Consider the following 142,762-nt stretch of genomic DNA (forward strand, 5'->3'; position numbering starts at 1 on the left):
TATCATCTCTGTGCCTCCTCCTCCTCCACGCCTGTCTCTCTCATGTCTGTCCCTGGCTATCATCTCTGAGCCTCCTCCTCCTCCTCCTCCTCCTCCATGCCTGTCTCTCTCATGTCTGTCCCTGGCTATCATCTCTGTGCCTCCTCCTCCATGCCTGTCTCTCTCATGTTTGTCCCTGGCTATCATCTCTGTGCCTCCTCCTCCACGCCCATCTCTCTCATGTCTGTCCCTGGCTATCATCTCTGTGCCTCCTCCTCTTCCACGCCTGTCTCTCTCATGTCTGTCCCTGGCTATCATCTCTGTACCTCCTCCTCCTCCTCTTCCACGCCTGTCTCTCTCATGTCTGTCCCTGGCTATCATCTCTGTGCCCCCTCCTCCTCCTCCTCCACGCCTGTCTCTCTCATGTCTGTCCCTGGCTATCATCTCTGTGCCTCCTCCTCCACCTCCACGCCTGTCTCTCTCATGTCAGTCCCTGGCTATCATCTCTGTGCCCCCTCCTCCTCCTCCATGCCTGTCTCTCTCATGTCTGTCCCTGGCTATCATCTCTGTGCATACTCCTCCTCCACGCCAGTCTCTCTCATGTCTGTCCCTGGCTATCATCTCTGTGCCCCCTCCTCCTCCTCTTCCACGCCTGTCTCTCTCATGTCTGTCCCTGGCTATCATCTATGAGCCTCCTCCTCCTCCTCCATGCCTGTCTCTCTCATGTCTGTCCCTGGCTATCATCTCTGTGCCTCCTCCTCCTCCTCCACGCCTGTCTCTCTCATGTCTGTTCCTGGCTATCATCTCTGTGCCTCCTCCTCCTCCACGCCTGTCTCTCTCATGTCTGTCCCTGGCTATCATCTCTGAGCCTCCTCCTCCTCCTCCTCCTCCTCCTCCATGCCTGTCTCTCTCATGTCTGTCCCTGGCTATCATCTCTGTGCCTCCTCCTCCATGCCTGTCTCTCTCATGTCTGTCCCTGGCTATCATCTCTGTGCCTCCTCCTCAACGCCCATCTCTCTCATGTCTGTCCCTGGCTATCATCTCTGTGCCTCCTCCTCTTCCACGCCTGTCTCTCTCATGTCTGTCCCTGGCTATCATCTCTGTACCTCCTCCTCCTCCTCTTCCACGCCTGTCTCTCTCATGTCTGTCCCTGGCTATCATCTCTGTGCCCCCTCCTCCTCCTCCACGGCCTGTCTCTCTCATGTCTGTCCCTGGCTATCATCTCTGTGCCCCTCTCCTCCTCCTCCACGCCTGTCTCTCTCATGTCTGTCCCTGGCTATCATCTCTGTGCCCCCTCCTTCTCCTCCACGCCTGTCTCTCTCATGTCTGTCCCTGGCTATCATCTCTGTGCCCGCTCCTCCTCCACGCCTGTCTCTCTCATGTCTGTCCCTGGCTATCATCTCTGTGCCTCCTCCTCCTCCACGCCTGTCTCTCTCATGTCTGTCCCTGGCTATCATCTCTGTGCCTCCAACTCCACGCCTGTCTCTCTCATGTCTGTCCCTGGCTATCATCTCTGTGCCCCCTCCTCCTCCACGCCTGTCTCTCTCATGTCTGTCCCTGGCTATCATCTCTGTGCCTCCTCCTCCACGCCTGTCTCTCTCACGTCTGTCCCTGGCTATCATCTCTGTGCCCCCTCCTCCTCCACCACGCCTGTCTCTCTCATGTCTGTCCCTGGCTATCATCTCTGTGCCTCCTCCTCCACGCCTGTCTCTCTCATGTCTGTCCCTGGCTATCATCTCTGTGCCCCCTCCTCCTCCACCACGCCTGTCTCTCTCATGTCTGTCCCTGGCTATCATCTCTGTGCCTCCAACTCCACGCCTGTCTCTCTCATGTCTGTCCCTGGCTATCATCTCTGTGCCCCCTCCTCCTCCACGCCTGTCTCTCTCATGTCTGTCCCTGGCTATCATCTCTGTGCCTCTTCCTCCATGCCTGTCTCTCCCATGTCTGTCCCTGGCTATCATCTCTGTGCCCCCTCCTCCTCCTCCACGCCTGTCTCTCTCATGTCTGTCCCTGGCTATCATCTCTGTGCCCCCTCCTCGCCTGTCTCTCTCATGTCTGTCCCTGGCTATCATCTCTGTGCCTCCTCCTCCTCCACGCCTGTCTCTCTCATGTCTGTCCCTGGCTATCATCTCTGTGCCCCCTCCTCCTCCTCCATGCCTGTCTCTCTCATGTCTGTCTCTGGCTATCATCTCTGTGCCCCCTCCACCTCCTCCACGCCTGTCTCTCTCATGTCTGTCCCTGGCTATCATCTCTGTGCCCCCTCCATCTCCTCCACGCCTGTCTCTCTCATGTCTGTCCCTGGCTATCATCTCTGTGCCCCCTCCTCCTCCTCCTCCACGCCCGTCTCTCTCATGTCTGTCCCTGGCTATCATCTCTGTGCCCCCTCCTTCTCCTCCACGCCAGTCTCTCTCATGTCTGTCCCTGGCTATCATCTCTGTGCCTCCTCCTCCTCCACGCCTGTCTCTCTCATGTCTGTCCCTGGCTATCATCTCTGTGCCCCCTCCTCCTCCACGCCTGTCTCTCTCATGTCTGTCCCTGGCTATCATCTCTGTGCCCCCTCCTCGCCTGTCTCTCTCATGTCTGTCCCTGGCTATCATCTCTGTGCCTCCTCCTCCACGCCTGTCTCTCTCATGTCTGTCCCTGGCTATCATCTCTGTGCCTCCTCCTCCACGCCTGTCTCTCTCATGTCTGTCCCTGGCTATCATCTCTGTGCCTCCTCCTCCTCCACGCCTGTCTCTCTCATGTCTGTCCCTGGCTATCATCTCTGTGCCTCCTCCTCCACGCCTGTCTCTCTCATGTCTGTCCCTGGCAATCATCTCTGTGCCTCCTCCTCCTCCACGCCTGTCTCTCTCATGTCTGTCCCTGGCTATCATCTCTGTGCCTCCTCCTCCACGCCTGTCTCTCTCATGTCTGTCCCTGGCAATCATCTCTGTGCCTCCTCCTCCTCTTCCACGCCTCTCTCTCTCATGTCTGTCCCTGGCTATCATCTCTGTGCCCCCTCCTCCTCCTCCATGCCTGTCTCTCTCATGTCTGTCCCTGGCTATCATCTCTGTGCCCCCTCCTCCTCCTCCATGCCTGTCTCTCTCATGTCTGTCCCTGGCTATCATCTCTGTGCCCCCTCCTCCTCCTCCACGCCTGTCTCTCTCATGTCTGTCCCTGGCTATCATCTCTGTGCCCCCTCCTCCTCCACGCCTGTCTCTCTCATGTCTGTCCCTGGTTATCATCTCTGTGCCCCCTCCTCCTACTCCTCTTCCACGCCTGTCTCTCTCATGTCTGTCCCTGGCTATCATCTCTGTGCCCCCTCCTCCTCCTCCATGCCTGTCTCTCTCATGTCTGTCCCTGGCTATCATCTCTGTGCCCCCTCCTCCTCCTCCACGCCTGTCTCTCTCATGTCTGTCCCTGGCTATCATCTCTGTGCCCCCTCCTCCTCCTCCACACCTGTCTCTCTCATGTCTGTCCCTGGCTATCATCTCTGTGCCCCCTCCTCCTCCTCCACGCCTGTCTCTCTCATGTCTGTTCCTGGCTATCATCTCTGTGCCTCCTCCTCCTCCTCCACGCCTGTCTCTCTCATGTCTGTCCCTGGCTATCATCTCCGAGCCTCCTCCTCCTCCTCCATGCCTGTCTCTCTCATGTCTGTCCCTGGCTATCATCTCTGTGCCTCCTCCTCCATGCCTCTCTCTCATGTCTGTCCCTGGCTATCATCTCTGTGCCTCCTCCTCCACACCTGTCTCTCTCATGTCTGTCCCTGGCTATCATCTCTGTGCCCCCTCCTCCTCCTCCACGCCTGTCTCTCTCATGTCTGTTCCTGGCTATCATCTCTGTGCCTCCTCCTCCTCCTCCACGCCTGTCTCTCTCATGTCTGTCCCTGGCTATCATCTCCGAGCCTCCTCCTCCTCCTCCATGCCTGTCTCTCTCATGTCTGTCCCTGGCTATCATCTCTGTGCCTCCTCCTCCATGCCTCTCTCTCATGTCTGTCCCTGGCTATCATCTCTGTGCCTCCTCCTCCACGCCTGTCTCTCTCATGTCTGTCCCTGGCTATCATCTCTGTGCCTCCTCCTCCATGCCCGTCTCTCTCATGTCTGTCCCTGGCTATCATCTCTGTGCCCCCTCCTCCTCCTCCACGCCTGTCTCTCTCATGTCTGTCCCTGGCTATCATCTCTGTGCCTCCTCCTCCACCTCCACGGCTGTCTCTCTCACGTCTGTCCCTGGCTATCATCTCTGTCCCCCCTCCTCCTCCTCCACGCCTGTCTCACTCATGTCTGTCCCTGGCTATCATATCGGTGCCCCTTTCTCTTCCACGCCTGTCTCTCTGATGTCTGTCCCTGGCTATCGTCTCTGTGCCTCCTCCTCCTCCATGCCTGTCTCTCTCATGTCTGTCTCTGGTTATCATCTCTGTGCCCCCTCCTCCTCCTCCATGCCTGTCTCTCTCATGTCTGTCCCTGGCAATCATCTCTGTGCCTCCTCCGCCACGCGTGTCTCTCTCATGTCTGTCCCTGGCTATCATCTCTGTGCCTCCTCCTCCTCCTCGCCTGTCTCTCTCATGTCTGTTCCTGGCTATCATTTCAGTTCCTCCTCCTCCTCCACGCCTGTCTCTCTCATGTCTGTCCCTGGCTATCATCTCTGTGCCTCCTCCTCCTCCTCCACGCCTGTCTCTCTCATGTCTGTCCCTCGCTATCATCTCTGTGCCCCCTCCTCCTCCTCCTCCTCCACGCCTGTCTCTCTCATGTCTGTCCCTGGCTATCATCTCTGTGCCTCCTCCTCCTCCTCCTCCACGCCTGTCTCTCTCATGTCTGTCCCTGGCTATCATCTCTGTGCCCCCTCCTTCTCCTCCACGCCTGTCTCTCTCATGTCTGTCCCTGGCTATCATCTCTGTGCCTCCTCCTCCTGCACGCCTGTCTCTCTCATGTCTGTCCCTGGCTATCATCTCTGTGCCCCCTCCTCCTCTATGCCTGTCTCTCTCATGTCTGTTCCTGGCTATCATCTCTGTGCCCCCTCCTCCTCCTTCACGCCTGTCTATCTCATGTCTGTCCCTGGCTATCATCTCTGTGCCCCCTCCTCCTCCACGCCTGTCTCTCTCATGTCTGTCCCTGGCTATCATCTCTGTGCCCCCTCCTCCATGCCTGTCTCTCTCATGTCTGTCCCTGGCTATCATCTCTGTGCCTCCTCCACGCCTGTCTCTCTCATGTCTGTCCCTGGCTATCATCTCTGTGCCCCCTCCTCCACGCCTGTCTCTCTCATGTCTGTCCCTGGCTATCATCTCTGTGCCCCCTCCTCCTCCTCCACGCCTGTCTCTCATGTCTGTCCCTGGCTATCATCTCTGTGCCCCCTCCTCCTCCTCCTCCACGCCTGTCTCTCTCATGTCTGTCCCTGGCTATCATCTCTGTGCCCCCTCCTCCTCCTCCTCCACGCCTGTCTCTCTCATGTCTGTCCCTGGCTATCATCTCTGTGCCCCCTCCTCCTCCTCCATGCCTGTCTCTCTCATGTCTGTCCCTGGCTATCATCTCTGTGCCTCCTCCTCTTCCACGCCAGTCTCTCTCATGTCTGTCCCTGGCTATCATCTCTGTGCCCCCTCCTCCTCCTCCTCCACGCCTGTCTCTCATGTCTGTCCCTGGCTATCATCTCTGTGCCCCCTCCTCCTCCTCCTCCACGCCTGTCTCTCTCATGTCTGTCCCTGGCTATCATCTCTGTGCCCCCTCCTCCTCCTCCTCCTCCACGCCTGTCTCTCTCATGTCTGTCCCTGGCTATCATCTCTGTGCCCCCTCCTCCTCCTCCTCCTCCACGCCTGTCTCTCTCATGTCTGTCCCTGGCTATCATCTCTGTACCTCCTCCTCCTCCTCCACGCCTGTCTCTCTCATGTCTGTCCCTGGCTATCATCTCTGTGCCCCCTCCTCCTCCTCCACGCCTGTCTCTCTCATGTCTGTCCCTGGCTATCATCTCTGTGCCCCCTCCTTCTCCTCCTCCTCCTCCACGCCTGTCTCTCTCATGTCTGTCCCTGGCTATCATCTCTGTGCCCCCTCCTCCTCCTCCTCCACGCCTGTCTCTCCCATGTCTGTCCCTGGCTATCAGCTCTGTGCCTCCTCCTCCTCCTCCACGCCTGTCTCTCTCATGTCTGTCCCTGGCTATCATCGCTGTGCCCCCTCCTCCTCCAAGCCTGTCTCTCTCATGTCTGTCCCTGGCTATCATCTCTGTGCCTCCTCCACGCCTGTCTCTCTCATGTCTGTCCCTGGCTATCATTTCAGTTCCTCCTCCTCCTCCACGCCTGTCTCTCTCATGTCTGTCCCTGGCTATCATCTCTGTGCCTCCTCCTCCTCCTCCACGCCTGTCTCTCTCATGTCTGTCCCTGGCTATCATCTCTGTGCCCCCTCCTCGCCTGTCTCTCTCATGTCTGTCCCTGGCTATCATCTCTGTGCCTCCTCCTCCTCCTCCACGCCTGTCTCTCTAATGTCTGTCCCTGGCTATCATCTCTGTGCCTCCTCCTCCTCTTCCACGCCTGTCTCTCTCATGTCTGTCCCTGGCTATCATCTCTGTGCCCCCTCCTCGCCTGTCTCTCTCATGTCTGTCCCTGGCTATCATCTCTGTGCCTCCTCCTCCTCCACGCCTGTCTCTCTCATGTCTGTCCCTGGCTATCATCTCTGTGCCCCCTCGTCCTCCTCCTCCACGCCTGTCTCTCTCATGTCTGTCCCTGGCTATCATCTCTGTGCCCCCTCCTCCTCCTCCACGCCTGTCTCTCTCATATCTGTCCCTGGCTATCATCTCTGTGCCTCCTCCTCCACGCCTGTCTCTCCCATGTCTGTCCCTGGCTATCAGCTCTGTGCCTCCTCCTCCTCCTCCACGCCTGTCTCTCTCATGTCTGTCCCTGGCTATCATCTCTGTGCCTCCTCGTCCTCCTCCACGCCTGTCTCTCTCATGTCTGTCCCTGGCTATCATCGCTGTGCCCCCTCCTCCTCCACGCCTGTCTCTCTCATGTCTGTCCCTGGCTATCATCTCTGTGCCTCCTCCACGCCTGTCTCTCTCATGTCTGTCCCTGGCTACCATCTCTGTGCCTCCTCCTCCACGCCTGTCTCACTCATGTCTGTCCCTGGCTATCATCTCTGTTCCTCCTCCTCCTCCACGCCTGTCTCTCTCAAGTCTGTCCCTGGCTATCATCTCTGTGCCTCCTCCACGCCTGTCTCTCTCATGTCTATTCCTGGCTATCATCTCTGTGCCTCCTCCTCCTCCTCCACGCCTGTCACTCTCATGTCTGTCCCTGGCTATCATCTCTGTGCCCCCTCCTCGCCTGTCTCTCTCATGTCTGTCCCTGGCTATCATCTCTATGCCTCCTCCTCCTCCTCCACGCCTGTCTCTCTCATGTCTGTCCCTGGCTATCATCTCTGTGCCTCCTCCTCCTCTTCCACGCCTGTCTCTCTCATGTCTGTCCCTGGCTATCATCTCTGTGCCCCCTCCTCGCCTGTCTCTCTCATGTCTGTCCCTGGCTATCATCTCAGTGCCTCCTCCTCCTCCACGCCTGTCTCTCTCATGTCTGTCCCTGGCTATCATCTCTGTGCCTCCTCCTCCACGCCAGTCTCTCTCATGTCTGTCCCTGGCTATCATCTCTGTGCCTCCTCCTCCACGCCTGTCTCTCCCAAGTCTGTCCCTGGCTATCAGCTCTGTGCCTCCTCCTCCTCCTCCACGCCTGTCTCTCTCATGTCTGTCCCTGGCTATCATCTCTGTGCCCCCTCCTCCTCCACGCTTGTCTCTCTCATGTCTGTCCCTGGCTATCATCTCTGTGCCTCCTCCACGCCTGTCTCTCTCATGTCTGTCCCTGGCTATCATCTCTGTGCCTCCTCCTCCTCGCCTGTCTCTCTCATGTCTGTCCCTGGCTACCATCTCTGTGCCTCCTCCTCCTCCACGCCTGTCTCTCTCATGTCTGTCCCTGGCTATCATCTCTGTGCCCCCTCCTCCTCCACGCCTGTCTCTCTCATGTCTGTCCCTGGCTATCATCTCTGTGCCCCCTCCTCCTCCACGCCTGTCTCTCTCATGTCTGTCCCTGGCTATCATCTCTGTGCCTCCTCCACGTCTGTCTCTCTCATGTCTGTCCCTGGCTACCATCTCTGTGCCTCCTCCTCCACGCCTGTCTCTCTCATGTCTGTCCCTGGCTATCATCTCTGTGCCCCCTCCTCCTCCACGCCTGTCTCTCTCATGTCTGTCCCTGGCTATCATCTCTGTGCCCCCTCCTCCTCCACGCCTGTCACTCTCATGTCTGTCCCTGGCTATCATCTCTGTGCCCCCTCCTCCTCCACGCCTGTCTCTCTCATGTCTGTCCCTGGCTATCATCTCTGTGCCTCCTCCACGCCTGTCTCTCTCATGTCTGTCCCTGGCTATCATCTCTGTACCCCCTCCTCGCCTGTCTCTCTCATGTCTGTCCCTGGCTATCATCTCTATGCCTCCTCCTCCTCCTCCACGCCTGTCTCTCTCATGTCTGTCCCTGGCTATCATCTCTGTGCCTCCTCCTCCTCTTCCACGCCTGTCTCTCTCATGTCTGTCCCTGGCTATCATCTCTGTGCCTCCTCCTCCACGCCTGTCTTTCTCATGTCTGTCCCTGGCTATCATCTCTGTGCCCCCTCCTCCTCCACGCCTGTCTCTCTCATGTCTGTCCCTGGCAATCATCTCTGTGCCCCCTCCTCCTCCTCCACGCCTGTCTCTCTCATCTCTGTCCCTGGCTATCATCTCTGTGCCTCCTCCTCCTCCACGCCTGTCTCTCTCATGTCTGTCCCTGGCTATCATCTCTGTGCCTCCTCCTCCTCCACGCCCGTCTCTCTCATGTATGTCCCTGGCTATCATCTCTGTGCCCCCTCCTCCCCCTAAACGCCTGTCTCTCTCATGTCTGTCCCTGGCTATCATCTCTGTGCCTCCTCCTCCTCCACGCCTGTCTCTCTCATGTCTGTCCCTGGCTATCATCTCTGTGCCTCCTCCTCCTCCACGCCCGTCTCTCTCATGTATGTCCCTGGCTATCATCTCTGTGCCCCCTCCTCCTCCACGCCAGTCTCTCTCATGTCTGTCCCTGGCTATCATCTCTGTGCCTCCTCCTCCTCGCCTGTCTCTCTCATGTCTGTCCCTGGCTATAATCTCTGTGCCTCCTCCTCCTCCTCCACGCCTGTCTCTCTCATGTCTGTCCCTGGCTATCATCTCTGTGCCTCCTCCTCCACGCCCGTCTCTCTCATGTCTGTCCCTGGCTATCATCTCTGTGCCTCCTCCTCCTCCTCCACGCCTGTCTCTCTCATGTCTGTCCCTGGCTATCATCTCTGTGCCTCCTCCTCCACGCCCGTCTCTCTCATGTCTGTCCCTGGCTATCATCTCTGTGCCCCCTCCTCCTCCTCCACGCCCGTCTCTCTCATGTCTGTCCCTGGCTATCATCTCTGTGCCTCATCCTCCTCCTCCTCCACGCCCGTCTCTCTCATGTCTGTCCCTGGCTATCATCTCTGTGCCTCATCCTCCTCTTCCACGCCTGTCTCTCTCATGTCTGTCCCTGGCTATCATCTCTGTGCCCCCTCCTCCTCCTCCACGCCTGTCTCTCTCATGTCTGTCCCTGGCTATCATCTCTGTGCCTCCTCCTCCTTCTCCTAAACGCCTGTCTCTCTCATGTCTGTCCCTGGCTATCATCTCTGTGCCTCCTCCTCCACGCCCGTCTCTCTCATGTCTGTCCCTGGCTATCATCTCTGTGCCCCCTCCTCCTCCTCCTCCACGCCTGTCTCTCTCATGTCTGTCCCTGGCTATCATCTCTGTGCCTCCTCCTCCACGCCCGTCTCTCTCATGTCTGTCCCTGGCTATCATCTCTGTGCCCCCTCCTCCTCCTCCACGCCCGTCTCTCTCATGTCTGTCCCTGGCTATCATCTCTGTGCCTCATCCTCCTCCTCCTCCACGCCAGTCTCTCTCATGTCTGTCCCTGGCTATCATCTCTGTGCCTCATCCTCCTCTTCCACGCCTGTCTCTCTCATGTCTGTCCCTGGCTATCATCTCTGTGCCCCCTCCTCCTCCTCCACGCCTGTCTCTCTCATGTCTGTCCCTGGCTATCATCTCTGTGCCTCCTCCTCCTTCTCCTAAACGCCTGTCTCTCTCATGTCTGTCCCTGGCTATCATCTCTGTGCCTCCTCCTCCTCCACGCCTGTCTCTCTCATCTCTGTCCCTGGCTATCATCTCTGTGCATCCTCCTCCTCCACGCCTGTCTCTCTCATCTCTGTCCCTGGCTATCATCTCTGTGCCTCCTCCTCCATGCCTGTCTCTCTCATGTCTGTCCCTGGCTATCATCTCTGTGCCTCCTCCTCCATGCCTGTCTTTCTCATGTCTGTCCCTGGCTATCATCTCTGTGCCTCATCCTCCTCCACGCCTGTCTCTCTCATGTCTGTCCCTGGCTATCATCTCTGTGCCACCTCCTCCTCCTCCTCCACGCCTGTCTCTCTCATGTCTGTCCCTGGCTATCATCTCTGTGCCTCCTCCTCCTCCACGCCCGTCTCTCTCATGTATGTCCCTGGCTATCATCTCTGTGCCCCCTCCTCCTCCTCCTCCACGCCTGTCTCTCTCATGTCTGTCCCTGGCTATCATCTCTGTGCCTCCTCCTCCTCCACGCCCGTCTCTCTCATGTATGTCCCTGGCTATCATCTCTGTGCCCCCTCCTCCTCCACGCCAGTCTCTCTCATGTCTGTCCCTGGCTATCATCTCTGTGCCTCCTCCTCCTCTTCCTCCACGCCTGTCTCTCTCATGTCTGTCCCTGGCTATCATCTCTGTGCCCCCTCCTCCTCCACGCCTGTCTCTCTCATGTCTGTCCCTGGCTATCATCTCTGTGCCTCCTCCTCCACGCCCGTCTCTCTCATGTCTGTCCCTGGCTATCATCTCTGTGCCTCATCCTCCTCCTCCTCCACGCCCGTCTCTCTCATGTCTGTCCCTGGCTATCATCTCTGTGCCTCATCCTCCTCCTCCACGCCTGTCTCTCTCATGTCTGTCCCTGGCTATCATCTCTGTGCCCCCTCCTCCTCCTCCACGCCTGTCTCTCTCATGTCTGTCCCTGGCTATCATCTCTGTGCCTCCTCCTCCTTCTCCTAAACGCCTGTCTCTCTCATGTCTGTCCCTGGCTATTATCTCTGTGCCTCCTCCTCCTCCACGCCTGTCTCTCTCATGTCTGTCCCTGGCTATCATCTCTGTGCCTCCTCCTCCTCCACGCCTGTCTCTCTCATCTCTGTCCCTGGCTATCATCTCTGTGCCTCCTCCTCCATGCCTGTCTCTCTCATGTCTGTCCCTGGCTATCATCTCTGTGCCTCCTCCTCCATGCCTGTCTTTCTCATGTCTGTCCCTGGCTATCATCTCTGTGCCTCCTCCTCCTCCACGCCTGTCTCTCTCATGTCTGTCCCTGGCTATCATCTCTGTGCCCCCTCCTCCTCCTCCTCCACGCCTGTCTCTCTCATGTCTGTCCCTGGCTATCATCTCTGTGCCTCCTCCTCCACGCCTCTCTCTCTCCTGTCTGTCCCTGGCTATCATCTCTGTGCCTCCTCCTCCACGCCCGTCTCTCTCATGTCTGTCCCTGGCTATCATCTCTGTGCCCCCTCCTCCTCCTCCACGCCCGTCTCTCTCATGTCTGTCCCTGGCTATCATCTCTGTGCCTCATCCTCCTCCTCCTCCACGCCCGTCTCTCTCGTGTCTGTCCCTGGCTATCATCTCTGTGCCTCATCCTCCTCTTCCACGCCTGTCTCTCTCATGTCTGTCCCTGGCTATCATCTCTGTGCCCCCTCCTCCTCCTCCACGCCTGTCTCTCTCATGTCTGTCCCTGGCTATCATCTCTGTGCCTCCTCCTCCTTCTCCTAAACGCCTGTCTCTCTCATGTCTGTCCCTGGCTATCATCTCTGTGCCTCCTCCTCCTCCACGCCTGTCTCTCTCATCTCTGTCCCTGGCTATCATCTCTGTGCATCCTCCTCCTCCACGCCTGTCTCTCTCATCTCTGTCCCTGGCTATCATCTCTGTGCCTCCTCCTCCATGCCTGTCTCTCTCATGTCTGTCCCTGGCTATCATCTCTGTGCCTCCTCCTCCATGCCTGTCTTTCTCATGTCTGTCCCTGGCTATCATCTCTGTGCCTCATCCTCCTCCACGCCTGTCTCTCTCATGTCTGTCCCTGGCTATCATCTCTGTGCCACCTCCTCCTCCTCCTCCACGCCTGTCTCTCTCATGTCTGTCCCTGGCTATCATCTCTGTGCCTCCTCCTCCTCCACGCCCGTCTCTCTCATGTCTGTCCCTGGCTATCATCTCTGTGCCCCCTCCTCCTCCTCCTCCACGCCTGTCTCTCTCATGTCTGTCCCTGGCTATCATCTCTGTGCCTCCTCCTCCTCCACGCCCGTCTCTCTCATGTATGTCCCTGGCTATCATCTCTGTGCCCCCTCCTCCTCCACGCCAGTCTCTCTCATGTCTGTCCCTGGCTATCATCTCTGTGCCTCCTCCTCCTCTTCCTCCACGCCTGTCTCTCTCATGTCTGTCCCTGGCTATCATCTCTGTGCCCCCTCCTCCTCCACGCCTGTCTCTCTCATGTCTGTCCCTGGCTATCATCTCTGTGCCTCCTCCTCCACGCCCGTCTCTCTCATGTCTGTCCCTGGCTATCATCTCTGTGCCTCATCCTCCTCCTCCTCCACGCCCGTCTCTCTCATGTCTGTCCCTGGCTATCATCTCTGTGCCTCATCCTCCTCCTCCACGCCTGTCTCTCTCATGTCTGTCCCTGGCTATCATCTCTGTGCCCCCTCCTCCTCCTCCACGCCTGTCTCTCTCATGTCTGTCCCTGGCTATCATCTCTGTGCCTCCTCCTCCTTCTCCTAAACGCCTGTCTCTCTCATGTCTGTCCCTGGCTATTATCTCTGTGCCTCCTCCTCCTGCACGCCTGTCTCTCTCATGTCTGTCCCTGGCTATCATCTCTGTGCCCCCTCCTCCTCCACGCCTGTCTCTCTCATGTCTGTCCCTGGCTATCATCTCTGTGCCTCCTCCTCCTCCACGCCTGTCTCTCTCATCTCTGTCCCTGGCTATCATCTCTGTGCCTCCTCCTCCATGCCTGTCTCTCTCATGTCTGTCCCTGGCTATCATCTCTGTGCCTCCTCCTCCATGCCTGTCTTTCTCATGTCTGTCCCTGGCTATCATCTCTGTGCCTCCTCCTCCTCCACGCCTGTCTCTCTCATGTCTGTCCCTGGCTATCATCTCTGTGCCCCCTCCTCCTCCTCCTCCACGCCTGTCTCTCTCATGTCTGTCCCTGGCTATCATCTCTGTGCCTCCTCCTCCACGCCTCTCTCTCTCCTGTCTGTCCCTGGCTATCATCTTTGTCCATCTTCCCTGGTCTCGCTCATCTTTTTCTCCTGTTACCTACTACCCCGCTATGTTTGGCACCCCTCTCTGATCTCTGGCCTGCACCCCTTCCCCCCTCCAATAGAATTGCAAGCTCCTGGGGCTGACAAGATGTAGAGAATATCTCTGTGTATCCAAGCAGCGCTAGGGAAAGGGGGCCTGTGTCAGGCAGCCAGGGGAGGGGGCCTGTGTCTGCCAGTGAGGGGAGGGGGTTGAGTCTGTCAAGCAGCCAGTGAGAGCTGTGAGGACAGGGGGCCTGAGTCTGTCAGGCAGCCAGTGAGCTGTAAGGGGAGGATCCTCCAGCTCTATGTCCATCTGCTGCGTTTCTTCCTCTGGGTTCCCCACCCTTCCAGCTCTGTAGCTCTCTCCCCCTATTTCGCCACATCTACCTCTCATGTCTGTCCTTCCTTTCCCCCCTCCTCGACAATTTCTCTTTCATCTCTATGGGAACCCCCCTCCATGCCTCACTGTCATCTCTGTCTCTTCGTTCCCACCCATCTCTCACAGCGGTATACAATCGGGAAGCCGGCTGCCTTAATACCGACAGCTAGCTTCCCGACTGTCATATCCCGGCGAGGGTGAAATGCCGGGCGTCTAGGTTTAGGACCCCCCCGGGGGGGGGACTTGGGATTAGGCCCCCCCCCCCCCGGTGGACTTAGGGTTATGCAGCGGGGAAGGGGGAGGTTAGGGTTAGGCACTTGGGAGGGAGGTTAGGGTTAGGGGGTTAGCTGTTGGGCTTCCGCTGTCGGGAACTCTGCTTTTGTCGGCCAGGCACTGCCTGGAATCAAACCGGGACTGTGTGTCAGCCGGCAGTATTTCATACCGATTCCCTCACAGCTTGGCCCCCCGCTTTCTGATCTGTCTTGCCTCCCCAAAGGAATGGCCCGCTCCTGATGCTGACAGGATAATGAGAAGTCTTGTGTATTCAAACAGCGCTGGGGGGAGGAGGCTGTCTTTCAAGCAGCCAGTGAGAGCTGTGAGGGGGGGATGTGTGTCAGGTATCCAGTGAGAGCTGTGTGGGCAGGGTGAGCTGTGGGTCAGGCAGCCAGTGGGAGGGCCCACTAGCTCTCAGTGGGCACCTGCTAAACTGACCGTAGCTGACTATATACTACAGAAAAATAGAGGCACTGGTTAAGAAATAATACTTTTCTGTATTTACTACTAATAGCATGTGATACAATCCTGAGGCTTAAATGTTGTAAGTGCCACTTCTCATAATCTGACTTATATTGCATCAACAATAAGATAAAGCATTACAGATCTCACCTCACTAGTGTCTGGAGACGCAGCATCTGGACTAACCACTGTTTGTATTGTTGCCACAAAATCATTATTAATAGTTGTAGAGGCTGGTACCTAATAAAACAACAATAATATATGATTAATCAGAGACGGTCACCTCCCCAATAGTCTGGCTATCTGCGGTCTCTTGCATCAGAGCCAACCAGTATTTGTGGGCATAGAGGGTAACCAGAATTTGCAGACACCAGGGACAAAAGCTGTGTGCCAGCATTGTGACTAATCTGCATTCCCTGAAGCCAGGACAATACTCCTCAGGGTCATGTTACCTTTCCCTGGCTGAAAGAAATAGGACTGTTATGCCAATTAATATGCAATATAAGAATAGGGACACTATTTGCAGACTAAGTGAATCTGATTCCAGCAGCTTTAAGTGTCCCCTTCTCACAGTCTGACTTCATCTGAGTCTTTGCAATGACCCTATGCCCCTATGATTGAGGCAGTAACAGTCAGTAGATGGACAGTACGTCTATGGGGACAGGGTCTGCTCCGACTAACCAGGCACTGGCAGGAAGAGGACCTTTCCAAAAGGGCCCGTCATGGGGTAATCACCACCTTATAAGACATTATATATAGAAGAGGAATCTGGGTGTCCCGCTCTCACCCCTATGGCACTTGGCTCACTCCGGCGGCAGAAGACAAGAATTTGGGATTTGGAGTTATAGTAAGAGCCGTTGTGTCCGGGTAGATAAGAAATCCGTCTTTATGATACAATGAAACCGCGGCCGTTCTTGCACTTTAGTGAATCCTACAAGATGCCGTTTCAGACGTGCTAGAGCCCATGATTAATCCACTTCTCCCTCCTCCATTAGGACTTCCCGGGTCTAATGCTGGGTACACAATTGCAGATCAGATAAACGCTCTGACCCAGAAATCTCACAGAGGAGCAGATGCGACGACCAGTTGAATCGTGCAAGAACATCGTTCGAATGCCGGAGAGGATAGCCCATTTCCTGACATCAATTGTGACATGTGACTAAACGTGGATTCATCATTATAATTGGGGATGTCCCAAAGCAGTCCAGTTAAGGGCGGGGACGCTCCTTTGCTGAGAGGAGAATCTGGCGCCCAAAGGAAGCATCCTGAGAGGCGAAGGTGCCAAAAGCATAGACCCTCAGAAAGGTCTGAATGGAAGACCACGTGGACACCTTACACAACAGCCGAGGCGCCACGGCAAGCTGCCCACGAGGGGCCCACAGACTGAGTAGAGTGAGCCTTAACAGAGGCTGGAACAGGCAAGCCCTCCTGTGTATAAGCCTCAGAAATAGCCAAACGAAGCCATCTAGCCAAAGTTTGTTTGTTGGCCGGCCAACCCCTCTTGTGAAATCCAAAGAGGACGAATAAGGAATCAGATTTCCAAATGAAACTAGTCCGGTCCACATAGATCTTGAGAGCCCGGACCACATCCAAGAAGGCCTCACCCGCCGAGAGATCAGGTGACAATGGCCAGCACAACAATTTCCTGATTAATGTGGAATTTAGAAACCACCATAGGAAGAAAAATCGGACGAGTGCGAAGCACCGCCCTGTCCTGGTGATATATCAAAAATGGGGGACGGCAGGAAAGCGCCCCCAATTCTGACGCTCTCCTGGCTGAAGCAATCGCCAGGAGTAAGAGTCTTAGCAGTCAACCACTTGAGGTCCACTGACTCTAGTTGTTTGAATCGCAAGGAGCCACTGGGGGAACAAAGGGAGGCTGAACCCTTAGAACACCCTTGAAAAAGGTGCTGATAACTGGAAGTGGAGCTATCCTTCGCTGAAACCACACAGATAGTGCAGATACATGAAAATTTAAAAAGAAGCCAGGCGTAAGCAGAGGTCCAAATCAGACTGAAGGAACGCCAAAATCCTTGAAACACGAAACACTTGATCATATTTTCTCGTGTCACACCACTGAAAATAAGTATGTCACAATGTGGTAAATCCTGACTAAGGCAGGCTTGCGTGCCAGCAGCATCGTACTGATGACCGAGCTAGAAAAACTCTTAGACCTCAAGATGGATGTCTCAAGAGCCACGCCGTCAAAGACAGTCTAACCAAGTCCGTGTAAAGGCAAGGGACGTTGAGTCAGAAGGAACGGAAATGTCGATGGAGAGACTCCAAAGATCTGAGTACCAAGGACGTCTGGACCAAGCCGGAGCCACCAGCAAAAGCGTGCCGCCGTCCTGCCTGAATTTCCTTAGAACCCGAGGAAGCAGGGATATCGGAGGGAACAGGTACGCAAACTGGAAGGTCCACTTCACTGACAAAGCGTCTGTGACCGGGTGGCTTCCAGCCGTACTCCCGATCACAGGTTGGGGTTTCGATCCCCACTTGACCTTGGGGCATCAGGGATTCCCGCTTACCATCAGTGACCGCCTGTCACTGACCCCACCCACTGCGTCGTGGGCATAACGATGCCTCCACCAATCTCTACCATTGGCGTTTGGAACCGCTTCTTAGGTACACTCAGGCTCCTACCTCGGCACCTGGAACCGCTACTGCTGGCGTATGCGTTGACTAGCTGCGGCCACACCCCGATTGGTGTGTCGGCCGATTCTTTCTGATCCCTTGCAATGGACCAGGCTCTGCACGGTAGCTTGGCAGAGGGCTTGAACTTGGAGACGCGGAGCTCTTACCCAGAACAGCCAGAGAACGGAATAGCATTTGGCGCAATTCTGTTGGTCGCAGGATTGAGCCAATTGAAGTCAGGCAAGATGTTTATTGCTCAAAGTCTTAAAGAAGACTCAACCTTCCGGATGCAGAGGTATATTAGCATTACAGGAATCTTATCAATCAGCAGTTCTTCTTGTCAAAGAATTGACAGGGTTGTACAATTTTTACAAGACACTAAGCCTTCTCTTATGCTACTCCAATACACATTACCACAGGGGGCAAGTCCGCCCTGGGTTCCTCTTAGCCAATCAGGCTCTCTCACACAACATAAATATGTCTTACATTTTACAGAAATTAAATCAATTTCTTCAATACCATCCAAAAACATTTGGTTTCCTAAGCACAATCTGAGTTAGCATATACTGTTTCTGAAAAGGTAAATATAATGCAAATTCCTATTGCGTTCGTCCTGTCACACGTCTATGACTAAACCAGTTTGGGATTTCTGAGTCTTACACCTTCTAAGCTCTTACACAAAATAGAAGCTTCCTAAAACACTAATAACTTGATTTCCCCAAACTTGTTGGGTACTGTACCTAGAGACACACCGGAGACCTCTGCATTACATGTCACTGACAGTGCTGTAACCGAAGGTTTGGTCACTACGTCAGGATAAGTAACATGTCACTAGGAGGTGAGAATGTCTCATAACCATTCAAAATGTTACAGTCGTCTAAAACAAAATAACTTATACATTCCGTATAAGTGCATAGGCTAAACATGTATAAGTACATTTCCACAGCTGCGCACAGCACATTGAATATAACATGTTCAAACACATTACGTATACATTCGCAGTACGTGGCGCACTGCGCCTAAAGGAACTTTTAAAATGGTGCCGAGGCATGAGGGTTAATCTCTTCAGTGCCGTGGCAGCCATTTTAATCACGTGTGGTCAGCCTCCGGCCACAGCGTCCACCAAGCTTGTTTCGGCATCTCTTGTTCTGGACCCGTAACTGGCAACTTCTGACGGGAGGCCCTATTTGTCCACAAGGAGTTGAAACACCTCTTGGTGAAGAGACCATTCCCCGGGATGCACGTCGTGACGGCTGAGGAAGTCAGTCTCCCAATTGAGGACTCCTGGAATGAACACTGCCGAAATGGCTGGAAGGTGGCACTCTGCCCAAGTCAGGATGCGTGACACGTCTATCATCGCTGCTCGACTGCGAGTGCCCCCTTGATGGTTGATGTACGCCACCAAGGTGGCGTTGTCGGACTGAACCTGCACGGCTTTTCCTTGAAGAACGTGACTTGACAACTGGAAGGTCCTGTACACGGCCCGAAGTTCCAGAATGTTGATCGGAAGAACCCAGTCCGGGATCCAAAAGGGTCGACCCCTGGTGAGATGAGATGTCTGAAGCCACCAAGACAGAGACAGGCGCACCTCCGGAGACAACACCAGCATCAGTGTCCTGATCCGGTGTGGTAACCCTTTCCATTTGGAAAAGAATCAGCTGGGACTGGGAATATTCCACCATGTCGAACGTGGACAACATGGACCCTAGAACCAGCATTGCAGAGTGAACCGACACCCTGCAACTGTTCAGACAACTGCGTACCCGCAGTTGTAGGGGGGAGATCTTTTCTGGGGTTAGAAAGATCCTCTGCTGACAAGCGATTGTCAGGTGTAGATGTCGTAGAAGTACTTCCGGAGAGCCTGCCAGCAATAGGAGGTCGTCGAGATACGGCAGAAGCCGTATACCTTGGCTGCACAGATGGGCAGCCATGACAGCCATAATTTTGGTGAATACCCTTGGAGCCGTGGAGAGGCCAAACGGCAGTGCCTGAAACTGGAAGTGTTGCTGCCATATAGCAAACCGCAGATAACACTGGTGTAAAGGCGCTATGGGAACATGAAGGTAGGCATTCTGGATGTCCAGCGAGACCATGCAATCCTCAGGTTCCATAGCCAGAATGATGGAATGCAAAGTTTCCATCCTGAATTTGGGCACTCTGAGGAACTTGTTCAGAGACTTTAGGTAAAGGATAGGCCGAAGAGACCCATTTGGTTTCTGAACCAGACACAGATTAGAGAGTAGTAACCAGTCCCACACTGAGAAAGCGGAACTGGAACAATGACCCCTGCTTTCAGGAAGGACTCTATGGCTCCCCGAATCTGCAAGGCCTTGGTCTCGTCCAGAGGAGGACTCGTGCAGAAGAACTGGTGGGGAGGTCTGTGACGAAAGGAGAGGGTGTACCCCTGAGAGACCACTTCTTGTACCCAAGCATCCGTAGTGATATTGCATCGAAAGCCACCTCACCAATATAGGCGGCGGCATCTGTCCCACTAAAGCTCTCTGAGCCTCAAGAGCCTCCTCAGGGAAAGTATCCTCCAGCACATTGGCCCAGCTCTCAATGGCCTTAGCCACCCAATAGATAGCCTTGGACGGACGGGTCACAGCCTCTGAGAGAGAATAGATTGATTTCAAGCAAGTCTCCACCTTCCTGTCCGTGGAATCTTTTAGGGATGAAATGGAAGGCATAGGCAGTGTAGCACTCTTGATTAAGAGAGTAACGTGAGAATCTACCGCAGGCAGAGTTTTCCACTTTTTGCAATGACCTGCAGGAAACTACGTTTTTGTGGCTGATACCTCTTACTAGGCGATTGCCAGGCCTCCGCCATGTGGTCTGTCAGCTGGTCAGAGAGGAAAAACTGCTGAAGTCACTTTTTGCCTGTTTGAAATTCAGGTATTTGGACTTAGGGGCCGGGATGTCATCCTCTATTTCAAGAATAGATTGAACCGCTCTTACCAATGCCGGCACATTAATAGAAGATTTAGGTTCCACCTCCCGGACAGGGGAGTCAGAGCCCTCAAGCATTTCCCCATCATCCGAGGACGCATCTATGTCAGACAGTTGCGTAGGCTGGGATGACATAACAGGACGTTTAGACGCCTTCTGAGGCTTTTCACTCCGTAGCATAGTTTAAAAGGCCGAAGATGAGGCCGCTAAACTCTGGGTTGAACTAAAGAACACATCCACCCAAGGTGGCTGACCAGATTGTGGAAGTCCCTGGAAGGGAACAACACTTAAGACACCGGAGGAGACAGAATATAGAGCGGTAACCCCTGATAGGGAGTAACAGTGAGGCCCAGGAGTAGACTGCAATAATTGCGGGATACCCTGAGAGGGGAGGATGGCTGTTTGGGGTAACCCCATATGGGGGAGAACGGCCGGGACCGCCAGGCAATCCGCAATGGAGGCCAGCACCTGAGAAAACACCGCCCACAGAAGGTCCTGTCCCATATTTTGGGGGTTGGAGGGACCAAACAACTGATAGCCCATCCTGTGATAAATCCTCCTTACACGCCACTGCAGGAGAGCCGTGTGGGAGCAGCGGAACGCTCAACTTACTTGTCAGACATGGCTGAGTGAATGAATGTATGTATGTATGTATGTATGTATGTATGTATGTATGTATGTATATAGAATATGATGGAAAGTCCGGCAGCGATCAACTGGGGAATCCACAAGCATGCAACACACAGGTCCACAGATATGGTACCGTGTAGCACACAACTGTACGTGGCCGACCTCACAAATACATGTTTTTATATGAGTGAGATCAGAGAAAAGCCTTTCCCACATGCACATGTCAGGGCTTTAGGAGAAGGAAAGGGATAGGTCTAGACCAGTGGTGTCAAACTCGGGCCCTCTAGCTGCTGTGAAACTACATATCCCAGTATGCCCTAACAGCAAAACTCTGGCAGTGCATGCTGGGATGTGTAGTTCCACTGCAGCTAAAGGCCAGAGTTGAACACCACTGGTATAGACTGACAGTTTTAGAACTCTGAGGTGCCTGTGGCTCGGGGGGTATAGAGGAGGATGGACCCAGCGCATCCTGGGAGCAGCAAAAGCTTTAACTGCGTGGTGCCCGTGGGTCCAGATCCAGCTATACCCCAACGTCAACCCTGTGGACCCCCTATGGACCCTGAAGAAGAAACAAGAAATATGTCGGAGAACATTCTCCCGCACTGACCGGACTGTCCTCCGGCGTCTTCACACTCTCCTGCAGTTTCTGCTGACTGATCCGCTCTTTCTGCCTCTGAAATATTACACAAAAAAGCAGAAAGTTATCTCTACACATTCATTTACACAAGACCAAAGTCCCAGAATACCAAGCCTGGAAATCACTCGTACAGAGTCTCTGCAATCTCTCAGAGTGAGGCCGCACTAAATGCGCAAACAGTAATCACAATATCACAGCAACCATCCGCACCCAGCCGTCACACTGTCACAGCAACCATCCGCACCCAGCCGTCACATCGTCACAGCAACCATCCGCACCCAGCCATCACACCGTCACAGCAATCATCCGCACCCAGCCGTGGCACCATCACAGCAATCATCCGTACCCAACCGTCACAGCAATCATCCGCACCCAGCCGTCACAGCAATCATCCGCACCCAGCCGTCATACCGTCACAACAATCATCCGCACACCCAGCCGTCACACAGTCACAGCAGTCATCAGCACACCCAGCCGTTACATCAATCATCCGCACCCAGCCATCACACCGTCACAGCAATCATCCGCACCCAGCCGTCACACCGTCACAGCAATCATCCGCACACCCAGCCATCACACCGTCACAGCAATCATCCGCACCCAGCCGTCACACCGTCACAGCAACCATCCACACACCCAGCCGTCACAGCAATCATCCGCACCCAGCCGTCACACTGTCACAGCAATCATCCGCACCCAGCCGTCACACTGTCACAGCAATCATCCGCACCCAGCCGTCACACCGTCATAGCAATCATCCGCACCCAGCCGTCACACTGTCACAGCAATCATCAGCACCCAGCCGTCACACTGTCACAGCAATCATCCGCACCCAGCCGTCACACTGTCACAGCAATCATCCGCACCCAGCCGTCACACTGTCACAGCAATCATCCATACCCTGCCGTCACACCGTCACAGCAACCATCCGCACCCAGCCGTCACACCGTCACAGCAATCATCCGCACACCCAGCCGTCACACCGTCACAGCAATCATCCGCACACCCAGCCGTCACACCGTCACAGCAATCATCCGCACACCCAGCCGTCACACCGTCACAGCAATCATCCGCACACCCAGCCGTCACACCGTCACAGCAGTCATCCGCACACCCAGCCGTCACAGCAATCATCCACACCCAGCCGTCACACCGTCACAGCAACCATCCACACACCCAGCCGTCACAGCAATCATCCGCACCCAGCCGTCACACTGTCACAGCAATCATCCGCACCCAGCCGTCACACTGTCACAGCAATCATCCGCACCCAGCCGTCACACTGTCACAGCAATCATCCATACCCTGCCGTCACACCGTCACAGCAACCATCCGCACCCAGCCGTCACACCGTCACAGCAATCATCCGCACACCCAGCCGTCACACAGTCACAGCAACCATCCACACACCCAGCCGTCACAGCAATCATCCGCACCCAGCCGTCACACTGTCACAGCAATCATCCACACCCAGCCGTCACACCGTCACAGCAATCATCCGCACACAGCCGTCACACTGTCACAGCAATCATCCATACCCTGCCGTCACACCGTCACAGCAACCATCCGCACCCAGCCGTCACACCGTCACAGCAATCAGCGGGACCCAGCCATCAGAGCAATCATCCGCACACCCAGCCGTCACACCGTCACAGCAATCATCCGCACACCCAGCCGTCACACCGTCACAGCAACCATCCGCACCCAGCCGTCACAGCAATCATCTGCACCCAGCCGTCACACCGTCACAGCAATCATCCGCACCCAGCCGTCACACTGTCACAGCAATCATCCGCACCCAGTCGTCATACCGTCACAACAATTATCCGCACACCCAGCCGTCACACCGTCACAGCAATCATCAGCACACAGCCTTCACAGCAATCACCGCACACAGCCGTCACACCGTTACAGCAATCATCCGCACCCAGCCATCACACCGTCACAGCAATCATCCGCACCCAGCCGTCATACCGTCACAAAAATCATCCGCATACCCAGCCGTCACACCGTCACAGCAATCATCCGCACACAGCCTTCACAGCAATCATCCGCACCCAGCCGTCACACCATTACAGCAATCATCCGCACACCCAGCCGTCACACCGGCACAGCAACCATCCGCACCCAGCCGTCACAGCAACCATCCACACACCCAGCCGTCACAGCAACCATCCACACACCCAGCCGTCACACCGTCACAGCAACCATCCACACACCCAGCCGTCACACCGTCACAGCAACCATCCACACACCCAGCCGTCACACCGTCACAACAACCATCCACACACCCAGCCGTCACACCGTCACAACAACCATCCACACACCCAGCCGTCACACCGTCACAGCAACCATCCACACACCCAGCCGTCACACCGTCACAGTAATCATCCGCACCCAGCCATCACACTGTCACAGCAATCATCCGCACCCAGCCGTCACACTGTCACAGCAATCATCCGACACCCAGCCGTCACACTGTCACAGCAACCATCTACACCCAGCCGTCACACCGTCAAAGCAATCATCCGCACCCAGCCGTCACACCGGCACAGCAATCATCCGCACCCAGCCGTCACAGCAATCATCCGCACCCAGCCGTCACACCGTCACAGCAATCATCCGCACCCAGCCGTCACAGCAATCATCCGCACCCAGCCGTCATACCGTCACAACAATCATCCGCACACCCAGCCGTCACACCGTCACAGCAATCATCCGCACCCAGCCGTCACACCGTCACAGCAATCATCCGCACCCAGCCGACACACCGTCACAGCAATCATCCGCACACCCAGCCGTCACAGCAATCATCCGAACCCAGCCGTCACACCGTCACAGCAATCATCCGCACACCCAGCCGTCACACCGTCACAGCAACCATCCGCACCCAGCCGTCACACCGTCACAGCAACCATCCACACACCCAGCCGTCACACCGTCACAGCAACCATCCACACACCCAGCCATCACACCGTCACAGCAATCATCCGCACCCAGCCGTCACACCGTCACAGCAATCATCCGCACCCAGCCGTCACAGCAATCATCCGCACCCAACCGTCACACTGTCACAGCAATCATCCACACCCTGCCGTCACACCGTCACAGCAACCATCCGCACCCAGCCGTCACACCGTCACAGCAATCATCCGCACCCAGCCATCACACCGTCACAGCAATCATCCGCACCCAGCCGTCACACCGTCACAGCAATCATCCACACCCAGCCGTCACACCGTCACAGCAATCATCCACACACCCAGCCGTCACACCGTCACAGCAACCATCCGCACCCAGCCGTCACAGCAATCATCCGCACACCCAGCCATCACACCGTCACAGCAATCATCCGCACCCAGCCGTCACACTGTCACAGCAATCATCCGCACCCAGCCGTCACACTGTCACAGCAATCATCCGCGTCACAGCAATCATCCGCACCCAGCCGTCACACCGTCACAGCAATCATCCGCACACCCAGCCGTCACAGCAATCATCCGCACACCCAGCCGTCACACCGTCACAGCAATCATCCGCACACCCAGCCGTCACACCGTCACAGCAATCATCCGCACACCCAGCCGTCACACCGTCACAGCAGTCATCCGCACACCCAGCCGTCACAGCAATCATCCACACCCAGCCGTCACACCGTCACAGCAATCATCCGCACACCCAGCCGTCACAGCAATCATCCGCACCCAGCCGTCACACCGTCACAGCAATCATCCGCACACCCAGCCGTCACAGCAATCATTCGCACCCAGCAGTCACAGCAATCATCCGCACACCCAACCGTCACAGCAATCATCTGCACACCCAGCGTCACACAGTCACAGAAATCATCCGCACCCAACCGTCACAGCAATCATCCGCACCCAGCCGTCACAGCAATCATCCGCACCCAGCCGTCACACCGTCACAGCAATCATCCGCACACCCAGCCATCACACCGTCACAGCAATCATCCGCACCCAGCCGTCACACCGTCACAGCAACCATCCACACACCCAGCCGTCACAGCAATCATCCGCACCCAGCCGTCACACTGTCACAGCAATCATCCGCACCCAGCCGTCACACTGTCACAGCAATCATCCGCACCCAGCCGTCACACCGTCACAGCAATCATCCGCACCCAGCCGTCACACCGTCACAGCAATCATCCGCACCCAGCCGTCACACTGTCACAGCAATCATCGCACCCAGCCGTCACACTGTCACAGCAATCATCCGCACCCAGCCGTCACACTGTCACAGCAATCATCCGCACCCAGCCGTCACACTGTCACAGCAATCATCCATACCCTGCCGTCACAGCAACCATCCGCACCCAGCCGTCACACCGTCACAGCAATCATCCGCACACCCAGCCGTCACACTGTCACAGCAATCATCCGCACCCAGCCGTCACACCGTCACAGCAATCATCCGCACACAGCCGTCACACTGTCACAGCAATCATCCGCACACAGCCGTCACAGCAACCATCCGCACCCAGCCGTCACACCGTCACAGCAATCAGCGGGACCCAGCCATCAGAGCAATCATCCGCACACCCAGCCGTCACACCGTCACAGCAATCATCCGCACACCCAGCCGTCACACCGTCACAGCAATCATCCGCACACCCAGCCGTCACACCGTCACAGCAACCATCCGCACCCAGCCGTCACAGCAATCATCTGCACCCAGCCGTCACAGTGTCACAGCAATCATCCGCACCCAGCAATGGAGGCCAGCACCTGAGAAAACACCGCCCACGGAAGGTCCTGTCCCATATTTGGGGGGTTGGAGGGACCAAACAACTGATAGCCCATCCTGTGATAAATCCTCCTTACACGCCACTGCAGGAGAGCTGTGTGGGAGCAGCGGAACGCTCAACTTACTTGTCAGACATGGCTGAGTGAATGTATGTATGTATGTATGTGACACTGTCACAGCAATCATCCGCACCCAGCCGTCACACTGTCACAGCAATCATCCGCACCCAGCCGTCACAGCAATCATCCGCACCCAGCCGTCACACCGTCACAGCAATCAACCGCACACCCAGCCGTCACACTGTCACAGCAACCATCTACACCCAGCCGTCACACTGTCACAGCAATCATCCGCACCCAGCCGTCACAGCAATCATCCGCACCCAGCCGTCACACCGTCACAGCAATCATCCGCACACCCAGCCGTCACACTGTCACAGCAACCATCTACACCCAGCCGTCACACTGTCACAGCAACCATCTGCACCCAGCCGTCACACCGTCACAGCAATCATCCGCACCCAGCCGTCACACTGTCACAGCAATCATCCGCACCCAGTCGTCATACCGTCACAACAATTATCCGCACACCCAGCCGTCACACCGTCACAGCAATCATCAGCACACAGCCTTCACAGCAATCACCGCACACAGCCGTCACACCGTTACAGCAATCATCCGCACCCAGCCATCACACCGTCACAGCAATCATCCGCACACCCAGCCGTCACACCGTCACAGCAACCATCCGCACCCAGCCATCACACCGTCACAGCAACCATCCACACACCCAGCCGTCACACCGTCACAGCAACCATCCACACACCCAGCCGTCACACCGTCACAGCAACCATCCACACACCCAGCCGTCACACTGTCAAAGCAATCATCCGCACCCAGCCGTCACACCGTCACAGCAAACATCCGAACAATCAGCCGTAACACTGTCACAGCAATCATCCGCACCCAGCCGTCACACTGTCACAGCAATCATCCGACACCCAGCCGTCACACTGTCACAGCAACCATCTACACCCAGCCGTCACACCGTCAAAGCAATCATCCGCACCCAGCCGTCACACCGTCACAGCAATCATCCGCACCCAGACGTCACACCGTCACAGCAATCATCCGCAGCCAGCCACAGCAATCATCCGCACCCAGCCGTCATACAGTCACAAAAATCATCCGCATACCCAGCCGTCACACCGTCACAGCAATCATCCGCACACAGCCTTCACAGCAATCATCCGCACCCAGCCGTCACACCGTTACAGCAATCATCCGCACACCCAGCCGTCACACCGGCACAGCAACCATCCGCACCCAGCCGTCACAGCAACCATCCACACACCCAGCCGTCACACCGTCACAGCAACCATCCACACACCCAGCCGTCACACCGTCACAGCAACCATCCACACACCCAGCCGTCACACCGTCACAGCAACCATCCACACACCCAGCCGTCACAACAACCATCCACACACCCAGCCGTCACACCGTCACAGCAACCATCCACACACCCAGCCGTCACACCGTCACAGCAATCATCCGCACCCAGCCGTCACACTGTCACAGCAATCATCCGCACCCAGCCGTCACACTGTCACAGCAATCATCCGACACCCAGCCGTCACACTGTCACAGCAACCATCTACACAAAGCCGTCACACCGTCAAAGCAATCATCCGCACCCACCCGTCACACCGTCACAGCAATCATCCGCACCCAGCCGTCACACCGTCACAGCAATCATCCGCACCCAGCCGTCACAGCAATCATCCGCACCCAGCCGTCACACCGTCACAGCAATCATCCGCACCCAGCCGTCACAGCAATCATCCGCACCCAGCCGTCATACCGTCACAACAATCATCCGCACACCCAGCCGTCACACCGTCACAGCAATCATACGCACCCAGCCGTCACACCGTCACAGCAATCATCCGCACCCAGCCGTCACACCGTCACAGCAATCATCCGCACACCCAGCCGTCACAGCAATCATCCGAACCCAGCCGTCACACCAATCATCCGCACACCCAGCCGTCACACCGTCACAGCAACCATCCGCACCCAGCCGTCACACCGTCACAGCAACCATCCACACACCCAGCCGTCACACCGTCACAGCAACCATCCACACACCCAGCCGTCACACCGTCACAGCAACCATCCACACACCCAGCCATCACACCGTCACAGCAATCATCCGCACCCAGCCGTCACACCGTCAAAGCAATCATCCGCACCCAGCCGTCACAGCAATCATCCGCACCCAGCCGTCACACTGTCACAGCAATCATCCACACCCTGCCGTCACACCGTCACAGCAACCATCCGCACCCAGCCGTCACACCGTCACAGCAATCATCCGCACCCAGCCGTCACAGCAATCATCCGCACCCAGCCGTCACAGCAATCATCCGCACCCAGCCGCCACACCGTCACAGCAACCATCCACACACCCAGCCGTCACACCGTCACAGCAACCATCCGCACCCAGCCGTCACAGCAATCATCCGCACACCCATCCATCACAACGTCACAGCAATCATCCGCACACCCAGCCGTCACACCGTCACAGCAACCATCCGCACCCAGCCGTCACAGCAATCATCCGCACCCAGCCGTCACACTGTCACAGCAATCATCCGCACCCAGCCGTCACACTGTCACAGCAATCATCCGCACCCAGCCGTCACACCGTCACAGCAATCATCCGCGTCACAGCAATCATCCGCACCCAGCCGTCACACCGTCACAGCAATCATCCGCACACCCAGCCGTCACAGCAATCATCCGCACACCCAGCCGTCACACCGTCACAGCAATCATCCGCACACCCAGCCGTCACACCGTCACAGCAATCATCCGCACACCCAGCCGTCACACCGTCACAGCAATCATCCGCACACCCAGCCGTCACAGCAATCATCCGCACCCAGCCGTCACACCGTCACAGCAATCATCCGCACACCCAGCCGTCACAGCAATCATCCGCACCCAGCCGTCACACCGTCACAGCAATCATCCGCACACCCAGCCGTCACAGCAATCATCCGCACCCAGCAGTCACAGCAATCATCCGCACACCCAAACGTCATAGCAATCATCCGCACACCCAGCGTCACACAGTCACAGAAATCATCCGCACCCAGCCGTCACAGCAATCATCCGCACCCAGCCGTCACACCGTCACAGCAATCATCAGCACACCCAGCCATCACACCGTCACAGCAATCATCCGCACCCAGCCGTCACACCATCACAGCAATCATCCGCACCCAGCCGTCACAGCAATCATCCAAACCCAGCCGTCACACCGTCACAGCAACCATCCGCACACCCAGCCGTCACACCGTCACAGCAATCATCCGCACACCCAGCCGTCACAGCAATCATCCGCACCCAGCCGTCACACCGTCACAGCAATCATCCGCACACCCAGCCGTCACAGCAATCATCCGCACCCAGCAGTCACAGCAATCATCCGCACACCCAACCGTCACAGCAATCATCCGCACACCCAGCGTCACACAGTCACAGAAATCATCCGCACCCAGCCGTCACAGCAATCATCCGCACCCAGCCGTCACACCGTCACAGCAATCATCAGCACACCCAGCCATCACACCGTCACAGCAATCATCCGCACCCAGCCGTCACACCGTCACAGCAATCATCCGCACCCAGCCGTCACAGCAATCATCCGCACCCAGCCGTCACAGCAACCATCCGCACACCCAGCCGTCACACCGTCACAGCAATCATCCGCACCCAGCCGTCACAGCAACCATCCGCACCCAGCCGTCACACCGTCACAGGAATCATCCGCACCCAGCCATCACACCGTCACAGCAATCATCCGCACCCAGCCGTCACAGCAATCATCCGCACCCAGCCGTCACAGCAATCATCCGCACCCAGCCGTCACAGCAATCATCCGCACCCAGCCGTCACACCGTCACAGCAAACATCCGCACCCAGCCGTCACAGCAATCAACCGCACCCAGCCGTCACACCGTCACAGCAATCATCCGCACCCAGCCGTCACACCGTCACAGCAATCATCCGCACCCAGCCGTCACAGCAATCATACGCACCCAGCCGTCACAGCAATCATCCGCACCCAGCCGTCACAGCAATCATCCGCACCCAGCCGTCACAGCAATCATCCGCACCCAGCCGTCATAGCAATCATCCGCACCCAGCCGTCACACCGTCACAGCAACCATCCGCACACCCAGCCGTCACACCGTCACAGCAATCAACCGCACCCAGCCGTCACACCGTCACAGCAACCATCCGCACCCAGCCGTCACACCGTCACAGCAATCATCCGCACCCAGCCATCACACCGTCACAGCAATCATCCGCACCCAGCCGTCACAGCAATCATCCGCACCCAGCCGTCACAGCAATCATCCGCACCCAGCCGTCACACCGTCACAGCAATCATCCGCACCCAGCCGTCACAGCAATCATCCGCACCCAGCCATCACACCGTCACAGCAATCATCCGCACACCCAGCCATCACACCGTCACAGCAATCATCCGCACCCAGCCGTCACACCGTCACAGCAATCATCCGCACCCAGCCGTCACAGCAATCATACGCACCCAGCCGTCACAGCAATCATCCGCACCCAGCCGTCACAGCAATCATCCGCACCCAGCCGTCACAGCAATCATCCGCACCCAGCCGTCACAGCAATCATCCGCACCCAGCCGTCACAGCAATCATCCGCACCCAGCCGTCACAGCAATCATCCGCACCCAGCCGTCACACCGTCACAGCAATCATCCGCACCCAGCCATCACAGCAATCATCAGCACCCAGCCGTCATACCGTCACAACAATCATCCGCACACCCAGCCGTCACACCGTCACAGCAATCATCCGCACACAGCCTTCACAGCAATCATCCGCACCCAGCCGTCACACCGTCACAGCAATCATCCGCACACCCAGCCGTCACAGCAGTCATCCGCACCCAGCCATCACACCGTCACAGCAATCATCCGCACACCCAGCCGTCACACCGTCACAGCAACCATCTGCACCCAGCCGTCACACCGTCACAGCAACCATCCACACACCCAGCCGTCACACCGTCACAGCAACCATCCACACACCCAGCCATCACACCGTCACAGCAATCATCCGCACCCAGCCGTCACAGCAATCATCCGCACCCAGCCGTCACACTGTCACAGCATTCATCCACACCCAGCCGTCATGTCACAGCAATCATCCGCACCCAGCCGTCACAGCAATCATCCGCACACAGCCGTCACACTGTCACAGCAATCATCCATACCCTGCCGTCACACCGTCACAGCAACCATCCGCACCCAGCCGTCACACCGTCACAGCAACCATCCACACACCCAGCCGTCACACCGTCACAGCAACCATCCGCACCCGGCCGTCACAGTAATCATCCGCACACCCAACCATCACACCGTCACAGCAATCATCCGCACACCCAGCCATCACACTGTCACAGCAATCATCCGCGTCACAGCAATCATCCGCACCCAGCCGTCACACCGTCACAGCAATCATCCGCACACCCAGCCGTCACACCGTCACAGCAATCATCAGCACACCCAGCCGTCACACCGTCAGAGCAATCATCCGCACACCAAGCCGTCACAGCAATCATCCGCACCCAGCCGTCACACCAATAATCCGCACACCCAGCCGTCACAGCAATCATCCGCACCCAGCCGTCACAGCAATCATCCGCACACCCAGCCGTCACACCAATCATCCGCACACCCAGCCGTCACACCGTCACAGCAATCTTCCGCACACCCAGCCGTCACAGCAATCATCCGTACCCAGCCGTCACAGCAATCATCGGCACACCCAACCGTCACAGCAATCATCCGCACACCCAGCCGTCACACCGTCACAGAAATCATCCGCACCCAGCCGTCACAGCAATCATCCGCACCCAGCCGTCACACCGTCAAAGCAATCAGCAGACCCAGCCATCACACCGTCACAGCAATCATCCGCACCCAGCCGTCACAGCAATCATCCGCACCCAGCCGTCACAGCAATCATCCGCACCCAGCCATCACAGCAATCATCCGCACCCAGCCGTCACACCAATCATCCGCACACCCAGCCGTCACACCGTCACAGCAATCATCCGCACCCAGCCGTCACACCGTCACAGCAATCATCCGCACCCAGCCGTCACAGCAATCATCCGCACCCAGCCGTCACAGCAATCATCCGCACCCAGCCTTCACACCGTCACAGCAATCATCCGCACACCCAGCCGTCACACCGTCACAGCAATCATCCGCACCCAGCCGTCACACCGTCACAGCAACCATCCGCACCCAGCCGTCACAGCAATCATCCGCACCCAGCCGTCACAGCAATCATCCGCACCCAGCCTTCACAGCAATCATCCGCACCCAGCCTTCACAGCAATCATCCGCACCCAGCCGTCACACTGTCACAGCAATCATCCGCACCCAGCCGTCACACTGTCACAGCAATCATCCGCACCCAGCCGTCACACCGTCACAGCAATCATCCGCACACAGCCATCACACTGTCACAGCAATCATCCATACCCTGCCGTGACACCGTCACAGCAACCATCCGCACCCAGCCGTCACACCGTCACAGCAATCATCCGCACACCCAGCCATCACACCGTCACAGCAATCATCCGCACCCAGCCGTCACACCGTCACAGCAACCATCCACACACCCAGCCGTCACAGCAATCATCCGCACCCAGCCGTCACACTGTCACAGCAATCATCCGCACCCAGCCGTCACACTGTCACAGCAATCATCCGCACCCAGCCGTCACACCGTCACAGCAATCATCCGCACACAGCCGTCACACTGTCACAGCAATCATCCATACCCTGCCGTCACACCGTCACAGCAACCATCCGCACCCAGCCGTCACACCGTCACAGCAAACATCCGCACCCAGCCGTCACAGCAATCATCCGCACACCCAGCCGTCACACCGTCACAACAATCATCCGCACACCCAGCCGTCACACCGTCACAGCAACCATCCGCACCCAGCCGTCACAGCAATCATCTGCACCCAGCCGTCACACTGTCACAGCAATCATCCGCACCCAGCAATGGAGGCCAGCACCTGAGAAAACACCGCCCACGGAAGGTCCTGTCCCATATTTGGGGGGTTGGAGGGACCAAACAACTGATAGCCCATCCTGTGATAAATCCTCCTTACACGCCACTGCAGGAGAGCTGTGTGGGAGCAGCGGAACGCTCAACTTACTTGTCAGACATGGCTGAGTGAATGTATGTATGTATGTATGTATGTATGTGACACTGTCACAGCAATCATCCGCACCCAGCCGTCATACTGTCACAGCAATCATCCGCACCCAGCCGTCACAGCAATCATCCGCACCCAGCCGTCACACCGTCACAGCAATCATCTGCACACCCAGCCGTCACACTGTCACAGCAACCATCTACACCCAGCCGTCACACTGTCACAGCAACCATCTGCACCCAGCCGTCACACCGTCACAGCAATCATCCGCACCCAGTCGTCATACCGTCACAACAATTATCCGCACACCCAGCCGTCACACCGTCACAGCAATCATCAGCACACAGCCTTCACAGCAATCATCCGCACACAGCAGTCACACCGTTACAGCAATCATCCGCACCCAGCCATCACACCGTCACAGCAATCATCCGCACACCCAGCCGTCACACCATCACAGCAACCATCCGCACCCAGCCGTCACAGTCGCAGCAACCATCCACACACCCAGCCGTCACACCGTCACAGCAACCATCCACACACCCAGCCGTCACACCGTCACAGCAACCATCCACACACCCAGCCGTCACACCGTCACAGCAACCATCCACACACCCAGCCATCACACCGTCACAGCAATCATCCGCACCCAGCCGTCACACCGTCACAGCAATCATCCGCACCCAGCCGTCACAGCAATCATCCGCACCCAGCCGTCACACCGTCACAGCAACCATCCGCACACCCAGCCGTCACACAGTCACAGCAATCATCCGCACCCAGCCGTCACACCGTCACAGCAACCATCCGCACCCAGCCGTCACACCGTCACAGCAATCATCCGCACCCAGCCATCACACCGTCACAGCAATCATCAGCACCCAGCCGTCACAGCAATCATCCGCACCCAGCCGTCACACCAATCATCCGCACCCAGCCGTCACACCGTCACAGCAATCATCCGCACCCAGCCGTCACAGCAATCATCCGCACCCAGCCGTCACACCGTCACAGCAATCATCCGCACACCCAGCCATCACACCGTCACAGCAATCATCCGCACCCAGCCGTCACACCGTCACAGCAATCATCCGCACCCAGCCGTCACAGCAATCATACGCACCCAACCGTCACAGCAATCATCCGCACCCAGCCGTCACAGCAATCATCCGCACCCAGTCGTCACAGCAATCATCCGCACCCAGCCGTCACACCGTCACAGCAATCATCCGCACCCAGCCGTCACAGCAATCATCAGCACCCAGCCGTCATACCGTCACAACAATCATCCGCACACCCAGCCGTCACACCGTCACAGCAATCATCCGCACACAGCCTTCACAGCAATCATCCGCACCCAGCCGTCACACCGTCACAGCAATCATCCGCACACCCAGCCGTCACAGCAATCATCCGCACCCAGCCATCACACCGTCACAGCAATCATCCGCACACCCAGCCGTCACACCGTCACAGCAACCATCTGCACCCAGCCGTCACACCGTCACAGCAACCATCCACACACCCAGCCGTCACACCGTCACAGCAACCATCCACACACCCAGCCATCACACCGTCACAGCAATCATCCGCACCCAGCCGTCACAGCAATCATCCGCACCCAGCCGTCATGTCACAGCAATCATCCGCACCCAGCCGTCACACCGTCACAGCAATCATCCGCACATAGCCGTCACACTGTCACAGCAATCATCCATACCCTGCCGTCACACCGTCACAGCAACCATCCGCACCCAGCTGTCACACCGTCACAGCAACCATCCACACACCCAGCCGTCACACCGTCACAGCAACCATCCGCACCCAGCCGTCACAGCAATCATCCGCACACCCAGCCATCACACCGTCACAGCAATCATCCGCACACCCAGCCATCACACTGTCACAGCAATCATCCGCGTCACAGCAATCATCCGCACCCAGCCGTCACACCGTCACAGCAATCATCCGCACACCCAGCCGTCACACCGTCACAGCAATCATCCGCACACCCAGCTGTCACAGCAATCATCCGCACCCAGCCGTCACACCAATCATCAGCACACCCAGCCGTCACAGCAATCATCCGCACCCAGCCGTCACAGCAATCATCGGCACACCCAACCGTCACAGCAATCATCCGCACACCCAGCCGTCACACCGTCACAGAAATCATCCGCACCCAGCCGTCACAGCAATCATCCGCACCCAGCCGTCACACCGTCAAAGCAATCAGCACACCCAGCCATCACACCGTCACAGCAATCATCCGCACCCAGCCGTCACAGCAATCATCCGCACCCAGCCGTCACAGCAATCATCCGCACCCAGCCGTCACAGCAATCATCCGCACACCCAGCCGTCACAGCAATCATCCGCACCCAGCCGTCACACCGTCACAGCAATCATCCGCACCCAGCCGTCACAGCAATCATCCGCACCCAGCCGTCACAGCAATCATCCGCACCCAGCCGTCACACCGTCACAGCAATCATCCGCACACCCAGCCGTCACACCGTCACAGCAATCATCCGCACCCAGCCGTCACACCGTCACAGCAACCATCCGCACCCAGCCGTCACAGCAATCATCCGCACCCAGCCGTCACAGCAATCATCCGCACCCAGCCTTCACAGCAATCATCCGCACCCAGCCGTCACACCAATCATCTGCACCCAGCCATCACACCGTCACAGCAATCATCCGCACCCAGCCGTCACAGCAACCATCCACACACCCAGCCGTCACACCGTCAAAGCAATCATCCGCACCCAGCCTACACAGTCACAGCAATCATCCGCACCCAGCCGTCACAGCAATCATCCGCACCCAGCCGTCTCAGCAATCATCCGCACACCCAGCCGTCACACCGTCACAGCAATCATCCGCACACCCAGCCATCACACCGTCACAGCAATCATCCGCACCCAGCCGTCACACCGTCACAGCAATCATCCGCACCCAGCCGTCACAGCAATCATACGCACCCAGCCGTCACAGCAATCATCCGCACCCAGTCGTCACAGCAATCATCCGCACCCAGCCGTCACAGCAATCATCCGCACACCCAGCCGTCACACCGTCACAGCAATCATCCGCACCCAGCCGTCACACCGTCACGGCAATCATCCGCACCCAGCCGTCACAGCAATCATCCGCACCCAGCCGTCACAGCAATCATCCGCACCCAGCCTTCACACCGTCACAGCAATCATCCGCACACCCAGCCGTCACACCGTCACAGCAATCATCCGCACCCAGCCGTCACACCGTCACAGCAATCATCCGCACCCAGCCGTCACAGCAATCATACGCACCCAGCCGTCACAGCAATCATCCGCACCCAGCCGTCACAGCAATCATCCGCACCCAGCCGTCACAGCAATCATCCGCACCCAGCCGTCACAGCAATCATCCGCACCCAGCCGTCACAGCAATCATCCGCACCCAGCCGTCACAGCAATCATCCGCACCCAGCCGTCACACCGTCAAAGCAACCATCCGCACACCCAGCCGTCACACCGTCACAGCAATCAACCGCACCCAGCCGTCACACCGTCACAGCAACCATCCGCACCCAGCCGTCACACCGTCACAGCAATCATCCGCACCCAGCCATCACACCGTCACAGCAATCATCCGCACCCAGCCGTCACAGCAATCATCCGCACCCAGCCGTCACAGCAATCATCCGCACCCATCCGTCACACCGTCACAGCAATCATCCGCACCCAGCCGTCACAGCAATCATCCGCACCCAGCCGTCACACCGTCACAGCAATCATCCGCACACCCAGCCATCACACCGTCACAACAATCATCCGCACCCAGCCGTCACACCGTCACAGCAATCATCCGCACCCAGCCGTCACAGCAATCATACGCACCCAGCCGTCACAGCAATCATCCGCACCCAGCCGTCACAGCAATCATCCGCACCCAGCCGTCACAGCAATCATCCGCACCCAGCCGTCACAACAATCATCCGAACCCAGTCGTCACAGCAATCATCCGCACCCAGCCGTCACACCGTCACAGCAATCATCCGCACCCAGCCGTCACAGCAATCATCAGCACCCAGCCGTCATACCGTCACAACAATCATCCGCACACCCAGCCGTCACACCGTCACAGCAATCATCCGCACACAGCCTTCACAGCAATCATCCGCACCCAGCCGTCACACCGTCACAGCAATCATCCGCACACCCAGCCGTCACAGCAGTCATCCGCACCCAGCCATCACACCGTCACAGCAATCATCCGCACACCCAGCCGTCACACCGTCACAGCAACCATCTGCACCCAGCCGTCACACCGTCACAGCAACCATCCACACACCCAGCCGTCACGTCACAGCAACCATCCACACACCCAGCCATCACACCGTCACAGCAATCATCCGCACCCAGCCGTCACAGCAATCATCCGCACCCAGCCGTCACACTGTCACAGCATTCATCCACACCCAGCCGTCATGTCACAGCAATCATCCGCACCCAGCCGTCACAGCAATCATCCGCACACAGCCGTCACACTGTCACAGCAATGATCCATACCCTGCCGTCACACCGTCACAGCAACCATCCGCACCCAGCCGTCACACCGTCACAGCAACCATCCACACACCCAGCCGTCACACCGTCACAGCAACCATCCGCACCCAGCCGTCACAGCAATCATCCGCACACCCAACCATCACACCGTCACAGCAATCATCCGCACACCCAGCCATCACACTGTCACAGCAATCATCCGCGTCACAGCAATCATCCGCACCCAGACGTCACACCGTCACAGCAATCATCCGCACACCCAGCCGTCACACCGTCACAGCAATCATCAGCACACCCAGCCGTCACACCGTCAGAGCAATCATCCGCACACCCAGCCGTCACAGCAATCATCCGCACCCAGCCGTCACACCAATCATCCGCACACCCAGCCGTCACAGCAATCATCCGCACCCAGCTGTCACAGCAATCATCCGCACACCCAGCCGTCACACCGTCACAGCAATCATCCGCACACCCAGCCGTCACACCGTCACAGCAATCTTCCGCACACCCAGCCGTCACAGCAATCATCCGCACCCAGCCGTCACAGCAATCATCGGCACACCCAACCGTCACAGCAATCATCCGCACACCCAGCCGTCACACCGTCACAGAAATCATCCGCACCCAGCCGTCACAGCAATCATCCGCACCCAGCCGTCACACCGTCAAAGCAATCAGCAGACCCAGCCATCACACCGTCACAGCAATCATCCGCACCCAGCCGTCACACCGTCACAGCAATCATCCGCACCCAGCCGTCACAGCAATCATCCGCACCCAGCCATCACAGCAATCATCCGCACCCAGCCGTCACACCGTCACAGCAATCATCCGCACACCCAGCCGTCACACCGTCACAGCAATCATCCGCACCCAGCCGTCACACCGTCACAGCAATCATCCGCACCCAGCCGTCACAGCAATCATCCGCACCCAGCCGTCACAGCAATCATCCGCACCCAGCCTTCACACCGTCACAGCAATCATCCGCACACCCAGCCGTCACACCGTCACAGCAATCATCCGCACCCAGCCGTCACACCGTCACAGCAACCATCCGCACCCAGCCGTCACAGCAATCATCCGCACCCAGCCGTCACAGCAATCATCCGCACCCAGCCTTCACAGCAATCATCCGCACCCAGCCTTCACAGCAATCAACCGCACCCAGCCGTCACACTGTCACAGCAATCATCCGCACCCAGCCGTCACACTGTCACAGCAATCATCCGCACCCAGCCGTCACACCGTCACAGCAATCATCCGCACACAGCCATCACACTGTCACAGCAATCATCCATACCCTGCCGTGACACCGTCACAGCAACCATCCGCACCCAGCCGTCACACCGTCACAGCAATCATCCGCACACCCAGCCATCACACCGTCACAGCAATCATCCGCACCCAGCCGTCACACCGTCACAGCAACCATCCACACACCCAGCCGTCACAGCAATCATCCGCACCCAGCCGTCACACTGTCACAGCAATCATCCGCACCCAGCTGTCACACTGTCACAGCAATCATCCGCACCCAGCCGTCACACCGTCACAGCAATCATCCGCACACAGCCGTCACACTGTCACAGCAATCATCCATACCCTGCCGTCACACCGTCACAGCAACCATCCGCACCCAGCCGTCACACCGTCACAGCAAACATCCGCACCCAGCCGTGACAGCAATCATCCGCACACCCAGCCGTCACACCGTCACAACAATCATCCGCACACCCAGGCGTCACACCGTCACAGCAACCATCCGCACCCAGCCGTCACAGCAATCATCCGCACATCCAGCCATCACACCGTCACAGCAATCATCCGCACACCCAGCCATCACACTGTCACAGCAATCATCCGCGTCACAGCAATCATCCGCACCCAGCCGTCACACCGTCACAGCAATCATCCGCACACCCAGCCGTCACACCGTCACAGCAATCATCCGCACACCCAGCTGTCACAGCAATCATCCGCACCCAGCCGTCACAGCAATTATCCGCACACCCAGCCGTCACAGCAATCATCCGCACCCAGCTGTCACATCAATCATCCGCACACCCAGCCGTCACACCGTCACAGCAATCATCCGCACACCCAGCCGTCACACCGTCACAGCAATCATCCGCACACCCAGCCGTCACAGCAATCATCCGCACCCAGCCGTCACAGCAATCATCGGCACACCCAACCGTCACAGCAATCATCCGCACACCCAGCCGTCACACCGTCACAGAAATCATCGGCACCCAGCCGTCACAGCAATCATCCGCACCCAGCCGTCACAGCAATCATCCGCACACCCAGCCATCACACCGTCACAACAATCATCCGCACCCAGCCGTCACACCGTCACAGCAATCATCCGCACCCAGCCGTCACAGCAATCATACGCACCCAGCCGTCACAGCAATCATCCGCACCCAGCCGTCACAGCAATCATCCGCACCCAGCCGTCACAGCAATCATCCGCACCCAGCCGTCACAACAATCATCCGAACCCAGTCGTCACAGCAATCATCCGCACCCAGCCGTCACACCGTCACAGCAATCATCCGCACCCAGCCGTCACAGCAATCATCAGCACCCAGCCGTCATACCGTCACAACAATCATCCGCACACCCAGCCGTCACACCGTCACAGCAATCATCCGCACACAGCCTTCACAGCAATCATCCGCACCCAGCCGTCACACCGTCACAGCAATCATCCGCACACCCAGCCGTCACAGCAGTCATCCGCACCCAGCCATCACACCGTCACAGCAATCATCCGCACACCCAGCCGTCACACCGTCACAGCAACCATCTGCACCCAGCCATCACACCGTCACAGCAACCATCCACACACCCAGCCGTCACGTCACAGCAACCATCCACACACCCAGCCATCACACCGTCACAGCAATCATCCGCACCCAGCCGTCACAGCAATCATCCGCACCCAGCCGTCACACTGTCACAGCATTCATCCACACCCAGCCGTCATGTCACAGCAATCATCCGCACCCAGCCGTCACAGCAATCATCCGCACACAGCCGTCACACTGTCACAGCAATGATCCATACCCTGCCGTCACACCGTCACAGCAACCATCCGCACCCAGCCGTCACACCGTCACAGCAACCATCCACACACCCAGCCGTCACACCGTCACAGCAACCATCCGCACCCAGCCGTCACAGCAATCATCCGCACACCCAACCATCACACCGTCACAGCAATCATCCGCACACCCAGCCATCACACTGTCACAGCAATCATCCGCGTCACAGCAATCATCCGCACCCAGACGTCACACCGTCACAGCAATCATCCGCACACCCAGCCGTCACACCGTCACAGCAATCATCAGCACACCCAGCCGTCACACCGTCAGAGCAATCATCCGCACACCCAGCCGTCACAGCAATCATCCGCACCCAGCCGTCACACCAATCATCCGCACACCCAGCCGTCACAGCAATCATCCGCACCCAGCTGTCACAGCAATCATCCGCACACCCAGCCGTCACACCGTCACAGCAATCATCCGCACACCCAGCCGTCACACCGTCACAGCAATCTTCCGCACACCCAGCCGTCACAGCAATCATCCGCACCCAGCCGTCACAGCAATCATCGGCACACCCAACCGTCACAGCAATCATCCGCACACCCAGCCGTCACACCGTCACAGAAATCATCCGCACCCAGCCGTCACAGCAATCATCCGCACCCAGCCGTCACACCGTCAAAGCAATCAGCAGACCCAGCCATCACACCGTCACAGCAATCATCCGCACCCAGCCGTCACACCGTCACAGCAATCATCCGCACCCAGCCGTCACAGCAATCATCCGCACCCAGCCATCACAGCAATCATCCGCACCCAGCCGTCACACCGTCACAGCAATCATCCGCACACCCAGCCGTCACACCGTCACAGCAATCATCCGCACCCAGCCGTCACACCGTCACAGCAATCATCCGCACCCAGCCGTCACAGCAATCATCCGCACCCAGCCGTCACAGCAATCATCCGCACCCAGCCTTCACACCGTCACAGCAATCATCCGCACACCCAGCCGTCACACCGTCACAGCAATCATCCGCACCCAGCCGTCACACCGTCACAGCAACCATCCGCACCCAGCCGTCACAGCAATCATCCGCACCCAGCCGTCACAGCAATCATCCGCACCCAGCCTTCACAGCAATCATCCGCACCCAGCCTTCACAGCAATCAACCGCACCCAGCCGTCACACTGTCACAGCAATCATCCGCACCCAGCCGTCACACTGTCACAGCAATCATCCGCACCCAGCCGTCACACCGTCACAGCAATCATCCGCACACAGCCATCACACTGTCACAGCAATCATCCATACCCTGCCGTGACACCGTCACAGCAACCATCCGCACCCAGCCGTCACACCGTCACAGCAATCATCCGCACACCCAGCCATCACACCGTCACAGCAATCATCCGCACCCAGCCGTCACACCGTCACAGCAACCATCCACACACCCAGCCGTCACAGCAATCATCCGCACCCAGCCGTCACACTGTCACAGCAATCATCCGCACCCAGCTGTCACACTGTCACAGCAATCATCCGCACCCAGCCGTCACACCGTCACAGCAATCATCCGCACACAGCCGTCACACTGTCACAGCAATCATCCATACCCTGCCGTCACACCGTCACAGCAACCATCCGCACCCAGCCGTCACACCGTCACAGCAAACATCCGCACCCAGCCGTGACAGCAATCATCCGCACACCCAGCCGTCACACCGTCACAACAATCATCCGCACACCCAGGCGTCACACCGTCACAGCAACCATCCGCACCCAGCCGTCACAGCAATCATCCGCACATCCAGCCATCACACCGTCACAGCAATCATCCGCACACCCAGCCATCACACTGTCACAGCAATCATCCGCGTCACAGCAATCATCCGCACCCAGCCGTCACACCGTCACAGCAATCATCCGCACACCCAGCCGTCACACCGTCACAGCAATCATCCGCACACCCAGCTGTCACAGCAATCATCCGCACCCAGCCGTCACAGCAATTATCCGCACACCCAGCCGTCACAGCAATCATCCGCACCCAGCTGTCACATCAATCATCCGCACACCCAGCCGTCACACCGTCACAGCAATCATCCGCACACCCAGCCGTCACACCGTCACAGCAATCATCCGCACACCCAGCCGTCACAGCAATCATCCGCACCCAGCCGTCACAGCAATCATCGGCACACCCAACCGTCACAGCAATCATCCGCACACCCAGCCGTCACACCGTCACAGAAATCATCGGCACCCAGCCGTCACAGCAATCATCCGCACCCAGCCGTCACACCGTCAAAGCAATCAGCACACCCAGCCATCACACCGTCACAGCAATCATCCGCACCCAGCCGTCACACCGTCACAGCAATCATCCGCACCCAGCCGTCACAGCAATCATCCGCACCCAGCCGTCACACCGTCACAGCAATCATCCGCACACCCAGCCGTCACACCGTCACAGCAATCATCCGCACCCAGCCGTCACACCGTCACAGCAATCATCCGCACCCAGCCGTCACAGCAATCATCCGCACCCAGCCGTCACAGCAATCATCCGCACCCAGCCGTCACACCGTCACAGCAATCATCCGCACACCCAGCCGTCACACCGTCACAGCAATCATCCGCACCCAGCCGTCACACCGTCACAGCAACCATCCGCACCCAGCCGTCACAGCAATCATCCGCACCCAGCCGTCACAGCAATCATCCGCACCCAGCCTTCACAGCAATCATCCGCACCCAGCCGTCACACCAATCATCTGCACCCAGCCATCACACCGTTACAGCAATCATCCGCACCCAGCCGTCACAGCAACTTCCACACACCCAGCCGTCACACCGTCAAAGCAATCATCCGCACCCAGCCGTCACACCGTCACAGCAATCATCCGCACCCAGCCGTCACAGCAATCATCCGCACCCAGCCGTCTCAGCAATCATCCGCACACCCAGCCGTCACACCGTCACAGCAATCATCCGCACACCCAGCCATCACACCGTCACAGCAATCATCCGCACCCAGCCGTCACACCGTCACAGCAATCATCCGCACCCAGCCGTCACAGCAATCATACGCACCCAGCCGTCACAGCAATCATCCGCACCCAGTCGTCACAGCAATCATCCGCACCCAGTCGTCACAGCAATCATCCGCACCCAGCCGTCACAGCAATCATCCGCACACCCAGCCGTCACACCGTCACAGCAATCATCCGCACCCAGCCGTCACACCGTCACAGCAATCATCCGCACCCAGCCGTCACAGCAATCATCCGCACCCAGCCGTCACAGCAATCATCCGCACCCAGCCTTCACACCGTCACAGCAATCATCCGCACACCCAGCCGTCACACCGTCACAGCAATCATCCGCACCCAGCCGTCACACCGTCACAGCAATCATCCGCACCCAGCCGTCACAGCAATCATACGCACCCAGCCGTCACAGCAATCATCCGCACCCAGCCGTCACAGCAATCATCCGCACCCAGCCGTCACAGCAATCATCCGCACCCAGCCGTCACAGCAATCATCCGCACCCAGCCGTCACACCGTCACAGCAACCATCCGCACACCCAGCCGTCACACCGTCACAGCAATCAACCGCACCCAGCCGTCACACCGTCACAGCAACCATCCGCACCCAGCCGTCACACCGTCACAGCAATCATCCGCACCCAGCCATCACACCGTCACAGCAATCATCCGCACCCAGCCGTCACAGCAATCATCCGCACCCAGCCGTCACAGCAATCATCCGCACCCAGCCGTCACACCGTCACAGCAATCATCCGCACCCAGCCGTCACAGCAATCATCCGCACCCAGCCGTCACACAGTCACAGCAATCATCCGCACACCCAGCCATCACACCGTCACAGCAATCATCCGCACCCAGCCGTCACACCGTCACAGCAATCATCCGCACCCAGCCGTCACAGCAATCATACGCACCCAGCCGTCACAGCAATCATCCGCACCCAGCCGTCACAGCAATCATCCGCACCCAGCCGTCACAGCAATCATCCGCACCCAGCCGTCACAGCAATCATCCGCACCCAGCCGTCACAGCAATCATCCGCACCCAGCCGTCACAACAATCATCCGAACCCAGTCGTCACAACAATCATCCGAACCCAGTCGTCACAGCAATCATCCGCACCCAGCCGTCACACCGTCACAGCAATCATCCGCACCCAGCCGTCACAGCAATCATCAGCACCCAGCCGTCATACCGTCACAACAATCATCCGCACACCCAGCCGTCACACCGTCACAGCAATCATCCGCACACAGCCTTCACAGCAATCATCCGCACACAGCCGTCACACCGTCACAGCAATCATCCGCACACCCAGCCGTCACAGCAGTCATCCGCACCCAGCCATCACACCGTCACAGCAATCATCCGCACACCCAGCCGTCACACCGTCACAGCAACCATCTGCACCCAGCCGTCACACCGTCACAGCAACCATCCACACACCCAGCCGTCACACCGTCACAGCAACCATCCACACACCCAGCCATCACACCGTCACAGCAATCATCCGCACCCAGCCGTCACAGCAATCATCCGCACCCAGCCGTCACACTGTCACAGCATTCATCCACACCCAGCCGTCATGTCACAGCAATCATCCGCACCCAGCCGTCACAGCAATCATCCGCACACAGCCGTCACACTGTCACAGCAATCATCCATACCCTGCCGTCACACATTCACAGCAACCATCCGCACCCAGCCGTCACACCGTCACAGCAACCATCCACACACCCAGCCGTCACACCGTCACAGCAACCATCCGCACCCAGCCGTCACAGCAATCATCCGCACACCCAACCATCACACCGTCACAGCAATCATCCGCACACCCAGCAATCACACTGTCACAGCAATCATCAGCGTCACAGCAATCATCCGCACCCAGCCGTCACACCGTCACAGCAATCATCCGCACACCCAGCCGTCACACCGTCACAGCAATCATCAGCACACCCAGCCGTCACACCGTCAGAGCAATCATCCGCTCACCCAGCCGTCACAGCAATCATCCGCACCCAGCCGTCACACCAATCATCCGCACACCCAGCCGTCACAGCAATCATCCGCACCCAGCCGTCACAGCAATCATCCGCACACCCAGCCGTCACAGCAATCATCCGCACACCCAGCCGTCACACCGTCACAGCAATCATCCGCAAACCCAGCCGTCACACCGTCACAGCAATCTTCCGCACACCCAGCCGTCACAGCAATCATCCGCACCCAGCCGTCACAGCAATCATCGGCACACCCAACCGTCACAGCAATCATCCGCACACCCAGCCGTCACACCGTCACAGAAATCATCCGCACCCAGCCGTCACAGCAATCATCCGCACCCAGCCGTCACACCGTCAAAGCAATCAGCAGACCCAGCCATCACACCGTCACAGCAATCATCCGCACCCAGCCGTCACACCGTCACAGCAATCATCCGCACCCAGCCGTCACAGCAATCATCCGCACCCAGCCATCACAGCAATCATCCGCACCCAGCCGTCACACCGTCACAGCAATCATCCGCACACCCAGCCGTCACAACGTCACAGCAATCATCCGCACCCAGCCGTCACACCGTCACAGCAATCATCCGCACCCAGCCGTGACAGCAATCATCCGCACCGAGCCGTCACACCAATCATCCGCACCCAGCCTTCACACCGTCACAGCAATCATCCGCACACCCAGCCGTCACACCGTCACAGCAATCATCCGCACCCAGCCGTCACACCGTCACAGCAACCATTCGCACCCAGCCGTCACAGCAATCATCCGCACCCAGCCGTCACAGCAATCATCCGCACCCAGCCTTCACAGCAATCATCCGCACCCAGCCTTCACAGCAATCATCCGCACCCAGCCGTCACACTGTCACAGCAATCATCCGCACCCAGCCGTCACACTGTCACAGCAATCATCCGCACCCAGCCGTCACACCAATCATCCGCACACAGCCATCACACTGTCACAGCAATCATCCATACCCTGCCGTGACACCGTCACAGCAACCATCCGCACCCAGCCGTCACACCGTCACAGCAATCATCCGCACACCCAGCCATCACACAGTCACAGCAATCATCCGCACCCAGCCGTCACACCGTCACAGCAACCATCCACACACCCAGCCGTCACAGCAATCATCCGCACCCAGCCGTCACACTGTCACAGCAATCATCCGCACCCAGCCGTCACACTGTCACAGCAATCATCCGCACCCAGCCGTCACACCGTCACAGCAATCATCCGCACACAGCCGTCACACTGTCACAGCAATCATCCATACCCTGCCGTCACACCGTCACAGCAACCATCCGCACCCAGCCGTCACACCGTCACAGCAAACATCCGCACCCAGCCGTCACAGCAATCATCCGCACACCCAGCCGTCACACCGTCACAACAATCATCCGCACACCCAGCCGTCACACCGTCACAGCAACCATCCGCACCCAGCCGTCACAGCAATCATCCGCACACCCAGCCATCACACCGTCACAGCAATCATCCGCACACCCAGCCATCACACTGTCACAGCAATCATCCGCGTCACAGCAATCATCCGCACCCAGCCGTCACACCGTCACAGCAATCATCCGCACACCCAGCCGTCACACCGTCACAGCAATCATCCGCACACCCAGCTGTCACAGCAATCATCCGCACCCAGCCGTCACACCAATCATCCGCACACCCAGCCGTCACAGCAATCATCCGCACCCAGCCGTCACATCAATCATCCGCACACCCAGCCGTCACACCGTCACAGCAATCATCCGCACACCCAGCCGTCACACCGTCACAGCAATCATCCGCACACCCAGCCGTCACAGCAATCATCCGCACCCAGCCGTCACAGCAATCATCGGCACACCCAACCGTCACAGCAATCATCCGCACACCCAGCCGTCACACCGTCACAGAAATCATCGGCACCCAGCCGTCACAGCAATCATCCGCACCCAGCCGTCACACCGTCAAAGCAATCAGCACACCCAGCCATCACACCGTCACAGCAATCATCCGCACCCAGCCGTCACACCGTCACAGCAATCATCCGCACCCAGCCGTCACAGCAATCAACCGCACCCAGCCGTCACACCGTCACAGCAATCATCCGCACACCCAGCCGTCACACCGTCACAGCAATCATCCGCACCCAGCCGTCACACCGTCACAGCAATCATCCGCACCCAGCCGTCACAGCAATCATCCGCACCCAGCCGTCACAGCAATCATCCGCACCCAGCCGTCACACCGTCACAGCAATCATCCGCACACCCAGCCGTCACACCGTCACAGCAATCATCCGCACCCAGCCGTCACACCGTCACAGCAACCATCCGCACCCAGCCGTCACAGCAATCATCCGCACCCAGCCTTCACAGCAATCATCCGCACCCAGCCGTCACACCAATCATCTGCACCCAGCCATCACACCGTCACAGCAATCATCCGCACCCAGCCGTCACAGCAACATCCACACACCCAGCCGTCACACCGTCAAAGCAATCATCCGCACCCAGCCGTCACACCGTCACAGCAATCATCCGCACCCAGCCGTCACAGCAATCATCCGCACCCAGCCGTCTCAGCAATCATCCGCACACCCAGCCGTCACACCGTCACAGCAATCATCCGCACACCCAGCCATCACACCGTCACAGCAATCATCCGCACCCAGCCGTCACACCAATCATCCGCACCCAGCCGTCACAGCAATCATACGCACCCAGCCGTCACAGCAATCATCAGCACCCAGTCGTCACAGCAATCATCCGCACCCAGCCGTCACAGCAATCATCCGCACACCCAGCCGTCACACCGTCACAGCAATCATCCGCACCCAGCCGTCACACCGTCACAGCAATCATCCGCACCCAGCCGTCACAGCAATCATCCGCACCCAGCCGTCACAGCAATCCTCCGCACCCAGCCTTCACACCGTCACAGCAATCATCCGCACACCCAGCCGTCACACCGTCACAGCAATCATCCGCACCCAGCCGTCACACCGTCACAGCAATCATCCGCACCCAGCCGTCACAGCAATCATACGCACCCAGCCGTCACAGCAATCATACGCACCCAGCCGTCACAGCAATCATCCGCACCCAGCCGTCACAGCAATCATCCGCACCCAGCCGTCACAGCAATCATCCGCACCCAGCCGTCACACCGTCACAGCAACCATCCGCACACCCAGCCGTCACACCGTCACAGCAATCAACCGCACCCAGCCGTCACACCGTCACAGCAACCATCCGCACCCAGCCGTCACACCGTCACAGCAATCATCCGCACCCAGCCGTCACACCGTCACAGCAATCATCCGCACCCAGCCGTCACACCGTCAGAGCAATCATCCGCACACCCAGCCGTCACAGCAATCATCCGCACCCAGCCGTCACACCAATCATCCGCACACCCAGCCGTCACAGCAATCATCCGCACCCAGCCGTCACAGCAATCATCCGCACACCCAGCCGTCACACCGTCACAGCAATCATCCGCACACCCAGCCGTCACACCGTCACAGCAATCTTCCGCACACCCAGCCGTCACAGCAATCATCCGCACCCAGCCGTCACAGCAATCATCGGCACACCCAACCGTCACAGCAATCATCCGCACACCCAGCCGTCACACCGTCACAGAAATCATCCGCACCCAGCCGTCACAGCAATCATCCGCACCCAGCCGTCACACCGTCAAAGCAATCAGCAGACCCAGGCATCACACCGTCACAGCAATCATCCGCACCCAGCCGTCACACCGTCACAGCAATCATCCGCACCCAGCCGTCAGAGCAATCATCCGCACCCAGCCATCACAGCAATCATCCGCACCCAGCCGTCTCACCGTCACAGCAATCATCCGCACACCCAGCCGTCACACCGTCACAGCAATCATCCGCACCCAGCCGTCACACCGTCACAGCAATCATCCGCACCCAGCCGTCACAGCAATCATCCGCACCCAGCCGTCACAGCAATCATCCGCACCCAGCCTTCACACCGTCACAGCAATCATCCGCACACCCAGCCGTCACACCGTCACAGCAATCATCCGCACCCAGCCGTCACACCGTCACAGCAACCATCCGCACCCAGCCGTCACAGCAATCATCCGCACCCAGCCGTCACAGCAATCATCCGCACCCAGCCTTCACAGCAATCATCCGCACCCAGCCTTCACAGCAATCATCCGCACCCAGCCGTCACACTGTCACAGCAATCATCCGCACCCAGCCGTCACACCGTCACAGCAATCATCCGCACCCAGCCGTCACACCGTCACAGCAATCATCCGCACACAGCCATCACACTGTCACAGCAATCATCCATACCCTGCCGTGACACCGTCACAGCAACCATCCGCACCCAGCCGTCACACCGTCACAGCAATCATCCGCACACCCAGCCATCACACCGTCACAGCAATCATCCGCACCCAGCCGTCACACAGTCACAGCAACCATCCACACACCCAGCCGTCACAGCAATCATCCGCACCCAGCCGTCACACTGTCACAGCAATCATCCGCACCCAGCCGTCACACTGTCACAGCAATCATCCGCACCCAGCCGTCACACCGTCAAAGCAATCATCCGCACACAGCCGTCACACTGTCACAGCAATCATCCATACCCTGCCGTCACACCGTCACAGCAACCATCCGCACCCAGCCGTCACACCGTCACAGCAAACATCCGCATCCAGCCGTCACAGCAATCATCCGCACACCCAGCCGTCACACCGTCACAGCAATCATCCGCACACCCAGCCGTCACACTGTCACAGCAATCATCCGCACACCCAGCCGTCACACCGTCACAGCAACCATCCGCACCCAGCCGTCACACAGTCACAGCAACCATCTACACCCAGCCGTCACACCGTCACAGCAATCATCCGCACCCAGTCGTCATACCGTCACAACAATTATCCGCACACCCAGCCGTCACACCGTCACAGCAATCATCAGCACACAGCCTTCACAGCAATCATCCGCACACAGCAGTCACACCGTTACAGCAATCATCCGCACCCAGCCATCACACCGTCACAGCAATCATCCGCACACCCAGCCGTCACACCGTCACAGCAACCATCCGCACCCAGCCGTCACACAGTCACAGCAACCATCCACACACCCAGCCGTCACACCGTCACAGCAACTATCCACACACCCAGCCGTCACACCGTCACAGCAACCATCCACACACCCAGCCGTCACACCGTCACAGCAACCATCCACACACCCAGCCATCACACCGTCACAGCAATCATCCGCACCCAGCCGTCACACCGTCACAGCAATCATCCGCACCCAGCCGTCACAGCAATCATCCGCACCCAGCCGTCACACCGTCACAGCAACCATCCGCACACCCAGCCGTCACACAGTCACAGCAACCATCCGCACCCAGCCGTCACACCGTCACAGCAATCATCCGCACCCAGCCATCACACCGTCACAGCAATCATCAGCACCCAGCCGTCACAGCAATCATCCGCACCCAGCCGTCACACCGTCACAGCAATCATCCGCACCCAGCCGTCACACCGTCACAGCAATCATCCGCACCCAGCCGTCACAGCAATCATCCGCACCCAGCCGTCACACCGTCACAGCAATCATCCGCACACCCAGCCATCACACCGTCACAGCAATCATCCGCACCCAGCCGTCACACCGTCACAGCAATCATCCGCACCCAGCCGTCACAGCAATCATACGCACCCAGCCGTCACAGCAATCATCCGCACCCAGCCGTCACAGCAATCATCCGCACCCAGCCGTCACAGCAATCATCCGCACCCAGCCGTCACACCGTCACAGCAATCATCCGCACCCAGCCGTTACAGCAATCATCAGCACCCAGCCGTCATACCGTCACAACAATCATCCGCACACCCAGCCGTCACACCGTCACAGCAATCATCCGCACACAGCCTTCACAGCAATCATCCGCACCCAGCCGTCACACCGTCACAGCAATCATCCGCACACCCAGCCATCACAGCAATCATCCGCACCCAGCCATCACACCGTCACAGCAATCATCCGCACACCCAGCCGTCACACCGTCACAGCAACCATCTGCACCCAGCCGTCACACCGTCACAGCAACCATCCACACACCCAGCCGTCACACCGTCACAGCAAACATCCACACACCCAGCCATCACACCGTCACAGCAATCATCCGCACCCAGCCGTCACAGCAATCATCCGCACCCAGCCGTCATGTCACAGCAATCATCCGCACCCAGCCGTCACACCGTCACAGCAATCATCCGCACATAGCCGTCACACTGTCACAGCAATCATCCATACCCTACCGTCACAGCAACCATCCGCACCCAGCTGTCACACCGTCACAGCAACCATCCACACAACCAGCCGTCACACCGTCACAGCAACCATCCGCACCCAGCCGTCACAGCAATCATCCGCACACCCAGCCATCACACCGTCACAGCAATCATCCGCACACCCAGCCATCACACTGTCACAGCAATCATCCGCGTCACAGCAATCATCCGCACCCAGCCGTCACACCGTCACAGCAATCATCCGCACACCCAGCCGTCACACCGTCACAGCAATCATCCGCACACCCAGCTGTCACAGCAATCATCCGCACCCAGCCGTCACAGCAATCATCCGCACACCCAGCCGTCACAGCAATCATCCGCACCCAGCCGTCACATCAATCATCCGCACACCCAGCCGTCACACCGTCACAGCAATCATCCGCACACCCAGCCGTCACACCGTCACAGCAATCATCCGCACACCCAGCCGTCACAGCAATCATCCGCACCCAGCCGTCACAGCAATCATCGCAACACCCAACCGTCACAGCAATCATCCGCACACCCAGCCGTCACACCGTCACAGAAATCATCCGCACCCAGCCGTCACAGCAATCATCCGCACCCAGCCGTCACACCGTCAAAGCAATCAGCACACCCAGCCGTCACACCGTCACAGCAATCATCCGCACCCAGCCGTCACAGCAATCATCCGCACCCAGCCGTCACACCGTCACAGCAATCATCCGCACACCCAGCCGTCACACCGTCACAGCAATCATCCGCACCCAGCCGTCACAGCAATCATCCGCACCCAGCCGTCACACCGTCACAGCAATCATCCGCACACCCAGCCGTCACACCGTCACAGCAATCATCCGCACCCAGCCGTCACACCGTCACAGCAACCATCCGCACCCAGCCGTCACAGCAATCATCCGCACCCAGCCGTCACAGCAATCATCCGCACCCAGCCGTCACAGCAATCATCCGCACCCAGCCTTCACAGCAATCATCCGCACCCAGCCTTCACAGCAATCATCCGCACCCAGCCGTCACACCAATCATCTGCACCCAGCCATCACACCGTCACAGCAATCATCCGCACCCAGCCGTCACAGCAACCATCCACACACCCAGCCGTCACACCGTCAAAGCAATCATCCGCACCCAGCCGTCACACCGTCACAGCAATCATCCGCACCCAGCCGTCACAGCAATCATCCGCACCCAGCCGTCTCAGCAATCATCCGCACACCCAGCCGTCACACCGTCACAGCAATCATCCGCACACCCAGCCATCACACCGTCACAGCAATCATCCGCACCCAGCCGTCACACCGTCACAGCAATCATCCGCACCCAGCCGTCACAGCAATCATACGCACCCAGCCGTCACAGCAATCATCCGCACCCAGTCGTCACAGCAATCATCCGCACCCAGCCGTCACAGCAATCATCCGCACACCCAGCCGTCACACCGTCACAGCAATCATCCGCAACCAAGCCGTCACACCGTCACAGCAATCATCCGCACCCAGCCGTCACAGCAATCATCCGCACCCAGCCGTCACAGCAATCATCCGCACCCAGCCTTCACACCGTCACAGCAATCATCCGCACACCCAGCCGTCACACCGTCACAGCAATCATCCGCACCCAGCCGTCACACCGTCACAGCAATCATCCGCACAACCAGCCGTCACAGCAATCATCCGCACCCAGCCGTCACACCGTCACAGAAATCATCCGCACCCAGCCGTCACAGCAATCATCCGCACCCAGCCTTCACAGCAATCATCCGCACCCAGCCGTCACACCGTCACAGCAATCATCCGCACCCAGCCGTCACAGCAATCATCCGCACAACCAGCCGTCACAGCAATCATCCGCACCCAGCCGTCACACCGTCACAGAAATCATCCGCACCCAGCCGTCACAGCAATCATCCGCACCCAGCCGTCACACCGTCACAGCAATCATCAGCACACCCAGCCATCACACCGTCACAGCAATCATCCGCACCCAGCCATCACACCGTCACAGCAATCATCCGCACCCAGCCGTCACAGCAATCATCCGCACCCAGCCGTCACACCGTCACAGCAACCATCCGCACACCCAGCCGTCACACCGTCACAGCAATCATCCGCACCCAGCCGTCACACCGTCACAGCAACCATCCGCACCCAGCCGTCACACCGTCACAGCAATCATCCGCACCCAGCCGTCACACCGTCACAGCAATCATCCGCACCCAGCCGTCACAGCAATCATCCGCACCCAGCCGTCACACCGTCACAGCAATCATCCGCACCCAGCCGTCACACCGTCACAGCAATCATCCGCACCCAGCCGTCACAGGAATCATCCGCACCCAGCCGTCACACCGTTACAGCAATCATCCGCACACCCAGCCATCACACCATCACAGCAATCATCCGCACCCAGCCATCACACCGTCACAGCAATCATCCGCACCCAGCCGTCACAGCAATCATCCGCACCCAGCCGTCACACCGTCACAGCAACCATCCGCACACCCAGCCGTCACAGCAATCATCCGCACCCAGCCGTCACACCGTCACAGCAACCATCCGCACCCAGCCGTCACACCGTCACAGCAATCATCCGCACCCAGCCGTCACACCGTCACAGCAATCATCCGCACCCAGCCGTCACAGCAATCATCCGCACCCAGCCGTCACACCGTCACAGCAATCATCCGCACCCAGCCGTCACACCGTCACAGCAATCATCCGCACCCAGCCGTCACAGGAATCATCCGCACCCAGCCGTCACACCGTCACAGCAATCATCCGCACACCCAGCCATCACACCATCACAGCAATCATCCGCACCCAGCCGTCACACCGTCACAGCAATCATCATCACCCAGCCGTCACAGCAATCATCCACACCCAGCCGTCACAGCAATCATCCGCACCCAGCCGTCACAGCAATCATCCGCACCCAGCCGTCACAGCAATCATCCGCACCCAGTCGTCACAGCAATCATCCGCACCCAGCCGTCACACCGTCACAGCAATCATCCGCACCCAGCCGTCACAGCAATCATCAGCACCCAGCCGTCATACCGTCACAACAATCATCCGCACACCCAGCTGTCACACCGTCACAGCAATCATCCGCACACAGCCTTCACAGCAATCATCCGCACCCAGCCGTCACACCGTCACAGCAATCATCCGCACACCCAGCCGTCACAGCAATCATCCGCACCCAGCCGTCACACCGTCACAGCAATCATCCGCACCCAGCCGTCACAGCAATCATCAGCACCCAGCCGTCATACCGTCACAACAATCATCCGCACACCCAGCCGTCACACCGTCACTGCAATCATCCGCACCCAGCCGTCACAGCAATCATCCGCACCCAGCCGTCACAGCAATCATCCGCACCCAGCCGTCACACCGTCACAGCAATCATCCGCACACCCAGCCGTCACACCGTCACAGCAATCATCCACACACCCAGCCATCACACCGTCACAGCAATCATCCGCACACCCAGCCGTCACAGCAATCATCCGCACCCAGCCATCACACCGTCACAGCAATCATCCGCACACCCAGCTGTCACACCGTCACAGCAACCATCTGCACCCAGCCGTCACACCGTCACAGCAACCATCCACACACCCAGCCGTCACACCGTCACAGCAACCATCCACACACCCAGCCATCACACCGTCACAGCAATCATCCGCACCCAGCCGTCACAGCAATCATCCGCACCCAGCCGTCACACTGTCACAGCATTCATCCACACCCAGCCGTCATGTCACAGCAATCATCCGCACCCAGCCGTCACACCGTCACAGCAATCATCCGCACACAGCCGTCACACTGTCACAGCAATCATCCATACCCTGCCGTCACACCGTCACAGCAACCATCCGCACCCAGCCGTCACACCGTCACAGCAACCATCCACACACCCAGCCGTCACACTGTCACAGCAACCATCCACACACCCAGCCGTCACACCGTCACAGCAACCATCCGCACCTAGCCGTCACAGCAATCATCCGCACACCCAGCCATCACACTGTCACAGCAATCATCCGCGTCACAGCAATCATCCGCACCCAGCCGTCACACCGTCACAGCAATCATCCGCACACCCAGCCGTCACACCGTCACAGCAATCATCCGCACACCCAGCCGTCACACCGTCAGAGCAATCATCCGCACACCCAGCCGTCACAGCAATCATCCGCACCCAGCATTCACAACAATCATCCGCACACCCAGCCGTCACAGCAATCATCCGCACCCAGCCGTCACAGCAATCATCCCCACACCCAGCCGTCACACCGTCACAGCAATCATCCGCACACCCAGCCGTCACACCGTCACAGCAATCATCCGCACACCCAGCCGTCACAGCAATCATCCGCACCCAGCCGTCACAGCATTCATCGGCACACCCAACCGTCACAGCAATCATCCGCAAACCCAGCCGTCACACCGTCACAGAAATCATCCGCACCCAGCCGTCACAGCAATCGTCCGCACCCAGCCGTCACACCGTCAAAGCAATCAGCACACTCAGCCATCACACCGTCACAGCAATCATCCGCACCCAGCCGTCACACCGTCACATCAATCATCCGCACCCAGCTGTCACAGCAATCATCCGCACCCAGCCATCACAGCAATCATCCGCACCCAGCCGTCACACCGTCACAGCAATCATCCGCACACCCAGCCGTCACACCGTCACTGCAATCATCCGCACCCAGCCGTCACAGCAATCATCCGCACCCAGCCGTCACAGCAATCATCCGCACCCAGCCGTCACACCGTCACAGCAATCATCCGCACACCCAGCCGTCACACCGTCACAGCAATCATCCGCACCCAGCCGTCACACCGTCACAGCAACCATCCGCACCCAGCCGTCACAGCAATCATCCGCACCCAGCCGTCACAGCAATCATCCGCACCCAGCCCTCACAGCAATCATCCGCACCCAGCCGTCACACCGTCACACCAATCATCTGCACCCAGCCATCACACCGTCACAGCAATCATCCGCACCCAGCCGTCACAGCAACCATCCACACACCCAGCCGTCACACCGTCAAAGCAATCATCCGCACCCAGCCGTCACACCGTCACAGCAATCATCCGCACCCAGCCGTCACAGCAATCATCCGCACCCAGCCGTCTCAGCAATCATCCGCACACCCAGCCGTCACACCGTCACAGCAATCATCCGCACACCCAGCCATCACACCGTCACAGCAATCATCCGCACCCAGCCGTCACACCGTCACAGCAATCATCCGCACCCAGCCGTCACAGCAATCATACGCACCCAGCCGTCACAGCAATCATCCGCACCCAGTCGTCACAGCAATCATCCGCACCCAGCCGTCACAGCAATCATCCGCACACCCAGCCGTCACACCATCACAGCAATCATCCGCACCCAGCCGTCACAGCAATCATCCGCACCCAGCCGTCACACTGTCACAGCATTCATCCACACCCAGCCGTCATGTCACAGCAATCATCCGCACCCAGCCGTCACACCGTCACAGCAATCATCCGCACACAGCCGTCACACTGTCACAGCAATCATCCATACCCTGCCGTCACACCGTCACAGCAACCATCCGCACCCAGCCGTCACACCGTCACAGCAACCATCCACACACCCAGCCGTCACACTGTCACAGCAACCATCCACACACCCAGCCGTCACACCGTCACAGCAACCATCCGCACCTAGCCGTCACAGCAATCATCCGCACACCCAGCCATCACACTGTCACAGCAATCATCCGCGTCACAGCAATCATCCGCACCCAGCCGTCACACCGTCACAGCAATCATCCGCACACCCAGCCGTCACACCGTCACAGCAATCATCCGCACACCCAGCCGTCACACCGTCAGAGCAATCATCCGCACACCCAGCCGTCACAGCAATCATCCGCACCCAGCATTCACAACAATCATCCGCACACCCAGCCGTCACAGCAATCATCCGCACCCAGCCGTCACAGCAATCATCCCCACACCCAGCCGTCACACCGTCACAGCAATCATCCGCACACCCAGCCGTCACACCGTCACAGCAATCATCCGCACACCCAGCCGTCACAGCAATCATCCGCACCCAGCCGTCACAGCATTCATCGGCACACCCAACCGTCACAGCAATCATCCGCACACCCAGCCGTCACACCGTCACAGAAATCATCCGCACCCAGCCGTCACAGCAATCGTCCGCACCCAGCCGTCACACCGTCAAAGCAATCAGCACACCCAGCCATCACACCGTCACAGCAATCATCCGCACCCAGCCGTCACACCGTCACATCAATCATCTGCACCCAGCTGTCACAGCAATCATCCGCACCCAGCCATCACAGCAATCATCCGCACCCAGCCGTCACACCGTCACAGCAATCATCCGCACACCCAGCCGTCACACCGTCACTGCAATCATCCGCACCCAGCCGTCACAGCAATCATCCGCACCCAGCCGTCACAGCAATCATCCGCACCCAGCCGTCACACCGTCACAGCAATCATCCGCACACCCAGCCGTCACACCGTCACAGCAATCATCCGCACCCAGCCGTCACACCGTCACAGCAACCATCCGCACCCAGCCGTCACAGCAATCATCCGCACCCAGCCGTCACAGCAATCATCCGCACCCAGCCCTCACAGCAATCATCCGCACCCAGCCGTCACACCGTCACACCAATCATCTGCACCCAGCCATCACACCGTCACAGCAATCATCCGCACCCAGCCGTCACAGCAACCATCCACACACCCAGCCGTCACACCGTCAAAGCAATCATCCGCACCCAGCCGTCACACCGTCACAGCAATCATCCGCACCCAGCCGTCACAGCAATCATCCGCACCCAGCCGTCTCAGCAATCATCCGCACACCCAGCCGTCACACCGTCACAGCAATCATCCGCACACCCAGCCATCACACCGTCACAGCAATCATCCGCACCCAGCCGTCACACCGTCACAGCAATCATCCGCACCCAGCCGTCACAGCAATCATACGCACCCAGCCGTCACAGCAATCATCCGCACCCAGTCGTCACAGCAATCATCCGCACCCAGCCGTCACAGCAATCATCCGCACACCCAGCCGTCACACCATCACAGCAATCATCCGCACCCAGCCGTCACAGCAATCATCCGCACCCAGCCGTCACACCGTCACAGCAATCATCCGCACACCCAGCCGTCACACCGTCACAGCAATCATCCGCACCCAGCCGTCACACCAACCATCAGCACCCAGCCGTCACAGCAATCATCCGCACCCAGCCGTCACACCGTCACAGCAACCATCCGCACCCAGCCGTCACAGCAATCATCCGCACCCAGCCGTCACAGCAATCATCCGCACCCAGCCATCACACCGTCACAGCAACCATCCGCACCCAGCTGTCACACCGTCACAGCAACCATCCACACACCCAGCCGTCACACCGTCACAGCAACCATCCACACACCCAGCCGTCACACCGTCACAGCAACCATCTGCACACCCAGCCGTCACACCGTCACAGCAATCATCCGCACCCAGCCGTCACACCGTCACAGCAATCATCCGCACCCAGCCGTCACAGCAATCATCCGTACCCAGCCGTCACATCAATCATCCGCACCCAGCCGTCACACTGCCACAGCAATCATCCGCACCCAGCCGTCACACTGTCACAGCAATCATCCGCACCCAGCCGTCACAGCAATCAACCACACACCCAGCCGTCACACCGTCACAGCAACCATCCACACACCCAGCCATCACACCGTCACAGCAATCATTCGCACCCAGCCGTCACACCGTCACAGCAATCATCCGCACCCAGCCGTCACACCGTCACAGCAATCATCCGCACCCAGCCGTCACACTGTCACAGCAATCATCCGCACACCCAGCCGACACACCGTCAAAGCAATCATCTGCACACCCAGCCGTCACAGCAATCATCCGCACCCAGCAGTCACACCGTCACAGCAATCATCCGCACCCAGCCGTCACAGCAATCATCCGCACCCAGCCGTCACACCGTCACAGCAATCATCCGCACACCCAGCCGTCACACCGTCACAGCAATCATCCGCACCCAGCTGTCACAGCAATCATCCGCACCCAGCCATCACAGCAATCATCCGCACCCAGCCGTCACACCGTCACAGCAATCATCCGCACACCCAGCCGTCACTCCGTCACAGCAATCATCCGCACCCAGCCGTCACACCGTCACAGCAATCATCCGCACCCAGCCGTCACAGCAATCATCCGCACCCAGCCGTCACAGCAATCATCCGCACCCAGCCGTCACAGCAATCATCCGCACCCAGCCGTCACACCGTCACAGCAATCATCCGCACACCCAGCCGTCACAGCAATCATCCGCACCCAGCCGTCACACCGTCACAGCAACCATCCGCACCCAGCCGTCACAGCAATCATCCGCACCCAGCCGTCACAGCAATCATCCGCACCCAGCCCTCACAGCAATCATCCGCACCCAGCCGTCACACCGTCACACCAATCATCTGCACCCAGCCATCACACCGTCACAGCAATCATCCGCACCCAGCCGTCACAGCAACCATCCACACACCCAGCCGTCACACCGTCAAAGCAATCATCCGCACCCAGCCGTCACACCGTCACAGCAATCATCCGCACCCAGCCGTCACAGCAATCATCCGCACCCAGCCGTCACAGCAATCATCCGCACCCAGCCGTCACACCGTCACAGCAATTATCCGCACCCAGCCGTCACAGCAATCATCCGCACCCAGCCGTCACACCGTCACAGCAACCATCCGCACCCAGGAACCATCCACACACCCAGCCGTCACACCGTTACAGCAACCATCCACACACCCAGCCATCACACCGTCACAGCAATCATTCGCACCCAGCCGTCACACCGTCACAGCAATCATCCGCACCCAGCCGTCACACCGTCACAGCAATCATCCGCACCCAGCCGTCACACTGTCACAGCAATCATCCGCACACCCAGCCGTCACACAGTCACAGCAATCATCCGCACACCCAGCCGTCACACAGTCACAGCAATCATCCGCACCCAGCCGTCACAGCAATCATCCGCACCCAACTGTCACAGCAATCATCCGCACCCAGCCGTCACACCGTCACAGCAATCATCCGCACACCCAGCCGTCACAGCAATCATCCGCACACTCAGCCGTCACACCGTCACAGCAATCATCCGCACACCCAGCAGTCACACCGTCACAGCAATCATCCGCACACCCAGCCGTCACACCGTCACAGCAATCATCCGCACCCAGCCGTCACAGCAATCATCCGCACCCAACTGTCACAGCAATCATCCGCACCCAGCCGTCACACCGTCACAGCAACCATCCACACACCCAGCCGTCACACCGTCACAGCAACCATCCACACACCCAGCCATCACACCGTCACAGCAATCATCCGCACCCAGCCGTCACACCGTCACAGCAACTATCCGCACCCAGCCGTCACACCGTCACAGCAATCATCCGCACCCAGCCATCACACCGTCACAGCAATCATCAGCACCCAGCCGTCACAGCAATCATCCGCACCCAGCCGTCACACCGTCACAGCAATCATCCGCACCCAGCCGTCACACCGTCACAGCAATCATCCGCACCCAGCCGTCACAGCAATCATCGGCACCCAGCCGTCACACCGTCACAGCAATCATCCGCACACCCAGCCATCACACCGTCACAGCAATCATCCGCACCCAGCCGTCACACCGTCACAGCAATCATCCGCACCCAGCCGTCACAGCAATCATACGCACCCAGCCGTCACAGCAATCATCCGCACCCAGCCATCACAGCAATCATCCGCACCCAGTCGTCATAGCAATCATCCGCACCCAGTCGTCACACTGTCACAGCAATCATCCGCACCCAGCCGTCACACCGTCACAGCAATCATCCGCACACAGCCGTCACACTGTCACAGCAATCATCCTTACCCTGCCGTCACACCGTCACAGCAACCATCCGCACCCAGCCGTCACACCGTCACAGCAATCATCCGCACACCCAGCCATCACACCGTCACAGCAATCATCCGCACCCAGCCGTCACACCGTCACAGCAACCATCCACACACCCAGCCGTCACAGCAATCATCCGCACCCAGCCGTCACACTGTCACAGCAATCATCCGCACCCAGCCGTCACACTGTCACAGCAATCATCCGCACCCAGCCGTCACACTGTCACAGCAATCATCCATACCCTGCCGTCACACCGTCACAGCAACCATCCGCACCCAGCCGTCACACCATCACAGCAATCATCCGCACCCAGCCATCACACCGTCACAGCAATCATCAGCACCCAGCCGTCACAGCAATCATCCGCACCCAGCCGTCACACCGTCACAGCAATCATCCGCACCCAGCCGTCACACCGTCACAGCAATCATCCGCACCCAGCCGTCACAGCAATCATCCGCACCCAGCCGTCACACCGTCACAGCAATCATCCGCACACCCAGCTATCACACCGTCACAGCAATCATCCGCACCCAGCCGTCACACCGTCACAGCAATCATCCGCACCCAGCCGTCACAGCAATCATCCGCACCCAGCCGTCACAGCAATCATCCGCACCCAGCCGTCACAGCAATCATCCGCACCCAGTCGTCACAGCAATCATCCGCACCCAGTCGTCACAGCAATCATCCGCACCCAGCCGTCACACCGTCACAGCAATCATCCGCACCCAGCCGTCACACCGTCACAGCAACCATCCGCACCCAGCCTTCACAGCAATCATCCGCACCCAGCCGTCACACCGTCACAGCAATCATCCGCACACCCAGCCGTCACAGCAATCATCCGCACCCAGCCATCACACCGTCACAGCAACCATCCGCACACCCAGCCGTCACACCGTCACAGCAACCATCTGCACCCAGCCGTCACACCGTCACAGCAACCATCCACACACCCAGCCGTCACACCGTCACAGCAACCATCCACACACCCAGCCATCACACCGTCACAGCAATCATCCGCACCCAGCCGTCACAGCAATCATCCGCACCCAGCCGTTACACTGTCACAGCATTCATCCACACCCAGCCGTCATGTCACAGCAATCATCCGCACCAAGCCGTCACAGCAATCATCCGCACATAGCCGTCACACTGTCACAGCAATCATCCATACCCTGCCGTCACACCGTCACAGCAACCATCCGCACCCAGTCGTCACACCGTCACAGCAACCATCCACACACCCAGCCGTCACACCGTCACAGCAACCATCCGCACCCAGCCGTCACAGCAATCATCCGCACACCCAGCCATCACACCGTCACAGCAATCATCCGCACCCAGCCGTCACACCGTCACAGCAATTATCCGCACCCAGCCGTCACAGCAATCATCCGCACCCAGCCGTCACACCGTCACAGCAACCATCCGCACCCAGGAACCATCCACACACCCAGCCGTCACACCGTCACAGCAACCATCCACACACCCAGCCATCACACCGTCACAGCAATCATTCGCACCCAGCCGTCACACCGTCACAGCAATCATCCGCACCCAGCCGTCACACCGTCACAGCAATCATCCGCACCCAGCCGTCACACTGTCACAGCAATCATCCGCACACCCAGCCGTCACACAGACACAGCAATCATCCGCACACCCAGCCGTCACACAGTCACAGCAATCATCCGCACCCAGCCGTCACAGCAATCATCCGCACCCAACTGTCACAGCAATCATCCGCACCCAGCCGTCACACCGTCACAGCAATCATCCGCACACCCAGCCGTCACAGCAATCATCCGCACACCCAGCCGTCACACCGTCACAGCAATCATCCGCACACCCAGCAGTCACACCGTCACAGCAATCATCCGCACACCCAGCCGTCACACCGTCACAGCAATCATCCGCACCCAGCCGTCACAGCAATCATCCGCACCCAACTGTCACAGCAATCATCCGCACCCAGCCGTCACACCGTCACAGCAACCATCCACACACCCAGCCGTCACACCGTCACAGCAACCATCCACACACCCAGCCATCACACCGTCACAGCAATCATCCGCACCCAGCCGTCACACCGTCACAGCAACTATCCGCACCCAACCGTCACACCGTCACAGCAATCATCCGCACCCAGCCATCACACCGTCACAGCAATCATCAGCACCCAGCCGTCACAGCAATCATCCGCACCCAGCCGTCACACCGTCACAGCAATCATCCGCACCCAGCCGTCACACCGTCACAGCAATCATCCGCACCCAGCCGTCACAGCAATCATCCGCACCCAGCCGTCACACCGTCACAGCAATCATCCGCACACCCAGCCATCACACCGTCACAGCAATCATCCGCACCCAGCCGTCACACCGTCACAGCAATCATCCGCACCCAGCCGTCACAGCAATCATACGCACCCAGCCGTCACAGCAATCATCCGCACCCAGCCGTCACAGCAATCATCCGCACCCAGTCGTCATAGCAATCATCCGCACCCAGTCGTCACACTGTCACAGCAATCATCCGCACCCAGCCGTCACAGCAATCATCCGCACACAGCCGTCACACTGTCACAGCAATCATCCTTACCCTGCCGTCACACTATCACAGCAACCATCCGCACCCAGCCGTCACACCGTCACAGCAATCATCCGCACACCCAGCCATCACACCGTCACAGCAATCATCCGCACCCAGCCGTCACACCGTCACAGCAACCATCCACACACCCAGCCGTCACAGCAATCATCCGCACCCAGCCGTCACACTGTCACAGCAATCATCCGCACCCAGCCGTCACACTGTCACAGCAATCATCCGCACCCAGCCGTCACACTGTCACAGCAATCATCCATACCCTGCCGTCACACCGTCACAGCAACCATCCGCACCCAGCCGTCACACCATCACAGCAATCATCCGCACCCAGCCATCACACCGTCACAGCAATCATCAGCACCCAGCCGTCACAGCAATCATCCGCACCCAGCCGTCACACCGTCACAGCAATCATCCGCACCCAGCCGTCACACCGTCACAGCAATCATCCGCACCCAGCCGTCACAGCAATCATCCGCACCCAGCCGTCACACCGTCACAGCAATCATCCGCACACCCAGCCATCACACCGTCACAGCAATCATCCGCACCCAGCCGTCACACCGTCACAGCAATCATCCGCACCCAGCCGTCACAGCAATCATCCGCACCCAGCCGTCACAGCAATCATCCGCACCCAGCCGTCACAGCAATCATCCGCACCCAGTCGTCACAGCAATCATCCGCACCCAGTCGTCACAGCAATCATCCGCACCCAGCCGTCACACCGTCACAGCAATCATCCGCACCCAGCCGTCACACCGTCACAGCAACCATCCGCACCCAGCCTTCACAGCAATCATCCGCACCCAGCCGTCACACCGTCACAGCAATCATCCGCACACCCAGCCGTCACAGCAATCATCCGCACCCAGCCATCACACCGTCACAGCAACCATCCGCACACCCAGCCGTCACACCGTCACAGCAACCATCTGCACCCAGCCGTCACACCGTCACAGCAACCATCCACACACCCAGCCGTCACACCGTCACAGCAACCATCCACACACCCAGCCATCACACCGTCACAGCAATCATCCGCACCCAGCCGTCACAGCAATCATCCGCACCCAGCCGTTACACTGTCACAGCATTCATCCACACCCAGCCGTCATGTCACAGCAATCATCCGCACCCAGCCGTCACAGCAATCATCCGCACATAGCCGTCACACTGTCACAGCAATCATCCATACCCTGCCGTCACACCGTCACAGCAACCATCCGCACCCAGTCGTCACACCGTCACAGCAACCATCCACACACCCAGCCGTCACACCGTCACAGCAACCATCCGCACCCAGCCGTCACAGCAATCATCCGCACACCCAGCCATCACACCGTCACAGCAATCATCCGCACACCCAGCCATCACACTGTCACAGCAATCATCCGCGTCACAGCAATCATCCGCACCCAGCCGTCACACCGTCACAGCAATCATCCGCACACCCAGCCGTCACACCGTCACAGCAATCATCCGCACACCCAGCCGTCACACCGTCAGAGCAATCATCCGCACACCCAGCTGTCACAGCAATCATCCGCACCCAGCCGTCACACCAATAATCCGCACACCCAGCCGTCACAGCAATCATCCGCACCCAGCCGTCACAGCAATCATCCGCACACCCAGCCGTCACACCGTCACAGCAATCATCCGCACACCCAGCCGTCACACCGTCACAGCAATCATCCGCACACCCAGCCGTCACAGCAATCATCCGCACCCAGCCGTCACAGCAATCATCGGCATACCCAACCGTCACAGCAATCATCCGCACACCCAGCCGTCACACCGTCACAGAAATCATCCGCACCCAGCCGTCACAGCAATCATCCGCACCCAGCCGTCACACCGTCAAAGCAATCAGCACACCCAGCCATCACACCGTCACAGCAATCATCCGCACCCAGCCGTCACACCGTCACAGCAATCATCCGCACCCAGCCGTCACAGCAATCATCCGCACCCAGCCGTCACAGCAATCATCCGCACCCAGCCGTCACAGCAATCATCCGCACACCCAGCCGTCACACCGTCACAGCAATCATCCGCACCCAGCCGTCACACCGTCACAGCAATCATCCGCACCCAGCCGTCACAGCAATCATCCGCACCCAGCCGTCACACCGTCACAGCAATCATCCGCACACCCAGCCGTCACACCGTCACAGCAATCATCCGCACCCAGCCGTCACACCGTCACAGCAACCATCCGCACCCAGCCGTCACAGCAATCATCCGCACCCAGCCGTCACAGCAATCATCCGCACCCAGCCTTCACAGCAATCATCCGCACCCAGCCGTCACACCAATCATCTGCACCCAGCCGTCACACCGTCACAGCAATCATCCGCACCCAGCCGTCACAGCAACCATCCACACACCCAGCCGTCACACCGTCAAAGCAATCATCCGCACCCAGCCGTCACACCGTCACAGCAATCATCCGCACCCAGCCGTCACAGCAATCATCCGCACCCAGCCGTCTCAGCAATCATCCGCACACCCAGCCGTCTCAGCAATCATCCGCACACCCAGCCGTCACACCGTCACAGCAATCATCCGCACACCCAGCCATCACACCGTCACAGCAATCATCCGCACCCAGCCGTCACACCGTCACAGCAATCATCCGCACCCAGCCGTCACAGCAATCATACGCACCCAGCCGTCACAGCAATCATCCGCACCCAGTCGTCACAGCAATCATCCGCACCCAGCCGTCACAGCAATCATCCGCACACCCAGCCGTCACAACGTCACAGCAATCATCCGCACCCAGCCGTCACACCATCACAGCAATCATCCGCACCCAGCCGTCACAGCAATCATCCGCACCCAGCCGTCACAGCAATCATCCGCACCCAGCCTTCACACCGTCACAGCAATCATCCGCACACCCAGCCGTCACACCGTCACAGCAATCATCCGCACCCAGCCCTCACAGCAATCATCCGCACCCAGCCGTCACACCGTCACACCAATCATCTGCACCCAGCCATCACACCGTCACAGTAATCATCCGCACCCAGCCGTCACAGCAACCATCCACACACCCAGCCGTCACACCGTCAAAGCAATCATCCGCACCCAGCCGTCACACCGTCACAGCAATCATCCGCACCCAGCCGTCACAGCAATCATCCGCACCCAGCCGTCACAGCAATCATCCGCACACCCAGCCGTCACACCGTCACAGCAATCATCCGCACACCCAGCCATCACAGCAATCATCCGCACCCAGCCGTCACACCGTCACAGCAATCATCCGCACCCAGCCGTCACAGCAATCATACGCACCCAGCCGTCACAGCAATCATCCGCACCCAGTCGTCACAGCAATCATCCGCACCCAGCCGTCACAGCAATCATCCGCACACCCAGCCGTCACACCATCACAGCAATCATCCGCACCTAGCCGTCACAGCAATCATCCGCACCCAGCCGTCACACCGTCACAGCAATCATCCGCACACCCAGCCGTCACACCGTCACAGCAATCATCCGCACCCAGCCGTCACACCAACCATCAGCACCCAGCCGTCACAGCAATCATCCGCACCCAGCCGTCACACCGTCACAGCAACCATCCGCACCCAGCCGTCACAGCAATCATCCGCACCCAGCCGTCACAGCAATCATCCGCACCCAGCCGTCACACCGTCACAGCAACCATCCGCACCCAGCCGTCACACCGTCACAGCAACCATCCACACACCCAGCCGTCACACCGTCACAGCAACCATCCACACACCCAGCCGTCACACCGTCACAGCAACCATCCGCACACCCAGCCGTCACACCGTCACAGCAATCATCCGCACCCAGCCGTCACACCGTCACAGCAATCATCCGCACCCAGCCGTCACAGCAATCATCCGCACCCAGCCGTCACAGCAATCAACCACACACCCAGCCGTCACACCGTCACAGCAACCATCCACACACCCAGCCATCACACCGTCACAGCAATCATTCGCACCCAGCCGTCACACCGTCACAGCAATCATCCGCACCCAGCCGTCACACCGTCACAGCAATCATCCGCACCCAGCCGTCACACTGTCACAGCAATCATCCGCACACCCAGCCGTCACACCGTCAAAGCAATCATCTGCACACCCAGCCGTCACAGCAATCATCCGCACCCAGCCGTCACACCGTCACAGCAATCATCCGCACACACAGCTGTCACAGCAATCATCCGCACACCCAGCCGTCACAGCAATCAGCACACCCAGCAGTCACACCGTCACAGCAATCATCCGCACCCAGCCGTCACAGCAATCATCCGCACCCAGCCGTCACACCGTCACAGCAATCATCCGCACACCCAGCCGTCACACCGTCACAGCAATCATCCGCACCCAGCCGTCACAGCAATCATCCGCACCCAGCCTTCACACCGTCACAGCAACCATCCGCACCCAGCCGTCACAGCAATCATCCGCACCCAGCCGTCACAGCAATCATCCGCACCCAGCCGTCACAGCAATCATCCGCACCCAGCCGTCACACCGTCACAGCAACCATCCGCACCCAGCCGTCACACCGTCACAGCAACCATCCACACACCCAGCCGTCACACCGTCACAGCAACCATCCACACACCCAGCCGTCACACCGTCACAGCAATCATCCGCACCCAGCCATCACACCGTCACAGCAATTATCCGCACCCAGCCGTCACAGCAATCATCCGCACCCAGCCGTCACACCGTCACAGCAACCATCCGCACCCAAGAACCATCCACACACCCAGCCGTCACACCGTCACAGCAACCATCCACACACCCAGCCATCACACCGTCACAGCAATCATTCGCACCCAGCCGTCACACCGTCACAGCAATCATCCGCACCCAGCCGTCACACCGTCACAGCAATCATCCGCACCCAGCCGTCACACCGTCACAGCAATCATCCGCACACCCAGCCGTCACACAGTCACAGCAATCATCCGCACCCAGCCGTCACAGCAATCATCCGCACCCAACTGTCACAGCAATCATCCGCACCCAGCCGTCACACCGTCACAGCAATCATCCGCACACCCAGCCGTCACAGCAATCATCCGCACACCCAGCCGTCACACCGTCACAGCAATCATCCGCACACCCAGCAGTCACACCGTCACAGCAATCATCCGCACACCCAGCCGTCACACCGTCACAGCAATCATCCGCACCCAGCCGTCACAGCAATCATCCGCACCCAACTGTCACAGCAATCATCCGCACCCAGCCGTCACACCGTCACAGCAACCATCCACACACCCAGCCGTCACACCGTCACAGCAACCATCCACACACCCAGCCATCACACCGTCACAGCAATCATCCGCACCCAGCCGTCACACCAACTATCCGCACCCAGCCGTCACACCGTCACAGCAATCATCCGCACCCAGCCATCACACCGTCACAGCAATCATCAGCACCCAGCCGTCACAGCAATCATCCGCACCCAGCCGTCACACCGTCACAGCAATCATCCGCACCCAGCCGTCACAGCAATCATCCGCACCCAGCCGTCACAGCAATCATCCGCACCCAGCCGTCACACCGTCACAGCAATCATCCGCACACCCAGCCATCACACCGTCACAGCAATCATCCGCACCCAGCCGTCACACCGTCACAGCAATCATCCGCACACACAGCTGTCACAGCAATCATCCGCACACCCAGCCGTCACAGCAATCAGCACACCCAGCAGTCACACCGTCACAGCAATCATCCGCACCCAGCCGTCACAGCAATCATCCGCACCCAGCCGTCACACCGTCACAGCAATCATCCGCACACCCAGCCGTCACACCGTCACAGCAATCATCCGCACCCAGCCGTCACAGCAATCATCCGCACCCAGCCTTCACACCGTCACAGCAACCATCCGCACCCAGCCGTCACAGCAATCATCCGCACCCAGCCGTCACAGCAATCATCCGCACCCAGCCGTCACAGCAATCATCCGCACCCAGCCGTCACACCGTCACAGCAACCATCCGCACCCAGCCGTCACACCGTCACAGCAACCATCCACACACCCAGCCGTCACACCGTCACAGCAACCATCCACACACCCAGCCGTCACACCGTCACAGCAATCATCCGCACCCAGCCATCACACCGTCACAGCAATTATCCGCACCCAGCCGTCACAGCAATCATCCGCACCCAGCCGTCACACCGTCACAGCAACCATCCGCACCCAAGAACCATCCACACACCCAGCCGTCACACCGTCACAGCAACCATCCACACACCCAGCCATCACACCGTCACAGCAATCATTCGCACCCAGCCGTCACACCGTCACAGCAATCATCCGCACCCAGCCGTCACACCGTCACAGCAATCATCCGCACCCAGCCGTCACACCGTCACAGCAATCATCCGCACACCCAGCCGTCACACAGTCACAGCAATCATCCGCACCCAGCCGTCACAGCAATCATCCGCACCCAACTGTCACAGCAATCATCCGCACCCAGCCGTCACACCGTCACAGCAATCATCCGCACACCCAGCCGTCACAGCAATCATCCGCACACCCAGCCGTCACACCGTCACAGCAATCATCCGCACACCCAGCAGTCACACCGTCACAGCAATCATCCGCACACCCAGCCGTCACACCGTCACAGCAATCATCCGCACCCAGCCGTCACAGCAATCATCCGCACCCAACTGTCACAGCAATCATCCGCACCCAGCCGTCACACCGTCACAGCAACCATCCACACACCCAGCCGTCACACCGTCACAGCAACCATCCACACACCCAGCCATCACACCGTCACAGCAATCATCCGCACCCAGCCGTCACACCAACTATCCGCACCCAGCCGTCACACCGTCACAGCAATCATCCGCACCCAGCCATCACACCGTCACAGCAATCATCAGCACCCAGCCGTCACAGCAATCATCCGCACCCAGCCGTCACACCGTCACAGCAATCATCCGCACCCAGCCGTCACAGCAATCATCCGCACCCAGCCGTCACAGCAATCATCCGCACCCAGCCGTCACACCGTCACAGCAATCATCCGCACACCCAGCCATCACACCGTCACAGCAATCATCCGCATCCAGCCGTCACACCGTCACAGCAATCATCCGCACCCAGCCGTCACAGCAATCATACGCACCCAGCCGTCACAGCAATCATCCGCACCCAGCCGTCACAGCAATCATCCGCACCCAGTCGTCACAGCAATCATCCGCACCCAGTCGTCACACTGTCACAGCAATCATCCGCACCCAGCCGTCACACCATCACAGCAATCATCCGCACACAGCCGTCACACTGTCACAGCAATCATCCATACCCTGCCGTCACACCGTCACAGCAACCATCCGCACCCAGCCGTCACACCGTCACAGCAATCATCCGCACACCCAGCCATCACACCGTCACAGCAATCATCCGCACCCAGCCGTCACACCGTCACAGCAACCATCCACACACCCAGCCGTCACAGCAATCATCCGCACCCAGCCGTCACACTGTCACAGCAATCATCCGCACCCAGCCGTCACACTGTCACAGCAATCATCCGCACCCAGCCGTCACACTGTCACAGCAATCATCCATACCCTGCCGTCACACCGTCACAGCAACCATCCGCACCCAGCCGTCACACCGTCACAGCAATCATCCGCACCCAGCCATCACACCGTCACAGCAATCATCAGCACCCAGCCGTCACAGCAATCATCCGCACCCAGCCGTCACACCGTCACAGCAATCATCCGCACCCAGCCGTCACACCGTCACAGCAATCATCCGCACCCAGCCGTCACAGCAATCATCCGCACCCAGCCGTCACACCGTCACAGCAATCATCCGCACACCCAGCCGTCACACCGTCACAGCAATCATCCGCACCCAGCCGTCACACCGTCACAGCAATCATCCGCACCCAGCCGTCACAGCAATCATACGCACCCAGCCGTCACAGCAATCATCCGCACCCAGCCATCACAGCAATCATCCGCACCCAGCCGTCACAGCAATCATCCGCACCCAGTCGTCACAGCAATCATCCGCACCCAGTCGTCACAGCAATCATCCGCACCCAGCCGTCACACCGTCACAGCAATCATCCGCACCCAGCCGTCACACCGTCACAGCAACCATCCGCACCCAGCCTTCACAACAATCATCCGCACCCAGCCGTCACACCGTCACAGCAATCATCCGCACACCCAGCCATCACACCGTCACAGCAATCATCCGCACCCAGCCGTCACACCGTCACAGCAATCATCCGCACCCAGCCGTCACAGCAATCATACGCACCCAGCCGTCACAGCAATCATCCGCACCCAGCCGTCACAGCAATCATCCGCACCCAGTCGTCACAGCAATCATCCGCACCCAGTCGTCACAGCAATCATCCGCACCCAGTCGTCACAGCAATCATCCGCACCCAGCCGTCACACCGTCACAGCAATCATCCGCACCCAGCCGTCACACCGTCACAGCAACCATCCGCACCCAGCCTTCACAGCAATCATCCGCACCCAGCCGTCACACCGTCACAGCAATCATCCGCACACCCAGCCGTCACAGCAATCATCCGCACCCAGCCATCACACCGTCACAGCAACCATCCGCACACCCAGCCGTCACACCGTCACAGCAACCATCTGCACCAAGCCGTCACACCGTCACAGCAACCATCCACACACCCAGCCGTCACACCGTCACAGCAACCATCCACACACCCAGCCATCACACCGTCACAGCAATCATCCGCACCCAGCCGTCACAGCAATCATCCGCACCCAGCCGTTACACTGTCACAGCATTCATCCACACCCAGCCGTCATGTCACAGCAATCATCCGCACCCAGCCGTCACAGCAATCATCCGCACATAGCCGTCACACTGTCACAGCAATCATCCATACCCTGCCGTCACACCGTCACAGCAATCATCCGCATCCAGCCGTCACACCGTCACAGCAACCATCCACACACCCAGCCGTCACACCGTCACAGCAACCATCCGCACCCAGCCGTCACAGCAATCATCCGCACACCCAGCCATCACACCGTCACAGCAATCATCCGCACACCCAGCCATCACACTGTCACAGCAATCATCCGCGTCACAGCAATCATCCGCGTCACAGCAATCATCCGCACCCAGCCGTCACACCGTCACAGCAATCATCCGCACACCCAGCCGTCACACCGTCACAGCAATCATCCGCACACCTAGCCGTCACACCGTCAGAGCAATCATCCGCACACCCAGCTGTCACAGCAATCATCCGCACCCAGCCGTCACACCAATCATCCGCACACCCAGCCGTCACAGCAATCATCCGCACCCAGCCGTCACAGCAATCATCCGCACACCCAGCCGTCACACCGTCACAGCAATCATCCGCACACCCAGCCGTCACACCGTCACAGCAATCATCCGCACACCCAGCCGTCACAGCAATCATCCGCACCCAGCCGTCACAGCAATCATCGGCACACCCAACCGTCACAGCAATCATCCGCACCCAGCCGTCATAGCAATCATCCGCACCCAGCCGTCACACCGTCAAAGCAATCAGCACACCCAGCCATCACACCGTCACAGCAATCATCCGCACCCAGCCGTCACACCGTCACAGCAATCATCCGCACCCAGCCGTCACAGCAATCATCCGCACCCAGCCGTCACAGCAATCATCCGCACACCCAGCCGTCACACCGTCACAGCAATCATCCGCACCCAGCCGTCACAGCAATCATCGGCACCCAGCCGTCACAGCAATCATCCGCACCCAGCCGTCACAGCAATCATCCGCACCCAGCCGTCACACCGTCACAGCAATCATCCGCACACCCAGCCGTCACACCGTCACAGCAATCATCCGCACCCAGCCGTCACACCGTCACAGCAACCATCCGCACCCAGCCGTCACAGCAATCATCCGCACCCAGCCGTCACAGCAATCATCCGCACCCAGCCTTCACAGCAATCATCCGCACCCAGCCGTCACACCAATCATCTGCACCCAGCGGTCACACCGTCACAGCAATCATCCGCACCCAGCCGTCACAGCAACCATCCACACACCCAGCCGTCACACCGTCAAAGCAATCATCCGCACCCAGCCGTCACACCGTCACAGCAATCATCCGCACCCAGCCGTCACAGCAATCATCCGCACCCAGCCGTCTCAGCAATCATCCGCACACCCAGCCGTCACACCGTCACAGCAATCATCCGCACACCCAGCCATCACACCGTCACAGCAATCATCCGCACCCAGCCGTCACACCGTCACAGCAATCATCCGCACCCAGCCGTCACAGCAATCATACGCACCCAGCCGTCACAGCAATCATCCGCACCCAGTCGTCACAGCAATCATCCGCACCCAGCCGTCACAGCAATCATCCGCACACCCAGCCGTCACACCGTCACAGCAATCATCCGCACCCAGCCGTCACACCATCACAGCAATCATCCGCACCCAGCCGTCACAGCAATCATCCGCACCCAGCCGTCACAGCAATCATCCGCACCCAGCCTTCACACCGTCACAGCAATCATCCGCACACCCAGCCGTCACACCGTCACAGCAATCATCCGCACCCAGCCGTCACACCGTCACAGCAACCATCCGCACCCAGCCGTCACAGCAATCATCCGCACCCAGCCGTCACAGCAATCATCCGCACCCAGCCTTCACAGCAATCATCCGCACCCAGCTGTCACACCGAAACAGCAATCATCCGCACCCAGCCGTCACACTGTCACAGCAATCATCCGCACCCAGCCGTCACACCGTCACAGCAATCATCCGCACACAGCCGTCACACTGTCACAGCATTCATCCATACCCTGCCGTCACACCGTCACAGCAACCATCCGCACCCAGCCGTCACACCGTCACAGCAATCATCCGCACACCCAGCCATCACACCGTCACAGCAATCGTCCGCACCCAGCCGTCACACCGTCACAGCAACCATCCACACACCCAGCCGTCACAGCAATCATCCGCACCCAGCCGTCACACTGTCACAGCAATCATCCGCACCCAGCCGTCACACCGTCACAGCAATCATCCGCACCCAACCGTCACACCGTCACAGCAATCATCCGCACATAGCCGTCACACTGTCACAGCAATCATCCATACCCTGCCGTCACACCGTCACAGCAACCATCCGCACCCAGCCGTCACACCGTCTCAGCAATCATCCGCACCCAGCCGTCACAGCAATCATCCGCACACCCAGCCGTCACACCGTCACAGCAATCATCCGCACACCCAGCCGTCACACCGTCACAGCAACCATCCGCACCCAGCCGTCACACCGTCACAGCAATCATCCGCACCCAGCCGTCACAGCAATCATCTGCACCCAGCCGTCACACTGTCACAGCAATCATCCGCACCCAGCAATGGAGGCCAGCACCTGAGAAAACACCGCCCACGGAAGGTCCTGTCCCATATTTGGGGGGTTGGAGGAACCAAACAACTGATAGCCCATCCTGTGATAAATCCTCCTTACACGCCACTGCAGGAGAGCTGTGTGGGAGCAGCGGAACGCTCAACTTACTTGTCAGACATGGCTGAGTGAATGTATGTATATATGTATGTATGTATGTATGTGACACTGTCACAGCAATCATCCGCACCCAGCCGTCACACTGTCACAGCAATCATCCGCACACAGCCTTCACAGCAATCATCCGCACCCAGCCGTCACACCGTTACAGCAATCATCCGCACACCCAACCGAACCGTCACAGCAATCATCCGCACACCCAGCGTCACACAGTCACAGAAATCATCCGCACCCAGCCGTCACAGCAATCATCCGCACCCAGCCGTCACACCGTCACAGCAATCAGCACACCCAGCCATCACACCGTCACAGCAATCATCCGCACCCAGCCGTCACACCGTCACAGCAATCATCCGCACCCAGCCGTCACAGCAATCATCCGCACCCAGCCGTCACACCGTCACAGCAACCATCCGCACACCCAGCCGTCACACCGTCACAGCAATCATCCGCACCCAGCCGTCACACTGTCACAGCAACCATCTGCACCCAGCCGTCACACCGTCACAGCAATCATCCGCACCCAGCCGTCACACTGTCACAGCAATCATCCGCACCCAGTCGTCATACCGTCACAACAATTATCCGCACACCCAGCCGTCACACCGTCACAGCAATCATCAGCACACAGCCTTCACAGCAATCATCCGCACACAGCCGTCACACCGTTACAGCAATCATCCGCACCCAGCCATCACACCGTCACAGCAATCATCCGCACCCAGCCGTCACACCGTCACAGCAATCATCCGCACCCAGCCGTCACAGCAATCATCCGCACCCAGCCATCACAGCAATCATCCGCACCCAGCCGTCACACCGTCACAGCAATCATCCGCACCCAGCCGTCACACCGTCACAGCAATCATCCGCACACCCAGCCGTCACACCGTCACAGCAATCATCCGCACCCAGCCGTCACACCGTCACAGCAATCATCCGCACCCAGCCGTCACAGCAATCATCCGCACCCAGCCGTCACAGCAATCATCCGCACCCAGCCGTCACACCGTCACAGCAACCATCCGCACCCAGCCGTCACAGCAATCATCCGCACCCAGCCGTCACAGCAATCATCCGCACCCAGCCTTCACACCGAAACAGCAATCATCCGCACCCAGCCGTCACACTGTCACAGCAATCATCCGCACCCAGCCGTCACACCGTCACAGCAATCATCCGCACACAGCCGTCACACTGTCACAGCAATCATCCATACCCTGCCTTCACACCGTCACAGCAACCATCCGCACCCAGCCGTCACACCGTCACAGCAGTCATCCGCACACCCAGCCATCACACCGTCACAGCAATCATCCGCACCCAGCCGTCACACCGTCACAGCAACCATCCACACACCCAGCCGTCACAGCAATCATCCGCACCCAGCCGTCACACTGTCACAGCAATCATCCGCACCCAGCCGTCACACCGTCACAGCAATCATCCGCACCCAGCCGTCACACCGTCACAGCAATCATCCGCACACAGCCGTCACACTGTCACAGCAATCATCCATACCCTGCCGTCACACCGTCACAGCAACCATCCGCACCCAGCCGTCACACCGTCTCAGCAATCATCCGCACCCAGCCGTCACAGCAATCATCCGCACACCCAGCCGTCACACCGTCACAGCAATCATCCGCACACCCAGCCGTCACACCGTCACAGCAACCATCCGCACCCAGCCGTCACAGCAATCATCCGCACACAGCCTTCACAGCAATCATCCGCACCCAGCCGTCACACCGTTACAGCAATCATCCGCACACCCAGCCGTCACACCGGCACAGCAACCATCCGCACCCAGCCGTCACAGCAACCATCCACACACCCAGCCGTCACACCGTCACAGCAACCATCCACACACCCAGCCGTCACACCGTCACAGCAACCATCCACACACCCAGCCGTCACACCGTCACAACAACCATCCACACACCCAGCCGTCACACCGTCACAGCAACCATCCGCACCCACCCGTCACACCGTCACAGCAATCATCCGCACCCAGCCGTCACACCGTCACAGCAATCATCCGCACCCAGCCGTCACAGCAATCATCCGCACCCAGCCGTCACACCGTCACAGCAATCATCCGCACCCAGCCGTCACAGCAATCATCCGCACACCCAGCCGTCACACCGTCACAACAATCATCCGCACACCCAGCCGTCACACCGTCACAGCAACCATCCGCACCCAGCCATCACACCGTCACAGCAATCATCTGCACCCAGCCGTCACAGCAATCATCTGCACCCAGCCGTCACACTGTCACAGCAATCATCCGCACCCAGCCGTCACACTGTCACAGCAATCATCCGCACACAGCCTTCACAGCAATCATCCGCACCCAGCCGTCACACCGTTACAGCAATCATCCGCACACCCAACCGTCACAGCAATCATCCGCACACCCAGCGTCACACAGTCACAGAAATCATCCGCACCCAGCCGTCACAGCAATCATCCGCACCCAGCCGTCACACCGTCACAACAATCAGCACACCCAGCCATCACACCCTCACAGCAATCATCCGCACCCAGCCGTCACACCGTCACAGCAATCATCCGCACCCAGCCGTCACAGCAATCATCCGCACACAGCCTTCACAGCAATCATCCGCACCCAGCCGTCACACCGTTACAGCAATCATCCGCACACCCAGCCGTCACACCGGCACAGCAACCATCCGCACCCAGCCGTCACAGCAACCATCCACACACCCAGCCGTCACACCGTCACAGCAACCATCCACACACCCAGCCGTCACACCGTCACAGCAACCATCCACACACCCAGCCGTCACACCGTCACAACAACCATCCACACACCCAGCCGTCACACCGTCACAGCAACCATCCACACACCCAGCCGTCACACCGTCACAGCAATCATCCGCACCCAGCCGTCACACCGTCACAGCAATCATCCGCACCCAGCCGACACACTGTCACAGCAATCATCCGACACCCAGCCGTCACACTGTCACAGCAACCATCTACACCCAGCCGTCACACCGTCAAAGCAATCATCCGCACCCACCCGTCACACCGTCACAGCAATCATCCGCACCCAGCCGTCACACCGTCACAGCAATCATCCGCACCCAGCCGTCACAGCAATCATCCGCACCCAGCCGTCACACCGTCACAGCAATCATCCGCACCCAGCCGTCACAGCAATCATCCGCACCCAGCCGTCATACCGTCACAACAATCATCCGCACACCCAGCCGTCACACCGTCACAGCAATCATCCGCACCCAGCCGTCACACCGTCACAGCAATCATCCGCACCCAGCCGTCACACCGTCACAGCAATCATCCGCACAACCAGCCGTCACAGCAATCATCCGAACCCAGCCGTCACACCGTCACAGCAATCATCTGCACACCCAGCCGTCACAGCAACCATCCGCACCCAGCCGTCACACCGTCACAGCAACCATCCACACACCCAGCCGTCACACCGTCACAGCAACCATCCACACACCCAGCCATCACAGCAATCATCCGCACCCAGCCGTCACAGCAATCATCCGCACGCAGCCGTCACAGCAATCATCCACACCCTGCCGTCACACAGTCACAGCAACCATCCGCACCCAGCCGTCACACCGTCACAGCAATCATCCGCACCCAGCCGTCACACCGTCACAGCAATCATCCGCACCCAGCCGTCACACCGTCACAGCAATCATCCGCACCCAGCCGTCACACCGTCACAGCAATCATCCGCACCCAGCCGTCACACCGTCACAGCAACCATCCACACACCCAGCCGTCACACCGTCACAGCAACCATCCGCACCCAGCCGTCACAGCAATCATCCGCACACCCAGCCATCACACCGTCACAGCAATCATCCGCGCACCCAGCCGTCACACAGTCACAGCAACCATCCGCACCCAGCCGTCACAGCAATCATCCGCACCCAGCCGTCACACTGTCACAGCAATCATCCGCACCCAGCCGTCACACTGTCACAGCAATCATCCGCGTCACAGCAATCATCCGCACCCAGCCGTCACACCGTCACAGCAATCATCCGCACACCCAGCCGTCACACCGTCACAGCAATCATCCGCACACCCAGCCGTCACACCGTCACAGCAATCATCCGCACACCCAGCCGTCACAGCAATCATCCGCACCCAGCGGTCACACCGTCACAGCAATCATCCGCACACCCAGCCGTCACAGCAATCATCCGCACCCAGCCGTCACAGCAATCATCCGCACACCCAGCCGTCACAGCAATCATCCGCACCCAGCAGTCACAGCAATCATCCGCACACCCAACCGTCACAGCAATTATCCGCACACCCAGCGTCACACAGTCACAGAAATCATCCGCACCCAGCCGTCACAGCAATCATCCGCACCCAGCCATCACACCGTCACAGCAATCATCAGCACACCCAGCCATCACACCGTCACAGCAATCATCCGCACCCAGCCGTCACACCGTCACAGCAATCATCCGCACCCAGCCGTCACAGCAATCATCCGCACCCAGCCATCACAGCAATCATCCGCACCCAGCCGTCACAGCAATCATCCGCACCCAGCCGTCACAGCAATCATCCGCACCCAGCCGTCACAGCAATGATCCGCACCCAGCCGTCACACCGTCACAGCAACCATCCGCACCCAGCCGTCACACCGTCACAACAACCATCCACACACCGTCACACCGTCACAGCAACCATCCACACACCCAGCCGTCACACCGTCACAGCAATCATCCGCACCCAGCCATCACACCGTCACAGCAATCATCCGCACCCAGCCGTCACACCGTCACAGCAATCATCCGCACCCAGCCGTCACATCAATCATCCGCACCCAGCCGTCACACTGCCACAGCAATCATCCGCACCCAGCCGTCACACCGTCACAGCAATTATCCGCACCCAGCCGTCACAGCAATCATCCGCACCCAGCCGTCACACCGTCACAGCAACCATCCGCACCCAGCAACCATCCACACACCCAGCCGTCACACCGTCACAGCAACCATCCACACACCCAGCCATCACACCGTCACAGCAATCATTCGCACCCAGCCGTCACACCGTCACAGCAATCATCCGCACCCAGCCATCACACCGTCACAGCAATCATCCGCACCCAGCCGTCACACTGTCACAGCAATCATCCGCACACCCAGCCGTCACACAGTCACAGCAATCATCCGCACACCCAGCCGTCACAGCAATCATCCGCACCCAGCCGTCACACCGTCACAGCAATCATCCGCACACCCAGCCGTCACAGCAATCATCCGCACACCCAGCCGTCACACCGTCACAGCAATCATCCGCACACCCAGCAGTCACACCGTCACAGCAATCATCCGCACACCCAGCCGTCACACCGTCACAGCAATCATCCGCACCCAGCCGTCACAGCAATCATCCGCACCCAACTGTCACAGCAATCATCCGCACCCAGCCGTCACACCGTCACAGCAACCATCCACACACCCAGCCGTCACACCGTCACAGCAACCATCCACACACCCAGCCATCACACCGTCACAGCAATCATCCGCACCCAGCCGTCACACCAACTATCCGCACCCAGCCGTCACACCGTCACAGCAATCATCCGCACACCCAGCAGTCACACCGTCACAGCAATCAACCGCACACCCAGCCGTCACACCAATCATCCGCACACCCAGCCGTCACAGCAATCATCCGCACCCAGCCGTCACACCGTCACAGCAATCATCCGCACCCAGCCGTCACACCGTCACAGCAATCATCCGCACCCAGCCGTCACAGCAATCATCCGCACCCAGCCGTCACAGCAATCATCCGCACCCAGCCGTCACACTGCCACAGCAGTCATCCGCACCCAGCCGTCACACTGCCACAGCAATCATCCGCACCCAGCCGTCACACTGTCACAGCAATCATCCGCACCTAGCCGTCACAGCAATCATCCACACACCCAGCCGTCACACCGTCACAGCAACCATCCACATACCCAGCCATCACACCGTCACAGCAATCATTCGCACCCAGCAGTCACACCGTCACAGCAATCATCCGCACCCAGCCGTCACACCAATCATCCGCACCCAGCCGTCACACTGTCACAGCAATCATCCGCACACCCAGCCGTCACACCGTCACAGCAATCATCCGCACACCCAGCCGTCACAGCAATCATCCGCACCCAGCCGTCACACCGTCACAGCAATCATCCGCACACCCAGCCGTCACAGCAATCATCCGCACACCCAGCCGTCACACCGTCACAGCAATCCGCACACCCAGCAGTCACACCGTCACAGTAATCATCCGCACCCAGCCGTCACAGCAATCATCCGCACCCAGCCGTCACACCGTCACAGCAATCATCCGCACACCCAGCCGTCACACCGTCACAGCAATCATCCGCACCCAGCCGTCACAGCAATCATCCGCACCCAGCCGTCACACCGTTACAGCAATCATCCGCACACCCAACCGAACCGTCACAGCAATCATCCGCACACCCAGCGTCACACAGTCACAGAAATCATCCGCACCCAGCCGTCACAGCAATCATCCGCACCCAGCCGTCACACCGTCACAGCAATCAGCACACCCAGCCATCACACCGTCACAGCAATCATCCGCACCCAGCCGTCACACCGTCACAGCAATCATCCGCACCCAGCCGTCACAGCAATCATCCGCACCCAGCCGTCACACCGTCACAGCAACCATCCGCACACCCAGCCGTCACACCGTCACAGCAATCATCCGCACCCAGCCGTCACACTGTCACAGCAACCATCTGCACCCAGCCGTCACACCGTCACAGCAATCATCCGCACCCAGCCGTCACACTGTCACAGCAATCATCCGCACCCAGTCGTCATACCGTCACAACAATTATCCGCACACCCAGCCGTCACACCGTCACAGCAATCATCAGCACACAGCCTTCACAGCAATCATCCGCACACAGCCGTCACACCGTTACAGCAATCATCCGCACCCAGCCATCACACCGTCACAGCAATCATCCGCACCCAGCCGTCACACCGTCACAGCAATCATCCGCACCCAGCCGTCACAGCAATCATCCGCACCCAGCCATCACAGCAATCATCCGCACCCAGCCGTCACAGCAATCATCCGCACCCAGCCGTCACACCGTCACAGCAATCATCCGCACACCCAGCCGTCACACCGTCACAGCAATCATCCGCACCCAGCCGTCACACCGTCACAGCAATCATCCGCACCCAGCCGTCACAGCAATCATCCGCACCCAGCCGTCACAGCAATCATCCGCACCCAGCCGTCACAGCAACCATCCGCACCCAGCCGTCACAGCAATCATCCGCACCCAGCCGTCACAGCAATCATCCGCACCCAGCCTTCACACCGAAACAGCAATCATCCGCACCCAGCCGTCACACTGTCACAGCAATCATCCGCACCCAGCCGTCACACCGTCACAGCAATCATCCGCACACAGCCGTCACACTGTCACAGCAATCATCCATACCCTGCCTTCACACCGTCACAGCAACCATCCGCACCCAGCCGTCACACCGTCACAGCAATCATCCGCACACCCAGCCATCACACCGTCACAGCAATCATCCGCACCCAGCCGTCACACCGTCACAGCAACCATCCACACACCCAGCCGTCACAGCAATCATCCGCACCCAGCCGTCACACTGTCACAGCAATCATCCGCACCCAGCCGTCACACCGTCACAGCAATCATCCGCACCCAGCCGTCACACCGTCACAGCAATCATCCGCACACAGCCGTCACACTGTCACAGCAATCATCCATACCCTGCCGTCACACAATCACAGCAACCATCCGCACCCAGCCGTCACACCGTCTCAGCAATCATCCGCACCCAGCCGTCACAGCAATCATCCGCACACCCAGCCGTCACACCGTCACAGCAATCATCCGCACACCCAGCCGTCACACCGTCACAGCAACCATCCGCACCCAGCCGTCACAGCAATCATCCGCACACAGCCTTCACAGCAATCATCCGCACCCAGCCGTCACACCGTTACAGCAATCATCCGCACACCCAGCCGTCACACCGGCACAGCAACCATCCGCACCCAGCCGTCACAGCAACCATCCACACACCCAGCCGTCACACCGTCACAGCAACCATCCACACACCCAGCCGTCACACCGTCACAGCAACCATCCACACACCCAGCCGTCACACCGTCACAACAACCATCCACACACCCAGCCGTCACACCGTCACAGCAACCATCCGCACCCACCCGTCACACCGTCACAGCAATCATCCGCACCCAGCCGTCACACCGTCACAGCAATCATCCGCACCCAGCCGTCACAGCAATCATCCGCACCCAGCCGTCACACCGTCACAGCAATCATCCGCACCCAGCCGTCACAGCAATCATCCGCACACCCAGCCGTCACACCGTCACAACAATCATCCGCACACCCAGCCGTCACACCGTCACAGCAACCATCCGCACCCAGCCATCACACCGTCACAGCAATCATCTGCACCCAGCCGTCACAGCAATCATCTGCACCCAGCCGTCACACTGTCACAGCAATCATCCGCACCCAGCCGTCACACTGTCACAGCAATCATCCGCACACAGCCTTCACAGTAATCATCCGCACCCAGCCGTCACACCGTTACAGCAATCATCCGCACACCCAACCGTCACAGCAATCATCCGCACACCCAGCGTCACACAGTCACAGAAATCATCCGCACCCAGCCGTCACAGCAATCATCCGCACCCAGCCGTCACACCGTCACAGCAATCAGCACACCCAGCCATCACACCCTCACAGCAATCATCCGCACCCAGCCGTCACACCGTCACAGCAATCATCCGCACCCAGCCGTCACAGCAATCATCCGCACACAGCCTTCACAGCAATCATCCGCACCCAGCCGTCACACCGTTACAGCAATCATCCGCACACCCAGCCGTCACACCGGCACAGCAACCATCCGCACCCAGCCGTCACAGCAACCATCCACACACCCAGCCGTCACACCGTCACAGCAACCATCCACACACCCAGCCGTCACACCGTCACAGCAACCATCCACACACCCAGCCGTCACACCGTCACAACAACCATCCACACACCCAGCCGTCACACCGTCACAGCAACCATCCACACACCCAGCCGTCACACCGTCACAGCAATCATCCGCACCCAGCCGTCACACCGTCACAGCAATCATCCGCACCCAGCCGACACACTGTCACAGCAATCATCCGACACCCAGCCGTCACACTGTCACAGCAACCATCTACACCCAGCCGTCACACCGTCAAAGCAATCATCCGCACCCACCCGTCACACCGTCACAGCAATCATCCGCACCCAGCCGTCACACCGTCACAGCAATCATCCGCACCCAGCCGTCACAGCAATCATCCGCACCCAGCCGTCACACAGTCACAGCAATCATCCGCACCCAGCCGTCACAGCAATCATCCGCACCCAGCCGTCATACCGTCACAACAATCATCCGCACACCCAGCCGTCACACCGTCACAGCAATCATCCGCACCCAGCCGTCACACCGTCACAGCAATCATCCGCACCCAGCCGTCACACCGTCACAGCAATCATCCGCACAACCAGCCGTCACAGCAATCATCCGAACCCAGCCGTCACACCGTCACAGCAATCATCCGCACACCCAGCCGTCACAGCAACCATCCGCACCCAGCCGTCACACCGTCACAGCAACCATCCACACACCCAGCCGTCACACCGTCACAGCAACCATCCACACACCCAGCCATCACAGCAATCATCCGCACCCAGCCGTCACAGCAATCATCCGCACGCAGCCGTCACAGCAATCATCCACACCCTGCCGTCACACAGTCACAGCAACCATCCGCACCCAGCCGTCACACCGTCACAGCAATCATCCGCACCCAGCCGTCACACCGTCACAGCAATCATCCGCACCCAGCCGTCACACCGTCACAGCAATCATCCGCACCCAGCCGTCACACCGTCACAGCAATCATCCGCACCCAGCCGTCACACCGTCACAGCAACCATCCACACACCCAGCCGTCACACCGTCACAGCAACCATCCGCACCCAGCCGTCACAGCAATCATCCGCACACCCAGCCATCACACCGTCACAGCAATCATCCGCACACCCAGCCGTCACACAGTCACAGCAACCATCCGCACCCAGCCGTCACAGCAATCATCCGCACCCAGCCGTCACACTGTCACAGCAATCATCCGCACCCAGCCGTCACACTGTCACAGCAATCATCCGCGTCACAGCAATCATCCGCACCCAGCCGTCACACCGTCACAGCAATCATCCGCACACCCAGCCGTCACACCGTCACAGCAATCATCCGCACACCCAGCCGTCACACCGTCACAGCAATCATCCGCACACCCAGCCGTCACAGCAATCATCCGCACCCAGCGGTCACACCGTCACAGCAATCATCCGCACACCCAGCCGTCACAGCAATCATCCGCACCCAGCCGTCACAGCAATCATCCGCACACCCAGCCGTCACAGCAATCATCCGCACCCAGCAGTCACAGCAATCATCCGCACACCCAACCGTCACAGCAATTATCCGCACACCCAGCGTCACACAGTCACAGAAATCATCCGCACCCAGCCGTCACAGCAATCATCCGCACCCAGCCATCACACCGTCACAGCAATCATCAGCACACCCAGCCATCACACCGTCACAGCAATCATCCGCACCCAGCCGTCACACCGTCACAGCAATCATCCGCACCCAGCCGTCACAGCAATCATCCGCACCCAGCCATCACAGCAATCATCCGCACCCAGCCGTCACAGCAATCATCCGCACCCAGCCGTCACAGCAATCATCCGCACCCAGCCGTCACAGCAATCATCCGCACCCAGCCGTCACACCGTCACAGCAACCATCCGCACCCAGCCGTCACACCGTCACAACAACCATCCACACACCGTCACACCGTCACAGCAACCATCCACACACCCAGCCGTCACACCGTCACAGCAATCATCCGCACCCAGCCATCACACCGTCACAGCAATCATCCGCACCCAGCCGTCACACCGTCACAGCAATCATCCGCACCCAGCCGTCACATCAATCATCCGCACCCAGCCGTCACACTGCCACAGCAATCATCCGCACCCAGCCGTCACACCGTCACAGCAATTATCCGCACCCAGCCGTCACAGCAATCATCCGCACCCAGCCGTCACACCGTCACAGCAACCATCCGCACCCAGCAACCATCCACACACCCAGCCGTCACACCGTCACAGCAACCATCCACACACCCAGCCATCACACCGTCACAGCAATCATTCGCACCCAGCCGTCACACCGTCACAGCAATCATCCGCACCCAGCCGTCACACCGTCACAGCAATCATCCGCACCCAGCCGTCACACCGTCACAGCAACCATCCGCACCCAGCCGTCACACCGTCACAGCAATCATCCGCACCCAGCCGTCACACCGTCACAGCAATCATCCGCACCCAGCCGTCACACCGTCACAGCAATCATCCGCACCCAGCCGTCACACCGTCACAGCAACCATCCACACACCCAGCCGTCACACCGTCACAGCAACCATCCGCACCCAGCCGTCACAGCAATCATCCGCACACCCAGCCATCACACCGTCACAGCAATCATCCGCACACCCAGCCGTCACACAGTCACAGCAACCATCCGCACCCAGCCGTCACAGCAATCATCCGCACCCAGCCGTCACACTGTCACAGCAATCATCCGCACCCAGCCGTCACACTGTCACAGCAATCATCCGCGTCACAGCAATCATCCGCACCCAGCCGTCACACCGTCACAGCAATCATCCGCACACCCAGCCGTCACACCGTCACAGCAATCATCCGCACACCCAGCCGTCACACCGTCACAGCAATCATCCGCACACCCAGCCGTCACAGCAATCATCCGCACCCAGCGGTCACACCGTCACAGCAATCATCCGCACACCCAGCCGTCACAGCAATCATCCGCACCCAGCCGTCACAGCAATCATCCGCACACCCAGCCGTCACAGCAATCATCCGCACCCAGCAGTCACAGCAATCATCCGCACACCCAACCGTCACAGCAATTATCCGCACACCCAGCGTCACACAGTCACAGAAATCATCCGCACCCAGCCGTCACAGCAATCATCCGCACCCAGCCATCACACCGTCACAGCAATCATCAGCACACCCAGCCATCACACCGTCACAGCAATCATCCGCACCCAGCCGTCACACCGTCACAGCAATCATCCGCACCCAGCCGTCACAGCAATCATCCGCACCCAGCCATCACAGCAATCATCCGCACCCAGCCGTCACAGCAATCATCCGCACCCAGCCGTCACAGCAATCATCCGCACCCAGCCGTCACAGCAATCATCCGCACCCAGCCGTCACACCGTCACAGCAACCATCCGCACCCAGCCGTCACACCGTCACAACAACCATCCACACACCGTCACACCGTCACAGCAACCATCCACACACCCAGCCGTCACACCGTCACAGCAATCATCCGCACCCAGCCATCACACCGTCACAGCAATCATCCGCACCCAGCCGTCACACCGTCACAGCAATCATCCGCACCCAGCCGTCACATCAATCATCCGCACCCAGCCGTCACACTGCCACAGCAATCATCCGCACCCAGCCGTCACACCGTCACAGCAATTATCCGCACCCAGCCGTCACAGCAATCATCCGCACCCAGCCGTCACACCGTCACAGCAACCATCCGCACCCAGCAACCATCCACACACCCAGCCGTCACACCGTCACAGCAACCATCCACACACCCAGCCATCACACCGTCACAGCAATCATTCGCACCCAGCCGTCACACCGTCACAGCAATCATCCGCACCCAGCCGTCACACCGTCACAGCAATCATCCGCACCCAGCCGTCACACTGTCACAGCAATCATCCGCACACCCAGCCGTCACACAGTCACAGCAATCATCCGCACACCCAGCCGTCACAGCAATCATCCGCACCCAGCCGTCACACCGTCACAGCAATCATCCGCACACCCAGCCGTCACAGCAATCATCCGCACACCCAGCCGTCACACCGTCACAGCAATCATCCGCACACCCAGCAGTCACACCGTCACAGCAATCATCCGCACACCCAGCCGTCACACCGTCACAGCAATCATCCGCACCCAGCCGTCACAGCAATCATCCGCACCCAACTGTCACAGCAATCATCCGCACCCAGCCGTCACACCGTCACAGCAACCATCCACACACCCAGCCGTCACACCGTCACAGCAACCATCCACACACCCAGCCATCACACCGTCACAGCAATCATCCGCACCCAGCCGTCACACCAACTATCCGCACCCAGCCGTCACACCGTCACAGCAATCATCCGCACACCCAGCAGTCACACCAATCATCCGCACACCCAGCCGTCACACCGTCACAGCAATCATCCGCACCCAGCCGTCACACCGTCACAGCAATCATCCGCACCCAACCGTCACACCGTCACAGCAATCATCCGCACCCAGCCGTCACAGCAATCATCCGCACCCAGCCGTCACAGCAATCATCCGCACCCAGCCGTCACACTGTCACAGCAGTCATCCGCACCCAGCCGTCACACTGCCACAGCAATCATCCGCACCCAGCCGTCACACTGTCACAGCAATCATCCGCACCTAGCCGTCACAGCAATCATCCACACACCCAGCCGTCACACCGTCACAGCAACCATCCACATACCCAGCCATCACACCGTCACAGCAATCATTCGCACCCAGCAGTCACACCGTCACAGCAATCATCCGCACCCAGCCGTCACACCGTCACAGCAATCATCCGCACCCAGCCGTCACACTGTCACAGCAATCATCCGCACACCCAGCCGTCACACCGTCACAGCAATCATCCGCACACCCAGCCGTCACAGCAATCATCCGCACCCAGCCGTCACACCGTCACAGCAATCATCCGCACACCCAGCCGTCACAGCAATCATCCGCACACCCAGCCGTCACACCGTCACAGCAATCCGCACACCCAGCAGTCACACCGTCACAGCAATCATCCGCACCCAGCCGTCACAGCAATCATCCGCACCCAGCCGTCACACCGTCACAGCAATCATCCGCACACCCAGCCGTCACACCGTCACAGCAATCATCCGCACCCAGCCGTCACAGCAATCATCCGCACCCAGCCGTCACACCGTCACAGCAACCATCCGCACCCAGCCGTCACAGCAATCATCCGCACCCAGCCGTCACAGCAATCATCCGCACCCAGCCGTCACACCGTCACAGCAACCATCCGCACCCAGCCGTCACACCGTCACAGCAACCATCCACACACCCAGCAGTCACACCGTCACACCGTCACAGCAACCATCCACACACCCAGCCGTCACACCGTCACAGCAATCATCCGCACCCAGCCGTCACACCGTCACAGCAATCATCCGCACCCAGCCGTCACACCGTCACAGCAATCATCCGCACCCAGCCGTCACATCAATCATCCGCACCCAGCCGTCACACTGCCACAGCAATCATCCGCACCCAGCCGTCACACCGTCACAGCAATTATCCGCACCCAGCCGTCACAGCAATCATCCGCACCCAGCCGTCACACCGTCACAGCAACCATCTGCACCCAGCAACCATCCACACACCCAGCCGTCACACCGTCACAGCAACCATCCACACACCCAGCCATCACACCGTCACAGCAATCATTCGCACCCAGCCGTCACACCGTCACAGCAATCATCCGCACCCAGCCGTCACACCGTCACAGCAATCATCCGCACCCAGCAGTCACACTGTCACAGCAATCATCCGCACACCCAGCCGTCACACCTTCACAGCAATCATCCGCACACCCAGCCGTCACAGCAATCATCCGCACCCAGCCGTCACACCGTCACAGCAATCATCCGCACACCCAGCCGTCACAGCAATCATCCGCACACCCAGCCGTCACACCGTCACAGCAATCATCCGCACACCCAGCAGTCACACCGTCACAGCAATCATCCGCACACCCAGCCGTCACACCGTCACAGCAATCATCCGCACCCAGCCGTCACAGCAATCATCCGCACCCAACTGTCACAGCAATCATCCGCACCCAGCCGTCACACCGTCACAGCAACCATCCACACACCCAGCCGTCACACCGTCACAGCAATCATCCGCACCCAGCCGTCACACCGTCACAGCAATTATCCGCACCCAGCCGTCACAGCAATCATCCGCACACCCAGCAGTCACACCGTCACAGCAATCAACCGCACACCCAGCCGTCACACCGTCACAGCAATCATCCGCGCACCCAGCCGTCACACCGTCACAGCAATCATCCGCACCCAGCCGTCACACCGTCACAGCAATCATCCGCACCCAGCCGTCACAGCAATCATCCGCACCCAGCCGTCACAGCAATCATCCGCACCCAGCCGTCACAGCAATCATGCGTACACCCAGCCATCACACCGTCACAGCAATCATCCGCACACCCAGCCATCACACTGTCACAGCAATCATCCGCGTCACAGCAATCATCCGCACCCAGCCGTCACACAGTCACAGCAATCATCCGCACACCCAGCCGTCACACCGTCACAGCAATCATCCGCACACCCAGCCGTCACACCGTCAGAGCAAACATCCGCACACCCAGCCGTCACAGCAATCATCCGCACCCAGCCGTCACACCAATCATCCGCACACCCAGCCGTCACAGCAATCATCCGCACCCAGCCGTCACAGCAATCATCCGCACACCCAGCCGTCACACCGTCACAGCAATCATCCGCACACCCAGCCGTCACACCGTCACAGCAATCATCCGCACACCCAGCCGTCACAGCAATCATCCGCACCCAGCCGTCACAGCAATCGGCACACCCAACCGTCACAGCAATCATCCGCACACCCAGCCGTCACACCGTCACAGAAATCATCGGCACCCAGCCGTCACAGCAATCATCCGCACCCAGCCGTCACAGCAATCATCCGCACCCAGCCGTCACAGCAATCATCCGCACCCAGCCGTCACACCGTCAAAGCAATCAGCACACCCAGCCATCACACCGTCACAGCAATCATCCGCACCCAGCCGTCCCACCGTCACAGCAATCATCCGCACCCAGCCGTCACACCAATCATCCGCACCCAGCCGTCACAGCAATCATCCGCACCCAGCCATCACAGCAATCATCCGCACCCAGCCATCACAGCAATCATCCGCACCCAGCCGTCACACCGTCACAGCAATCATCCGCACACCCAGCCGTCACACCGTCACAGCAATCATCCGCACCCAGCCGTCACACCGTCACAGCAATCATCCGCACCCAGCCGTCACAGCAATCATCCGCACCCAGCCGTCACACCGTCACAGCAATCATCCGCACACCCAGCCGTCACACCCTCACAGCAACCATCCGCACCCAGCCGTCACAGCAATCATCCGCACCCAGCCGTCACAGCAATCATCCGCACCCAGCCTTCACAGCAATCATCCGCTCCCAGCCGTCACACCATCACAGCAATCATCTGCACCCAGCTATCACACCGTCACAGCAATCATCCGCACCCAGCCGTCACAGCAACCATCCACACACCCAGCCGTCACACCGTCAAAGCAATCATCCGCACCCAGCCGTCACACCGTCACAGCAATCATCCGCACCCAGCAGTCTCAGCAATCATCCGCACACCCAGCCGTCACACCGTCACAGCAATCATCCGCACACCCAGCCATCACACCGTCACAGCAATCATCCGCACCCAGCCGTCACACCGTCACAGCAATCATCCGCACCCAGCCGTCACAGCAATCATACGCACCCAGCCGTCACAGCAATCATCCGCACCCAGTCGTCACAGCAATCATCCGCACCCAGCCGTCACAGCAATCATCCGCACACCCAGCCGTCACACCATCACAGCAATCATCCGCACCCAGCCGTCACACCGTCACAGCAATCATCCGCACACCCAGCCGTCACACCGTCACAGCAATCATCCGCACCCAGCCGTCACACCAACCATCAGCACCCAGCCGTCACACCGTCACAGCAACCATCCGCACCCAGCCGTCACAGCAATCATCCGCACCCAGCCGTCACAGCAATCATCCGCACCCAGCCGTCACAGCAATCATCCGCACCCAGCCGTCACACCGTCACAGCAACCATCCGCACCCAGCCGTCACACCGTCACAGCAACCATCCACACACCCAGCCGTCACACCGTCACAGCAACCATCCACACACCCAGCCGTCACACCGTCACAGCAATCATCCGCACCCAGCCGTCACACCGTCACAGCAATCATCCGCACCCAGCCGACACACCGTCACAGCAATCATCCGCACCCAGCCGTCACAGCAATCATCCACACACCCAGCCGTCACACCGTCACAGCAACCATCCACACACCCAGCCATCACACCGTCACAGCAATCATTCGCACCCAGCCGTCACACCGTCACAGCAATCATCCGCACCCAGCCGTCACACCGTCACAGCAATCATCCGCACCCAGCCGTCACACCAATCATCCGCACACCCAGCCGTCACACCGTCACAGCAATCATCCGCACACCCAGCCGTCACAGCAATCATCCGCACCCAGCCGTCACACCGTCACAGCAATCATCCGCACACCCAGCCGTCACAGCAATCATCCGCACACCCAGCCGTCACACCGTCACAGCAATCATCCGCACACCCAGCCGTCACACCGTCACAGCAATCATCCGCACCCAGCCGTCACACCAACCATCAGCACCCAGCCGTCACAGCAATCATCCGCACCCAGCCGTCACACCGTCACAGCAACCATCCGCACCCAGCCGTCACAGCAACCATCCGCACCCAGCCGTCACACCGTCACAGCAACCATCCGCACCCAGCCGTCACACCGTCACAGCAACCATCCACACACCCAGCCGTCACACCATCACAGCAACCATCCACACACCCAGCCGTCACACCGTCACAGCAATCATCCGCACCCAGCCATCACACCGTCACAGCAATCATCCGCACCCAGCCGTCACACCGTCACAGCAATCATCCGCACCCAGCCGTCACAGCAATCATCCGCACCCAGCCGTCACACCGTCACAGCAACCATCCGCACCCAGCCGTCACAGCAACCATCCACACACCCAGCCATCACACCGTCACAGCAACCATCCACACACCCAGCCATCACACCGTCACAGCAACCATCCACACACCCAGCCATCACACCGTCACAGCAATCATTCGCACCCAGCCGTCACACCGTCACAGCAATCATCCGCACCCAGCCGTCACACCGTCACAGCAATCATCCGCACCCAGCCGTCACACTGTCACAGCAATCATCCGCACACCCAGCCGTCACACCGTCACAGCAATCATCCGCACACCCAGCCGTCACAGCAATCATCCGCACCCAGCCGTCACACCGTCACAGCAATCATCCGCACACCCAGCCGTCACAGCAATCATCCGCACACCCAGCCGTCACACCGTCACAGCAATCATCCGCACACCCAGCAGTCACACCGTCACAGCAATCATCCGCACACCCAGCCGTCACACCGTCACAGCAATCATCCGCACCCAGCCGTCACAGCAATCATCCGCACCCAACTGTCACAGCAATCATCCGCACCCAGCCGTCACACCGTCACAGCAACCATCCACACACCCAGCCGTCACACCGTCACAGCAACCATCCACACACCGTCACAGCAATCATCCGCACCCAGCCGTCACACCGTCACAGCAATCATCCGCACCCAGCCGTCACACCGTCACAGCAATCATCCGCACACCCAGCAGTCACACCGTCACAGCAATCATCCGCACACCCAGCCGTCACACCGTCACAGCAATCATCCGCACACCCAGCCGTCACAGCAATAATCCGCACCCAGCCGTCACACCGTCACAGCAATCATCCGCACCCAGCCGTCACACCGTCACAGCAATCATCCGCACCCAGCCGTCACAGCAATCATCCGCACCTAGCCGTCACAGCAATCATCCGCACACCCAGCCATCACACCGTCACAGCAATCATCCGCACCCAGCCGTCACACCGTCACAGCAATCATCCGCACCCAGCCGTCACAGCAATCATCCGCACCCAGCCGTCACAGCAATCATCCGCACCCAGTCGTCACACCGTCACAGCAATCATCCTCACCCAGCCGTCACAGCAATAATCCGCACCCAGCCGTCACACCGTCACAGCAATCATCCGCACCCAGCCGTCACAGCAATCATCCGCACCCAGCCGTCACACCGTCACAGCAATCATCCGCACACCCAGCCGTCACACCGTCACAGCAATCATCCGCACCCAGCCGTCACACCGTCACAGCAATCATCCGCACCCAGCAGTCACAGCAATCATCCGCACCCAGCCGTCACAGCAATCATCCGCACCCAGCCGTCACACCGTCACAGCAATCATCCTCACCCAGCCGTCACAGCAATCATCCGCATCCAGCCGTCACAGCAATCATCCGCACCCAGCCGTCACAGCAATCATCCGCACCCAGCCGTCACACCGTCACAGCAATCATCCGCACCCAGCCGTCACAGCAATCATCCGCACACCCAGCCATCACACCGTCACAGCAATCATCCGCACCCAGCCGTCACACCGTCACAGCAATCATCCGCACCCAGCCGTCACAGCAATCATCCGCACCCAGCCGTCACAGCAATAATCCGCACCCAGCCGTCACACCGTCACAGCAATCATCCGCACCCAGCCGTCACAGCAATCATCCGCACCCAGCCGTCACACCGTCACAGCAATCATCCGCACACCCAGCCATCACACCGTCACAGCAATCATCCGCACCCAGCCGTCACACCGTCACAGCAATCATCCGCACCCAGCCGTCACAGCAATCATCCGCACCCAGCCGTCACAGCAATCATCCGCACCCAGCCGTCACACCGTCACAGCAATCATCCTCACCCAGCCGTCACAGCAATCATCCGCATCCAGCCGTCACAGCAATCATCCGCACCCAGCCGTCACAGCAATCATCCGCACCCAGCCGTCACACCGTCACAGCAATCATCCGCACCCAGCCGTCACACCGTCACAGCAATCATCCGCACACCCAGCCCCCAGTAACTAATGCCAAGTCCTCAGAGAACAGACCCCGTCATACCCTAACGCGACACCCCCCGTCATACCCTAACGCGACACCCCCCCCGTCATACCCTAACGCGACACCCCCCCCCGTCATACCCTAACGCGACACCCCCCCCCGTCATACCCTAACGCGACACCCCCCCCGTCATACCCTAACGCGACACCCCCCCCCCGTCATACCCTAACGCGACACCCCCCCCGTCATACCCTAACGCGACACCCCCCCCCGTCATACCCTAACGCGACACCCCCCCCCGTCATACCCTAACGCGACACCCCCCCGTCATACCCTAACGCGACACCCCCCCCGTCATACCCTAACGCGACACCCCCCCCGTCATACCCTAACGCGACACCCCCCCCGTCATACCCTAACGCGACACCATCCGCACCCAGCCGTCACAGCAACCATCCACACACCCAGCCATCACACCGTCACAGCAACCATCCACACACCCAGCCATCACACCGTCACAGCAACCATCCACACACCCAGCCATCACACCGTCACAGCAATCATTCGCACCCAGCCGTCACACCGTCACAGCAATCATCCGCACCCAGCCGTCACACCGTCACAGCAATCATCCGCACCCAGCCGTCACACTGTCACAGCAATCATCCGCACACCCAGCCGTCACACCGTCACAGCAATCATCCGCACACCCAGCCGTCACAGCAATCATCCGCACCCAGCCGTCACACCGTCACAGCAATCATCCGCACACCCAGCCGTCACAGCAATCATCCGCACACCCAGCCGTCACACCGTCACAGCAATCATCCGCACACCCAGCAGTCACACCGTCACAGCAATCATCCGCACACCCAGCCGTCACACCGTCACAGCAATCATCCGCACCCAGCCGTCACAGCAATCATCCGCACCCAACTGTCACAGCAATCATCCGCACCCAGCCGTCACACCGTCACAGCAACCATCCACACACCCAGCCGTCACACCGTCACAGCAACCATCCACACACCGTCACAGCAATCATCCGCACCCAGCCGTCACACCGTCACAGCAATCATCCGCACCCAGCCGTCACACCGTCACAGCAATCATCCGCACACCCAGCAGTCACACCGTCACAGCAATCATCCGCACACCCAGCCGTCACACCGTCACAGCAATCATCCGCACACCCAGCCGTCACAGCAATAATCCGCACCCAGCCGTCACACCGTCACAGCAATCATCCGCACCCAGCCGTCACACCGTCACAGCAATCATCCGCACCCAGCCGTCACAGCAATCATCCGCACACCCAGCCATCACACCGTCACAGCAATCATCCGCACCCAGCCGTCACACCGTCACAGCAATCATCCGCACCCAGCCGTCACAGCAATCATCCGCACCCAGCCGTCACAGCAATCATCCGCACCCAGTCGTCACACCGTCACAGCAATCATCCTCACCCAGCCGTCACAGCAATAATCCGCACCCAGCCGTCACACCGTCACAGCAATCATCCGCACCCAGCCGTCACAGCAATCATCCTCACCCAGCCGTCACACCGTCACAGCAACCATCCACACCCCCAGCCGTCACACCGTCACAGCAATCATCCGCACCCAGCCGTCACACCGTCACAGCAATCATCCGCACCCAGCAGTCACAGCAATCATCCGCACCCAGCCGTCACAGCAATCATCCGCACCCAGTCGTCACACCGTCACAGCAATCATCCTCACCCAGCCGTCACAGCAATCTTCCGCACCCAGCCGTCACAGCAATCATCCGCATCCAGCCGTCACAGCAATCATCCGCACCCAGCCATCACAGCAATCATACGCACCCAGCCGTCACACCGTCACAGCAATCATCCGGACCCAGCCGTCACAGCAATCATCCGCACCCAGCCGTCACACCGTCACAGCAATCATCCGCACCCAGCCGTCACAGCAATCATCCGCACCCAGCCGTCACACCGTCACAGCAATCATCCGCACCCAGCCGTCACACCGTCACAGCAATCATCTGCACCCAGCCGCTACACCAATCATCCGCACACCCAGCCCCCAGTAACTAATGCCAAGTCCTCAGAGAACAGACCCCGTCATACCCTAACGCGACACCCCCCGTCATACCCTAACGCGACACCCCCCCCGTCATACCCTAACGCGACACCCCCCCCCGTCATACCCTAACGCGACACCCCCCCCGTCATACCCTAACGCGACACCCCCCCGTCATACCCTAACGCGACACCCCCCCCGTCATACCCTAACGCGACACCCCCCCCGTCATACCCTAACGCGACACCCCCCCCGTCATACCCTAACGCGACATCCCCCCCGTCATACCCTAACGCGACACCCCCCCCCCGTCATACCCTAACGCGACACCCCCCCCGTCATACCCTAACCTCTACATATGCTCTACAGAATAGTGACAACTGTATCACTATCAATCCAGTGGTTCTTGACATTAGGCCGAACACACAGACAGACACCTACCAGGGGATTTATTTTATACTATGTATAGATTTACTGTTTACTGGTTTAAAAGTAATTAAAATTTTGGCCAATATTTTAATATATTTTACTGTGTTATATTTATTGGGTGACAGCTGCACAGGACAAATTACATCCAGCACCAAATAGAATGAAACGATGGAGAGAATACTGGAAAAAACCACCTGGTTCAGGCGGAAAGCAGAAACAATCCTCAGATGAAACGAAGAGCCCGATCGTCATGGAAGATAAGAAACTGTGGTTTACAAGACAAAGCCCCCAACTCAGAGCCGAGACAATGGCCATAAGAAAAAAACACATTTCCACGTGATGAAACGAAGGTCCATGGACTCCAATGGCTCAAAGGGATCCTGCTTGAGAGCAGATAGGATCAAGGCCAAATCCCAAGGCGCCACTGGTGGCTGAAACGGAGGGTGCACCCGCAACACCCACTGCAAAAAAGTCCAAACCTCTGGCAGGAGGGATAGACATCGTTGAAAATAGATGGATAAGAGCTGAAATCTGTACCTTCAGTGATTGAAGACGTAAGCCGGCCTCCAAAACACCCTGAAGATCAGCCTAGGAAGGCGGAACTGGGATGTAGGCACTTCGCGCCACTCACACCACAAGATGTAGGTCTTCCAGACCCTGTGGAAGTTGCGCGAGAGCATGGCCCCTATCACTGAAGAGGAAAACCCCTTAGCCTTTAAGAGCTCGGTTTCAATAACCAGGCCGTCAAATCCAATGGAGGAAGGTCCTCGTGACAGTACGGCCCCTGCAGAAGAAGATCTGGTCGCAGTGGAAGACGCCACCCGGGACCTGAGGCCAGTTTGAGGACTGTGGCGAACCACAACCTGCGTGGCCAGTTTGGAGCCATTGGGATCACTGGAACCTATTGCTCCTTAACCCGCCGGCGTACCCGCGAGAACATGGGAATCAGAGAAATGAAGGCCAGACGGAAGTTCCAGGGAACTGTCATGGCATCCACTGGGTCCAATGGGTATCAGGATTTCGCACAAAATCGAGAAACCTTGCAATTGTGCCGAGACGCCATCAGGTCCACTTCCGGGAGTTCCCACTTGTGGACCAACAGCTGGAAGACTTCTGGGTGGAGAGACCAGTCAGTCTCCAATTTTCCACCCCCGGAATGAACACCGCAGATCATGCCGAGACAAACATCTCCGCCCAAGCGAGAATGCGACTTGCCAACCGCGTTTTTGGTGCCGCCTTGGTGGTTTACACATCGCTGTGGCGTTGCCTGATTGAATCCTCACTGGCCAGCCGGCCAGGAGGGACTGGGTTCCCAACAGAGCCAGATAGATGGCCCGGACTTCCAGCACATTAATTGGCAGAACAGTCTCCGATGACGACCAAAGACCTTGAAGACAAAGGTTCGACGTCACTGCTCCCCAACCGCTGAGACATGCGTCTGTAGTCACAATGACCCAGTTGTGATTGACCAAGGACCGACCCTGGAGTAGGTGATCGGAAATCAGTCACCATTGAAGGGATTGACGAGTGCTGTTTGACAGAACCAGAAACAGAGGAGAGGTCATCCGAGCGACCCGTCCAATTTCAGAGAATCTCCCTTTTGAGAGTTCGTGAGTGGAAGTGGGCGTACTGGATGGTCTCGAAGGTAGAGACCATCGTCCCCATTAACCTCATGTACAGCCGGATGGATGGGTAAGGCACTGATAGCACTTTCCTGACTAAATCATGGAGGACCCAGGATTTGGGCTCGGGTAGGAAGACTCTCTGGAGCGACGTATTGAAGATCACCCCCAAAAACATCAAGCGCTGGCAAGGCGCGAGGTGAGACTTCTTGAAGTTCAGTCCAAGCCGTGATACTGAAACAGCTGTATCTTGCGAATCCAGATGGGCCTGCAACTGGGAAGCTGAATCTGCTTTCACTAGCAAATAGTCTAAATAGGGCACGGCCATGATCCCTTCCGGATGCAGCAGACTCGCCATAGCCGCCATGGTCTTTGTGAAGACACGTGGGGCTGTTGCAAGGCTGAAAAGGCAGGGCCTGGAACTGGTAATGTGCCTATCCGACTGTGAACCTAAGATAATGGTGCCCTGCCCAAATCTGAACGTGGAGGTACGCATCTCTGACGTCGAGTGCGGCCAAAAACTCGTTTGCCGGCATTCCCTGGATCACCCACAGTCTGGTGTTCAAGGTATGGTTAACTTACTATCCGGTGTCTTCCACGCCTCCTCGACGAGATCAGAGAGGCCCGAGGAATCCGGAAAGCAAACGACCCTCTTACGCCTACGCTTGAACGGTCCTACTGCAGCTGGGACACCCAGGTCTAGGCAGTCCAGAGACTGTCATACTGCCGCAATGAGGTCCTCCACATCGTGATTTAATAGGGGTTCTGGACCTTCTGCTTCGGGAGGAACTTCCTCATCTGGGAGTTCCCCCTCCTCCTCCTGCTCGGAAATGTCTAACGGGCCCCTGGAGGAAGGAAGACGCTTATGCGCAGTTCGGAGCCTAGGATCTTCAAAGAAGCGTTCCATACAGGAGGAAACCTTCTCGAAACCCGCCGCAGTGCGCTCCATGGTACTAAACCAAGGTGGATCCTGCCCTGGCTGGGCAACCACCGCGGCTGCTGGAGGCGACGGCAAGACAGGGACTGGTGCTGCTGTTTGAGCCTGTTCTTCCCTCTGACGTCCCATGAGCCTCACCAAGTCAGAGAGCGACCGACCCATAGCCTGGGCCCACGCTGGTTCGTCGCGGAGACCAACTGTCCACAAGGCAATCTGACATGGCATTGATCGCACGTAAAAAATATCGCCATCGTAGGGGCTTGGACTTTGGCGGGCTTAGACTTGTCTGTCATATTGGCCCCGTCTGCACTACCCTGCGAAGGCAGGTAGACCCAAAAAAATATTCCTTGCTCCACAGGCACTTAAACTAAACTAAGTCATGGGGTTGCAGAGGGGAGGAGCTTGGGTGTAAAATTTACAGAGTTAGTGCCAGCTCCTCGCATTCCCACCTACAACCCATGGTCCAGTGCCCCCCAGCATTGAGGAAAGAGAAATACAGTATGTGACCCACCACACAGAATATAACAGACTATGAGGCTGCACCCTGACAACACCTGTATTAGGGCTCAGAGAAAAAAGACACAAGGAACGTAAAATGGCTGACAGAAGAAAATGAAACTCAGACAGACAGCACTAGCATAAAGTCACATACAATGCAGAAATAAATAACACCTGCACAAATAGCACTACTTAATCAACTACACAGACTTAGCGTCTGGTAGGATATAGTGCTACATACACTGACCACACACTGAGGAGAGGTATGTAGGGGGACCCAGGCTCTGCGCTCCGCAGAGAACTGTGACCTTGCCAGGGAGAAAATGGCCGCCAGATATTCAGGAAGAGGCGTTCCTGTGGGAGGAGAGCTGCACTAGCTGAGCCAGACCACAGTGGAAGGCGCGCCGTTGCAGAGGGGAGGAGCCGGCTGTAAACAGGGAAGGCAGACTCCCCTGCACGGTTATTAACCCGAGGCGCTGGAAGGACATTGGTTCCCAAGCACCGCGACCTGCATGTCCCCAGGCAGTCGTACAGTGGAAGCGCAGGTGTTGATATAGCCTGGCTCCACCACCATCATCCCCAGGACTGTCCCCAGAGACCCGGGGGGAAAGGACCGCGCAAGTGGTGATCCGGGCTTACCTACCCCGTACATCTGGCTGCAGTCCTGGGAGCACCCAGGGTCTGGCTAGCAGAGGCCCGGCTCCCGCCGCGATCCCCGGATCAGGACCGGCGTCAGCAGAGTGACGGAGCGACAGCGCGGACTTCCCCTGGACTGTCCACGCTGTCCTTCTACAGAAGAGATTTTCATAAATTAAAAAAATCTTCAGGGGCTGTTTGAACAGCCCCCCTGCGTTCAGTAACCCGACTCCGGCCGGGCACCCAATGAAACTGAGGTGCCTCTGGCCCGGGGGCGAGGTATAGGAGAGAAACCCAGTGCATCCTGGGAAGAAAAATTAACTGCGTGGTGCCTGGATGACTCCCATCAGCACCTATACCCCAAGGTCACCCTGTGGACCTCTATGGACCCTGAAGTAGAAACTAAATTTTTATCCCAATATGGTAAAACACATTTCACAATCAGGATTTGCTGATTAAAGCGAAATAGGTCTCTAGGAGAAGAGGGATCTCTTAGCTTGTTGGATGTGGTTAGGGATCTCTTGGCTTGCTGGATGTGGTTAGGGATCTCTTAGCTTGCTGGATGTGGTTATTGCTTTGAGGACTTGTGTTCAGAAGATGGAATGTCCGGCCTCCAAGCTGTCCATTGCAAGGTGGAATACTTTGGTCATATGTCAGGCTTACAATAGAACAGGGAAGGCCGTCTCTACAAATCTGAAGATACATTCTACCAGATCAGCGCGTTCCTTCTGGGTGACGTGGCACATGCCTCAACAGAGTGGTCACCTTTTCTTACATTCATTAGGTTCTACAGGTTTCAGGTGTTTGTCATAGAGGGAGCTTTTCATCCACTACACTTAGGGATGGGAAGTAAAGGAGAAGGAAGAGCTATAGGGAAGGAGGGATGGGAAATAAAGGAGAAGGAAGAGCTATGAGTAATGAGGGATGGGAAGTAAAGGAGAAGGAAGAGCTATAGGGAAGGAGGGATGGGAAGTAAAGGAGAAGGAAGAGCTATAGGGAAGGAGGGATGGGAAATAAAGGAGAAGGAAGAGCTATGAGTAATGAGGGATGGGAAGTAAAGGAGAAGGAAGAGCTATAGGGAAGGAGGGATGGGAAGTAAAGGAGAAGGAAGAGCTATAGGGAAGGAGGGATGGGAAATAAAGGAGAAGGAAGAGCTATGAGTAATGAGGGATGGGAAGTAAAGGAGAAGGAAGAGCTATAGGGAAGGAGGGATGGGAAGTAAAGGAGAAGGAAGAGCTAAAGGGAAGAAGGGATGGGAAGTAAAGGAGAAGGAAAAGCTAAAGGGAAGGAGGGATGGGAAATACAGGAGAAGAAGAGGTATAGGGAAGGAGGGATGGGAAATACAGGAGAAGAAGAGGTATAGGGAAGGAGGGATGGGAAATAAAGGAGAAGGAAGAGCTATAGGGAAGGAGGGATGGAAAATAAAGGAGAAGGAAGAGCTATAGGGAAGGAGGGATGGAAAATAAAGGAGAAGGAAGAGCTATAGGGAAGGAGGGATGGAAAATAAAGGAGAAGGAAGAGCTATAGGGAAGGAGGGATGGAAAATAAAGGAGAAGGAAGAGCTATAGGGAAGGAGGGATGGAAAATAAAGGAGAAGGAAGAGCTATAGGGAAGGAGGGATGGAAAATAAAGGAGAAGGAAGAACTATAGGGAAGGAGGGATGGAAAATAAAGGAGAAGGAAGAACTATAGGGAAGGAGGGATGGGAAGTAAAGGAGAAGGAAGAGCTATAGGGAAGGAGGGATGGGAAGTAAAGGAGAAGGAAGAGCTATAGGGAAGAAGGGATGGGAAGTAAAGGAGTAGGAAAAGCTATAGGGAAGGAGGGATGGGAAATACAGGAGAAGAAGAGGTATAGGGAAGGAGGGATGGGAAATAAAGGAGAAGGAAGAGCTATAGGGAAGGAGGGATGGAAAATAAAGGAGAAGGAAGAGCTATAGGGAAGGAGGGATGGGAAGTAAAGGCGAAGGAAGAGCTAGATGGAATGTGGAGTAAAGGAGAAGGAAGAGCTATGAGGAGCGAGGGATGGGAAGTAAAGGAGAAGGAAGAGCTATAGGGAAGGAGGGATGGGAAGTAAAGGAGAAGGAAGAGCTATAGGGAAGGAGGGATGGGAAGTAAAGGAGAAGGAAGAGCTATAGGGAAGGAGGGATGGGAAGTAAAGGAGAAGGAAGAGCTATAGGGAAGAAGGGATGGGAAGTAAAGGAGTAGGAAAAGCTATAGGGAAGGAGGGATGGGAAATACAGGAGAAGGAAGAGGTATAGGGAAGGAGGGATGGGAAATAAAGGAGAAGGAAGAGCTATAGGGAAGGAGGGATGGGAAGTAAAGGAGAAGGAAGAGCTATAGGGAAGGAGGGATGGGAAGTAAAGGAGAAGGAAAAGCTATAGGGAAGGAGGGATGGGAAGTAAAGGAGAAGGAAGAGCTATAGGGAAGAAGGGATGGGAAGTAAAGGAGTAGGAAAAGCTATAGGGAAGGAGGGATGGGAAATACAGGAGAAGGAAGAGGTATAGGGAAGGAGGGATGGGAAATAAAGGAGAAGGAAGAGCTATAGGGAAGAAGGGAAGGGAAGTAAAGGAGAAGGAAGAGCTATAGGGAAGAAGGGATGGGAAGTAAAGGAGAAGGAAAAGCTAAAGGGAAGGAGGGATGGGAAAAACAGGAGAAGAGCTATAGGGAAGGAGGGATGGGAAATAAAGGAGAAGGAAGAGCTATAGGGAAGGAGGGATGGGAAGTGAAGGCGAAGGAAGAGCTAGATGGAATGTGGAGTAAAGGAGAAGGAAGAGCTATGAGGAGCGAGGGATGGGAAATAAAGGAGAAGGAAGAGCTATAGGGAAGGAGGGATGGGAAGTAAAGTAGAAGGAAGAGCTATAGGGAATGAGGGATGGGAAGTAAAGGAGAAGGAAAAGCTATAGGGAAGGAGGGATGGGAAATAAAGAAGGAAGAGCTATAGGGAAAGAGGGATGGGAAATAAAGGAGAAGGAAGAGCTATAGGGAAGGAGGGATGGGAAATAAAGGAGAAGGAAGAGCTATAAGGAAGGAGGGATGGGAAGTAAAGTAGAAGGAAGAGCTATAGGGAATGAGGGATGGGAAGTAAAGGAGAAGGAAAAGCTATAGGGAAGGAGGGATGGGAAATAAAGGAGAAGGAAGAGCTACAGGGAAAGAGGGATGGGAAATAAAGAAGGAAGAGCTATAGGGAAGGAGGGATGGGAAGTAATGGAGAAGGAAGAGCTATAGGGAAGGAGGGATGGGAAGTAAAGGAGAAGGAAAAGCTATAGGGAAGGAGGGATGGGAAATAAAGAAGGAAGAGCTATAGGGAAGGAGGGATGGAAAATAAAGGAGAAGGAAGAGCTATAGGGAAGGAGGGATGGGAAGTAAAGGCGAAGGAAGAGCTAGATGGAATGTGGAGTAAAGGAGAAGGAAGAGCTATGAGGAGCGAGGGATGGGAAATAAAGGAGAAGGAAGAGCTATAGGGAAGGAGGGATGGGAAGTAAAGTAGAAGGAAGAGCTATAGGGAATGAGGAATGGGAAGTAAAGGAGAAGGAAAAGCTATAGGGAAGGAGGGATGGGAAAAACAGGAGAAGGAAGAGCTATAGGGAAGAAGGGATGGGAAGTAAAGGAGAAGGAAAAGCTAAAGGGAAGGAGGGATGGGAAATACAGGAGAAGAAGAGGTATAGGGAAGGAGGGATGGGAAATAAAGGAGAAGGAAGAGCTAGATGGAATGTGGAGTAAAGGAGAAGGAAGAGCTATGAGGAGCGAGGGATGGGAAGTAAAGGAGAAGGAAGAGCTATAGGGAAGGAGGGATGGGAAGTAAAGGAGAAGGAAGAGCTATAGGGAAGGAGGGATGGGAAGTAAAGGAGAAGGAAGAGCTATAGGGAAGGAGGGATGGGAAGTAAAGGAGAAGGAAAAGCTATAGGGAAGGAGGGATGGGAAGTAAAGGAGAAGGAAGAGCTATAGGGAAGAAGGGATGGGAAGTAAAGGAGTAGGAAAAGCTATAGGGAAGGAGGGATGGGAAATACAGGAGAAGGAAGAGGTATAGGGAAGGAGGGATGGGAAATAAAGGAGAAGGAAGAGCTATAGGGAAGAAGGGAAGGGAAGTAAAGGAGAAGGAAGAGCTATAGGGAAGAAGGGATGGGAAGTAAAGGAGAAGGAAAAGCTAAAGGGAAGGAGGGATGGGAAAAACAGGATAAGAGCTATAGGGAAGGAGGGATGGGAAATAAAGGAGAAGGAAGAGCTATAGGGAAGGAGGGATGGGAAGTAAAGGCGAAGGAAGAGCTAGATGGAATGTGGAGTAAAGGAGAAGGAAGAGCTATGAGGAGCGAGGGATGGGAAATAAAGGAGAAGGAAGAGCTATAGGGAAGGAGGGATGGGAAGTAAAGTAGAAGGAAGAGCTATAGGGAATGAGGGATGGGAAGTAAAGGAGAAGGAAAAGCTATAGGGAAGGAGGGATGGGAAATAAAGAAGGAAGAGCTATAGGGAAAGAGGGATGGGAAATAAAGGAGAAGGAAGAGCTATAGGGAAGGAGGGATGGGAAATAAAGGAGAAGGAAGAGCTATAAGGAAGGAGGGATGGGAAGTAAAGTAGAAGGAAGAGCTATAGGGAATGAGGGATGGGAAGTAAAGGAGAAGGAAAAGCTATAGGGAAGGAGGGATGGGAAATAAAGGAGAAGGAAGAGCTACAGGGAAAGAGGGATGGGAAATAAAGAAGGAAGAGCTATAGGGAAGGAGGGATGGGAAGTAATGGAGAAGGAAGAGCTATAGGGAAGGAGGGATGGGAAGTAAAGGAGAAGGAAAAGCTATAGGGAAGGAGGGATGGGAAATAAAGAAGGAAGAGCTATAGGGAAGGAGGGATGGAAAATAAAGGAGAAGGAAGAGCTATAGGGAAGGAGGGATGGGAAGTAAAGGCGAAGGAAGAGCTAGATGGAATGTGGAGTAAAGGAGAAGGAAGAGCTATGAGGAGCGAGGGATGGGAAATAAAGGAGAAGGAAGAGCTATAGGGAAGGAGGGATGGGAAGTAAAGTAGAAGGAAGAGCTATAGGGAATGAGGGATGGGAAGTAAAGGAGAAGGAAAAGCTATAGGGAAGGAGGGATGGGAAAAACAGGAGAAGGAAGAGCTATAGGGAAGAAGGGATGGGAAGTAAAGGAGAAGGAAAAGCTAAAGGGAAGGAGGGATGGGAAATACAGGAGAAGAAGAGGTATAGGGAAGGAGGGATGGGAAATAAAGGAGAAGGAAGAGCTAGATGGAATGTGGAGTAAAGGAGAAGGAAGAGCTATGAGGAGCGAGGGATGGGAAGTAAAGGAGAAGGAAGAGCTATAGGGAAGGAGGGATGGGAAGTAAAGGAGAAGGAAGAGCTATAGGGAAGGAGGGATGGGAAGTAAAGGAGAAGGAAGAGCTATAGGGAAGGAGGGATGGGAAGTAAAGGAGAAGGAAGAGCTATAGGGAAGAAGGGATGGGAAGTAAAGGAGTAGGAAGAGCTATAGGGAAGGAGGGATGGGAAGTAAAGGAGAAGGAAGAGCTATAGGGAAGGAGGGATGGGAAATACAGGAGAAGGAAGAGGTATAGGGAAGGAGGGATGGGAAATAAAGGAGAAGGAAGAGCTATAGGGAAGGAGGGATGGGAAGTAAAGGAGAAGGAAGAGCTATAGGGAAGGAGGGATGGGAAGTAAAGGAGAAGGAAAAGCTATAGGGAAGGAGGGATGGGAAGTAAATGAGAAGGAAGAGCTATAGGGAAGAAGGGATGGGAAGTAAAGGAGTAGGAAAAGCTATAGGGAAGGAGGGATGGGAAATACAGGAGAAGGAAGAGGTATAGGGAAGGAGGGATGGGAAATAAAGGAGAAGGAAGAGCTATAGGGAAGAAGGGAAGGGAAGTAAAGGAGAAGGAAGAGCTATAGGGAAGAAGGGATGGGAAAAACAGGAGAAGAAGAGGTATAGGGAAGGAGGGATGGGAAATAAAGGAGAAGGAAGAGCTACAGGGAAGGAGGGATGGAAAATAAAGGAGAAGGAAGAGCTATAGGGAAGGAGGGATGGGAAGTAAAGGCGAAGGAAGAGCTAGATGGAATGTGGAGTAAAGGAGAAGGAAGAGCTATGAGGAGCGAGGGATGGGAAATAAAGGAGAAGGAAGAGCTATAGGGAAGGAGGGATGGGAAGTAAAGTAGAAGGAAGAGCTATAGGGAATGAGGGATGGGAAGTAAAGGAGAAGGAAAAGCTATAGGGAAGGAGGGATGGGAAAAACAGGAGAAGAAGAGGTATAGGGAAGGAGGGAAGGAGGGATGGGAAATAAAGGAGAAGGAAGAGCTACAGGGAAGGAGGGATGGAAAATAAAGGAGAAGGAAGAGCTATAGGGAAGGAGGGATGGGAAGTAAAGGCGAAGGAAGAGCTAGATGGAATGTGGAGTAAAGGAGAAGGAAGAGCTATGAGGAGCGAGGGATGGGAAATAAAGGAGAAGGAAGAGCTATAGGGAAGGAGGGATGGGAAGTAAAGTAGAAGGAAGAGCTACAGGGAAAGAGGGATGGGAAATAAAGAAGGAAGAGCTATAGGGAAGGAGGGATGGGAAGTAAAGGAGAAGGAAGAGCTATAGGGAATGAGGGATGGGAAGTAAAGGAGAAGGAAGAGCTATAGGGAAGGAGGGATGGGAAGTAAAGTAGAAGGAAGAGCTATAGGGAATGAGGGATGGGAAGTAAAGGAGAAGGAAGAGCTATAGGGAAGGAGGGATGGGAAGTAAAGGAGAAGGAAGAGCTATAGGGAAGAAGGGATGGGAAGTAAAGGAGTAGGAAAAGCTATAGGGAAGGAGGGATGGAAATACAGGAGAAGGAAGAGCTATAGGGAAGAAGGGATGGGAAGTAAAGGAGTAGGAAAAGCTATAGGGAAGGAGGGATGGGAAATACAGGAGAAGGAAGAGGTATAGGGAAGGAGGGATGGGAAATAAAGGAGAAGGAAGAGCTATAGGGAAGGAGGGATGGGAAGTAAAGGAGAAGGAAGAGCTATAGGGAAGGAGGGATGGGAAGTAAAGGAGAAGGAAAAGCTATAGGGAAGGAGGGATGGGAAGTAAAGGAGAAGGAAGAGCTATAGGGAAGAAGGGATGGGAAGTAAAGGAGTAGGAAAAGCTATAGGGAAAGAGGGATGGGAAATACAGGAGAAGGAAGAGGTATAGGGAAGGAGGGATGGGAAATAAAGGAGAAGGAAGAGCTATAGGGAAGAAGGGAAGGGAAGTAAAGGAGAAGGAAGAGCTATAGGGAAGAAGGGATGGGAAGTAAAGGAGAAGGAAAAGCTAAAGGGAAGGAGGGATGGGAAAAACAGGAGAAGAAGAGGTATAGGGAAGGAGGGATGGGAAATAAAGGAGAAGGAAGAGCTATAGGGAAGGAGGGATGGAAAATAAAGGAGAAGGAAGAGCTATAGGGAAGGAGGGATGGGAAGTAAAGGCGAAGGAAGAGCTAGATGGAATGTGGAGTAAAGGAGAAGGAAGAGCTATGAGGAGCGAGGGATGGGAAATAAAGGAGAAGGAAGAGCTATAGGGAAGGAGGGATGGGAAGTAAAGTAGAAGGAAGAGCTATAGGGAATGAGGGATGGGAAGTAAAGGAGAAGGAAAAGCTATAGGGAAGGAGGGATGGGAAATAAAGAAGGAAGAGCTATAGGGAAAGAGGGATGGGAAATAAAGGAGAAGGAAGAGCTATAGGGAAGGAGGGATGGGAAATAAAGGAGAAGGAAGAGCTATAAGGAAGGAGGGATGGGAAGTAAAGTAGAAGGAAGAGCTATAGGGAATGAGGGATGGGAAATAAAGGAGAAGGAAGAGCTACAGGGAAAGAGGGATGGGAAATAAAGAAGGAAGAGCTATAGGGAAGGAGGGATGGGAAGTAAAGTTGAAGGAAGAGCTATAGGGAATGAGGGATGGGAAGTAAAGTAGAAGGAAGAGCTATAGGGAATGAGGGATGGGAAGTAAAGGAGAAGGAAAAGCTATAGGGAAGGAGGGATGGGAAGTAAAGGAGAAGGAAGAGCTATAAGGAAGGAGGGATGGGAAGTAAAGTAGAAGGAAGAGCTATAAGGAATGAGGGATGGGAAGTAAAGGAGAAGGAAGAGCTATAGGGAATGAGGGATGGGAAGTAAAGTAGAAGGAAGAGCTATAGGGAATGAGGGATGGGAAGTAAAGGAGAAGGAAAAGCTATAGGGAAGGAGGGATGGGAAGTAAAGGAGAAGGAAGAGCTATAGGGAAAGAGGGATGGGAAATAAAGGAGAAGGAAGAGCTATAGGGAAGGAGGGATGGGAAGTAAAGGAGAAGGAAGAGCTATAGGGAAGGAGGGATGGGAAGTAAAGGAGAAGGAAGAGCTATAGGGAAAGAGGGATGGGAAATAAAGGAGAAGGAAGAGCTATAGGGAAGGAGGGATGGGAAGTAAAGTAGAAGGAAGAGCTATAGGGATTGAGGGATGGGAAGTAAAGGAGAAGGAAGAGCTATAGGGAAGGAGGGATGGGAAGTAAAGGAGAAGGAAAAGCTATAGGGAAGGAGGGATGGGAAATAAAGAAGGAAGAGCTATAGGGAAGGAGGGATGGGAAGTAAAGGAGAAGGAAGAGCTATAGGGAAGAAGGGATGGGAAGTAAAGGAGAAGGAAAAGCTATAGGGAAGGAGGGATGGGAAATATAGGAGAAGGAAGAGCTATAGGGAACGAGAAATGGGAAATAAAGAAGGAAGAGCTAGATGGAAGGAGGGATGGGAAGCAAAGTAGAAGGAAGAGCTAGATGGAATGAGGAATGGGAAGTAAAGGAGAAAGAAGAGCTAGATGGAATGAGGAATGGGAAGTAAAGGAGAAGGAAGAGCTATGAGGAGCGAGGGATGGGAAGTAAAGGCGAAGGAAGAGCTAGATGGAATGTGGAGTAAAGGAGAAGGAAGAGCTATGAGGAGCGAGGGATGGGAAGTAGAGGAGAAGGAAGAGCTATAGGGAAGGAGGGATGGGAAGTAAAGGAGAAGGAAGAGCTATAGGGAAGGAGGGATGGGAAGTAAAGGAGAAGGAAGAGCTATGAGGAGCGAGGGATGGGAAGTAAAGGCGAAGGAAGAGCTAGATGCAATGTGGAGTAAAGGAGAAGGAAGAGCTATGAGGAGCGAGGGATGGGAAGTAGAGGAGAAGGAAGAGCTATAGGGAAGGAGGGATGGGAAGTAAAGGAGAAGGAAGAGCTATAGGGAAGGAGGGATGGGAAGTAAAGGAGAAGGAAGAGCTATAGGGAAGGAGGGATGGGAAGTAAAGGAGAAGGAAGAGCTATAGGGAAGGAGGGATGGGAAGTAAAGGAGAAGGAAGAGCTAGATGGAATGAGGAATGGAAAGTAAAGGAGTAGGAAGAGCTAGATGGAATGAGGAATGGGGAGTAAAGGAGAAGGAAGAGCTAGATGGAATGAGGAATGGAAAGTAAAGGAGTAGGAAGAGCTAGATGGAATGAGGAATGGGGAGTAAAGGAGAAGGAAGAGCTAGATGGAATGGGGAGTAAAGGAGAAGGAAAAGCTATGAGGAGCGAGGGATGGGAAGTAAAGGAGAAGGAAGAGCTATAAGGAATGAGGAATGTGAAGTAAAGGAGAAGGAAGAGCTAGATGGAATGAGGAATGGGAAGGAGAAGGAAAAGCTTGATGGAATGGGAAGTAAAGGAGAAGGAAGAGCTATATGGAATGAGGGATGGAAAGTAAAGGAGAAGGAAGAACTATGGAGGAATGAGGGAAGTCTATGTGGGGGAATTACATGGTAACAACGATGCTATTTGATATGAATCTTGTTTAGCCGATGTCAGACCACTTGTACATTACCTTCTTTTTCAGTCTTTTCTTGTCTGCTTTCTCCTTCTCTTTCTCCTCTTCTTCAATAAGTTTTTTAGCATTCCTGTCGGCTTCCTGCATCGTGCACATAAAGAGACAGGTTACAGACACAGCTGAATGTTTATCCCATTTTGTAGTCCTGCTAACCAGCTACTGCCTAAAGCAAATCTATCCTAAAACAGGAAAAATCAAGTTGTCACGTATTAATGCCACTTTTTTCTGAACACATTCTTCCCAACATCAAATAACCCCTAGCACGTTTATTCCCACTCCCATCTCACACCGAACTAGTTAGTCTAATAGTGTCAATCTCTCCTTAGTGCCATCCTCCACCCAAATATATCCATTACCCACCAAATCTCAACAATCAGAACTACCTTCAACAGCCATGTCCACATTAGACGTGTTGCTCGCCTAACTTCTGCGTGTTCATTTGAGCTAATCTCGTAAACCGAGCAGTCACAATTTTAGTGAAGCAAGTCACAAAAAAAAAAAAATCTTTTGCCATGTTGCTGTATAGGAGCTGATCAAGTGCTGAAACAGCAAGAGAGCATCTGAAACGGAGCTAATCAGAGATAGCAATGTGCCCTGTTGCTTATCAGCAGACCAGAGAGGGGAGGGAATCAGGGACTGAGCAGGGTCACATCTGAGGCAGACAGAGAATGAGTCTCCAACTAACCCATGAAGATGCCCTAATGCAGACACAGTAGTTGGGAAGGAGCCAGGGGAGGAACAGCTATCAGGAATTTAATAAAACCAAACATACATTAGGACACCACTGAATGACTTTTATTCAATGGTGGCAAACATTGGACCGCCACCATCAAATGGTAATCCCTACGCTCAACCTGCAGGCGGACTCCAGCCACCACTCCTCCACCGTGAAGTGCTCCCTCTCCAGCGTGATGTTCCCGCTCAGCCACAGTCCCTCAAGAACAGGAGGCACCTACCATGGAAGTCAGCGCTGTTCTCGGACAGAGGCACCACGGCGAGGAAGCTCCATAGGAAGCCCAGGAAATACAGTGTACATTGTGCAAAGAGGACATTACATATCGCTAAGTTTGGAAGCTGGGGAGGGGTGCACATGGAGGCTACGAAAATATGCACAGGTGCCCCAGCCCAGGGGACATGCCACTGATAACGCTTATGGTAGCTGCAATACAAAGCTCTCATGCATGATCCTCCTATGTTCACTATCAGTCCGTGCATCCCAGGGAGTAGATATGTTCACTAACAGTTCATGTGCAACAGTGAAAAGACGTGTTCACTATCAGTCCATGTACCCCAGTGAGTAGACGTGTTCACTATCAGTCCATGTACCTCAGTGAGTAGACGTGTTCACCATCAGTCCATGTACCTCAGTGAGTAGACGTGTTCACTATCAGTATATGCACAACAGTAAGTATATGGGTTCACTATCAGTCCATGCACAACAGTAAGTAGACTGGTGTACACTATCAGTGTACACCAGTGAGTAGAGGTGTTCACTAACAGTTCATGTACAATAGTGAGTAGAGTTCTCCAGTACATACACATGGGTACACATTAAAGTCATTGTGGGGTAGATGTATGAACCTCTGGGAAGTAATACAATGAGAGATATGGTAAGGACTTACCTTTGTTATCTCTCTTTCTTCGAAGTCCATAGGGTCCACTGGGAGACCTTGGGGTATAGGTGATGGCAAAGTCCTCTAATACCCCGTCCCAGAACCAGAGGCACCTCAGTTCATAGTAAGCCAAAGGCCGGAGGAGGATAAGAGAGAGAAGAAAGTCTGGAACACTCAAGAATCACATTCTCACATAGGAGACGGAAAACCGGTGACCAGTAACACAGCCCATATGAAGTCAGGTGCGTTAGGGCGGGTGTCCTGTGGTTTTCGGAGAGAGATAAAGGTTAAGTTCTTACCATATCTCATTTTGTTCTTCTTCAGGGTCCATAGGGTCCACAGGGAGACCTTGGGGATGTCCCAAAGCAGTCCTTTTAAGATGGGGAAGCTCCCGAGCTGAAAGGAGAATCCGCCGCCCAAAGGAAGCATTCTGAGAGGCAAAGGTATCTAATGCATTATACCTCAGAAAGGTCTGGAAAGAAGACCAAGTGGCCGCCTTACAAAAGGTGAACAGCCGAGGTGCCACGGCGAGCTGCCCACGAGGGACCCACAGAGAGTAGAATGAGCAGTCACAGAAGGTGGAAAAGGTAGGCCCTCGAGTGTAAGCCTCACAGATAGTCATACAAAGCCATCTAGCTAATGTTTGTTTATTGGCTGGCCATCCCTTCTTGTGAAATCCGTATAGGACAAACAAGGAGTGTGACTTCCGAAGGGAACTGGTACGGTCTATATAAATCCAGAGGGCCCATACCACATCCAATGAGAACTCACCTCCCGAGAGGTCTGGAGAATTAAAGGCCGGTACAATAAATTCCTCATTAATGTGAAAACTAGAAACCACCTTAGGAAGGAACCCAGGGAGAGTCCAAAGCACAGCCCTGTCCAGGTGAAATATAAGAAATGGGGAGTGACAGAAAAGTGCCCCAAGTCTGACACGCTTCGGGCGGAAGCTATAGCCAGAAGAAAAAACAGTCTCTGCTCTCAGCCATTTGAGATCCACTAAGTCTAGGTGTTCAAATGGAGGGCCCTAAGGACAAGAGCCAAATCCCAAGAAGCCAAAAGGAGGGACAAAGTGAGGCTGAATCCAGAAGACGCCCTGGAGGAAAGTGCGGACATGCATCTTCAGTGAGGCAATGCAGAGACCGAGATCCAAACCTGCCTGCAGAAAAGCCCAAACTCTGGATATCCCAAACACCTGGGTATCGTAACCCCTGGGATGACACCACTGAAAGTAGGTTTGCCACACGCTGTGGTACACCTTGGCAGAGGTTGGTTTACGCACTCTGAGCATGGTGTTAACCACAGAGCCGGAAAAACCTTTGGACCTTAGGAGGGATGTCTCAAGAGCCACGCCAAGACAGACAGCCCAGGTCCGGCTAGAGGCAAGGACCTTGAGACAATAGGTCCGGACGTTGAGGCAACAGCAACGGAGTGTCGATAGACTCACTCTGAAGATCTGAGTACCAGTGACATCTGGGCCACACTGGAGCCACCAGCAGGACAGTGCCTCCTACTTGTTTGAACTTCCGAATTACTCGAGGATGAAGGGAGACTGGAGGGAACGGGTACGCAAATTAGAAGGTCCACTGTACCGACAAAGCGTCTACCAAGTTCGCCCCGGCATCTCTTGTTCTGGACGCGTACACTGGCAGTTTGTGATTGTGTCGGGAGGCCATGAGGTTCACGTCCGGAAGGCCCCACTTGTCCTCTAGGAGCTGAAACACCTCTTGGTGAAGAGACCATTCACCTGGATGCACGTCATGATGGCTGAGGAAGTCCGTTTCCCAATTGAGAACTCCTGGAATGAACACTGCCGATATGGCTGGGAGATGACCTTCCGCCCATGTCAGAATGCGTGACACCTCTGTCATTTCCACCTGACTTAAGAGTTCCTCCTTGATGATTGATGTAAGCCACAGTTGTGGCGTTGTCGGACTGAACTAGCATGGGCTTTCTGTGAAGAGTCTGGCTTGCTGTAGGGCCCTGAAGAAGATCAGTTCCAATATGGTGATTGGCAGGGCAGAAACCTCTGCTGACCACTGCCCCTGAAATGAGTGTGGACCAGTCACTGCGCCCCAACCCCCGGAGACTAGCGTCAGTCATCAGGACCACCCAATCCGGAAACCAAAATGGGCGCCCCTTGGTGAGGTGACACGTCTGCAACCACCAAGCAAGTTTGTGCATTTGTCCGATGGGGTAATCCGTCCCACCTGGAGAGGATCAATTTCTGCAGAGGCCGGGAATAAAACTGGGCATATTCCACCATGTCGAATGTTGATACCATAGATCCCAGTAACTGCATTGCTGAGTGGATTGACACTCGGCGACTGTGGAGGCAGCTGCTCACTCGCCTCTGCAATGTGGAGATCTTTTCTGAGGTCAGAAAGATCCTTTGCCGTTGTGAATCCAACAGAGCTCCCAGATGGAGCATCCTCTGGGATGAGTCAAGGAGGACTTTGTCCAATTGATCAACCACCCATGAGCCTGAAGCACCAAAATAGTGAGCTGTAGATGGTGGTGAAGTACCTTTGGAGACCCTGCCAACAGTAAAAGGTCATCCAGGTAACAGGTGGGCACCCTGCAGCCACAGATTGCCTGCCATAACTTTGGTAAACACCCAAGGTGCAGTAGAGAGACCAAACGGCAGAGCCCGAAACTGGAAGTTTTGTTGCAGTACCCTGGGGAGAGGAAGCAATCGGAATATGCAGGTATGCATCCTGAATATCCAGCGACACCATAAAATCCCCAGGTTCCATAGCCAGTATAATTTAGCGGAGGGTTTCCATCCTGAACTGAGGTACCCTGAGGAATTTGTTCAGGGACTTGAGATTGAGGACAGGCCGATAGGATCCGTTCGGTTTCTGAACCAGAAAGAGATTGGAGAGGTTCCTCTCTGAAGTAATGGAACAGGTACTATGACACCTGCTTGAAGCAAGGATTGTACGGCCTTCTGGATTTGTAAGGTCTCATCTTTGTCTGACCCAGGTGCCTGCTTCTTGGGCTTGGCAGTCTCTTTGGTGGCAAACCCCTAGGCTTACCTTGGGGCCGATTGGACCAAAAGGATGAAGTCCGAAACTCTGAGGAAGTAGATGCCGAAGGCAGTCCAGCAGACTTAGCCGCTGCTAGCTTATCCACAATCTTGTCCAGGTCCGGCCCAAACAACGATTTTACCATTATAAGGCAAACCCACAACCTTTCTTAAAGCCCGCGTCCGCTCTCCAAGAGTGCAGCCACGAGGAGCAGCGAGATGAAACCGCAGCAGCCAAAATCCTGGAAGTTAAGAGGCTGACATCCAAAGCAGCCTCATTAATATAGGTAGCTGAATCACAGAGGTTGCCCACCAGATTCACCTGATCTCTGGTAGCCTCTGAAGAAAAGGACTCCTCTAGGGGAGTCTGACCAGAACTCCATAGCCTTGGCCACCCCGGATATAGCCATGGCCTGCCTGGAAGCTGCCCCTGAAGAAGAATACATTGATTTTAAACAAACCTCCACCGTCCTATCAGTAATATCTTTACAGGTATAGTATAGCTTTTAATTAAGCGCGTCACATGAGTATCCACCACCGGTGGTGTTTCCCATTTGGTACAATGGGCCTGATTCAGACCCACTCGCGAGCGGCTGTCCGCTCGCAAGTGGGTCGATGGTGTGCACTGAGCATGCGCACAACGGAGGGAGCTCCGTCGTGCGCATGCGCCAGACGCGACGAGCGAAGGACTTTCCTTCGCTCGTTGTGTCTGATCAAAGGGGGCGTGCTGTCGATGTTGATTGACAGCATGCCCCCTTTGGTGGGCATGCCTCCCAGACGGGTTCGTTCCCAAGGGAACGCCTACCGTCAGAAGCCGGCCCACTGACATCACTAGTGATAGAGCCAAAATCACTCCAGGCCTTGCGGTTGAGAAACTCAACCGCAGGCTCCGGCTCGCAGCGGCGATGGTCAAGACCATCGCAGCCATCAACCTGCACGCTCGTATAGGCTGTGGGTGGTGACCCACAGCTATACGAGCGTCCAGGAGGATGCTCCATAAATACGGAGGACGGCCCTCATTCAGAGCGTGCGCTCTGCTCAGAGCGTCCGGCTCTGAATGAGGGCCAATGTTCCTCAGGAAAGGGATATGCATAAGCCAGGCGTCTGAGGCTGGTAACGCTTCCCAGGCGATTTCCAAGCCACTTCCATGCGTTCTACCAGCTGATCCGATAAAGGAGATACCACAGAAGTAACCTTTATTTCCTTGAACAGAGCATGTCTGGACCAAGGAGCTGGTGGTTCGTCCTCCTCTATGACTACGGTCGAATGGGCAGCACGTATCAGAGCAGGAATATTGATCTTAGACTTAGGAGCTCATTCAGACCCAGTCGCTCGCTTGCCAAAAGGGGCTGGATATTCAAATGAAGTGTGCACTGTGTCGCGTAAGGACGCCCGCTATGTTTTAGAGAGCTACGGCCAAATGCGCTTGCAAGTGTCTAAAGACGCCCCCTTGCCACTCGCAACAAACGTCATCTCCGGGAAATGTAGGATTAATCGGGACCATCGTGAGCCATCGGAGCAGCCGTTGGGGTTGCCTTAACCCGCCGCAAGCTGAAATACATCAATCCACCCCCCCCCCCCCCCCCGTTCACAAGCACCTTCCCCTGTTACCACCGAGAAACGACACGATCGGTCACTGAAAGCAGCGACCGGATAGTGGCTTACGAGCAACCAAAATCAGATCGTAACGAATGGCTTGCACACACGCGCTGCGAATTATACGCATGCGCAGATGGGCGAAAATTGCTCAGAGCGAGCGGGTCTGAATCAGGTCCTTAGTCTCCGCCTCTCACAGAGAGGGCTCAGAGTCAGAGACATCTAGAATCTTCCCGTCATCAGATGTCATGTCATCATGTAGTGTAGACTGAGATGGCGGCTTAGGCCTTTTAGCCGATCTAAGGGGTGTATCCCCCTGCAGCATAGCCTGGAGGGCAGTAGAGGTGTCCGCCAGGGTCTGCACCATAGTAGAGAATGTATTTACCCATGGAGGCGGCACAGATGGAACCTGCATGGGTGAGACCTGTTGAGGCAGGCCCTGTGAGGGCAAAACAGACTGCTGTGGGAACCCCATCGGGGGAAACATAGGAGGTACTGCCAAATGCCCCGCAATGGCCGACAATGCCTGAGCAAAGCACGTCCAAGGAGGCTCCTGCGAGGTGGCTGAGACCATAGAGGGGCCTGGAGGACTATAACACCTCACACATAGGCCCTCCTGCACCAAGTCTCCTGCCGCACATGACTTACAGGACAGCAGGGCGGGAGCAGGATTGTGCCCATCACTACCAGACATACTGTAGAGAAGAGAGTGCACGCTGTATGTGACACCACACAGATACTATATAAATGGGAGGTATAACACACACCCTGACAACACTTGTGCTGTAAGGGCTCAGAGGAAAAGGAAAGGCAGAGTAATATGGCTGACAGGATGAGAAAGACAGAGAGCGCTAGCTTAGTCACATACAATGCAGAAAACACCTGCACAATGGCACTACAAGTCACCTACACAGACTCAGTGTCTGCTAGGCTATAGTGATACATACGCTGACCAGGAGGTGAGGTGAGGTATGTAGGGGGACCCGGACTCCGCACATCCAGAGAGATCTGCGACTAGCCAGGGAAATAAAATGGCCGCCAGAGACCATAGGCTGCCTCAGCCCAGCCAGAACGCAGTGGAAAGGCGCGCTGAGCAGAGGGGAGGAGCCGGCTGTGAACAGGGAAAGCTGCCTCCCCTGGCCGGCAATTAACCCCCGGGACACTGGTATACGCGCCAGCTTAAGTCCCAGGTGGTCTAGTGGAAGCGCATGGTATCTGAGCCTGGCTCCACCTGCCGACATCTCCGAGCCGTCCCCAAGACCTGGAGGAAAAGGACTGCGCAAAGCGGATCACTGCAAGCAGAGCAGTGACCCGCCGCTTACCTGTTCCCCGTGACGTCCGGATGCAGTCCAGGGAGTCCCGCAGGGTCTTTAGACTAGCGCAGAACCCGGAGTACCGCCGAGATCCCCGGATCAGTACCGGCATCGTGACTGTCTGATACTGTCCGCTCTGAAGAGAAGCTTGTGAAAAACTTCAGGGGCTGGAACAGCCCCGCTGCCGTACAGTGATCCGATTCCGTCCGGGCCCCCAACGAAACTGAGGTGCCTCTGGCCTGGGGGCGGGGTATAGAGGGAGGCCCAGTGCATCCTGGGAGAAAAGTTATAACTGCGTGGTGCCCGGATAACTTTGCCATCACCTATACCCCAAGGTCTCCCTGTGGACCCTGAAGAAGAAAGTGGAGAGTAATAAACTAACAACCAATCAGCTCCTGTCATTTTTCACACACAACCTGTGACCTGACAGTTAGGAGCTGAGTGGCTGGAAGTTTATCACTCTTCACATTATAGATCTTCATATATACATCTGCCCCAATACTGTGAGGTACCAACAAAACGTGCGGCTGCGCAGGTGACGCCATTACAGGAAATCTCGCTTGTCGTCTATTCACATCTTTATTGGGTGCAGACTAACAAGCAAATCTCATGTTCTCAAACGCAATCCAGGTACCCCGTCGTGTGCGCGTTCTCTCGGCCCAGGTACCCCCTGGTGTGCGCGTTCTCTCGGCCCAGGTACCCCCTGGTGTGCGCGTTCTCTCGGCCCAGGTACCCCGTGGTGTACACGAGACCAGCGTGTGTACATAATGTGACTCTGCACTCACCTCTTTACTTATATAGGTTTCTGTCGGTAAGGTGTAATTCTGGGAGTAGAGAAAAGATGGTCGAAAACCACAATATGTCCCCTGATAGGAGCCCCCATTCCAGCTTCTATCATCATCGTAATCATCACCATCATTATAATAATAATATTCATCCAGATAACCGTCATCCGAATCTACAAGAGGGAAAAATACACTTACACTGTGCCCACTGCAGGGTGAGACAGAGGGGAGCTACGAGGCATAGCTCTCCCCCTCCCCCTGCAGGGTGAGACAGACAGGAGGGAGCTATGTGACATGGAGCTGCCCCTCCCATTACAGGGTGACACATATGCTCACCCATAATTTCATTCAAGTTTCTGATTTCGGATCATTATGAAAATCCCAGATAGGTCACATAGAATCTACAGAGAATGACACGAGTATTAGTGGCAGTAATAGGTCAAGGAGAGGTTTACAAAGGTGGGCTAAGGAGCAGGGGGTGTAAAGGAAAGGTACCGGGGGTAATACAGGAGAGGAGGAGGGGGTGTACAGGAAGGGTACCGGGGGTAATACAGGAGAGGAGGAGGGGCTGTAAAGGAAGGGTACCGGGGGTAATACAGGAGAGGAGGAGGGGGTGTAAAGGAAGGGTACCGGGGGTAATACAGGAGAGGAGGAGAGGTGTGTACAGGAAGGGTACCGGGGGTAATACAGGAGAGGAGGAGAGGTGTGTACAGGAAGGGTACCGGGGGTAATACAGGAGAGGAGGAGAGGTGTATACAGGAAGAGTACCGGGGGTAATACAGGAGAGGAGGAGAGGTGTATACAGGAAGAGTACCGGGGGTAACACAGGAGAGGAGGACAGGTGTGTACAGGAAGAGTACCGGGGGTAACACAGGAGAGGAGGAGGGGGTGTACAGGAAGGGTACCGAGGGTAATAAAGGAGAGGAGGGGGTGTACAGGGATTATACAGGAGGGGGCAGGAGAGGAGGAGGGGTGTGTACAGGGATTCCACAGGAGGGGACAGGAGAGGAGGAGGGGTGTGTACAGGGATTCCACAGGAGGGGACAGGAGAGGAGGAGGGGTGTGTACAGGGATTCTACAGGAGGGGACAGGAGAGGAGGAGGGGTGTGTACAGGGATTCTACAGGAGGGGACAGGAGAGGAGGAGGGGTGTGTACAGGGATTCTACAGGAGGGGACAGGAGAGGAGGAGGGGTGTGTACAGGGATTATACAGGAGGGGACAGGAGAGGAGGACGGGTGTGTACAGGAAGAGTACAGGGATTATACAGGAGGGGTGTGTACAGGGACTATACAGGAGGGGGCAGGAGAGGAGGAGGGGTGTGTAAAGGAAGGGTACAGGGATTATACAGGAGGGGAGAGGAGGAGGGGTGTGTACAGGGATTATATAGGAGGGGACAGGAGAGGAGGAGGGGTGTGTACAGGGATTATATAGGAGGGGACAGGAGAGGAGGAGGGGTGTGTACAGGGATTATACAGGAGGGGACAGGAGAGGAGGAGGGGTGTGTACAGGAAGGGTACAGGGATTATACAGGAGGGGACAGGAGAGGAAAAGGGGTGTGTACAGGAAGGGTACAGGGATTCTACAGGAGGGTACAGGAGAGGAGGAGGGGTGTGTACAGGAAGGGTACAGGGATTCTACAGGAGGGGACAGGAGAGGAGGAGGGGTGTGTACAGGGATTCTACAGGAGGGGACAGGAGAGGAGGGGTGTGTAAAGGAAGGGTACAGGGATTATACACAGGCGACAGGAGTGGAGGAGGGGGTGTACAGGAAGGGTACAGTGATTATACAGGAGGGGACAGGAGAGGAAAAAGGGGTGTGTACAGGAAGGGTACAGGGATTAAACAGGAGGGGACAGGAGAGGAGGAGGGGTGTGTACAGGGACTCTACAGGAGGGGACAGGAGAGGAGGAGGGGTGTGTACAGGGATTATACAGGAGGGAACAAAAGAGGAGGAGGGGTGTGTAAAGGAAGGGTACAGGGATTATACAGGAGGGGACAGGAGAGGAGGAGGAAGGGTACAGGGATTATATAGGAGGGGACAGGAGAGGAGGAGGAGTGTGTACAGGGATTCTACAGGAGGGGACAGGAGAGGAGGAGGGGTGTGTACAGGGATTCTACAGGAGGGAACAAAAGAGGAGGAGGGGTGTGTACAGGAAGGGTACAGGGATTATACAGGAGGGGACAGGAGAGGAGGGGTGTGTACAGGAAGGGTACAGGGATTATACAGGAGGGGACAGGAGAGGAGGAGGGGTGTGTACAGGGATTATACAGGAGGGAACAAAAGAGGAGGAGGGGTGTGTACAGGAAGGGTACAGGGATTATACAGGAGGGGACAGGAGAGGAGGAGGGGTGTATACAGGAAGGGTACAGGGATTATACAGGAGGGGACAGGAGAGGAGGAGGGGGGTGCACAGGGAGTAATACAGGAGGAGGGGGGAATACAGGGAGTAGTACAGGAGGAGGGAGGGTGTACAGGGGGTAATACAGGAGGAGGGGAGTGTACAGGGGGTAATACAGGAGAGGAGGGGGGTGTACAGGGGATAATACAGGAAAGGAGGGGGTGTACAGGGGGTAATACAGGAGGAGGGGGTAATACAGGAGGCGGAGGGGGTGTACAGGGGGTAATACAGGAGAGGAGGGGGGGTGTACAGGGGGTAATACAGGAGGAGGTGGGGTGTACAGGGGGTAATACAGGAGGAGGTGGGGTGTACAGGGGGTAATACAGGAGGAGGTGGAAGTACAGGGGGTAATACAAGAGAGGAGGGGGTAATACAGGAGGAGGGGGGTGTACAGGGGGTAATACAGGAGGAGGGGGTAATACAGGAGAGGGGGGGTGTACAGGGAGTAATACAGGAGAGGGGGGTGTACAGGGGGTAATACAGGAGAGGAGGGGGGTGTACAGGGGGTAATACAGGAGGAGGGGGGGTTGTACAGGGGTTAATACAGGAGAGGAGGGGGTAGTACAGGAGGTAATACAGGAGAGGAGGGGGGGGGTGTACAGGAGAGGAGGGGGGGTGTACAGGAGAGGAGGGGGGGTGTACAGGAGAGGAGGGGGGGTGTACAGGGGTAATGCAGGAGAGGAGGGGGGTGTACAGGGGTAATACAGGAGAGGAGGGGGATGTACAGGGGGTAATACAGGAGAAGGGGGGGTGTACAGGGGGTAATACAGGAGAGGAGGGGGTAATACAGGAGGTAATACAGGGGGGTGTACAGGGGTAATACAGGAGAGGAGGGGGGTGTACAGGGGTAATACAGGAGAGGAGGGGGTAGTATAGGAGGGTGTACAGGGGTAATACAGGAGAGGAGGGGGACAGGAGAGGAGGAGGGGTGTGTACAGGAAGAGTACATGGATTGTACAGGAGGGGACGAGGGGGTGTACAGAAAGGGTACAGGGATTATACAGGAGGGGACAGGAGAGGAGGAGGGGTGTGTACAGGGATTGTACAGGAGGGGACAGGAGAGGAGGAGGGGGTGTACAGGAAGAGTACGGGGATTCTACAGGAGGGGACAGGAGAGGAGGAGGGGGTGTACAGGAAGAGTACAGGGATTCTACAGGAGGGGACAGGAGAGGAGGAGGGGTGTGTACAGGGATTCTACAGGAGGGGACAGGAGAGGAGGAGGGGTGTGTACAGGGATTCTACAGGAGGGGACAGGAGAGGAGGAGGGGTGTGTACAGGGATTCTACAGGAGGGGACAGGAGAGGAGGAGGGGTGTGTACAGGGATTCTACAGGAGGGGACAGGAGAGGAGGAGGGGTGTGTACAGGGATTCTACAGGAGGGGACAGGAGAGGAGGAGGGGTGTGTACAGGGATTCTACAGGAGGGGACAGGAGAGGAGGAGGGGTGTGTACAGGGATTCTACAGGAGAGGAGGAGGGGTGTGTAAAGGAAGGGTACAGGGATTACACAGGAGGGGGCAGGAGAGGAGGAGGGGTGTGTAAAGGAACGGTACAGGGATTATACAGGAGGGGGCAGGGGTGAATGAGGGGTGTGTACAGGAAGGGTAAAGGGATTATACAGGAGGGGACAAGGGAGGAGGAGGAGGGGTGTGTACAGGAAGGGTACAGGGATTAGACATGAGGGGACAGGAGAGGAGGGGTGTGTACAGAAAGGGTACAGGGATTCTACAGGAGGGGACAGGAGAGGAGGGGTGTGTAAAGGAAGGGTACAGGGATTATACAGCAGGCGACAGGAGTGAAGGAGGGGGTGTACAGGAAGGGTACAGTGATTATACAGCAGGCGACAGGAGTGGAGGAGGGGGTGTACAGGAAGGGTACAAGGATTATTCAGGAGGGGACAGGAGAGGATAAAGGGGTGTGTACAGGAAGGGTACAGGGATTAAACAGGAGGGGACAGGAGAGGAGGAGGGGTGTGTACAGGGATTCTACAGGAGGGGACAGGAGAGGAGGAGGGGTGTGTAAAGGAAGGGTACAGGGATTCTACAGGAGGGGACAGGAGAGGAGGGTGTGTACATGAAGGGTACAGGGATTATATAGGAGGGGACAGGAGAGGAGGAGGAGTGTTTACAGGGATTATACAGGAGGGGACAGGAGAGGAGGAGGGGTGTGTACAGGGATTATACAGGAGGGGAGAGGAGGGGTGTGTACAGGGATTATACAGGAGAGGAGGAGGGGTGTGTACAGGAAGGGTACAGGGATTATACAGGAGGGGACAGGAGAGGAGGATGAGGGTACAGGAAGGGTACAGGGATTATACAGGAGGGGACAGGAGAGGAGGAGGAGTGTTTACAGGGATTATACAGGAGGGGACAGGAGAGGAGGAGGGGGGAATACAGGGAGTAATACAGGAGGAGGGGAGAATACAGGGAGTAGTACAGGAGGAGGGGGGAATACAGGGAGTAGTACAGGAGGAGGGAGGGTGTACAGGGGGTAATACAGGAGGAGGGGGAGTGTACAGGGGGTAATACAGGAGGAGGGGGAGTGTACAGGGGGTAATACAGGAGGAGGGGGAGTGTACAGGGGGTAATACAGGAGAGGAGGGGGGTGTACAGGGGATAATACAGGAAAGGAGGGGGTGTACAGGGGGTAATACAGGAGGACGGGGTAATACAGGAGGAGGAGGGGGTGTACAGGGGGTAATACAGGAGAGGAGGGGGGTGAGGAGGGGGGGTGTACAGGGGGTAATACAGGAGGAGGTGGGGTGTACAGGGGGTAATACAGGAGGAGGTGGGGGTGTACAGGGGGTAATACAGGAGGAGGTGGGGGTGTACAGGGGGTAATACAGGAGAGGAGGGGGTAGTACAGGAGGTAATACAGGAGAGAGAGGAGGGTGTACAGGAGAGGAGGGGGGAGGTGTACAGGAGAGGAGGTGGGGTGTACAGGGGGTAATACAAGAGAGGAGGGGTAGTACAGGAGGTAACACAGGAGGAGGGGGGTGTACAGGGTAATACAGGAGAGGAGGGTGGTGTACAGGGGTAATACAGGAGAGGAGGGGGTAGTACAGGAGGTAATACAGGAGAGGAGGGGGTAGTACAGGAGGTAATACAGGAGGAAGGGGGTGTACAGGGGTAATACAGGAGGAGGAGGGGAGTGTACAGGGGTAATACAGGAGGAGGAGGGGTGTACAGGGGGTAATACAGGAGAGGAGGGGGGTGTACAGGGGTAATACAGGAGAGGAGGGGGTGTACAGGGGGTAATACAGGAGGAGGGGGGGTGTACAGGGGGTAATACAGGAGAGGAGGGGGTTACAGGGTAATACAGGAGAGGGGGGTGTACAGGGGGTAATACAGGAGAGGGAGGGTGTAAGGGGGGTAATACAGGAGGAGGGGGGGGGTTGTACAGGGGGTAATACAGGAGAGGAGGGGGGTGTACAGGGGGTAATACAGGAGGAGGGGGGTGTACAGGGGGTTAATACAGGAGAGGAGGGGGTGTACAGGGGGTAATACAGGAGAGGAGGGGGTGTCAGGGGTAATACAGGAGAGGAGGGGGGTGTACAGGAGGGTAATACAGGAGAGGGAGGGGTAGGAGGTGTACAGAGAGAGGAGGGGGAGGTGTACAGGACGAGGAGGGGAGGTGTACAGGAGAGGAGGGGGAGGTGTACAGGAGAGGAGGGGGAGGTGTACAGGAGAGGAGGGGGAGGTGTACAGGAGAGGAGGGGGAGGTGTACAGGAGAGGAGGGGGGGAGGTGTACAGGAGAGGAGGGGGAGGTGTACAGGAGAGGAGGGGGAGGTGTACAGGAGAGGAGGGGGAGGTGTACAGGAGAGGAGGGGGGGTGTACAGGAGAGGAGGGGGGGTGTACAGGAGAGGAGGGGGGGTGTACAGGAGAGGAGGGGGGGGGTGTACAGGAGAGGAGGGGGGGGGTGTACAGGAGAGGAGGGGGGGTGTACAGGAGAGGAGGGGGGGGTGTACAGGAGAGGAGGGGGGGTGTACAGGAGAGGAGGGGGGGGGTGTACAGGAGAGGAGGGGGGGGTGTACAGGAGAGGAGGGGGGGTGTACAGGAGAGGAGGGGGGGTGTACAGGAGAGGAGGGGGGGGTGTACAGGAGAGGAGGGGGGGTGTACAGGAGAGGAGGGGGGGTGTACAGGAGAGGAGGGGGGGTGTACAGGGGTAATGCAGGAGAGGAGGGGGGTGTACAGGGGTAATACAGGAGGAGGGGGATGTACAGGGGGTAATACAGGAGAGGAGGGGGTAGTACAGGAGGTAATACAGAGGGGTGTACAGGGGTAATACAGGAGAGGAGGGGGGTGTACAGGGGTAATACAGGAGAGGAGGGGGTAGTACAGGAGGGTGTACAGGGGTAATACAGGAGAGGAGGGGGGTGTACAGGGGGTAATACAGGAGGAGGGGGGGTTGTACAGGGGTTAATACAGGAGAGGAGGGGGTAGTACAGGAGGTAATACAGGAGAGGAGGGGGGGGGGTGTACAGGAGAGGAGGGGGGGTGTACAGGAGAGGAGGGGGGGTGTACAGGAGAGGAGGGGGGGTTGTACAGGGGTAATGCAGGAGAGGAGGGGGGTGTACAGGGGTAATACAGGAGAGGAGGGGGATGTACAGGGGTAATACAGGAGAAGGGGGGGTGTACAGGGGGTAATACAGGAGAGGAGGGGGTAATACAGGAGGTAATACAGGGGGGTGTACAGGGGTAATACAGGAGAGGAGGGGGGTGTACAGGGGTAATACAGGAGAGGAGGGGGTAGTATAGGAGGGTGTACAGGGGTAATACAGGAGAGGAGGGGGACAGGAGAGGAGGAGGGGTGTGTACAGGAAGAGTACATGGATTGTACAGGAGGGGACGAGGGGGTGTACAGAAAGGGTACAGGGATTATACAGGAGGGGACAGGAGAGGAGGAGGGGTGTGTACAGGGATTGTACAGGAGGGGACAGGAGAGGAGGAGGGGGGTGTACAGGAAGAGTACGGGGATTCTACAGGAGGGGACAGGAGAGGAGGAGGGGGGTGTACAGGAAGAGTACAGGGATTCTACAGGAGGGGACAGGAGAGGAGGAGGGGTGTGTACAGGGATTCTACAGGAGGGGACAGGAGAGGAGGAGGGGTGTGTACAGGGATTCTACAGGAGGGGACAGGAGAGGAGGAGGGGTGTGTACAGGATTCTACAGGAGGGGACAGGAGAGGAGGAGGGGTGTGTACAGGATTCTACAGGAGGGGACAGGAGAGGAGGAGGGGTGTGTACAGGATTCTACAGGAGGGGACAGGAGAGGAGGAGGGGTGTGTACAGGGATTCTACAGGAGGGGACAGGAGAGGAGGAGGGGTGTGTACAGGGATTCTACAGGAGAGGAGGAGGGGTTGTGTAAAGGAAGGGTACAGGGATTACACAGGAGGGGGGCAGGAGAGGAGGAGGGGTGTGTAAAGGAACGGTACAGGGATTATACAGGAGGGGGCAGGGGTGAATGAGGGGTGTGTACAGGAAGGGTAAAGGGATTATACAGGAGGGGACAAGGGAGGAGGAGGAGGGGTGTGTACAGGAAGGGTACAGGGATTAGACATGAGGGGACAGGAGAGGAGGGGTGTGTACAGAAAGGGTACAGGATTCTACAGGAGGGGACAGGAGAGGAGGGGTGTGTAAAGGAAGGGTACAGGGATTATACAGCAGGCGACAGGAGTGAAGGAGGGGGGTGTACAGGAAGGGTACAGTGATTATACAGCAGGCGACAGGAGTGGAGGAGGGGGTGTACAGGAAGGGTACAAGGATTATTCAGGAGGGGACAGGAGAGGATAAAGGGGTGTGTACAGGAAGGGTACAGGGATTTAAACAGGAGGGGGACAGGAGAGGAGGAGGGGTGTGTACAGGATTCTACAGGAGGGGACAGGAGAGGAGGAGGGGTGTGTAAAGGAAGGGTACAGGATTCTACAGGAGGGGGACAGGAGAGGGAGGGTGTGTACATGAAGGGTACAGGGATTATATAGGAGGGGACAGGAGAGGAGGAGGAGTGTTTACAGGGATTATACAGGAGGGGACAGGAGAGGAGGAGGGGTGTGTACAGGGATTATACAGGAGGGGAGAGGAGGGGTGTGTACAGGGATTATACAGGAGAGGAGGAGGGGTGTGTACAGGAAGGGTACAGGGATTATACAGGAGGGGACAGGAGAGGAGGATGAGGGTACAGGAAGGGTACAGGGATTATACAGGAGGGGACAGGAGAGGAGGAGGAGTGTTTACAGGGATTATACAGGAGGGGACAGGAGAGGAGGAGGGGGGAATACAGGGAGTAATACAGGAGGAGGGGAGAATACAGGGAGTAGTACAGGAGGAGGGGGGAATACAGGGAGTAGTACAGGAGGAGGGAGGGTGTACAGGGGGTAATACAGGAGGAGGGGGGAGTGTACAGGGGTAATACAGGAGGAGGGGGAGTGTACAGGGGGTAATACAGGAGGAGGGGGAGTGTACAGGGGGTAATACAGGAGAGGAGGGGGGTGTACAGGGGATAATACAGGAAAGGAGGGGGTGTACAGGGGGTAATACAGGAGGACGGGGTAATACAGGAGGAGGAGGGGGTGTACAGGGGGTAATACAGGAGAGGAGGGGGGTGTACAGGGGGTAATACAGGAGGAGGGGGGGTGTACAGGGGGTAATACAGGAGGAGGTGGGGTGTACAGGGGTAATCAGGAGGAGGTGGGGGTGTACAGGGGGTAATACAGGAGGAGGTGGGGGTGTACAGGGGGTAATACAGGAGAGGAGGGGGTAGTACAGGAGGTAATACAGGAGAGGAGGAGGGGTGTACAGGAGAGGAGGGGGAGGTGTACAGGAGAGGAGGTGGGGTGTACAGGGGGTAAAACAAGAGAGGAGGGGGGTAGTACAGGAGGTAACACAGGAGAGGAGGGGGGGTGTACAGGGTAATACAGGAGAGGAGGGTGGTGTACAGGGGGTAATACAGGAGAGGAGGGGGTAGTACAGGAGGTAATACAGGAGAGGAGGGGGGTAGTACAGGAGGTAATACAGGAGGAAGGGGGTGTACAGGGGTAATACAGGAGGAGGAGGGGAGTGTACAGGGGGTAATACAGGAGGAGGAGGGGTGTACAGGGGGTAATACAGGAGAGGAGGGGGTGTACAGGGGGGTAATACAGGAGAGGAGGGGGTGTACAGGGGGTAATACAGGAGGAGGGGGGTGTACAGGGGTAATACAGGAGGAGGGTGGTAATACAGGAGAGGGGGGTGTACAGGGGGTAATACAGGAGAGGAGGGTGTACAGGGGGTAATACAGGAGAGGGGGGGGTGTACAGGGGGTAATACAGGAGAGGAGGGGGGGTGTACAGGGGGTAATACAGGAGGAGGGGGGTTGTACAGGGGTTAATACAGGAGAGGAGGGGGTGTACAGGGGGTAATACAGGAGAGGAGGGGGTGTACAGGGGGTAATACAGGAGAGGAGGGGGTAGTACAGGAGGTAATACAGGAGAGGAGGAGGGGTGTACAGGAGAGGAGGGGGAGGTGTACAGGAGAGGAGGGGGAGGTGTACAGGAGAGGAGGGGGAGGTGTACAGGAGAGGAGGGGGAGGTGTACAGGAGAGGAGGGGGGAGGTGTACAGGAGAGGAGGGGGAGGTGTACAGGAGAGGAGGGGGAGGTGTACAGGAGAGGAGGGGGAGGTGTACAGGAGAGGAGGGGGAGGTGTACAGGAGAGGAGGGGGAGGTGTACAGGAGAGGAGGGGAGGTGTACAGGAGAGGAGGGGGGTGTACAGGAGAGGAGGGGGGGTGTACAGGAGAGGAGGGGGGGTGTACAGGAGAGGAGGGGGGGGTGTACAGGAGAGGAGGGGGGGGTGTACAGGAGAGGAGGGGGGGTGTACAGGAGAGGAGGGGGGGGTGTACAGGAGAGGAGGGGGGGTGTACAGGAGAGGAGGGGGGGGGTGTACAGGAGAGGAGGGGGGGGTGTACAGGAGAGGAGGGGGGTGTACAGGAGAGGAGGGGGGGTGTACAGGAGAGGAGGGGGGGGTGTACAGGAGAGGAGGGGGGGTGTACAGGAGAGGAGGGGGGGTGTACAGGAGAGGAGGGGGGGTGTACAGGGGTAATGCAGGAGAGGAGGGGGGTGTACAGGGGTAATACAGGAGGAGGGGGATGTACAGGGGGTAATACAGGAGAGGAGGGGGTAGTACAGGAGGTAATACAGAGGGGTGTACAGGGGTAATACAGGAGAGGAGGGGGGGTGTACAGGGTAATACAGGAGAGGAGGGGGTAGTACAGGAGGGTGTACAGGGGTAATACAGGAGAGGAGGGGGACAGGAGAGGAGGAGGGGTGTGTACAGGAAGAGTATATGGATTATACAGGAGGGGACAGGAGAGGAGGAGGGGGTGTACAGAAAGGTACAGGGATTATACAGGAGGGGACAGGAGAGGAGGAGGGGTGTGTACAGGGATTGTACAGGAGGGACAGGAGAGGAGGAGGGGTGTGTACAGGGATTCTACAGGAGGGAACAAAAGAGGAGGAGGGGTGTGTACAGGAAGGGTACAGGGATTATACAGGAGGGGACAGGAGAGGAGGAGGGGGGTGCACAGGGAGTAATACAGGAGGAGGGGGGAATACAGGGAGTAGTACAGGAGGAGGGGGGAATACAGGGAGTAGTACAGGAGGGAGGGTGTACAGGGGGTAATACAGGAGGAGGGGGAGTGTACAGGGGGGTAATACAGGAGGAGGGGGGAGTGTACAGGGGTAATACAGGAGGAGGGGGTGTACAGGGGGGTAATACAGGAGGAGGGGGGTGTACAGGGGTAATACAGGAGAGGAGGGGAGTGTACAGGGGGTAATACAGGAGGAGGAGGGGTGTACAGGGGGTAATACAGGAGAGGAGGGGGTGTACAGGGGGTAATACAGGAGAGGAGGGGGTGTACAGGGGGTAATACAGGAGAGGGGGGTGTACAGGAGGAGGGTGGTAATACAGGAGAGGGGGGGTGTACAGGGAGTAATACAGGAGAGGGGGGTGTACAGGGGGTAATACAGGAGAGGAAGGGGGTGTACAGGGGTAATACAGGAGAGGAAGGGGGTGTACAGGGGGTAATACAGGAGGAGGGGGGTGTACAGGGGGGTAATACAGGAGAGGAGGGGGTATACAGGAGAGGAGTGTACAGGGGGTAATACAGGAGGAGGGGGGTGTACAGGGGGTAAATACAGGAGGAGGGGGGGTGTACAGGGGGTAATACAGGAGGAGGTGGGGTGTACAGGGGGTAATACAAGAGAGGAGAGGGTAGTACAGGAGGTAATACAGGAGAGGAGGGGGGTGTACAGGGGTAATACAGGAGAGGAGGGGGTAGTACAGGAGGCAATACAGAAGGTAATACAGGAGGAGGGCGGTGTACAGGAGGTAATACAGGAGAGGAGGGGGGTGTACAGGGGTAATACAGGAGGAGGGGGTAGTACAGGAGGCAATACAGAAGGTAATACAGGAGGAGGGGGGTGTACAGGAGGTAATACAGGAGAGGAGGGGGTGTACAGGGGGTAATACAGGAGGAGGGGGGTGTACAGGGGGTAATACAGGAGGAGGGGGGGTTGTACAGGGGGTAATACAGGAGGAGGGGGTTGTACAGGGGTTAATACAGGAGAGGAGGGGGTGTACAGGGGGTAATACAGGAGAGGAGGGGGTAGTACAGGAGAGGAGGGGGGGTGTACAGGAGAGGAGGGGGGGTGTACAGGAGAGGAGGGGGGTGTACAGGAGAGGAGGGGGGGTGTACAGGGGTAATGCAGGAGAGGAGGGGGGTGTACAGGGGTAATACAAGAGAGGAGGGGGGGATGAACAGGGGGTAATACAGGAGGAGGAGGGGTGTACAGGGGGTAATACAGGAGAGGAGGGGGTAGTACAGGAGGTAATACAGGGGGGTGTACAGGGGTAATACAGGAGAGGACGGGGGTGTACAGGGGTAATACAGGAGAGGAGGGGGTAGTACAGGAGGTAATACAGGAGAGGAGGAGGTAGTACAGGGGGTAATACAGGAGGAGGGGGGTGTACAGGGGGTAGTACAGGAGGAGGGGGGTGTACAGGGGGTAATACAGGAGAGGAGGGGGTGTACAGGAGGTAATACAGGAGAGGAGGGCGGTGTACAGGAGGAGGGGGGGTGTACAGCAGAGGAGGAGGGGTGTACAGGGGTAATGCAGGAGAGGAGGGGGGTGTACAGGGGTAATGCAGGAGAGGAGGGGGTGTACAGGAGTAATACAGGAGAGGAGGGGGTGTACAGGGGGAAATACAGGAGAGGAGGGGGTGTACAGGGGGAAATACAGGAGAGGAGGGGGGTGTACAGGGGGTAATACAGGAGACGAGGGGGTGTACAGGGGGTAATACAGGAGGAGGGGGGTGTACAGGAAGAGTACAGGGGTTAATACAGGAAGAGAGGAGTGTACAGGGGGTAATACAGGAGGAGGGGGGTATACAGGGGGTAATACAGGAGGAGGGGGTATACAGGGGGTAATACAGGAGGAAGGGGTGTGTACAGGAGAGGAGGGGGGTGTACAGGAGGAGGGGGGGTGTACAGGAGGAGAGGAGGGGGGGTGTACAGGAGAGGAGGGGGGGTGTACAGGGGTAGTACAGGAGGAAGGGGGTGTACAGGAAGAGTACAGGGGTAATACAGGAGAGGAGGGGGGGTGTACAGGGGGTAATACAGGAGGAGGGGGGTGTACAGGAGAGGAGGGGGTGTACAGGAGAGGAGGGGGTGTACAGGAGAGGAGGGGGGTGTACAGGGGTAATACAGGAGAGGAGGGGGTAGTACAGGAGGTAATACAGGAGAGGAGGAGGTAGTACAGGGGGTAATACAGGAGGAGGGGGGGTGTACAGGGGGTAGTACAGGAGGAGGGGGGTGTACAGGGGGTAATACAGGAGGTAATACAGGAGAGGAGGGCGGTGTACAGGAGGAGGGGGGGTGTACAGGAGAGGAGGAGGGGTGTACAGGGGTAATGCAGGAGAGGAGGGGGGTGTACAGGGGTAATGCAGGAGAGGGGGTGTACAGGAGGTAATACAGGAGAGGAGGGGGTGTACAGGGGGTAATACAGGAGAGGAGGGGGGTGTACAGGGGGTAATACAGGAGAGGAGGGGGTGTACAGGGGGTAATACAGGAGGAGGGGGGGTGTACAGGAAGAGTACAGGGGGTAATACAGGAAGAGAGGAGTGTACAGGGGGTAATACAGGAGAGGGGGTGTACAGGGGGTAATACAGGAGAGGAGGGGGTTGTACAGGAGGTAATACAGGAGAGGAGGGGGGTGTACAGGGGGTAATACAGGAGGAGGGGGGGTTGTACAGGGGGCAATACCGGAGGAGGGGGGGTTGTACAGGGGGTAATACAGGAGAGGAGGGGGTAGTACAGGAGGTAATACAGAAGAGGAGGGGGGGTGTACAGGAGAGGAAGTGGGGTGTACAGGGGTAGTACAGGAGGAAGGGGGTGTACAGGAAGAGTACAGGGGGTAATACAGGAGAGGAGGGGGGGTGTACAGGGGGTAATACAGGAGGAGGGGGGTGTACAGGGGGTAATACAGGAGGAGGGGGGTGTACAGGAGAGGAGGGGGGGTGTACAGGAGAGGAGGGGGGGTGTACAGGGGTAATGCAGGAGAGGAGGGGGGTGTACAGGGGTAATGCAGGAGAGGAGGGGGTACAGGGGTAATGCAGGAGAGGAGGGGTTAGTACAGGAGGTAATACAGGGGGGTGTACAGGGGGTAATACAGGAGAGGAGGGGGTAGTACAGGAGGTAATACAGGAGAGGAGGGGGGTGTACAGGGGTAATACAGGAGAGGAGGGGGGTAGTGCAGGAGGTAATACAGGAGAGGAGGGGGGTGTACAGGGGGTAATACAGGAGAGGGGGGTGTACAGGCGGTAGTACAGGAGAGGGGGGGTAGTACAGGAGGTAATACAGGGGGGTGTACAGGGGTAATACAGGAGGAGGGGGTAGTACAGGAGGTAATACAGGAGAGGAGGAGGTAGTACAGGGGGTAATACAAGAGGGGGGGTTGCACAGGGGGTAATACAAGAGGAGGAGGGGGGGTGTACAGGGGGTAGTACAGGAGGAGGGGGGTGTACAGGGGGTAATACAGGAGAGGAGGGGGTGTACAAGAGGTAATACAGGAGAGGAGGGGGGTGTACAGGGGGTAATACAGGAGGAGGGGGGGTTGTACAGGGGTTAATACAGGAGAGGAGGGGGTGTACAGGGGGTAATACAGGAGAGGAGGGGGTAGAACAGGAGGTAATACAGGAGAGGAGGGGGGTGTACAGGAGAGGAGGGGGGGTGTACAGGAGAGGAGGGGGGGTGTACAGGAGAGGAGGGGGGGTGTACAGGAGAGGAGGGGGGGTGTACAGGAGAGGAGGGGGGGTGTACAGGGGTAATGCAGGAGAGGAGGGGGGTGTACAGGGGTAATACAGGAGAGGAGGGGGGGTGTACAGGAGAAGGGGGAGTGTACAGGAGAGGAGGGGGGGTGTACAGGGGTAATGCAGGAGAGGAGGGGGGTGTACAGGGGGTAATACAGGAGAGGAGGGGTTAGTACAGGAGGTAATACAGGGGGGTGTACAGGGGGTAATACAGGAGAGGAGGGGGTAGTACAGGAGGTAATACAGGGGGGTGTACAGGGGGTAATACAGGAGAGGAGGGGGTAGTACAGGAGGTAATACAGGAGAGGAGGGGGGTGTACAGGGGTAATACAGGAGAGGAGGGGTAGTGCAGGAGGTAATACAGGAGAGGAGGGGGGTGTACAGGGGGTAATACAGGAGAGGGGGGTGTACAGGCGGTAGTACAGGAGAGGGGGGTAGTACAGGAAGTAATACAGGGGGGTGTACAGGGGTAATACAGGAGAGGAGGGGGGTGTACAGGGGTAATACAGGAGGAGGGGGTAGTACAGGAGGAAATACAGGAGAGGAGGAGGTAGTACAGGGGGTAACACAAGAGGAGGGGGGGTTGCACAGGGGGTAGTACAGGAGGAGGGGGGTGTACAGGGGGTAATACCGGAGAGGAGGTGGTGTACTGGAGGTAATATAGGAGAGGAGGGGGGTGTACTGGAGGAGGGGGGGTGTACAGGAGAGGAGGGGGGGTGTACAGGGGTAATGCAGGAGAGGAGGGGGTGTACTGGAGGTAATACAGGAGAGGAGGGGGGTGTACAGGAGGAGGGGGGGTGTACAGGAGAGGAGGGGGGGTGTACAGGGGTAATGCAGGAGAGGAGGGGGTGTACAGGGGTAATGCAGGAGAGGAGGGGGGGTGTACAGGGGGTAATACAGGAGAGGAGGGGGTAGTACAGGAGGTAATACAGGGGGGTGTACAGGGGGTAATACAGGAGAGGAGGGGGGGTGTACAGGGGTAATACAGGAGAGGAGGGGGTAGTACAGGAGGTAATACAGGAGAGGAGGGGGGTGTACAGGGGGTAATACAGGAGAGGGGGGGTAGTACAGGAGGTAATACAGGGGGGTGTACAGGGGGTAATACAGGAGAGGAGGGGGGGTGTACAGGGGTAATACAGGAGAGGAGGGGGTAGTACAGGAGGTAATACAGGAGAGGAGGGGGTGTACAGGGGGTAATACAGGAGAGGAGGGGGTAGTACAGGAGGTAATACAGGAGAGGTGGGGGGGTGTACAGGGGGTAATACAGGAGGAGGGGGGGTTGTACAGGGGGTAATACAGGAGGAGGGGGGTGTACAGGGGGTAATACAGGAGGAGGGTGGTATACAGGGGGTAATACAGGAGGAGAGAAGTGTACAGGGGGTAATACAGGAGGAGGGGGGTATACAGGGGGTAATACAGGAGGAAGGGGGTGTACAGGAGAGGAGGGGGGTGTACAGGAGAGGAGGGGGGGTGTACAGGAGAGGAGGGGGGGTGTACAGGAGAGGAGGGGGGGTGTACAGGGGTAGTACAGGAGGAAGGGGGTGTACAGGAAGAGTACAGGGGGTAATACAGGAGAGGAGGGGGGGTGTACAGGGGGTAATACAGGAGGAGGGGGGTGTACAGGAGAGGAGGGGGTGTACAGGAGAGGAGGGGGTGTACAGGAGAGGAGGGGGGTGTACAGGGGTAATACAGGAGGAGGGGGTAGTACAGGAGGTAATACAGGAGAGGAGGAGGTAGTACAGGGGGTAATACAGGAGGAGGGGGGTGTACAGGGGGTAGTACAGGAGGAGGGGGTGTACAGGGGGTAATACAGGAGGTAATACAGGAGAGGAGGGCGGTGTACAGGAGGAGGGGGGGTGTACAGGAGAGGAGGAGGGGTGTACAGGGGTAATGCAGGAGAGGAGGGGGGTGTACAGGGGTAATGCAGGAGAGGGGGTGTACAGGAGGTAATACAGGAGAGGAGGGGGTGTACAGGGGGTAATACAGGAGAGGAGGGGGGTGTACAGGGGGTAATACAGGAGAGGAGGGGGTGTACAGGGGGTAATACAGGAGGAGGGGGGTGTACAGGAAGAGTACAGGGGGTAATACAGGAAGAGAGGAGTGTACAGGGGGTAATACAGGAGAGGGGGTGTACAGGGGGTAATACAGGAGAGGAGGGGGTGTACAGGAGGTAATACAGGAGAGGAGGGGGGTGTACAGGGGGTAATACAGGAGGAGGGGGGGTTGTACAGGGGGTAATACCGGAGGAGGGGGGGTTGTACAGGGGGTAATACAGGAGAGGAGGGGGTAGTACAGGAGGTAATACAGAAGAGGAGGGGGGGTGTACAGGAGAGGAAGTGGGGTGTACAGGGGTAGTACAGGAGGAAGGGGGTGTACAGGAAGAGTACAGGGGGTAATACAGGAGAGGAGGGGGGGTGTACAGGGGGTAATACAGGAGGAGGGGGGTGTACAGGGGGTAATACAGGAGGAGGGGGGTGTACAGGAGAGGAGGGGGGGTGTACAGGAGAGGAGGGGGGGTGTACAGGGGTAATGCAGGAGAGGAGGGGGGTGTACAGGGGTAATGCAGGAGAGGAGGGGGGTGTACAGGGGTAATGCAGGAGAGGAGGGGTTAGTACAGGAGGTAATACAGGGGGGTGTACAGGGGGTAATACAGGAGAGGAGGGGGTAGTACAGGAGGTAATACAGGGGGGTGTACAGGGGGTAATACAGGAGAGGAGGGGGTAGTACAGGAGGTAATACAGGAGAGGAGGGGGGTGTACAGGGGTAATACAGGAGAGGAGGGGGTAGTGCAGGAGGTAATACAGGAGAGGAGGGGGGTGTACAGGGGGTAATACAGGAGAGGGGGGTGTACAGGCGGTAGTACAGGAGAGGGGGGGTAGTACAGGAGGTAATACAGGGGGGTGTACAGGGGTAATACAGGAGGAGGGGGTAGTACAGGAGGTAATACAGGAGAGGAGGAGGTAGTACAGGGGGTAATACAAGAGGGGGGGTTGCACAGGGGGTAATACAAGAGGAGGAGGGGGGGTGTACAGGGGGTAGTACAGGAGGAGGGGGGTGTACAGGGGGTAGTACAGGAGGAGGGGGGTGTACAGGGGGTAATACAGGAGAGGAGGGGGTGTACTGGAGGTAATACAGGAGAGGAGGGGGGTGTACAGGAGGAGGGGGGGTGTACAGGAGAGGAGGGGGGGTGTACAGGGGTAATGCAGGAGAGGAGGGGGTGTACTGGAGGTAATACAGGAGGAGGGGGGTGTACAGGAGAGGAGGGGGGGTGTACAGGGGTAATGCAGGAGAGGAGGGGGTGTACAGGGGTAATGCAGGAGAGGAGGGGGGGTGTACAGGGTGTAATACAGGAGAGGAGGGGGTTGTACAGGAGGTAATACAGGGGGGTGTACAGGGGGTAATACAGGAGAGGAGGGGGGGTGTACAGGGGTAATACAGAAGAGGAGGGGGTAGTACAGGAGGTAATACAGGAGGAGGGGGGGTGTACAGGGGGTAGTACAGGAGGAGGGGGTGTACAGGGGTAATGCAGGAGAGGAGGGGGGTGTACAGGGGTAATACAGGAGAGGAGGGGGATGTACAGGGGGTAATACAGGAGGAGGGGGATGTACAGGGGGTAATACAGGAGAGGAGGGGGTAGTACAGGAGGTAATACAGAGGGGTGTACAGGGGTAATACAGGAGAGGAGGGGGGTGTACAGGGGTAATACAGGAGAGGAGGGGGTAGTACAGGAGGGTGTACAGGGGTAATACAGGAGAGGAGGGGGACAGGAGAGGAGGAGGGGTGTGTACAGGAAGAGTATATGGATTATACAGGAGGGGACAGGAGAGGAGGAGGGGGTGTACAGAAAGGGTACAGGGATTATACAGGAGGGGACAGGAGAGGAAGAGGGGTGTGTACAGGGATTATACAGGAGAGGAGGAGGGGTGTGTACAGGGATTATACAGGAGGGGACAGGAGAGGAGGAGGGGTGTGTACAGGAAGGGTACAGGGATTATACAGGAGGGGACAGGAGAGGAGGAGGGGTGTGTACAGGAAGGGTACAGGGATTAAACAGGAGGGGACAGGAGAGGAGGAGGGGTGTGTACAGGGATTCTACAGGAGGGGACAGGAGAGGAGGAGGGGTGTGTACAGGGATTCTACAGGAGGGGACAGGAGAGGAGGAGGGGTGTGTACAGGGACTCGACAGGAGAGGAGGAGGGGTGTACAGGGGGTAATACAGGAGGAGGGGGGTGTACAGGGGGTAATACAGGAGGAGGGGGGTGTACAGGAGAGGAGGGGGGTGTACAGGAGAGGAGGGGGGGTGTACAGGGGTAATGCAGGAGAGGAGGGGGGTGTACAGGGGTAATGCAGGAGAGGAGGGGGGTGTACAGGGGTAATGCAGGAGAGGAGGGGTTAGTACAGGAGGTAATACAGGGGGGTGTACAGGGGGTAATACAGGAGAGGAGGGGGTAGTACAGGAGGTAATACAGGGGGGTGTACAGGGGGTAATACAGGAGAGGAGGGGGTAGTACAGGAGGTAATACAGGAGAGGAGGGGGGTGTACAGGGGTAATACAGGAGAGGAGGGGGTAGTGCAGGAGGTAATACAGGAGAGGAGGGGGGTGTACAGGGGGTAATACAGGAGAGGGGGGTGTACAGGCGGTAGTACAGGAGAGGGGGGGTAGTACAGGAGGTAATACAGGGGGGTGTACAGGGGTAATACAGGAGGAGGGGGTAGTACAGGAGGTAAAACAGGAGAGGAGGAGGTAGTACAGGGGGTAATACAAGAGGGGGGGTTGCACAGGGGGTAATACAAGAGGAGGAGGGGGGGTGTACAGGGGGTAGTACAGGAGGAGGGGGGTGTACAGGGGGTAATACAGGAGAGGAGGGGGTGTACTGGAGGTAATACAGGAGAGGAGGGGGGTGTACAGGAGGAGGGGGGGTGTACAGGAGAGGAGGGGGGGTGTACAGGGGTAATGCAGGAGAGGAGGGGGTGTACTGGAGGTAATACAGGAGGAGGGGGGTGTACAGGAGAGGAGGGGGGGTGTACAGGGGTAATGCAGGAGAGGAGGGGGTGTACAGGGGTAATGCAGGAGAGGAGGGGGGGTGTACAGGGGGTAATACAGGAGAGGAGGGGGTTGTACAGGAGGTAATACAGGGGGGTGTACAGGGGGTAATACAGGAGAGGAGGGGGGGTGTACAGGGGTAATACAGAAGAGGAGGGGGTAGTACAGGAGGTAATACAGGAGGAGGGGGGGTGTACAGGGGGTAGTACAGGAGGAGGGGGGTGTACAGGGGTAATGCAGGAGAGGAGGGGGGTGTACAGGGGTAATACAGGAGAGGAGGGGGATGTACAGGGGGTAATACAGGAGGAGGGGGATGTACAGGGGGTAATACAGGAGAGGAGGGGGTAGTACAGGAGGTAATACAGAGGGGTGTACAGGGGTAATACAGGAGAGGAGGGGGGTGTACAGGGGTAATACAGGAGAGGAGGGGGAAGTACAGGAGGGTGTACAGGGGTAATACAGGAGAGGAGGGGGACAGGAGAGGAGGAGGGGTGTGTACAGGAAGAGTATATGGATTATACAGGAGGGGACAGGAGAGGAAGAGGGGTGTGTACAGGGATTATACAGGAGAGGAGGAGGGGTGTGTACAGGGATTATACAGGAGGGGACAGGAGAGGAGGAGGGGTGTGTACAGGAAGGGTACAGGGATTATACAGGAGGGGACAGGAGAGGAGGAGGGGTGTGTACAGGAAGGGTACAGGGATTATACAGGAGGGGACAGGAGAGGAGGGGTGTGTACAGAAAGGGTACAGGGATTAAACAGGAGGGTACAGGAGAGGAGGAGGGTTGTGTACAGGGATTCTACAGGAGGGGACAGGAGAGGAGGGGTGTGTACAGGAAGAGTACAGGGATTATACAGGAGGGGACAGGAGAGGAAAAGGGGTGTGTACAGGAAGAGTACAGGGATTATACAGGAGGGGACAGGAGAGGAGGAGGGGTGTGTACAGGGATTATACAGGAGGGGACAGGAGAGGAGGATGAGGGTACAGGAAGAGTACAGGGATTATACAGGAGGGGACAGGAGAGGAGGAGGGGTGTGTACAGGGATTATACAGGAGGGGACAGGAGAGGAGGATGAGGGTACAGGAAGGGTACAGGGATTATACAGGAGGGGACAGGAGAGGAGGAGGGGTGTATACAGGAAGGGTACAGGGATTATACAGGAGGGGACAGGAGATGAGGAGGGGGGTGCACAGGGAGTAATACAGGAGGAGGGGGGAATACAGGGAGTAGTACAGGAGGAGGGGGGAATACAGGGAGTAGTACAGGAGGGAGGGTGTACAGGGGGTAATACAGGAGGAGGGGGAGTGTACAGGGGGTAATACAGGAGGAGGGGGAGTGTACAGGGGGTAAAACAGGAGGAGGGGGTGTACAGGGGGGTAATACAGGAGGAGGGGGGTGTACAGGGGTAATACAGGAGAGGAGGGGAGTGTACAGGGGGTAATACAGGAGGAGGAGGGGTGTACAGGGGGTAATACAGGAGAGGAGGGGGTGTACAGGGGGTAATACAGGAGGAGGGGGGTGTACAGGAGGAGGGTGGTAATACAGGAGAGGGGGGGTGTACAGGGAGTAATACAGGAGAGGGGGGTGTACAGGGGGTAATACAGGAGAGGAAGGGGGTGTACAGGGGTAATACAGGAGAGGAAGGGGGTGTACAGGGGGTAATACAGGAGGAGGGGGGTGTACAGGGGGTAATACAGGAGAGGAGGGGGTATACAGGAGAGGAGTGTACAGGGGGTAATACAGGAGGAGGGGGGTGTACAGGGGGTAATACAGGAGGAGGGGGGGGTGTACAGGGGGTAATACAGGAGGAGGTGGGGTGTACAGG

At 57.2% G+C, this 142,762-nt stretch overlaps 1 protein-coding gene across 1 annotated transcript; it reads right to left on the minus strand.

Moving 5' to 3' along the window:
* Positions 1-14,589: 14,589 nt before the first annotated feature.
* Positions 14,590-121,573, minus strand: LOC148443327 (uncharacterized; the record flags this gene model as incomplete). Its single annotated transcript, XM_088462974.1, has 5 exons — positions 121,489-121,573; positions 121,153-121,325; positions 112,815-112,898; positions 21,257-21,322; positions 14,590-14,679 (listed from the first exon to the last, which is right to left on the minus strand). Coding segments are annotated over exons 1-5 (417 nt in total), but the record flags the coding sequence as incomplete, so codon positions are not given.
* Between the last annotated feature and the right edge of the window lie 21,189 nt (positions 121,574-142,762).

Source organism: Taudactylus pleione, unplaced genomic scaffold (assembly GCF_031769625.1).
Source record: "Taudactylus pleione unplaced genomic scaffold, aTauple2 ptg001300l, whole genome shotgun sequence".
Taxonomy (NCBI): Eukaryota; Metazoa; Chordata; class Amphibia; order Anura; family Myobatrachidae; genus Taudactylus; species Taudactylus pleione.